Raw genomic sequence first — 144,179 nt, forward strand, 5'->3', positions numbered from 1 at the left:
TTGCGAAATTGAGCTGACAGGCGGCGTACTTTGACGAGCAGATCTGGCAACTCGGGGTATGATTTAAGAAACCGCTGAACCACGAGGTTAAGCACATGAGCCAGGCATGGTACGTGTGTGATCTCACCTCGCCTCAGAGCCGCCACTAGGTTACGGCCATTGTCACACATGACCATGCCGGGATGTAGGTTCAGCGGTCTCAGTTACAGATCTTCCTGCTCTTTCACAGCTGTCCACAACTCACAAGCAGGGTGAGGTTTCTCACCTAAGCTTATGAGTTTCAGCACAGCCTGTTGCCGCTTGGCGGAGGCAGTACTGCAGTGCTTCCAGCTTGTAACTGATGTGTTGATATCTGAGATGGAGGCTGAACTTGAGAAGGAGGAGGAGGATGATGCGCAGGAGCTGTACACTGTGGGGCAACTCTGACTGACATAGGGCCCGCAATCCTCGGTGTGGGGAGGATGTGTTCCGTCCCAAGGTCCGACTGGGTCCCGGCTTCCACTATGTTTACCCAGTGTGCCGTCAGAGTGATGTGCCGTCCCTGGCCACAAGCACTTGTCCACGTGTCCATTGTCAGGTGGACTCTCCCAGTAACTGCGTTGTTGAGGGCACAGCAGATGTTTTGGGACACGTGCTTGTGTAGTGCAGGGATGGCACACAGGGCAAAATAGTGTCGGCTGGGGACCGAGTACCGAGGGACGGCACCGCCATAAGATTGCGGAAGGATTCCTTCTCCACCAGCCTAAAAGGCAACATTTCCAATGCAAGCAGTCGTGAAATGTGCGAATTTAGGACTGTGGCCTGTGGGGCGTTAGCTGCGAATTTCCGCTTTCATTCAAAGGTCTGGGATATGGACAATTGAACGCTGCGGTGGGACGTGGACGTTGATGCTGTTTCTTGAGAAACTGCCATAACAAGTGAAGACTGAGAGGAGAGGACATCTTTGCATGCAGTATGGACAGGGGATTGCCTTGCACACACAACAGGGGGTTCTATTGCATGCACAACAGCGGAAGAAGCAGTGGTGACACCCGCTGACACTGGTCGTGGACCCTGGGGTTCACCCCACAAAGTCGGGTGCTTTGCTGCCATGTGCCTGATCATGCTGGTGGTGGTCAGGCTGGTAGTTTTGTCACTCCTGCTGATGCTGACATGGCAGGTGGTACAGATGGCCTTTTTGGGGTTATCAGCAGAGTCTTTAAACAATTCCAGACTCTGAAACACCTACCGGTTGTACTGCCAATGTCCCTCGTGTTGGTGTTACGGGGAACGGTTGCCCGCCTTCTGTCTGCGGCCACCAACACTGCTTCTTCCTGCCTGTTGGGGTACTCTGCCTCCCTCCCCCTGTGTGCTGCTGACCTCACTCTGCATGTCCTCCTGCCACGTTGGGTCAGTTACTAGATCATCCACCACCTCCTCCTCTTCCACTTGAGCACCACGATCCTCCTCCTCACTTCCTGGCAATTGTGTCTCGTCATCGTCCACCTCTTGTGACAAATTGCCAGCGTTGACTTCCTGTGGCCGTGGCTGTTCAAATATTTGGGCATCGCTACATGGGATCTCCTCTTCCACCTCTTCAAGCGGAGCAGGCGAGGGGCACAAATCTGGAAATGGACCAGTGAACAGCTCTTCAGAGTGTCCAAGTGTGGGATCAGTTGCTGTCTGACGACACTCGGCATGGTGGAAGGAAGGAGCATCAGGGTGAGGAGGAGTATGCGGTCGAGACTCACGGCTACTAAGAGTCGACCGTGTGGAAGACAGGCCGGAGGTGGTGGTGCCCAGGTAACTGGAAGTATTATCTGCTATCCAATTAATAACCTGTTCACACTGATCAGTTCGCAATACTGGTGTTGTTCTGTGCTTCCCTGGTAATTCGGTCAAGAAGTGGGAGCGAGAAGATGTGGCTTTTGGTTGTGGCACATTTTCACCGTGCACGCACCATCACCAGAACGTCCACTTCCACGTCCCTTGCCACGCGCCTTCCCCATTGTAAAGGAAGTAAAATAGCTTACACTCGCACTATCAATGAAAAAAGGGTAATAAAAAGTAGATTAGAACCGTGGAAGAGGAAAACCACAGTTCTATTTATCTGGCCTACACCCGACTCTTTTAAACAATCTGAACAATCAGGGAGAAACTATTACTGTTTTTCTTTACGGAAAAAATACCAAAAGCTGAATAATAGAGATTTCTTACCATGGAACAGCAAAACCACAGCTATAATTTACTGATGTATATCAGATTTTTTTAAATATATATATTTGCGGCTGAACAGTGAGCGACACACTCAAACTGTTTTTTTTTTAGATACAAATGGCCCAAAAGTGGATAATACAGAGGTTTGAACCGTGGAACTGCAAAAACACACTTGTATTTCTCGGGCCTACACCAGACAATTTTCAACAGATACAGTCATATGAAAAAGTTTGGGCACCCCTATTAATCTTAAGCTTAATGTTCTATAAAAATTGGTGCTTTTGCAGCAGCTCTTTCAGTTTGATATATGTAATAACTGTTGGATACAGTAATGTTTCTGCCGTGAAATGAGGTTTATTGTACTAACAGAAAATGTGCAATCTGCATTCAAACAAAATTTGACAGGTGCATAAGTATGGGCACCTCACCAGAAAAGTGACATTAATATTTAGCAGATCCTCCTTTTGCAAAAATAACAGCCTCTAGCCGCTTCCTGTAGCTTTTAATGAGTTCCTGGATCCTGGATGAAGGTATTTTTGACCATTCCTCTTTACAAAACAATTCCAGTTCAGTTAAGTTTGATGGTCGCCGAGCATGGACAGCCCTCTTCAAATGATCCCACAGATGTTCAATGATATTCAGGTCTGGGGACTGGGATGGCCATTCCAGAACATTGTAATTGTTCCTCTGCATGAATGCCTGAGTAGATTTGGAGCTGTGTTTTGGATCATTGTCTTGCTGAAAGATCCATCCACTTTGTAACTTCATATTTATCACTAATTCTTGAACACTATTGTCAAGAATCTGCTGATACTGAGTGGAATCCATGCGTCCCTCAACTTTAACAAGATTCCCAGTGCCAGCATTGACCACACAGCCCCAAAGCATGATGGAACCTCCACCAAATTTTACTGTGGGTAGCAAGTGTTTTTCTTGGAATGCTGTGTTTTTTTGCCGCCATGCATAACGCCTTTTTGTATGACCAAACAACTCAGTCTTGGTTTCATCAGTCCACAGGACCTTCTTCCAAAAAGAAATTGGCTTCTCCAAATGTGCTTTTGCATACCTCAGCCAACTCTGTTTGTGGCGTGCTTGCAGAAACGGCTTCTTTCGCATCACTCTCCCATACAGCTTCTCCTTGTGCAAAGTGCCTTGTATAGTTGACCGATGCACAGTGACACCATCTGCAGCAAGTTGATGCTGCAGCTCTCTGGAGGTGGTCTGAGGATTGTCCTTGACTGATCTCACCATTCTTCTTCTCTGCCTTTCTGATGTTTTTCTTGGCCTGCCACTTCTGGCCTTAACAGGAACTGTCCCTGTGTTCTTCCATTTCCTTACTATGTTCCTCACAGTGGAAACTGACAGGTTAAATCTCTGAGACAGCTTTTTGTATGCTTCCCCTGAACAACTATGTTGAATAATCTTTGTTTTCAGATCATTTGACAGTTGTTTTGAGGAGCACATGATGCCACTCTTCAGAGGAGATTCAAACAGGAGAACAACTTGCAAGTGGCCACTTTAAATAGCTTTTCTCATGATTGCATACACCTGGCTATAAAGTTCAAAGCTCCATGAGGTTACAAAACCAAAAAAAGTGCTTTAGTAAGTCAGTAAAAAGTAGGTAGGAGTATTTAAAACAAGAAAATGATAAGGGTGCCCATACTTATGCACCTTTCAAATTTTGTTTGAATGCAGATTGCACATTTTCTGTTAGTACAATAAACCTCATTTCAAGGCAGAAACATTACTGTGTCCAACAGTTATTACATATATCAAACTGAAATAGCTGTTGCAAAAACACCAATTTTTATAAAACATTAAGCTTAAGATTAATAGGGGTGCCCAAACTTTTTCATATAACTGTATATTTGTGTCTGAACAATCAGGAGACACTATTATTTATTTTTTACGGCAAAAAATGCCAAAAGCAGGATAATAGAGATTTTTTACCGTGGAACAGCAAAACCACACTTCTGTCTCTCTGGCCTACACCAGACTATTTTCAACAGATATATTTGTGTCTGAAAAATCAGGGAGACACTATTATTATTTTTTTTTACGGCAAAAAATGCCAAAAGCAGGATAATAGAGATTTTTTACCGTGGAACAGCAAAACCACAGTTATAATTTACTAGTGTATAACAGACTTTTTAAAATATATATATTTGCGGCTGAACAGTAAGCGACACACTCAAACTGTTTTTTTTAGATACAAATGGCCCATGGAACAGCAAAACCACACTTCTATTTCTCTGACCTACACCAGACTATTTTCAACAGATATATTTGTGTCTGAAAAATCAGAGACACTTTTTTTTCTGGGGGGGGGGGGGGGGGGACATCAAAAGGTTAATAAGACGGGTATTTGTACAGTGTGAAGGAGGAAAAAAAAAGAGAGGATTTACTGTAGATGAAAAAAAAATGAGTTTTCCTGGCCCCCGAGATCTGGAGCTAAGTCCAGCAATTTCAGCAACAGGAGCACACAGGACTGTAATGCAGCGTTTGCTGGTATAACCACTGAGTCTCCTATACAGCCTGCCTGCCTGCCTGATATCTGGGATGGATATTAGTCCTGAGAAGGACTGTTTGTTTGATCTGGCAGCCTTTACAGACCCTACACTAACTATTTTGCAGGATATATCTCTCCCAAAATCGGCAGCGCTGTCCCTACACTGTCTGATCCCAGCCGTCTGTGTCCAAGATGGCGGCGCCCGGTTTTAAATACTCGAGGTGACGCTGTGCGGCCAGCCAATCACTGTAATGCCCACAAACATGGCTGCGGCATTACAGTGACTGGCTGGCAATCCCTGCATGTTCAATGGCTCTGGAAAGAGCGCCAAACGTGCATGGCGGAGACCCGAGCTCCCGCCCGAGTAACCCGGAAATGCTCGGTGCTGGCCGAACATCCCGAGTAGCGTGATGCTCGGGCGAGTACCGAGCAGTGTCGAGCATGCTCGCTCAACACTATTGGTGATACAATTCACAACTAGCTGGATATCAGAAAATCCCCAGCATGTCTAATATACTCTGTGGAAATTATATCCTGTAAGTGAACGAAATTTGTTAAAACCCAATTAATTTACATTGTGCTGCCTTTTATTGCATAATTTCAGCATAGATTCAGCAATCAAAATTCTGCAACAATTATGTAGTGTGAATCTGGGTATCGAATGCTTTAACGTCATATGCACTGCATATAGGAACCCAACCCTGTCATATTTCACACGTGCTCAGGAGATGTTGCTGGAAGTTTCTGTAAATTGATAAGTGAGGAAGCAAATGAACCAGTCTCAGGATAAGTTGCCAGCCTTTCCAGTCTGCCGGATCTATCTGCAACAGCTTTTCTTTTTGACCAGCTGCTTAAGATGCGATTACAGGGTCTTTTACATTTCTGGTCTAATTTGCAGAAAACATGCTGAAAGCAACACTTCATAAAACATTTTGGCCAATAGAAATCCTGAGCCAGCTGTTGGAATAAAATCTTTCATATGTATTAAATAATCATGTTTGTCTGAGAATATTTTTAAGCTGTACAATATTGGACACAATAAAAAATGTTTATTTTTAAAAAATAAATCCTTAACATCTATACTAATAAATATAATACTAGTATATTATACATACATTTTACAGTAGGGTTTGTTTGTGTACAATGATTGAGGTGTGCACAGGAAAAAAAATGAATGTATCTATAGGTACACATTCATATGCCAAAGCAGTGTCCTTTTGGTATCCATCAAGATGGTATAGTTCAGCATACTATTTTTTCCACTGTAGTGAATAGCACAGTAGACTATGATTTTGCATATCGTAAAGAAGATATACTGTGGGGACCTATGATGTACAGTATGCGGCTTAATGGGGTTTTCCAGGAATTTGAATATTTTTACATATGGGGCTAAGAATTAACATGCAGGTTGTTGCTAACTACCTGCCTGTTCTGCATGAGGACGATCTTTGCCATCTCAGCCTGCGATTCCACTGCTTCATTTCACCCCTCATCAACAGAGCAGCTCTTCCTCTTCCCGTTTACTCCATCGACTTGGCATCATTGCAGATATCTTGCTGATTGACGCTGCGGGGAGCCGGCTGTCAGTGAGTATGACATCAGCAGAGGCACCCTGTCAACAAAGCAGATGCTATGTGGTCTGGAAGAGATCATTGATCCAAAAAAAGCCTATACAGACACAGTATACTAAAATATGCAATATACCCTAAGGATAGGTCATTAATATCATAGTACCCTTTACAGTGATGATCCAGGACTTTTAATTTTTTTTTTGTCTGGAGCTAAGAACTAACAGGCAGGTAGTTGCTAATTACCTGGCGTGAGTGTTGTTAGTGGTCCCACTGGGCCACGAACCGAGGAGTGCCTGGAGGGGCGTGACTAGGGACCTCGTCAGATCCGGCCACGGACGCACGATGGCTTAATCGACTCCGTGGTCTGAGGAGGGACGTGGGAGGGGGCTCAGGTGCTACGCCAGGTCACACAGCTGTTGACCCAGACTGGGGAATGCAGGAACTGGCAGGTTTGGCTGGTATGCAGACTGGCGGGTACTGGCAAGCACGGCTGGTATACAGGCAGGTAGGTAAACAGACTGGATAGGGGCCAGTACAGACTGGGATATAGGAACAGTGCCGCAGGTGCGGAGTGGAAACAGAGCCGCAGGTGCAAAGGGGAAGCAGAGCAGGGCAGAGCAGAGCTGCAGGTGCGGAGGGGAAGTGGAGCAGGGCAGAGCAGAGCCAAAGGTGCGGAGGGGAAGCGGAGAAGGGCAGAGCAGAGCCAAAGGTGCGGAGGGGAAGCGGAGCAGGGCAGAGCAGAGCCGCAGGTGCGGAGGGGAAGCGGAGCAGGGCACAGCAGAGCCGCAGGTGCGGAGGGAAAGCGGAGCAGGGCAGAGCAGAGCCACAGGTGCAGAAGGGAAGCGGAGCAGGGCAGAGCAGAGCTGCAGGTGTGAAGGGGAAGCAGAGCAGAGCAGAACGGCAGGTGCGGAGGGGAAGTAGAGCAGGGCAGGGCAGAGCCACAGGGGAAGTGGAGCAGGGCAGGGCAGAGCCACAGGGGAAGTGGAGCAGGGCAGGGCAGAGCCACAGGGGAAGTGGAGCAGGGCAGGGCAGAGCCACAGGGGAAGCGGAGCAGGGCAGAGCAGAGCAGAGCTGCAGGTGCGGAGGGAAAGCGGAGCAGAGCAGTGTTCTGACAGGACAGAGCTCTGTTCACATGGAACAGACAGGGACAGGGAAACATGGGAAGATAGCTAGAACACACGAGGTAATTACAGAGGCAGGGAAATGGGACAAGCAGAACCAGATACACACAAGGTACTTGCTATGAAGTAGCGAGTGGACACAAAACTCACAAACAGAAGTACAGAGACAACGAGTAGGAGTTAGGTACTGGTTCAGACATTGCAGGAAAAGGGAAGGATCGGACATAGAGACAAACAGGTAATGGACTAGGACACAGTTCGCACAGGAACTGACACAGGAACGAGATACAGGAACGAGCCTGGGCATTCAGCCCCCAGGGTGGCGGAAACAGACTAGAAGACACAGATATAGGTAACGATCCTGGGTACTCAGCCCCCAGGGTGGCAAAAACAGGCAAGATTCAGGACAGGACCTGGCAACTCACAGTTGCACAGAAAACACTGTAAGAAAGTGTTGCTCAGGCACCTCCCACTGGGTGGAGGAGGTTTAAGTATGCAGTGACTCACAGCAATAGGCTGGGGATGCATTAGGACTGCGCACACTGTAACTTTAAGAATCAGGCAGTTCCAACACCGCCGCCCTAAGCCAGCAGACAAGAGACATGCACACAGCAAGTAGAGGAGCATAGTGCACAGCCTGGACTGGTAGGTAAGTTGGCGGTCTTGCATGGTGGGAGATGGTAAGCCATGCCAGCACATGGCCAGGGATGTTACACTGCCCATTGTGTTGGATTGTCAATGCAACCCTCTTCTCCCACTCTTGACACACTGGTAGCAACACCGCAGAAGAAATGCTAGCACAGGCTTCCAGTATCCGTTGTTTCAGATGCTGCACATCTCATATCTTCACAGCATAGACAATTGCCTTCAGATGACGCCAAAGGTAAAAGTCTAAGGGGGTCAGATCGGGAGACCTTGGTGGCCATTCAACTGGCCCACGATGACCAATCCACTTTCCAGGAAACTGTTCATGTAGGAATGCTTGGACCTGACACCAATAATGTAGTGGTGCACCAACTTGTTGGAAAAACTGAGGGAACGTGTCATCTTCAGTGCATAAAGAGGGCAACACATCATCATGTAGCAATTTCAGATATCCAGTGGCATTGAGGTTTCCATTGATGAAGAATGGCCCCACTATCTTTGTACCCCATATACCACACCATAAAGATACGAGATGTGCAGCATCTGAACCAACGGATACTGGAAGCCTGTGCTAGCATTTCTTCTGCGGTGTTGCTATCAGTGTGTCAAGAGTGGGAGAAGAGGGTTGCATTGACAATCCAACACAATGGGCAGCACTTTGAACACATTTTGTAAGTGGTCATAAACTTGTAAAAAAACTCATGAAAGAATAAAGTTACATTAAAACCAAGCACACCATTGTTTTTCTTATGAAATTCTCAATAAGTTTGATGTGTCACATGACCCTCTTTGCACTGAAAAAAATAAAGTTGGATCCAAAATGGCCGACTTCAAAATGGCCACTATGGTCACCACCCATCTGGAAAAGTTTTCCCCATCCCATATACTAATGTGCCACAAACAGGAAGTTGATATCACCAACCATTCCCATTTAATTTAGGTGTATCCATATAAATGGCCCACTCTGTACTTGATGGAAAACCATCAAGCGAGACATTTGCTACTTGCTTGATGCAAAAGAGCAACACGACCACTGTATGACTTTTCTCACTCATGCTCATTAGCTTTAACAGTGTCTAAGCTTACATGAATAAAAAGGCTGAGGGCAAGGAGTGTAATGTACTGCCCTACTGCTGTTGGAAACAGGGTGATGTTCATTGAAGAGGATGTGGAGGTGTAGGAGAAAGTGAATAAGCACAGCCTGGTGCCCAACCATGAAGGTGTTATCATCACTTGTCCTGGTTGCAGTGGAAATTTGCTGGTGTTTAAACATTGACCTACTGGGCCGTGAAAGACAATTACTGTCCCTATCCATAATTGTCGCTCCATGTGTTAATGGTGCAGTCCACTTTTGAGCTCATTAACAAATTAAGTGAGTAGCTCATGTTCTATTCACTTGCACGTGGGAGCACAGAGAAGGTACCCCTCTCTGCGACTGGAGATCTTCCATTGCGGCTGATCACATGACATAATTTCCAGAAAGGAAGTGAATGGTTGCAGGTATGACAAGAAATAAATTACCATCAACTTTTTAAGATAGAAGTTGAGGTGGCACAAAAGAAAACTGAGCGTCTATTGTTCTTACAAAAAACAAGCACCCATGCAAAAAAAAGAAAATTTACATTATGCCACAGCATTGTGGTAGCATGTATATATGTCAAATTAAACTAATAAAACACTTGTGAAAAAAATCTGTAGTACTATTTATGACACGTACACTTTGTGAGACACTCACAAAGGTAAATGTTTGTATTTTTTTTCTTCTGTTTTCTATTTTTTCTTAAATTCAATTGCCCCCATTCCAAAAGAAGTGACCAAGAAATGCTAGATAGATGAAAAAAACAGTGGCAACAGGTCATAGAACTGATATGGCATCAAAAAATATCCAATTATGATAAAAAAGCAGTTGTGCAAAAAATCTTTAGTACTCTTTGTGACACACACACTTTGTGAGAGGGCTCGCTCACATTTTTTATTGAATAGCACTCAGACCAATGTAATTTAATAGGGCATTGACAGATTTTTATGCTGTAATATCACTCTAAAATTGGATGCCAATCACCCATTCAAGTCTATGGGTGCATGGAAAACATCAGACTGCACTCAGATGGCATTTGAGTGCAGTCTGATTTCCACGGTTTCACGCAATGGAACAATGTTCTCTGATTCTCTCATTCAAGAGAATAGGATCACATTATGCTGACACTAAGATCAAGCTCTGATCGGAGTGTCTGTCACAGCAGTATCTCGCATACGTTCATTCCACTGTGCTATTTACTGCATTCACCGCTATACCTGGTTGCCACGCTGAGTCCATGTAGCACTTCCAACTCTGCTGCATATCCCTGATGTCTCTTCATGGCTATAAGGAAATGTGGCCAGATCCTTCAGGCATTTAATACTGCTGTGTCCTGCAAGGTTTTAAATTCCCCAGTCAATCACCAACTAGCAGGTGCTATATTATGAGGCGCCGCCCTCTAAACCTTTGCATGAGCTTAGGTTCCAGTTGCTATTTGCATCTAGTTTCTGTCAAGGTGTTTAGTTGTTTATCCCTCCCACTACTGACCCGGCTTGTCTTCTCATCCTGTCTGATCTCTCAGCTCCTGACCTTGGCTACGTATTCTGAACCTGTGCTGCCTGTCCCGACCCCGGACCGTCTGTCTCGCACCTCCTGTACATCGTATACCTGCTGTGACCAGGAGTGGCTCCCAGTGGCTATCTTGCAGTCCAAGCCTATCCTCTCCATTAGAGGTGCTAGTAGAGACCAGGTAGCCACTTACTCATGCCCTTCCAGGGTAAGCCCGGCCATTGGAGCAGTGGGTCCACAACCACCAGCATTACAGTGTCATTGGCATAATCACCCCAATTCTCTCAGATGAGAGAATCTAACGCCATCTGACCATAGCCAGACAGTGAGAATTATTGTTTTTTTCCTCTTACAACAATACTGTTGGCTTGCTTCTTCAAATGCAAAATACGTGAACTGAAGCAGCAACATTATAGCCACACTGATCACATTAGCGTCAGCACCTAGCTATGTGACTCTGCCTTACAGACTTGATCTGTTATACTATATGTATTATTCTCTTTTCCTCACAGACTAATCTTCTTTACTGCTGTGTACTATTTGTACTATTTATTCAATGCTTTCTGGCTTTTTTTCTGATTTCTCTATAGCTAAGCTCTGAGCTGTGACATCCTTCCACTATCAAACTCCACTAGAAAATGTTTTCTGCATTCCCTGCTTCAGCTTTTATACAGCATATCACAGTCCCCTTTTGAATGACTGTGGTATACAACGTGATGCGATAACTGCAATATATTGTGGGTAAGCCTGCTTGGCCACATCTGAGGTCAAGTGATCTTTCTTTAGCTGATGCAATTTTCTTCAATATGTAAACATGGCGGTGGCTACATGAAGCAAATTAAAAATTATTAAAATTCACTGGGTTTAGTGAATTACATAAAATTTGGCCCAAATTCCTTATCTCTAAAGATGATTGAATGGTAAAATAATGTAAGCCAATGACATTGTAACTTGATGAAACTATACATTTACCATTCTGTAAATAAATAAAAGAAACAAGAGAAACCCATTTTATGTAACCTTGTGCAGAAATAAAAGAAGTAATGAAGCAGTTACCAGTTAAATAACCTCTCATAGAAATGTATAACCCTGTAATACTGTAATATTGGAATTCCGAATATACATGTTACTTTCTAGCAAAAATTTGAGAGAAGTTTCACGGAATGGGTACTTATTTTCTCAATAATCATAAAAGAACATACTCAAAGATTGATTCATCTTTCACAATGATCATATGTTAGGATAAGATACAAAAACCCAACTTCTAAGTGGATTTTTAAAAATGAACGTTAATATAACTTTATTTTACTGCAGGTTCAACCCTGTTTGATACCATATAGGAAATGTAGAAAAGCAGCAAGCATACTAACGGATATTTATTTTTACTATAAAAAAATAAAAAAAAACATTAGGGAGGTAGTAATAGTCTAAGGTTTGTTTTTAAGAGCACCAACATGTCTATAGAGTGTAATTATTGGAACTTACCAGAGTTTGGAATTTGTCCTCAAGAATACTTAATATTATGGCATAAATCATTCAAGGACACCAGGATTTGGAAATGGCAACTGAATATATCCAGTCATATAGGGTTTAAATTATTACACTAATCAGACAGATGGGCAGACTGGGTGGGCCAGGGATTACTTGAAACTAGCATATACTTTCTGAAATCGTGTTAAGTACATAATAGATTTGTTGACAATATTACAGTGTCAACATTTTCATTCACGGATAATTGAATGTAAGATATGCATGTAAAAAATGATTCCTAAGGCACTGCCGAGATACATGCTTTATGTTAGGGACACATAAGGACAAGCACACACTCTGAGCCGCCAGACAATCATTCAAACCTAAAATTCCACCACATAAAACAGCCAAGGGCCTCTCTCTTTTTATTTCTTTGCTTTCAATGAGTAATTCAATTAACTGGAAGATTAGTCAGAGATCTAAATGTATATTACCCTGCATAGAAATGTCAAGTATCTTGATTGGAGATGAAAGGACCTTTCTATGGGGTCTTGGCAGGCAATGACATGACTGCGGGGAAAAAAAGCCAACATGACTCATGTTAATAGAGACAGGACATCCATCTCGAATTGAGTCACTTCTAAAACAGACAGATTTTACAACTTAGACCATCTATTTCTAGGAATAATACCCATCTCCATTTGCCCACAGCGGGTAATTTAATAGATAATCACATTTACTATAGTCCTTGTTTTACCTAATAACTTGTGAATTCTGCAAGTTTATATTTATCGACTTGGAACTCTTAAGTTTTAAAAGTAAAAGGACTACCCATCATATAAAAATACAAGCCATTAATCCTATACTTTTGTGGCTCTTTGAAAAGCTTTAAAAGAATGGAAAGGCATAAATTTTACTTGGATGGTGATTTAATGTGCAGATTTTTCATTTATACATTCTGGCCTTCAATGAATTTATCTATTTTAACCCATGATAAGGCTTGGATAAAATCCCAAACATTTTCTATAGCCACCTCTTCTGAGTCCTTGAGCTTGTGCTTGTTCAGCTCTGATGCTTCACAGCTGAGAAAGGTTACAGAAAACATTTAACTTTTGTTAAGTTTGGAAAAGATACCAAGCTCGTTATTGTAGTATTCAGTACCATGACTTGTATCAAACCGTGAGTGGTGACAGCATGACAGATCTCTCAACTCAGCTATGAAAATGGCCAAGAAACTTTGAAATCAAGGCTGTTGCAGCAAAGAGAGCCATTTATCAAGGGCCAAGGCATGATTTAAACATTAATCTGACACAGTACATAGTACAGTACCTAGACCTGTCAAAGAATCTGTGAAGGCTGTGGGAATATAAAAGACTTATTATTGAGAAGAGAAGACTTTTATCTTTCTTCTATTCTACAGTTTTTGAAGTAATGCAGAGTCTTTCAACTCAATGAACAGATTCTACACAATATTCATTTTTGTTTTATATCTATTTTTATTATACTGTATGTTTAATGACACATATCATAAATTAAAGCAATTATTACATATCAAAATGTTTTTTTCTTTGCAGCTTTATTCTCTAATTCTATGACACAGGTTCCCAAGTTTCCAATGACCTTATGTTACTATGTTTGCAGCTTACAACAGGTTTACCTGGGTTAACGTAATTTGAAAAAATATATAAAACTTAGGGCAAGTAGGTGCTTTATTGCTAAAATTTATGAGTTAGTTGGCTTGTAGGACCTTTACGTTTCACATGTGCTGCAAGAACTTTATTTCTATCTGCTCCTTTGGACACTAGATTAGGGCAACCGGTGACCATTTTTTCTGGTATAAGCTACAGTATGTGTTCTACACATGATGCTGAAGCTCTCGACCTTTGCACAGTTTATATATGTAACATCCCTTTGGGCCAGTTTCTGTAAGTTCTCACCTCACTAATGCGCAGTGTCTCCTCCTGAAACTTACTGGAAGTTCTGCATAGATGTCGGACAGTCTTCCTCATCTGCCATAGACCAACTCAAGAAACTCCCACCCACGCTCAGTAGATACTCAGAAGAGATACAAATAAAACTGGATGAATTTTTTTAAGGAAGTTAAAAAGCTTGTCATCTACTTGGACAAACCCTTCTTCTAAAATGCTGTAGGCCTTGTGTAATATAAAAAACCTTATACATCCACCCCCTTTGCAGTGTCGCCAATCCAGAGATGTTGGCACTGGGTCAACCCTCCCTCGCATAACATTGTTACACCATGAGAGCTCTACAGTCAATTAGGGAGTACTAATGAGCTGCAGTGCTCACACTTGCCTCAAACATCCAGTGTCTGATGAATGGGAAAGGAAGTTTATTTCTTAGTGTATTATTGATTTATGCAATGTTTATTAAATGTACAGAATAAAGGGCAGAATAAATACAGCAGATTGCACAGAACAACACAGGTACAGCTGGTATAAACTAAAACACCCTAGTAGTAAGAAATATGCTATATACCAGGCCTGTTTTGGATGACAAAATAGAATTGTTCACTAGGAATAATAAACTACGGCAGGTCTAACAAACAGATTCTGAAACCAAACATATATATTTATAAATCAACACGGTTCTGAATCTCAAGACATAGTTCAGAAACAAAGAAGAGAAATGAAAATCAGCATCAAAATTCAAATCTTTATTAATAGAATTTAAAACATATGATAATTAATAAAACACAGGGAACCATTTAACCCATCCACATATAGACTGCACAAAAGGCACAATTTAAAGAGCTATGGCTCCAGTTGTCAACAGAATCACCAGAAGTAATAGAAGACCTTGAACAACCAATTATCACATATATATTCTCTGTACAGCTTTAACCTTCTGTCAAAACTGAAACTATTTAAAGTCTAAAAGAAAAGACTTAGAAGAAAAAAGACATAGAAAAGGGTCTAAGCCAACTTATGTACCCAGGGGAGGCCAGAAATAAAGTGCATAGTGCAACAATATGGCCAAAAAAGCCCACAGATGTAGGCCAGCTCACTAACAATAGTAGTTCTTCCAAATCAGAGCAGTGGAGTAGTATAAAAGCTGATCTAAGTAAAGTGCATAATGCACATTGACAGAGATCAGAGACATTTAAAGAAACGGAACAGTTTGGTGGTACTTACTCTATGCTGGCAAGTCTATATGCGTGTGGACCCCCGACGTCGCCGTTTCTCCATTGCTTTTTCTGAGTGGCGTCACGCCTTTATTCTTCAGGTCGGTGTGATTACAGAGCTTACCAGATTTATATTGTGTTTTCATGTTTGGCAGCTATCACACACTAAAAGACGCTTTTTTTTTGCAAAGACTAGTTTTTACAAGGTCATATTTTGAGAGCTATAATTTTTCCATATTTCGGCCGACAGAGTCTTGTAAGGAACTTGATTTTTGCTGGACAAGTTGACACTTTTCTTGGTACCATATTCGGGCACGCTTTCTAATCCGATTTTTGGGAGGCAGAATAAACAAAAACAATTCAGGAATTGTTTTTTTGTTGTTTTTTTTATGCCGTTCCGCGTGTGGTAAAATTGATAAGGCAGCTTTATTCTTCGGGTCAGTACGCTTACTACATTTATATATTTTTTTGTGTCTTGGTGCTTTTACACAATAAAAACTATTTTATAGAAAAAATAATTATTTTTGCATCGCTTTATTCTGAGAGCTATAACTTTTTCATTTTTCAGCTGAAAGAGCTATATGGCTGCTTGTTTTTTGCAGGACAAGATGACATTTTCACTGGTACTATTTTATTTACATTCTTCTTTTTCATCGCGTTTTATTCCACTTTGTGTTCGGCAGTATGATGATAAAGCATCGTTTTTTGTTACGTTTTTTTTTTACCGTGTTCACTAAAGGGTTTAACTTAGTGAGACAGTTTTATAGGTTAGGTCGCTCCGGACGCAGTGATACTATATATATATATATATATATATATATATATATATATATATATATATATATATTATTATTTTTTTAAGTATATATATATATACAGTACAGACCAAAAGTTTGGACACAACTTCTCATTTAAAGATTTTTCTGTATTTTCATGACTATGAAAATTGTACATTCACACTGAAGGCATCAAAACTATGAATTAACACATGTGGAATTATATACTTAACAAAAAAGTGTGAAACAATTAAAAATATGTCTTATATTCTAGGTTCTTTAAAGTAGCCACCTTTTGCTTTGATGACTGCTTTGCACACTCTTGGCATTCTCTTGATGAGCTTCAAGAGGTAGCCACCGGAAATGTTCTTCCAACAATCTTGAAGGAATTCCCAGAGATGCTTAGCATATTTGTTGGCCCTTTTGCCTTCACTCTCCGGTCCAGCTCACCCCAAACCATCTCGATTGGGTTCAGGTCTGGTGACTGTGGAGGCCAGGTCATCTGGAGTAGCACCCCATCACTCTCCTTCTTGGTCAAATAGCCCTTACACAGCCTGGAGGTGTGTTTGGGGTCATTGTCCTGTTGAAAAATAAATGATGGTCCAACTAAACACAAACCGGATGGAATAGCATGCCGCTGCAAGATGCTGTGGTAGCCATGCTGGTTCTGTATGCCTTTAATTTTGAATAAATCCCCAACAGTGTCACCAGCAAAGCACCCCTACACCATCACACCTCCTCCTCCATGCTTCATGGTGGGAACCAGGCATGTAGAGTCCATCCGTTCACCTTTTCTGCGTCGCACAAAGACTGTGCTTGGAACCAAAGATCTCAAATTTGGACTCATCAGACCAAAGCACAGATTTCCACTGGTCTAATGTCCATTCGTTGTGTTCTTTAGCCCAAACAAGTCTATTCTGCTTGTTGCCTGTCCTTAGCAGTGGTTTCCTAGCAGCTATTTTACCATGAAGGCCTGCTGCACAAAGTCTCTTCTTAACAGTTGTTGAAGAGATGTGTCTGCTGCTAGAACTCTGAGTGGCATTGACCTGGTCTCTAATCTGAGCTGCTGTTAACCTGCGATTTCTGAGGCTGGTGACTCGGATAAACTTATCCTCAGAAGCAGAGGTGACTCTTGGTCTTCCTTTCCTGAGGCGGTCCTCATGTGAGCCAGTTTCTTTGTAGCGCTTGATGTTTTTTGCAACTGCACTTGGGGACACTTTCAAAGTTTTCCCAATTTTTCGCACTGACTGACCTTCACTTCTTAAAGTAATGATGGCCACTCGTTTTTCTTTACTTAGCTGCTTTTTCTTGCCATAATACAAATTCTAACAGTCTATTCAGTAGGACTATCAGCTGTGTATCCACTTATTAAACCTGACAGGGCACACCTGCGAAGTGAAAACCATTTCCGGTGACTACCTCTTGAAGCTCATCAAGAGAATGCCAAGAGTGTGCAAAGCAGTCATCAAAGCAAAAGGTGGCTACTTTGAAGAACCTAGAATATAAGACATATTTTCTGTTGTTTCACACTTTTTTGTTAAGTATATAATTCCACATGTGTTAATTCATAGTTTTGATGCCTTCAGTGTGAATGTACAATTTTCATAGTCATGAAAATACAGAAAAATCTTTAAATGAGAAGGTGTGTCCAAACTTTTGGTCTGTACTGTATATTTTTAAAACTTTTTTTTATAATTTTCTTCTCACTTTTTTACTGTTCCACTATGGAACTTTCACTTTCTGCAGTCTAATCGCAGTTATAATGTATAGCAGTGAAGGATCACTGCTATACATTGTTACCTGTCAGCCATGCAGACACAAGTTACTTTGATCATGCACTGAGCATTATCTAAATAACTTGCTGATGTCTGGTGGCGACATCCTGTCACAATAGCAACTATCGGGACCCCTCGCTGATGGTGCGGGGTCTCCAATCCAAGAGCAGAGGGGCTCCTGTCCCTCTGCAGCTCCTCTGCTCGCTCACTAAACGCTGCAATTGCACCGATTGCAGCACTTAGGGGGTTAAAGTGCCAGGAGCGGTGTGGGCACCACTCCTGGTACTGAGTTAAGGGTGTCAGCTGTCAGAATTATCTGACACACTGCGGCGATCTCGCCCGCACAGCCTGTGTGCAGGTGCGATCGCCATGTCGTACGTACCTGGTCCATAAGTACCAGGGCACAGGGATGTACTATTACTGACTATGTTTGGTGTCATCCACTGAGACTGATATTTTACTCTCAATCCCATCCACAAGGTCATTAATAAAGAGGTTAAACATAATCAGCCCTAGCACAGATCTCTGCGGCACCCCACTGCTGACTATATCCCATTATGGCATGTATAATTTATAGTGTTGAGCGAGCATGCTCGACACTGCTTGGTACTCACCCGAGCATCTCACTACTCGGGATGTTCGGCGAGCACCGAGCATTTCCGGGTTACTCGGGCGGGAGCTCGGGTCTCCGCCCTGCACGTTTGGCGCTCTTTACAGAGCCAAGGAACATGCAGGGATTGCCAGCCAGTCACTGTAATGCCGCAGCCATGTTGTTTGTGGGCATTACAGTGATTGGCTGGCCGCACAGCGTCACCTCGAGTCTTTAAAACCGGGCGCCGCCATCTTGGACACAGTCGCTCCGGATCAGACAGTGCAGGGAGAGTGCTGCTGAGTTAGGGAGAGATATATAGTGCGAAATAGGTAGTGTAGGGTCTCTAAAGCCTGCCAAATCAAACAAACAGTCCTTCTCAGGACTAATATCCATCCCAGATATCAGGCAGGCAGGCTGTATAGGAGACGCAGTGGTTATACCAGTAAACGATTCATTACAGTCCTGTGTGCTCCAGTTGGTGTAATTGCTAGACTTATCCCCCGGTCTCAGGGGCCAGGAAAAATCCTTTTTTTTTTCATCTAAATTCTGTATTTTTTTTTCCTCAGTCAGACTGTACAAATACGTGTCTTATTAACCTTTTGGTATATCCCCCCCCCCCCCCAAAAAAAAAATAAAAAATTGAGTGTGTCTGTGACTGTTCAGACACCAATATATCTATTTAAAAGAGTCTGGTGTAGGCCAGATAACTAGAACTGTGGTTTTGCAGTTCCACGGGTTAAATCTCTGTATTATCCTGCTTTTGGCATTTTTTCCGTAAAAAAAAACTGTAATAGTGTCTCCCTGACTGTTCAGACACCAATATATCTGTTTAAAAGAGTCTGGTGTAGGCCAGGGAAATAGAACTGTGGTTTTGCAGTTCCACGGTTCAAATCTCTGTATTATCCTGCTTTTGCCTTTTTTTCCGTAAAAAAAAACAGTAATAGTGTCTCCCTGACTGTTCAGACACAAATATACCTGTTTAAAAGAGTCTGGTGTAGGCCAGATAACTAGAACTGTGGTTTTGCAGTTCCAAGGGTCAAATCTCTGCATTATCTTGCTTTTGGCATTTTTTCCGTAAAAAAAAACTGTAATAGTGTCTCCCTGACTGTTCAGACACCAATATATCTGTTTATAAGAGTCTGGTGTAGGCCAGATAACTAGAACTGTGGTTTTGCAGTTCCACGTTTCAAATCTCTGTATAATCCTGCTTTTGGCATTTTTTCCGTAAAAAAAACAGTAATAGTGTCTCCCTGACTGTTCAGACACAAATATATCTGTTTAAAAGAGTCTGGTGTAGGCCAGATAACTAGAACTGTGGTTTTGCAGTTCCACGGGTCAAATCTCTGTATTATCCTGCTTTTGGCATTTTTTCCGTAAAAATAAACAGTAATAGTGTCTCCCTGACTGTTCAGACACAAATATATCTGTTTAAAAGAGTCTGGTGTAGGCCAGAGAAATAGAACTGTGGTTTTGCAGTTCCACGGGTCAAATCTCTGTATTATACTGCTTTTGGCATTTTTTCCGTAAAAAAAAACAGTAATAGTGTCTTCCTGACTGTTCAGACACAAATATATCTGTTTAAAAGAGTCTGGTGTAGGCCAGAGAAATAGAACTGTGGTTTTGCAGTTCCACGGTTCAAATCTCTGTATTATCCTGCTTTTGGCATTTTTTTCCGAAAAAAAAAACAGTAATAGTGTCTCCCTGACTGTTCAGACACAAATATACCTGTTTAAAAGAGTCTGGTGTAGGCCAGATAACTAGAACTGTGGTTTTGCAGTTCCACGGGTCAAATCTCTGCATTATCTTGCTTTTGGCATTTTTTCCGTAAAAAAAAACTGTAATAGTGTCTCCCTGACTGTCCAGACACCAATATATCTGTTTATAAGAGTCTGGTGTAGGCCAGATAACTAGAACTGTGGTTTTGCAGTTCCACGTTTCAAATCTCTGTATTATCCTGCTTTTGGCATTTTTTCCGTAAAAAAAACAGTAATAGTGTCTCCCTGACTGTTCAGACACAAATATATCTGTTTAAAAGAGTCTGGTGTAGGCCAGATAACTAGAACTGTGGTTTTGCAGTTCCACGGGTCAAATCTCTGTATTATCCTGCTTTTGGCATTTTTTCCGTAAAAATAAACAGTAATAGTGTCTCCCTGACTGTTCAGACACAAATATATCTGTTTAAAAGAGTCTGGTGTAGGCCAGAGAAATAGAACTGTGGTTTTGCAGTTCCACGGGTCAGATCTCTGTATTATACTGCTTTTGGCATTTTTTCCGTAAAAAAAAACAGTAATAGTGTCTTCCTGACTGTTCAGACACAAATATATCTGTTTAAAAGAGTCTGGTGTAGGCCAGAGAAATAGAACTGTGGTTTTGCAGTTCCACGGTTCAAATCTCTGTATTATCCTGCTTTTGGCATTTTTTCCGAAAAAAAAAAACAGTAATAGTGTCTCCCTGACTGTTCAGACACAAATATATCTGTCTAAAAAAGTCTGGTGTAGGCCAGAGAAATAGAACTGTGGTTTTCCTCTTCCACTGTTCTAATCTCCTTTTTATTACCCTTTTGCCATTGATAGTGCGAGTGTAAGCTATTTTACTTCATTTACAATGGGCAAGGCACGTGGCAAGGGACGTGGAACTGGACGTTCTGGTGATGGTGCGTGTAGAGGACGGGGCCGTGGCCCAGGTGAAAATGTGCCAGAACCAACAGCCACATCTTCTCGCTCCCACTTCTTGACCGAATTACTAGGGAAGCACACTACAACACCAGTATTGTGAACTGATCAGTGTGAACAGGTTATTAATTGGATAGCAGATAAATCTTCCAGTTACCTGGGCACCACCACCTCCGGTCTGTCTTCCACATGGTCAACTCTTAGTAGCCGTGAGTCTCGACCGCATACTCCTCCTCACCCTGATGCTCCTTCCTCCCACCATGCCGAGTGTGGGGGTGGTGGTGGTGGATGATCTAGTAACTGACCCAACGTGGCAGGAGGACACGCAGAGCGAGGCCAGCAGCACACAGGGGGAAGGAGGCAGAGTACCCCAGCAGGCAGGAAGAAGCAGTGTGGTGGCCGCACACAGAAGGCGGGCAACAGTTCCCCGTAACACCAACATGAGGGACGTTGCCAGTACAAACGGTAGGTCTTCCAGAGTCTGGAATTTTTTTAAAGACTCTGCTGATAACCCCAAAAAGGCCATTTGTACCACCTGCCATGCCAGCATCAGCAGGGGTGACAAACCACCAGCCTGACCACCACCAGCATGATCAGGTACATGGCACCAAATCACCCGACTTTGTGGGGCGAAACCCAGGGTCAACGACCAGTGTCAGCGGGTGTCACCACTGCTTCTTCCACTTTTGTGCGTGTAATAGAACACCCTGTTGTGCGTGCAAAGCAATCCCCTGTCCATGCTGCATGCAATGATGCCCCCTCCTCTCAGTCTTCACTTGTTATGGAAGTTCTCAAGAAACAGCATCAACGTCCACGTCCATGTCCCACCGCAGCATTCAATTGTCCATATCCCAGAGCTTTGAATGAAAGCGCAAATTCGCAGCCAACTCCCCACAGGCCACAGTCCTAAATTTGCACATTTCACGACTGCTTGCGTTGGAAATGCTGCCTTTTAGGCGGGTGGAGACGGAATCCTTCCGCAATCTTATGGCGGTGGCCATCCCTCGGTACTCGGTCCCCAGCCAATACTATTTTGCCCAGTGTGCCATCCCCGCACTACACAAGCATGTGTCCCAAAACATCTGCTGTGCCCTCAACAATGCAGTTACTGGGAGAGTCCACCTGACAACGGGCACGTGGACAAGTGCTTGTGGCCAGGGACGGTACATCTCTCTGACGGCACACTGGGTAAACATAGTGGAAGCCGGGACCCAGTCGGACCTTGGGACGGAACACATCCTCCCCACACCGAGGATTGCGGGCCCTATGTCAGTCCCCACAGTGTACAGCTCCTGCGCATCATCCTCCTCCTCCTCCTCATGTTCAGCCTCCATCTCAGATATCACCACATCAGTTACAAGCTGGAAGCACTGCAGTACTGCCTCCGTCAAGCGGCAACAGGCTGTGCTGAAACTCATAAGCTTAGGTGATAAACCTCACACTGCTTGTGAGTTGTGGAGAGCTGTGAAAGAGCAGGCAGATCTGCGGCTGAGACCGCTGAACCTACACCCAGGCATGGTCGTGTGTGACAATGGCCGCAACCTGGTGGCGGGTCTGAGGCGAGGCAAGATCACACACGTACCATGCCTGGCTCATGTGCTTAACCTCGTGGTTCAGCGGTTTCTTAAATCGTACCCCGAGTTGCCAGATCTGCTCGTCAAAGTATTCCGCCTGTCAGCTCATTTTCGCAAGTCGGCTACAGCTTCTGCCGCCCTTGCTGTGTTGCACCAGCGTTTGCAGCTTCCGGCACACCGACTGGTGTGTGATGTCCCCACACATTGGAACTCTACCCTCCACATGTTGCAAAGGATTTGTGAGCAGAAGAGAGCAGTTGTGGAGTACCAGCTGCAACAAGGCCGTCGATATTCAGGTCAGACTCCACACATAAGACCGCAGGAGTGGACCTGGATGTCTGACATATGTACCATCCTGACAAACTGTGAGGAGTCCACCAAGATGGTGAGTGGCGATGACGCCATCATTAGCGTCAGCATCCCACTTGTCTGTCTTTTGCAACGCTCTCTGCAGAGAATTAAAGAGGAGGCATTGCAGCCAGAGTATGATGAGATGGATCAAGAAGCCATAATGGGCGATTACACACAGCCCAGCCTCATCTCATCCCAATGTGCAATGGGGGATAATGAGGGGGAGGAGGAGGAAGAACAGGAGCTGGTGTCATGCGCTGTAGACGGTAGTACCTGTACAACTGTCATACCGTCGGTTCAGCGTGGGTGGCCGGAGGACAGGGGGGAGAAGGAGGAGAAGAGCATGATCAGTCGTCATCTTGGTGAGGACACGGAAGTCTTGCCCGTTACCAGTCTGGCACGCATGGCTGACTTTATGTTATGCTGCCTTAACCGTGACCATCGCGTTGTTAAAATGTTGGGTGACAGTCATTACTGGTTGGTGACACTTTTAGACACCCGCTACAAGGAAAACTTTCACTCTCTTATTCCTGAGGTGGAGAGGTCAAAAATAGTGTGGCAGTGCCAGAAGGCCCTTGCTGCAGAACTGTTAAAAAAATTCCCATCTGAACACGCTAACGGCAGAGGTCACAGTTCGTTGACCAACCAAGGCGTGCAGGCGAGAGAGACGCAAATCCAATCCAGCAGAGGCAGGGGAACACTGTCAACATTCTGGGACAGTTTTCTGAGACCCGCCCAGCTTACAGGCCCTGAGGCGTGGGGTACTCTCACAAGGAGTGGAAAGTTTCAAAAGATGGTGAGGGAGTACCTTGCCGACCCTACCAGCATCCAGCGTGATTCCTCTGTGCCTTTTAATTATTGGGTATCCAAGCTGGACACTTGTAATGAACTCGCTCATTACGCCTTGGAGGTCCTGGCCTGCCCTGCTGCTAGAGTGTTATCGGAGTGTTTTTAGTGCCTCTGGGGGAATTATAACTGATAAGCGCCTGTCAACTGACAATGCTGACAAGCTGACCCTTATCAAAATGAACAAGGGCTGGATTGGGCCAGACTTCTCATCACCCCCAAATGACCGCAGAGTAACATAAAGTCAAATCCACTGTGTTGTTTCGGGAGGTGTATTCCCATGCACTGCTTCACACCCACACATGGGTATACGCTTCCTCATTTCGGCTGTTTTTTGCTCTTCTCCATATCCTCAGCCTCCACCGCCACTATACCACCAGGGTGACCTTGGTCCGTGTTGCCAGCATTGCAAGTTCCTCCGTCCTACTTATTGGCAGCTTTTGCTTGGAAGTCATAGGCAAAGACTATGGGAGACCCACTCCTCAATAATGGGAATAATGTTTTTAATATGCATGGCTCTTGTAAGGGGCATTAATATTGTCTTGTTAAGCTAATGTGACATCCACGTCTCTTCCAAGGGGTATTAAAACCATCTTCTTAAGCTACTGCGACTTCCACCACTTTTCCAAGGGGCATTGAAACCATCTTATTAAGCTACTGTGACCTCCACCTCTCTTCCAAGGGGCATTAAAACCGTCTTGTTAAGCTACTGCGACCTCCACCACTCTTCCAAGGGTCATTGATATTGTCTTTTTATTCCACTGCGACCTCTACCATTCTTCCAATGGGCATTAAAACCGTCTTGTTAAGCTACTGCGATCTCCACCACTTTTCCAAGGGGCATTAAAACTGTCTTGATAAGCTACTGTGACCTCCACGTCTCTTCCAAGGGGCATTAAAACCGCCTTGTTAAGCTACTGCGACCTCCACCACTCTTCCAAGGGGCATTAATATTGTCTTTTTATTCCACTGCGACCTCCAGCATTCTTCCAAAGGGCATTAAAACCGTCTTGTTAAGCTACTGCGACCTCCAACACTTCTCCAAGGGGCATTAAAACCGTCTTGTTAAACCACTCTGAACTCCACAGCTCTTCCAACGGTCATTGAAATGTTGTTTTTAATTACCTCTAACCTCCACTACTCTTCCAACGGGCATTGCATTTCCTCCTAATTTTAGTCAGCTTTTGCTTTTCAATGCATAGGCGAACACTAAGGGAGACCCACTCCCCAATAATGGGTAGAATGTTTTAAGTATGCTTTAATCCACGTCTGTTTCAAGGGGCATTGCAGTTCCTCATAATTTTTGGAAAGCCTTCCATTCACTGCTTAGGCCAACAGTGTACAGGAGACCCTGTTGCTATAAATGGAAAAAATGGTTTAGTTAAGGCCCTCTGACCTCTATGTCACTTCCAAGGGGCATTGGAGTGCCTCGAAATTTTTGGTAGGCATTGCACTCACTGTATGCCCTATAACTGTGTAGCCGAACCGCTCCTTTTGGTACAGAAACATATCCTACAAGACATGTGTGTTTGACTGGCCTGATATTGCCACCACCTCATCCATCATTCATCACCTGAAGCTTTGTTTTAACGGGAGTCATAGAACTGGGAAAGTAGCAGGAAAACATCCAGCAATCCTCGGAGGAGGTAGGATATGCGCTAAAACGCTGACCAACTCTGGCGTAGCTGCTACTACATACATGCGCTTGCATTCCAAGGAACAGAAAGCTAAGGAGATGGAGGGCCTCATGATCATGAATGATTTACTCATTGTGTAGGAGGCCGACCACTGCTGCTGTCTACCTTCTGAACTTTGTGTTGAAGCCTGATTGACCCAGTCATCCGCAATCCTCTATGTCTGGAGGACGTGTTGCATCCCAGTGTCCAACTGTGTCCCGGCTTCCACAATATTAACCCAGTGTGAAGGCGTCAGTCAGATGGACTATCCCTGGACACATTCACTTGTCCACGTGTTTGTGGTTAGGCAGTCCTTCAAATAAGGGCGGCTGGGGACCGTTTATGGACACCTGTCCGCCCCCTGGCCGCTGGGGACCAAGCCTGGACACCCGGCCGCCAGGCGGCTGGGGACTGAGTATGGATACCAGGCCGCCGACGCAGCCATGACGTGGTGGCCAGATTCTGCCTCCACATGCCTAAAAGGCCTAATTTCAAGTGCAAGCAAGCTATCAGTATGATATTGCAGCCTGGGGGTGTGTGGGTGGCAGGCTGCACACTTACGCTTGCATTCCAAGAAAACAAAGCAGATGCTAACTTCTATCATCATCATGCTCCTCACCTTGGCACTCTCAATTCCCCTGATGGAGAAGCCAGGGCCCACCGGAGGAGTCTGGTGGTCTGGTGGGCTCGGCCAATGCTACCCTAAAGCAGGCCAAGCTAAGATAGGTGTGGGGAAGGTTACCGGGACAAATAGGGATGGCTGGGGACCGTTTATGGACACCCGGCCGCCCCCAGGTGGCTGGGGACCATGTGTAAGCACCCGGCCGCGGGGCGGCTGGGGACTGAGTATGGACACCCGGCCGCCCCCTGGTGGCTGGGGACCGAGCGTGGACAACCGGCCGCTGGGGGGCTGGGGACTGAGTATGGATACCAGGCCGCCGAGGCAGCCATGACATGGTGGCCCGCGTCTGCCTCCACATGCCTAAAAGGCCCAATTTCAAGTGCAAGCAAGCTAGCAGTATGGTATTGCAGCCTGGGGGTGGGTGGGTGGCTGGTTGCACACTTACTCTTGCATTCCAAGAAAACAAAGCAAATGCTAACTTCTATCATCATCATCATGCTCCTCAACTTGGCACTCTCAACTCCCCTGATGGAGAAGCCAGGGCCCACCGGAGGATCTGGTTCTGTGCTGGGCTCGTCCAATGCTGCCCTAAAGCAGGCCAGACTATGAAAAGAGTGGGGGAAGTTCCCAGGAGAAATAGGGGTGGCTAGGGACCGTTTATGGACACCCGGCCGCCCCCAGGCAGCTGGGGACCGAGTATGGACACCCGGCCACCCCCTGGTGGCTGGGGACCAAGTGTGGACACCCGGCCGCCGGGCGGCTGGGGACTGAGTATGGATACCAGGCCGCCGACGCAGCCATGACGAGGGGCCAGATTCCGCCTCCACATGCCTAAAAGGCACAATTTCAAGTGCAAGCAAGCTAGCAGTATGGTATTGCAGCCTGGGGGTGGGTGGGTGGCAGGTTGCATACTTGCACTTGCATTGCAAGGAATGGGGTAGGTACAATTGAACACTGCCCTGGGACAAGGATTTGCATGGGGATAGTAGCAAGTCTGCATCTTCTGATGCGGCAAGGATCACTTCTGATGGGCACACTTTTAGGCAGTGAACTGGGTGTCAGAGATGCTTCCAGGGGTCTTCCCCATGCTGTTCCCATGTCTTTTCAGCACTGTATGCATGTGTCTCACAGCACATGGCCAGATAAGGTTGTAAAATGTTAAAATGACATTTCCCGGTGAATGCATTTGTCACGGTTGAAAGCAATACAAAAGTGCAAAAACGCATAAAAAATGCTACTTGTGAACATAGCCCAAGGTGTGGAGGAGTATTTTTGTTTTTGGTTATTTATTTTACCTTATACACAAGTCTTTACCCTGGAAAGGAAGTTCCTTAACATATTTCACAGGAAAACCGTTTCAGTTTCGTTTTTGAACGTTTTATTGTGAGCATGTAAAAGTGGTTTAATACCTCTGACCACGTTGTTGACAGCAGTGACCTGGGGGTCAGAAATGCTTCCTCGGGCGATTCCCATGCTGTCCCCATGTCATTTGAACACTGTCACTATCGTTTTGGGCACTTTTTAGGCTTTCTACAGACTGCCGGGGGTGCCGCCGCAAAAATGCTCGGGTCTCCCATAGACTAACATTGGGCTCGTTGCTCGGGTCAAGCACCCGAGTATCACGGTGAGCTCGGCCCGAGCTTCGAGCACCCGAGCATTTTAGTGCTCGCTCAACACTAATAATTTTTGACAACTCTTTGTTTCCTGTCATTTAGACAATTCCTTACCCATCTGCACATAGTTCCCCCAAGTCCTTGCTTCTGCAGCTTCAGTATAAGACTGTTATGGTTTACAGTATCAAATGCCTTTGCAAAGTACAGAGAAATCACATCAGCCACATTACCAAGATTACCAGATTTGTACTTACCTCCTCATAGAAACAAACATAGTAACATAGTTTTTAAGGTTGAAGGAAGGCTAAGTCCATCTAGTTCAACCCATAGCCTAACATGTTGATCCAGAGGAAGGCAAAAAAAAAACATGTGGCAAACACTAAGCTCCACATTGGGGAAAAAAAATCCTTCCCGACTCCATACGACAATCAGACTAGTTCCCTGGATCAACGCCCTATCAAGGAATCTAGTTTTTATAACCTGTAATATTATACTTTTCAAGAAAGGCATCCATGCCCTTCTTAAATTTTAACAGTGAATCACTCATTACAACATCATGCGGCTGAGAGTTCCATAGTCTCACTGCTCTTACAGTAAAGAATCCCCGTCTGTGATTATGATTAAACATTCTTTCCTCCAGACGTTGAAGATGCCCCCTTGTCCCCGTCTCCGGCCTCAGAGTAAAATGATCAGTAGAAAGGTCTTTGTACTGTCCCCTCATATACTTGTACATAGTAATAAGATCACCCCTAAGCCTTATTTTTTCCACAGTAAATAACCCCAAGTGTAATAACCTGTCTTGGTATTGCAGACCCCCCAGTCCTCTAATAACTCTTCTCTGCACCCGCTGTAGTTCAGCTATGTCTTTCTTATACACCGGGGACCAGAACTGTACACAGTATTCTAAGTGTGGTCGCACTAGTGACTTGTATAGACATGACTTATCTTTCATGAATCCATGTTGGTTGTCATTAATTATATTATTCACTGAGATATATCTCTGCAGGTCATCTCTTAAAGTGCCTTCAAAGAATTTGCACACTAATGATGTCAGACTTACCGGACAGTAGTTACCTGGATCCACCTTCTTACCTTCCTTAAATATCGGTACCACATCAGCCATCCTCCAATCCAGAGTTGCGAGAGAGTCTAAGAATATGAGATGCAGCGGTCTGTGAATACTGAGCTCAACTCTCTCAATATCCGTGGATGAATGCCATCTGGGCCTGGGGATTTGTCAATGTTCAATTTTCTCAGATGTAGGCGTACTTCTTCTTGTGTTAAACTAGTTATATCAGGTGGTGAAATTTGATTTTTGCCTTGCTAAATGATTCCTGGAACAGATTCTTCATTGGTGAATCCAGATGAAAAGTGCCTGTTTAATATCTCAGCCTTTTATTTGTCCTCTATAATTATATTGTTATTAACATCTTTTAAGGGGCCGATACCATGTGTTTTTTTCTTCTTGACAATGAAGTATTTATAATATTTTTGGGAATTTATTTTAATGTCACTGGTGATTTGTGTTTCAGTAGTTAACTTTGCTAGCTTGATTTCTTTTTTACATTTTTTATTAAGTTATTTATTCTCCTGAAATGCTATTTCTGTATTCTTGAGCTTCAAGATTTTGTATGCCTTTTGTTTTTGTCTTATTAAACTTTGTACTGTGTTATTTATCCATAATTATTTCTGGACATTTTATTACCAGACGGTATACGTTTTCTACAGGATTCTAGTAGTACAGTTGAAACCAGAAGTTTACATACACTATATAAAAAGGCACATATGCATGTTTTTCTCAATATATGCTATGAAATCAGAATAAATCTTCCCCGTTTTAGGTCAATTAAGATTACCATAATTTTTAATATTTGCCAAATGCCAGAATAATGAGAGAGAGAGAGAATGTTTTAAAGCATTTTTATTACTTACTGCGAAGTCAAAAGTTTACATACACTAAGACTACTATACCTTTAAACAATTCTGGACTGCCAATACGATGATGACATGTGTTTGGAAGCTTCTGATAAGTTTTTTGGCAACATCTGAGTTAATTAGAGACACCCTGTGGATGTATTTTAATGCACACCTGAAACACACTGCTTCTTTGTATAGCATCATGGGAAAGTCTAAAGAAATCAGCCAAGATATCAGGAACAGAATTGTGGACTTGCACAAGTCTGGCTCATCCTTGGGTACAATTTCAAGATACCTGAAGGTGCCTCTTTCATCTGTACAAACAATTATACACAAGTACAAACAAGATGGGAATGAACAGCCATCAGCTTCCAAAAGAAACATAAAAAAGCCAGATTAATGTTTACAAATGCGCACAGGAACAAAGACCTTAATTTTTGGAGACATGTCCTGTGGTCTGATGAAACTAAATTTGAACTTTTTGGGCATAATGACGATCGTTACGTTTGGAGGAAAAAGGGAGAAGCTTGGAAGCCTAAGAACACCATCCCAACTGTGAAACATGGAGGTGGCAGCATCATGTTGTGGCTTTGTTTTGCTGCAGGAAGGACTTGTGCACTTCACCAAATAGATGGCATCATGAGAAAAGAAGATTATGTGACAATACTGAAGCAACATCTCAAGACATCAGCCAGGAAGTTAAAGCTTGGGCGGAAATGGGTCTTCCAAATGGACAATGACCCGAAGCATACTGCCAAAATGGTAACAAAGTGGCTTAAGGATAACAAAGTCAATGTTTTGGAGTGGCCATCACAAAGCCCTGATCTCAATCCTATTGAAAATTTATGGGCAAAGCTGAAAAGGCAGGTGCGAGAAAGGCGACCTACACACCTGGATCAGTTACACCAGTTTTGTCAGGAGGAATTGGCCCAAATTCTTACCAACTATTATGAGAAGCTTGTTGAAGGATATCCCAAACGTTTGACCCAAGTCATTCAGTTTAAGGGCAATGGTACCAAATGCTAATGAAATGTATTTAAGCTTTTGACTTTGCAGTAAGTACTAAAAATGCCTTAAAACACTCTCTCTCTCATTATTCTGGCATTTGGCAAATATTAAAAATTATGGTAATCCTAATTGACCTAAAACGGGAAAGATTTTTTCTGATTTCATGTCAGATATTGAGAAAAACATGAATATGTTTCTTTTTATATAGTGTATGTATACCTCTAGTTTCTACTGTACATCCTTAAACATTCCCCTTTTATGTCTGGTATCCTCAGTTACTATGACATGGTCCCAGTCTACATGATTGAGCTCTTCCCTTAATTTGTTGAAATCAGCTTTCCTAAAGTTCCAGGTTTTTGCATTTTCCCTTTGAAATGTTTTATTGAATATTAAATTGACACTTACCATATTATGGTCACTGCTTCCCAAATGCTCCTGGACATGTAGATCTGAAATTATATCTGGTCTATATGACAGGACCAGACCCAGCAGATTACTTTCCCTGGTTGGTTCACCTACCAACTGAGAGAGTTAATTGTCTTGAACTGTGGATAAGAACTTATAGCTTTTAGCACAACCAGAAGATTTTATGTCCCATTGAATGTCTGGATAATTAAAATCCCCATATTATTATTTGCTGCCTTTTTAAATTGTTGAAGCATTTTACCCTCTACCAGTTCAGCTATATTAGGAGGCTTGTAACAAACTCCAATTAGCAGCTTTCCATTATTGGCATCCCAATGTACATTTACCCATACTGAGTCACTTAGTGAAAAAGAAAGGACCCATTGAAGTGCAAATCGGTGCGAATCGACCCTCATCCATATTGTGTCCCATATATTCCTGCAACCATTTTATCTTTTTCTGAATAAAAGGACTTTGAAGGGACAGTGAGTGCCACTTTACTTTCTCACTGAGTGACTATTGTTTGCCTCATTCGGGGTGGCACCCGGGATACCTTTCCATCAGAGGTGTATGTTCCATTGATTATTTTTGTGAATAGAAGACGGGCATATGGTGCTGGATTCCATCAGCATTTACCCATACTGACACTACATTGTCGTATCGCCCTCTAATGTCATCATTGAGCACATGTCTTAAACTGGATTTAAGGAAAATATACACCCCTCCACCTTTGTTGTTTTTCCTGTCCTTTCTAAATGTAGTATATCCCTCTATGTTTGTCACCCAGTCATGGCTTTCATCCAGCCAGGTTTCCGTAATACTCATCACATCACATTACGTGACCGACATAAGAGTCTCCAGTTCATTCATTTTGTTTGCAAGACTTCTTGCAGTTGACAGCAGACATTTCATACTATTAGAATATTTATTACATATTTATTGCATTTGCAAGCCCCCCCCACGCCTAAATCCTCATTAACCCCACAGAGGATACAGTGGCTTATTTTATATTCAGGGGCACAGTGGTTTATTCCACTGGTCTACAAATTTGTAAAATTTGTCTGGCTCAGAAATTAAATGTGAAATTTCTTAAGGATTTTTATGTGCTGAATTCAAATATCACATAAAAAAAAGTCATTTGGGTCTTGTTTCTATTAGATAGCACAGCTTTTGATTTACTACTGAATACATTGTGTAGAAAATGCATACAAATGAAATCATTACTTTTAAAAAATATTAAACAAACAACGGCCCACATAATTTCATAGTCAGCCAGGGAGGTCGGTCAAAGACCAACAACAACCAGCCCAACACACAACAATTGCCTACTCAAAAAGATATGAAAAGAAGGAGAAAATATGAGTATCATGGCATAAAAATTAAATTTTTATTAAATAATGTTAAGATACGTGATTCAATAAAACCAATAAATACAATATATATAATTAACATGGTGTGCAACAGACCGAAACACCATGAGACCGTGCGGTGCAAAGAGAGTCCAATATTATATTCCTAGAAGCATGAGATGGTAGTGAGGGACGTAAGTAATAACATAATTGGTATCATCATGGACATATGACATTCAAGGTTCCCATGTGAGCCAAAGAGAATGTCAAATTCAAAAATACATATGCCCCTCCACTCACCAAACCACTAAGCTCCAAAGCAGACGCAGGGTGTCACAGAGGGGTGTGCGGAGGTGAGGCGTGCTGTCACCTCCGCACACTCCTCTGTGACGCCCTGTGTCTGCTTTGGAGCTTAGTGATTTTGATCTATTGCACACCATGTTAATTATATATATTGTATTTATTGGATTTATTAAATCATGTATTTTAAGATTTTTTTTAAAAATATTGCAGCTTAGCGATGCACATAGAGGAACTTAGCCATAATTACATTTACTATAACATATCAACACACTTTTGAGAATTCTAATTGGAAAGAACCATGCAAAATAGCAACTGGTAGTGTAACCGGTTGTTTTAGTCCAGACCATTGGAACTGCAAAAGGCATAGATTGTCTTTTCCCATTATCTATTACAGCATATGTGCGGGGTCAAATTTTTGTCCTGATTTTCTATTCTGCAGCCAAAGCAAAGGTTGTAGGCTTTCACAACCAAGGGAGTAAAGTTTCACAATTTCAGAAGAGGGCTCCTGTGCAAGAACAATACATGGACTCTTTGCAATCAAATAGCTCATCACAATGCACAATTCCGCCTGCTCTGGAGGTGGTAGTGCCCCCCTCTGCCCTGACAGAGGGAGTATTTATCAAGCAAAGGGATGCAATTTTATTTAGAACTGCTTTTTAAGGGCTGAGATGGCAAGTTTCTATTTGTCACTCTGAGATGATGCAATACTGATTCTCATTACACCAAGATGATGAAATACTGATGATGCAGTAATGAAGATGCAATCTTCTCTAAAGTTGCATCAGAGGCTGGTATAAATAACCACCCCAGTATCTTAATCAGCATCTGTTAAGCTTAACAAGCATTTGCTAAGTTTAAGTGTTTGTAGGACTGAATCAATTTAGCTCTAAACCAGTTTAGAGATGGCTAGTCTCCCATGTTAGCACAATATAGGTGAAATATTATTCAGGGTCACATTGATGGTTATATTTGTGTTGAGAGAGCACATTGAGTGGGTTTTTTATTCAGTAAAGCAAGTTTTTTTTTTAATTTACTGACACTTTGACGAACATAATTGTACATAAAGCCACAGCCTAGAGTATTTGTTTTAACTCATATCTCATTCCACAGTTGTATGAGTAGGAAGAGTGAGAGATGACAGGTGGCAACAGTGCCAGTGTAATAGGTTAATGTATTCCAATTACACACATTTTTCATCCTTGAAGTACAAAAATTTTGTCTCTCCCTTTCTCTCTTCTCTCTCTGTCTCTCTCTTCTATATTAACAATAAAACAGATTAGATACCATATTGGGATAAGGCAAAATATTTTGCATTCAAAGCAATTAGATTACTTGAAGTTCACCAAAAATCTAATTTTAGGGAAAAATTATTGAACCTGGAAAATTCAGATTTCAAAAAGTTCAGTCATCTCTGACTAAAACAAAAACAGCTCTGGAGACTTAAAACTGGATGAGGCACAGCTAAACTCTACTACAAAGGTGAGGTTGTGGAAGACAGTTTCATGTCACAGGTCATACACTATGGCAAGACCGAGCCACAGCAAGGAAAAACAAGGTAGTTATACTCAATTAGAAAGCTATCTTCCAAGCAAAGATTTAAAGCAGGCTGGGGTTACACGATGTGCTGTTCAAGCTCTTTTGAAGAAGTACAAAGAAATGGGCAATGCTAAGAACTGTATACACTATTGTCAGCCAAGGAAACGTATTGCAGTAGATAAAATACATCATGATTACTTCACTTTGAAATTAGAAGTTGTCCAGTGGTGCAATTAGCTCAGGATTGGCAGAAAAAAGATGGCATTGTGTGCTCTGGATGGATGAGTCAAAATTTAAAATATTTGGTTGCAAGATAAGGCAGTTTTCTCACTGAAGGACTGGAGAGCAGTACAATAATGAGTGTCTGCAGGCAACAATAAAGCATAGCGGAGGATCCTTGGGGCTGCATTTCAACAAATGGTGTTAAGGAATTGGTCAGAATTCCAGCAGGACAAGGAGTCTTTTTTGGATTACTTGAAGAGACAGAAGCATTCATGCAAGCCTGCATTCACAGATCTGTGGTTAGTTCTTCAAGATGTTTATTAAAAGCAAGGCTAAAGAAAAAGGAATTAGAATTGTTCCAAAAATTCAAGAATTAACACAGCAAAAAAAATGGCAATAGTATTTTCCTGTCCGGGTCACAGAACTAATGCAGGATGCCTCAAACCCATGTAATAAAGATGGAGGCAACACAGGAGCAAAATACTAATGAGACAACCACTCACTACATACCAATTCATGGAGGGGGTGATTGCTTAGTATTAAATTTAGATCGGCATAGTGAATTGAAAGAAATAACTGTACCAATAGAGAAGAGATTCCAACTCCACTTATTAAAATATAATCTTTATTGATAACATAAAACAGAAAATACTAAAAAACAGTATTTTCTGTTTTTATGTTATCAATAAAGGTTATATTTTAATAAGTAGAGCTGGAATCTCTTCTCTATTGGTACAGTTATTTCTTTCATTTCACTGTGCCGATATATAGTGTTCTATGATGTTTTGAAGTGTCTAGCATTTTATTTTTTTGGACATAGAGTAATGATAATGATTAGTAATAAATAGAGATGAGCGTTGTTCTACTCGAACTGTTCGCCAATCTCAAATTCGAGCTGTTTTGGGCGGTGTTCGAGCCGTTCGGCGAACACGAACAATTTGAGAAAAATTCGGCTGTTCGAGGTTATGTTCGATAACTGTTCGTGCACCAAAATCATAACTGGATTTTTTCTCAGTAATGATGAAAATTAATGTTAATACGCAGTTTGAGTGTACAGCGGGGTGGGGGGAGGGGCAGGGGATGGATCTCTGCAGGAACAATGAAGATCTCCATTTTTTTTTCTCTTTCCCGCATTTGCAGTGGGGAGGTGCAATCTGTCAGCCTATCAGCAGCGCACACACGGAGCGAAGTGCTTTTTTTCATACAAGCAAGGGCATGTGTGATTGGCAGTGTATGTCACATGTCCTTGCCCTATAAGACCAAGCCATTTTCCCCGTCGCCACCATTTTCTCACTGCTGCAGCTGCGTGTTAGACGGCACCGCTGTTGCTGTGTGCGCTATACCTTGTTAATTTCAAGCCAATTTTCGCACAAATATACAGATAGCTTGGGAGTAGGGAATAGTTGTGATTGCAGTCCTTTTAAGGACTAGGTTACAGCATTTCCTACGACTTTTATCAAGCAGGTCTGTGCTCTTAAATAGATAGATTGTGGGAGTAAAGACTAATTGTAATTGGAGTCCTTTTCAGGACTAGGTTACATCAGTTCCTATCAGTTTTTGCCAGGCAGGTCTGTGCCAGTGCTGTGCAAGTTTTTTTCACAGCATTTGGCTGAATCTAGCAAAGCTAATCCTTTTTGGCCTATTGCAGAGTGTGTTAGTCAGTGGAGTAGCCTATCTGTGTTGCAAGATATACCACCTGTGTATAGAATACCAATTTTTTTACTGCACCTAGTGAAGTAAAATCTTTTGGGCATAGCATCATTCTATTAGTCCATCTATACTGACCTCCATCAGGTTGCAAATTGAATACAATTTTTTTCTGCATCTAGCTCTGAAAAAATATTGGGCTTCTAGCTGTGTGTGGGACTTGTTCTATTAATCCATCTATACAGACCTCCATCAGGTTGCAAACTGAATATATTTTTTTCTGCATCTACCTCTGAAAAAATATTGGGCTTCTAGCTGTGTGTGGGACTTGTTCTATTAATCCATCTATACAGACCTCCATCAGGTTGCAAACTGAATATATTTTTTTCTGCATCTACCTCTGAAAAAATATTGGGCTTCTAGCTGTGTGTGGGACTTGTTCTATTAATCCATCTATACAGACCTCCATCAGGTTGCAAGCTGAATATATTTTTTTCTGCATCTACCTCTGAAAAAATATTGGGCTTCTAGCTGTGTGTGGGACTTGTTCTATTAATCCATCTATACAGACCTCCATCAGGTTGCAAACTGAATATATTTTTTTCTGCATCTACCTCTGAAAAAATATTGGGCTTCTAGCTGTGTGTGGGACTTGTTCTATTAATCCATCTATACAGACCTCCATCAGGTTGCAAACTGAATATATTTTTTTCTGAATCTTCCTCTGAAAAAATATTGGGCTTCTAGCTGTGTGTGGGACTTGTTCTATTAATCCATCTATACAGACCTCCATCAGGTTGCAAACTGAATATATTTTTTTCTGCATCTACCTCTGAAAAAATATTGGGCTTCTAGCTGTGTGTGGGACTTGTTGTATTAGTCCATCTATACTGACCTCCATCAGGTTGCAAACTGAATATATTTTTTTCTGCATCTACCTCTGAAAAAATATTGGGCTTCTAGCTGTGTGTGGGACTTGTTCTATTAATCCATCTATACAGACCTCCATCAGGTTGCAAATTGAATATAATTTTTTTCTGCATCTAACCCAGCCAATAGTTTTGGCCTAATACCACAGTTTGGCCACTCAGCTCTGCTCGGTTCCCATCCATTGTTTTTTTGTGCAAACATCTCCAGAGTTGTGAATTATTAACCACCAAAATGAGTGGAAAAAGGCCTGCTGCTGGTGGAAAGGGGAATAGGCGTGTTGGGAAGGGGAAAAAAGGTTGTGTCCGTGGGGTAGGTGTTAAAGCAACAGTAACATCTGCAGAAGAAAGACCATCTTCCAGCCAAACTAAAATGTCTACTTCTTTTAGCAGACAATGTGATAAGATCCCTTTCTTACGGCCACGCCAATCGCTACAAATTCCAGATGAGGCACAAAAACAGCAGGTGCTTCAACGGATATCAAGTGCTCCTTTAAGTGGGCTCTCCTCCACATCAACTTCAACATCACAAATACTCCAGTCCTCAAAGGTGTCACCCCAATCACACTTGCTTCCTCACAGCTCCCAAATCTCCAGCTGCCCGTCTGAGTATGAGGTAGAACAGATGGTTGAGTCTGCAGAGCTGTTTACTCATACTATAGCCTGGGAATCAGAGGTCGACTCCAGCGCTTCTGTGAATCCAGACGAGGAAATGATCTGCACTGATGCCCAGAATCTTTATGAGTCGGATCCAGGACCAGACGCAGAAGGTTCTGACCATAATGTAGACCCTCATTCCCAAACTGTAACTCCTGTTGGTGGAGACAATGAGGAAGACGATGATAAGACTCAAATACCTGATTGGAGCGACAACTTTAGTTTTTTGTCAGGGCAGGAACAGGTTGGCTCTGAGGACGACGGGTGTGATAACGCACAGGGTGATGATGATGAGGTTGGAGATCCCACTTACTGTCAACCCACAGTCAGCCAAGAGATGAGGTCAGCAGAGGAGGTGGAGGAAGATGCTAGTGACGACGAGGTCAGGTTGCGCCTTCCTGGACAGAGACGTAGTACTGGAAGCACGTCAACAACTGCATCCTCAAACACAACTCTGCCTCTCACCACAAGTCGTGGTGGCTCTTCAGGTCGCATGGGTGCTAAGCCTTGCATAGCCTGGGCATTTTTTCAGATCGATAAAGATGACCCAACTCGTGTTATCTGTAACATTTGTCAGCAAAAGCTAAGTAGAGGCCAAAAAATACATAGTTTGAGTACTTCATGCATGAACCGGCACATGGACATGAAGCATAAGTTGCAGTGGGAAGCTCAGTGTGCTACAATGCGGCCTAGCCGGCCGGGTCAACCACCGTCTGCCATATCTTGTGCATCCGCGGCCTCTTCATCCTCTGTGACTGGGGGGACAGCAGTCACACCTGTTTTGGGGCGCAGACCTGCCACCTCTTTACCCGCAACAGCCAGCGTGATTGGCAGGTCATCATTTTCTTTGGAGGTGGTAACACCAGCTGGTGTTGAGCGCTGTCCGACATCGATAGCACCACCTTTGGATCAAGGCAACCTAACATGTCCGCCTGCATCTTCCTCACAGACTGGCAGTTTGCCGGGGACACCCTTATCAACCCCGTCTAAGCACAATAGCCAGCCCTCGGTCCCTCAGATGTGGACAAGTAAAAGACCATTTCCTCCTAGCCATGAGAAAGCTAAGAGGTTGAATTTCACCATCTGCAAGCTCTTGGCTACAGAAATGCTGCCTTTCCGCCTGGTGGACACAGAGGATTTTCGAGACCTTATGTCCGTCGCAGTGCCCCAGTACCAGATGCCCAGTCGGCACTACTTCTCAAAGAAAGGTGTGCCTGCGCTCCACCAGCATGTCGCACACAACATCACCGCTTCTTTGAGAAACTCTGTGTGTGACAGGGTGCATTTCACCACAGACACTTGGACGAGTAGGCATGGACAGGGGCGTTACATGTCGCTGACTGGGCACTGGGTAACTATGGTGACAGCAGGACAAGGGGCTGCTGTCCAAGTCTTGCCGCCCCCACAAGTTGTGCGTCAATCCTCTTTATGTCAAAGTTCCTCCACTGCTTCTGCCTCCTCAACCTCCTCTCGGTCTTCCACCTGCACCCAAAGCCTGTCTGGTCATGCCACAAGCTTTCTAACTGCGCAGAAGGGATCCTGCACACCTCCTTACTATGCTGGCAGTAGGGCTCAACGTCATCAGGCGGTTTTTACATTGAAATGTCTGGGAAATGTGAGTCACACAGCTGAGGAGTTGTGGTCAGCTCTGGAGAACCAATTTCATGAATGGTTGTCTCCACTGGACCTGAAACCAGGGAAGGCCGTGTGCGACAATGATGCAAACCTGGGTGCGGCCCTTCGCCGGGACAATGTCACACACGTGCCTTGTATGGCTCACGTGTTGAACCTGGTTGTCCAGAAATTTTTAGCCCACTATCCCAGACTAGATGGCCTTCTACAGAGGGCACGGTCGCTGTGTGCTCACTTCCGCCGTTCGCATCCCGCAGCTCAGCGACTTACATCTCTACAGAAGTCGTTGGGCCTGCCACTTCACCGGCTAAAATGCGATGTGCCTACCCGGTGGAATTCAACTCTGCACATGTTGCAGCGACTGTGGCAGCACCGACAAGCCCTGGTGCAATACGTTCTGACGTATAGCCTGGGCCAACGAGATTCAGAGGTGGGGCAAATCACGCTGGAGGAGTGGTCTCAGATCAGGGACCTATGCACCCTTCTGCACAGTTTTGAAATGGCGACGAAGATGTTTAGTGCTGACGATGCCATTATCAGCATGACTATTCCGGTGATTTACATGCTGGAGCACATGTTAAACAGAATTCGGAGTCAGGTGGTGGCACAAGAGGAGGTGGAGGAAGTAGAGGAGGAGGAGTTGTATGCGGAAGGGCTAACATCTGCAAGGTCCAGACGGTCGGCAGCACCAAGGCGGCAGGCATGTGAGGGTGGGGGAGATGGTTTTACAAGGGCGCATGGTAGCAGCCAAACTTGTGAGGAAGGTGCAGGAGCCCAGGAAGAAGTGGAGGACGAACTGATGGAAGACTCATCAGATGAGGGAGACCTTGATCACATTTCTGTTGTGCGAGGTTGGGGGGAGAGGACAGAGGAAGGAAGCGTGATTGTTACCTCGCCACCAACACAACAGGGACTTGGTGCTCCTGGATGCGCAACACACATGAGTGCCTTCTTGCTGCACTACCTGCAACATGACCCTCGAATTGTGAGAATTAGAAATAATCCTGACTACTGGGTTGCCACACTGTTAGATCCCCGGTACAAAAGTAAATTTGCAGAAATTATTCCTGCCATAGAAAGGGATGCACGCATGCAGGAGTATCAGCAGAGACTGTTGCAGAATCTTACATGTGCTTTTCCACAAAATACCAGTGGTGCACGTAGTGAAACTCACAGTTCCAACTTGCCAATAGTGGGACCGTCAAGTGTTCAGCACTCAAACCGTAACAGAACCACAGTATCTGCTGGTAACATCAATTTTGCGGAATCATTTCACCACTTTTTTAGCCCATCCTTTGCAAGGCCACAGGAGACAAGAAGTCTGACACATAGTCAACGCCTAGAGACGATGGTACAGGAGTATCTCCAAGTAAACATTGAAGCCACGACTGTGTCACTGGACCCTTGCTCTTTTTGGGCTTCCAATCTGGATAAATGGCCGGAGCTAGCCACTTACGCCTTGGAGATCTTGTCATGCCCCGCAGCCAGCGTTCTGTCTGAACGTGTGTTCAGCGCTGCTGGTGGTGTGCTGACAGATAAGCGCACGCGGCTCTCCACTGATAATGTAGACAGACTCACGTTCATAAAGATGAACAAATCATGGATCCGAAACGACTTTTCTACCCCTGTGTCATCCTGGGGAGAGTAAAAGCTTGATGATTGGTTAAAATCACCCTAACAACCGTTTTAAGCTTTCAAATTACTAATCATGTTTATCTGTATCTTGGCTGGAAAATAATTTGGGCTTTGTAGCAGTGTGCAGCACTGATCCTATTAGGCCATCTATACTAAAGCTTCACCAGCTTTAAAATTAATAATAATTTTTAGCTGCATCTAGCCCGGAAAATAATTTTGGGGCTCCGAGATGCGCAAGACACATAAGTGCCTTCTTGCTGCACTACCTGCAGCATGACCCTCATATTGTCAGAATTCGAAGTAATCATGACTACTGGGTTGCCACACTCTTAGATCCCCCAAACTTTTCGATCAACCTTTTCATTTTAATAAAGACCAAAAAAATGGTCATTTTTGAAATTATAAGCATTAGCAGGTTGTTAGAAACTGAAATCAAACAGTTTTCAACTCAAAACTTTATTCTAGGTGATGTTACATTTTCACATAGGACCCCTTGTTCGAAAGGAGCTTCTGAACTCTCTCGTCCATTGAATTTGTCAGGTTTTGGATGGTTTCTGCTTCAATTGTTTTGCATGAGGACAGAATACCCTCCCAGAGCTGTTGCTTAGATGTGAACTGCCTCCCGCCATCATAGACACTCCTTTTAATGATGCTCCAAAGGTTCTGAATGGGGTACAGGTCAGGGGAGCATGGGGGTCACACCATAAGTTTGTCCCCTTTTATGCCCATATCAGCCAGAGATGCAGATGTTTTATGTGCAGCATGAGATGGTGCATTATCATGCAGAAAAATGATCTTGCTATGAAATACACGGTTCTTCTTCTTGAACCATGGCAGGAAGTGCTGTTTGAGAAAATCCACATACATTATGGAGTTCATCTTTAGCGCCTTCAGGGATCCTAAAGGGGCTGACAATCTCTCTCCCCATGATTCCAGCCCAAAACATTACTCCACCTCCTCCTTGTTGGCGCTGTAGCCGTGTTTGCGTGGGGTGTCCATCAACCAGCCATCCTCCACTCCATCCATCTGGACCATCGAGCGCTGCACGGCACTCATGCGTGAACAAAACAGTTTTGAAATCAGTCTTCATGTAATGTTTGGCCCACTGGAGCCGTTTCTGCTTGTGTGAAGTGGATAGAGGAGGTCGACAGGATGGCGTATGCACAGCTGCAAACCTCTGAAGGACCCTGCATCTTGTTGTTCGGGGGACGTTGGAGGCACAAGCAGCTTCAAAAAGTTGTCTGCTGCTATGACAAGGCTTTTTTGCCGCTGCTCTTTCAACCTGACGTAATTGCCTGTAGGAAAGAGTCCTTAATTTGCCCTTATCAGCACGCACACGTGTGTACTGTGAATCAGCTACATACTTCTTGATTGCCAAGACACTTCACCCTGATCATCGCACAATGTTGATTGTAGTCATGCCTTGACCTAAACACTCCACAATTTGTTGCTTCTCAGCAGCCGACACATCCTTTTTCTTTCCCATTTTGGCAGAAAATGTAGGCTGCTTAATAATGTGAGACAGCCTTCTTAAGTAGTCTTGCCTTTCATTGGACACACCTGCCAAACTAATTAGCACAGGTGTCTGCAATTGCTTACAGTGATATAAAGAGCCCTGACACACATCACCATCAATGAGTTTAACTGACAAACAAACAAATTCTTCCCTTATCACTCCTAAACACTTTTTGCATAATAATTTGGAACGCAGTGTACATGTGCTTTTCCACAAAACACCAGTGGTTCACGTAGTGAATCTTACAGTTCTAACCTGCCAACCGTGGTCTGTATGGAGTTGTTCAATAAAGGGCCCAAAATTAAGATAACATAGATGGGAGAGGTATCTATGAATAGGAATTCCTAAGTATTTGATACCCTGTGAGGGCCAGGCAAAGGGAAAGTTGGACTGGATGGAATCCTATATGGATTTGGGGAGGGAGACATCGAGGGCCTCAGACTTCGCTGCATTGATTTTAAAATTTGACCATGTAACAAAGTGATCTATTTCAGCCATAACAGCATGGATGGATATATGTGATTGAGTGATATATACTAGGACATCATCAGCAAATAGAGAGCACTTGTACTCGGTGCCTCCCACCTCAATCCACCTAATATTGGGGTTATGGCGAATTGATGAGAGCAGGTGCTCCGTCACTAGGATGTATAAGAGAGGGGACAGAGGACATCCCTGCCTTGTCCCATTGGTGATTGTGAAAGGTGATGAAAATGTTCTGATGCACCCCCTGGGCCTTGGGACACCCGGAGCCGGACCCTTTTTGGTGGATGCTGGTGGTTGTAGTCTTCGTGGCGGCGATCCGGTTCCGTGGCTCAGGGTGGTCAAACCAGTGGCGGAACTATTTATGTGGTTTTGATGTTTAAATGTCCGACTACGCCACCCGTGGATTGCGGTCAGAGTGAACCGCCGCTGCAGGGCAGACCGCCGAGGCTGGTGTTGTGGGTGCAGCAGAGCGTAGCATAACTCCTCACGGGAGGAGTATAGCCTCAGGGCAGTGTATGCGGAGGATGGGGGTGATGGTGCAGGGCAGCAGCAGTAACGACACGGAGTCAGTGATGCAGTCCAGGGCCTTTACTCACAGTTCTTATTATCCAGACCACGTCTGCAGGTAACGGCTGCCCACGTCGTACTGTGCTCACCAGGTGAGGGGCTCAGACAACTCCCAGATAACTTTGGAGCGCTTCACAGGACCCCCTTTGTGTGTCCTTTGTCTGGCCTTTCTTACCAACCCTTCTGTCCGGCTGCCTCGGGCCTCCTCTTGGTAAACTTGGCGCCAGTTTCCCTGACCCTATGTGGTGCCTTCCTAGCGGGTGTAGCGAGGGGCTGCGCCACATAAAATGTCACAGCCTCCGGTTTCTAGCTGAGGGTCGTTTCCTGCCTCCACTAGTTTCGGGGACCGGTCTCCCCCTTTGGCCTGACCCCTCCACGCAGGTGGATTCGGGCGTGCGGTGGCGACTCGCCCGTCCGCACCCCTGGGATCCCTTCATTCCTCGTTCCTGGAGCCTTCTCCGCTCCTCTTCCTTCCTTCTCCCTCTTCCAGGCCTGGGCCTCTGTTACTAGGCCAGCCTCCGGAGCAGAGCTCATGCAGAGCCCCTGCTCCCTGCCACTTCTGCTCAGACTTCTCTGCACTGAACTAAGATGGTGCCCACCTTTTATTCTCCCTTCTCAATGCACCCAGGAACTGCTTCCTCCCTGCTCCTGCACTACAGGGTTCCCCTTCCTCAGTGTTCCCTCCCCCCACTCCAGCCAGGGACAGGGACTGTCGTGCCCATCTCAGAGGCATATTGGTCGCCCTGCCCCACGGCAATGTGGTGTAATGCATGCAGGTGTCGGGTCCTGATCCACACTCCATCCTTACCTGAGAGTGAGATATCACACCTCTGGGTGAGGTGCAATACCTCTGTAGCAACCAAGCCCTCAGGGTGCTACAGTTCCATTTATCTTCAGCCTAGGTGACGTATTGTGATACAGGGCCGTGATTTTGGCTATAAAAGGGTCCCCTAGACCCCTACCCCAAGCTTTTTAAGAGAATCCTATATGGCGTGCCAGGAGACTCTATGGAATGCTTTCTCAGCATCCAACGAGAGTATCTAATTACAAATTTTTAACTGCATCTAGCCCAGGAAATACTTTGTGCCTAGTAGCAGTGTCTGCTAGTCAGCGGATTATCCCGGCTGTTAAGCAAGCTACACCACCTGTAGTTTAGACACTTAATTTTTTCAAAGGAAATGCTTCGGGACCATGGGATACTCAGTGAAGAGCATCAGGAGGCACCCCAAGGCATAGGGGCTGGGACTGGCAGTAGGATGCCTTGCGGTGGACAGCCGAGCTTGATCCTTATAAAAGCTTTTTAACTGCAGCAGCTTTAGTGGACGCTACTGGAGCTGGAATTACGCGGCTGCTGGCATGAGACTTGCCCTCCAATAGATCCTTGTAAATGGATTTAAAGTGTATTCATTCAAATTAGAGAGACAATTTAAATTAAAAAGCTTAGAGCTGCCTCCACCACAGGGGGGCTCGCTCGACCCACCAGCGGACAGGCACCAGTATTGGGAGAGGGGGACTGGCCATCAGGGTTCACCGCGGCTCTGGCACAAACCCGGCGACACGGAGGTGGCACGGGCAGGAGCGGACTGGCCGTGTCGGCTTCTCACTTTTTGGATTTTAGAAGGGCATGACATGCCTATATCTGTGTCTCCCCCTCCTTTTACTCCTCCACCTCTTTTATTTTCGCATGACTATATGTACTTGTCACTTTTCCATGTGTTAGTTATGTCTTCTGAGCAGTTTGTCAGCTTTTGGACACCTTTGAAGGTGTTTTCTATGTGTTTCTATGTGTTTTTGTTTGCCTGCCATTGGTTTTAACGGTGTTCGAAGGTGTTCGACGAACAGTTCGACGAACAGTTCGGCGAACACACGGGTGTTCGACGAACCGAACCGAACTCGAACACTACGGGGGTGGCTCAACACTAGTAATAAATTTGCATACAAAAAAGGCTTGTATATGGCGCTGGTCACACACATGTAGTGAACAGTGTCTGTCTTGCAGCCTATTAATGATGCCTATACTATTAGATTAGGAGGGTTGCCCAGCACTCTATCAGTGCACCCCACCAGGTCAGACACCCTAATTTAAAAGCTTGGCTGCACTTTGAATAACCCTAGTGTCATGCTGGGTATGGGGAGAACCCATAGTATAATGACAGGTAAATGGAAGGGTGCCCTACAAGTAGGGAAAGAGGGAGTGGAGACCCCTAGACAGCTCAAACGACAAACCCTGACTCTCCTATGGACCCCATTCAAATGCAGAGGAGGCTAGAGTTAAAAGCTTCTTTGCAAGGAAGGAGGCAGAAATAGAAGCACAAAGAAATTAAATGGAAGCAGAAGCTCAAAGAATCAAGATACAATCCCAATTAAAAAAGCAGGAAGCTGAAGCAGAAGCCCAATTGAAAAAGCAAGAAGTGGAAGCTCAACAGAAAAGGATAATATCCCAATTAAAGATCCTCCAAACTGAAAGGGAAAAAGCAGAATTCCTGGCTAAACTCAAAGTCCTTGAGCAAGCACTAAGCCAAGATGATGATCTGGACTGCCTAATCCCAGAATTGGCAGACCCAGCTGAGCGCACTACTGACTACGTGCTAAGGCGATCATCTTCCATTCCATCTCCACCTCCAATCTACCATGTCGATGTACCTGCAAGGCACCTTCTACTGACAAGGTAGCTTCCAGCACTAACCTACAATTTAGGCCACAGCCAGCAGACCCTCAAGAGACTAAACCACAGCTTAACCCTTATGCTGCATCATTTTGTCCTGGTTAGTGATGAGCGAGCATGCTAGCCACTATTGGGTACTCACCCGTACATCTCAGTGCTTGAGATGCTCGGTGCTCGGTGAGTAATTTTGAAATGCTCGGGCAGGAGCTTGAGGCCCCGCATGTTTGGCGTTGTTTAGACAGTGAATTAACATGCGGGGATTGTCTGCCAGTCACTGTAATGCCACAGCCATGCTGGTTGTGGCATTACAGTGATTGGCTGGCCACATAGCGTCATCGGTTTTATATAAGAACTGGGACCCTATGCTCGTCACGGTGTACCGCTCAAGTAGGCAGAGTAGGGAGAGGTGCTGCTGAGTGAGGGAGAGAATTGATGGTTGTTTTAGTGAGGAATTCCACACTATTAGAAATCTACACTAACAGTCCTTCTAAGGACTAATTCTGAAGCATATCAATCCTGGTGACAGCAGGAGTTAGGCAGGCAGAGTTTGTGGAGAGCGCATACAACAGAATAGGGTCCATCGCACTGTAGCATCGGCGTCTCTGCCTCCTGCCAGGCAGAGACGCCGTCCCTCTCACCGCTGCGCTCCCCGCCCGGCGTCCTCCAGCGCTCCTCTTCCTGCTGCTGCCGGCATGTGCAGTTACCCGGGCACTCTGCTTAGGGTGCGCGTGCGCGCTTCCTCCTTCTTAAAGGGGCCGCGCGCACCATCCTAAGGAGTCCCCGGCCTATTGCCGGAGGTCCTCCCATATATAAGGCACCTCCTCGAAAATGGAGGTGCCTGAGCAATAGTTGTTGCACAGTGTACTTACCTCTGCTTCAGCCCTCAGGTCCCGCTGCTAGCCTGACTACTAGTCCTGCCCACCAGCCTGACTACCAGTCCAGTCCGCCAGCCTGACTACTCTCCAGCTCGACAGTCTGTCTTCCGTTCAGTCCGCCAGTCTGTCTATGGGCTTTGCCCGCCTGCTTACCTGGAAGCACCTGCAAGCTACCTGCTGTGCCTACCTGGAGGCTCCTGCCTGTCACTTGCAGTGACCACCTGTCAGCCTACCTGGAGGCTCCTTCCCGTCACTTGCCGTGACCACCTGACAGCCTACCTAGAGGCTCCTGCCTGTCACTTCCCGTGACCACCTGTCAGCCTACATGGAGGCTCTTGCCCGTCACTTGCCGTGACCACCTGACAGCCTACCTAGAGGCTCCTGCCTCTCACCTGCCGTGACCACCTGACAGCCTACCTAGAGGCTCCCGCCTGTCGCCTGCCGTGTCTGCCAGTCCATCCACCTGGATCACTCGTCAGTCTGCCTGCTGTGCCCATCTGCAATACCGGTCAGTCCCTGCCATCTGTACCATGGGAGTCACCTGCTCCCTTACAAGGTCGTCCCCAGAGTAGCACCTGGTTCCTCTGCTCGGACCCTCCCTGTTCACGGAGTCGATTGAGCCGCTGTACGACCTAGGTCGCTCCGAGTTGATACCTAGTTACGCCCCTCTGGGTCCCTCCTTGCACCGCAGCACGGAGGTTCCACCACCCGGATCGGTAACATGCACGTTCTTTCTGCTGCTGTTAATCATATCAATAGCCAAAGATATCAGAGCTAATAATCTTTTTGCTCTTAATTCTGATTATTTTGGTGAAAAGCAATATAATACACCATTTTTATTGCTCCATTTGCTTGTTAGAAGCATACACCCAGATTTGGTTGATTTTAATAGCATTGCTGTATTGTGGAAGCAGAGAAATTTGTCCATCATCTCAGGTGGTCAAATATTACTGTGCTAATAATCCTGACATTTTTTGGTAACGTGACAAATATTCTGCTCCATTTAAAGTCTGCCAGTTGTGTGTTTAAACCTATTCACACTTGGTCGCTGACCAATACCATATCTATTAGGTCACTGCCTAAAACCGTGGTCATCAGACATGATCCTAAATTACTGCGGTAATTATCCTGACATTTTTGGGAACATGACAAATATTTTACTCCATTTAAAATTGGCAAGGCGCATGGTAAGAGACAGGGAAGTGGATGTGGTGGTGATGGTGCACGCAGAGGCCAAAGCCGTGGGCTAGCTGAAATTGTGCCTGCTGAGGGAGCACAAAAACCACCCACATCATGTCGCCCTACCTTCCTGTCCCACTTTCTAGGGGGCCACAGAACACCCCTCTTGAAGCCAGAGCAGTGTGAAAAGGTTGTTGGTTGGATAGCAAATAATGCTTTTAGTCAGTTTGCCACCACCACCACCCATCTTCCAAATGGTCCAGTCTCAGTAGCCATGATTCTGGACCACGTATTCCTCACCCTGATCCTCCTTCCTCCCACCATGCCAAGTGCCCAAAGACAAGTGATCCCACACTAGGACACTCTGAAGAGCTGTTCATATTTCCATTTATAGATTCTGGACTCTTGCTCGGTCCACTTCAAGTGGGGCAAGAGGAGATCGCATGTAGCGATGCCCAAATATTTGAACAGCCACGGTCACACAAAGGCGACGGAGGGAAAGTGCAATTACTGTCGCAAGAGGTGGAGGATGATGATGAGACACAATTGCCAGCAACATCCAGAAAAGATGGTGGTCAGCAACACTCACTGCAAGTCCATAATCCTCAAAGAACCCACTCGAGGAAATATCAGCATTAGTGTTGAGCATTCCGATAATGAAATATCGGGTATCGACTTATATTCGCGGTATCGGAGTTCCGATACTGAGTTCCGATACTTTTAGAATATCGAATACCGGAATCGGAAGTTCCCATAATGCCTGCGCTCTACAGTGTCTCTGAAGGATGACCAGCTGGACGGCAGCGCTCAGCTTACTGTACTTGTCATTTAGTGTTAAAGGATTGATTAAAAAAAATAATAGTGTTTTCATGCACCGTCTCTTTAAAAAAGCCGGCAGGCAATTCAGCATCGGTACCCGACAATTTAGAATAGAGAATCACTCATAGATTAGATACATAGAAACATGTCAGTCACATATATAAGAAGTACAGTGATAGTGCTGATTACTGTACTTGTCATTTAGTGATAAAATAAAGGATTTATTAAAAAAAAATTGGTGTACTGTTCCCCGTAATTTTAGTCTCTAGCGGAGGTTAAGCAGACCGCTGGAGCAGATGTTTGAAGCCTGGGAAGGGGGTAATACCCACAGAGCTTCCCAGGCTACTAATATCAGTCCCCACCTGAATACCTAGCCTTTACTAGCTATTAAAATGGAGGACCCCAAAAAAATGACGTGGGGTCCCCCCTATTTTAATAGCTAGCAAAGTCTAGGCAGACAGCTGGGGGCTGATATTAATAGCCCAGGAAGGGTGCCATGAATATTGGCCCCCTCCCAGGCTTGAAACACCAGCCGTCAGCCGCCCCAGAAATGGCGCATCCATAGGATGGGCCAATTCTGGCACTTAGCCTCACTCTTCTCGCTGCCCTGTAGCGGTGGCAGTGGGGTAATAGGGCTGGGGTTGATGTCAGCTTATAATGCCAGCTGACATCAAGCCCAGGTTAGTAATGGAGAGGCGTCTATAAGACAACCCCATTACTAACCCCATAGTCAAAGTTAAAAAAAAACACAAACACCCAGAATAAAGTCCTTTAATTGAAATAAACACACAATTCTTTATTGTTCTAAATTAAACCATACTTACCATCACGCCCATTCCAGCTGAAGCCAATGTCTTCTGCAATAAAAGTAAAATAATAAAGCAACATCATCCTTACCTTTCCATGGTTTCCAGGACAGCTTCAGCTCTGCTACATTCACATGACAGGCTGGATCGCAGCCGAAAGCAGCCATCCAGCTTGTCATGCCGCAGACACTGAGAAGCGCAGGCATACATGCGCTCCTCAGTGTCTGGCGGTGACGGCATCCAGATGAGCCAAGTTCATGTCCAATGAACTCAGCTCACAACATGCCCGTCACTGACAGCGTGGGAGAATTCTCCCTCGCTCAGCACTTCAGCAGGAGAATTCTCCCACGCTGGGATGGCAATGAGATGACAGGCTGGATCGCAGCTGAGCGCTGCCATCCAGCATAGACACTGCAGAGCGCAGGCATGCTTGCGCTCTGCAGTGTCTCTGAAGGATGAAAAGCTGGATGGCAGCATTCAGCTGCGATCCAGCCTGTCATCTCAATGCCATCCCAGCGTGGGAGAATTCTTCTGCTCAAGCGCTGAGCGCAGGAGAATTCTCCCACGCTGTCAGTGACGTGCATGAGGTGAGCTGAGTTAATTGGACATGAGCTCACCTCATGCACGTCACTGACAGCGTGGGAAAATTCTGCCAGCATCAGCAGGGGCAGCAAAACTACCAGCCTGACCACCACCAGCATGCTCAGGCACATGACAGCAAAGCACCTGACTAGTTGGGCCAAACGCCAGGGTCCAGAAACAGTTTCTGCGGGTGACACCACTGCCTGTTCCACTGTTGTGCATGCACACTAATCCCCTGTCCATGGCGCAGGCAAAGATGCCTCCCACCCTGCATCTGTTATTGCACACTTGCTATCACCACCATCAGCAACCATGTCCACATCCTTGTCCCAGCACAGCATTCAGTTGTCCCTATCACAGTCCTTTGAACGCAATCGCAAATACCCAGTCAACCACCTACAGTCCACAATACTAAACTGCCACATTACTCGACTGCTTGCGCTGGAAATGTTGCCTTTTAGGCTCGTGAAGATGGAAGCTTTCCACAACCTGATGGCAGCGGCCATTCCTTGGTACTCGGTCACCAGCCACCACTATTTCTCCCGGTGTGCCGTCCTCGCCTTACACAAGCACGTGTCCCAGAACATTAACCGTGCGCTCACCAACGCAGTTAATGGGAAGGTACACCTAACCACGGACATGTGGACAAGTGCTTGTGGCCATGGATGGTACATCTCACTGACGGCACACTGGGTTAATATTGTGGAAGCCGGGACCCAGTCGGACCCTGGGACAGAACATATCCTCCCGATGCTCAGGATTGCGGGCCCTGGGTCAATCAGGGTTGCTCCCCACATTCTACAGCTCCTGCACCTCGTCCTCCTCCTTTTCAGCCTCCATCACCGAAATGACCACATCAGTCGGAAACTGGAAGCACTGCAGCACTGCCTTGGCCAAGCGGCAACAGGCTGTATACTTAGGTGACAAACCGCACACAGCTATAGAGTTGTTGAAAGCTGTAACAGAGCAGGCAGATCTGTGGCTGTCACCGCTGAACCTACAGCCAGGCATGGTCATGTGTGACAATGGCTGGAAACTGATGGCGGCTCTGCGGCTGGGCAACCACACACACGTACCGTGCCTGGCCCATGTGCTCAACCTAGTGCTTCAGTGGTTTCTCAAAACCTACCCAGATCTGCCTGAGCTGCTTGTGAAAATAAGTTGTGTGCCCATTTTAGAAAGTCCGCTACAGCTTCTGCCTCCCTCGCCGTGCTTAAACAGCATTTACAGCTTCCAGCTCACCGACTGGTGTGCGATGTCCCCACACATTGGAACTTAATGTTGTATATCTTTGGAAGGATTTGTGAGCAGCAGAGAGGACTTTTTGAGTACCAGCTTCAACACGCCCGTCGGTATTCAGTCAGCCTCCGCACATAATAGCTGATGAGTGGGAATGGATGTCTGACATCTGTGCCGTCCTCCAAAACTTTGAGGACTCCACCAAGATAGTGAGCGGCGATGACTCCATAATTAGCATCATCCATCCCGTTTCTCTGTCTACTGAAATGCTCGCTACTCACAATTAAAGAGGAGGCATTGCAGGCGGAGCACAATGAGATGGAGCAAGTAACTGTACAGGGTGATGCTACACAGCCCTGCTTCATCTCATCTCAACGGGGATTGGGTGATAATGCGGAGGGGGAGTAAAATGAGGAACAGGAGCTGGTTTCCTGCGCTACAGACGGTACCACCCACACAACATTCTTACAGTCTGTTCAGCGTGGATGGTCTGAGGAGAGGGGGAATGAGGAGGACCAGGAGGAGGATGATGAAGAGGAGGAGAGCATGCACAGTTGTCCTCTTGGTCAGGACAGGGAAGTCTTGGCTGTTGGCAGTCTGGCACACATGGCTGACTTTATGTTCCACTGCCTTTGCCATGATCCTTGCGTTGTATGCATTTTGGTCAATACTAATTACTGGTTAGTCACACTTCTAGACCCACGCTACAAGGAGAACTTTCTATCTCTCCTTCCCATGATGAAGAGGTCTAAAATAAATGTTGCAGTACCAGAAGGCCATTGCTGAAGAATTTAAAAAAAAATTCCTTTCTGAAAATACTGGCGGCAGAGGTCACAGTTTGTTGGACAACGAGTACTGTCGAGGGAGATCCAAATACGATGGAACAGAGGCAGGGGAACACTGTCAAAGGTCTGGGACAATTTTCTCAGACCCTCCCAGAGCCCAGGCCCTGATGTGCAGGGTACTCTGACAAGGAGGGAAAAGTTTTGGAAGATGCTGAAGGAGTACCTTGCTGACCGTACCAGCGATCTCCTTGATTCCTTTGTGTCTTATAACTATTGGGTATCCAAGATGGACACGTGGCATGAACTGTCTCTCTACGCCTTGGATGTCCTGGCCTTCCCTGCCAGTAGCGTTTTGTCAGAGTGGGCTTTTAGTGCCGCCGGGGGTATTATATATGATAGGTGCATCCGCCTGTCAACTGAAAATGCTGAAAGGCTGACTCATAAAAATTAACAAGGGCTGGAATGGGCCAGACTTCTCAACACCACTGGATGATAGCAGTGGAACATAAAGTCAAATCCAGTTTTTTTTGGGGGGGGTCTTTTCCCATGCATCTCTTCACATGCAGACATGAGTATACGCTTCATGATTTTATCTATTTTATGTCACTCTCCTCCTTCTCCATCTCCTCATCCTCCACCAACATATCAACAGGTTGACCATCATGCAACAATCACATACATTTTTTTAAAGGTGTTTATGATGTCCGTAGGAAATATTTTTAGAGGCCTACCTCCAACATTCTGTATGTTATACAGTATGTTCTTGTATGCACCCCCAGAGGTAAATGTTTTCAGCCCATGTACTTACTGCATGTGCATTACAAGTATAAGAGACCCACTCCTTAATAATAGGAACAATTTTTTTAATGAGGCCCTCCTCTACGTCTCTTCAAAGAGGTATCGGAGTGCATCCTAATTTTTGGCATTACTTGAAGTCACTGCATACGCAATAAAAGTATAGGAGACCCACTCCTTTATAATGGGAACAATTTTTTAATGAGGCACACTTCTACGTCACTTCAAAGAGATATTCGATTGTGTCCTAATTTTTGGCAGCCCTTGAACTTGCCTCATATGCAATAACAGTATAGGAGACCCATTCCTTAAGAAGGGAAAAAGAAAAGTACTGAGGCCCTTCACTACGTCTATTCAAAGTGGTATTGGAGTGTGTCCTAATTTTGAACAACCCTTGAGCTTGCTGCATATGCAATAAAAGTATAGGAGACCCACACCTATGTTATATGTTGCAGTACCAAATGGCCCTTGTTGAAGAATTATTAAAAAAAATCCCATCTGACAATGCTGGCAGCAGAGGTAACAGTTTCTTGGACAACCAAAGAGTACAAGAAAGGGAGAAACAAAGCAGATGCAGGGGAACGCTGTCAAAGGTCTGGGACTGTTTTCTCAGACCCTCCCAGCACCCAGACCCTGATGCGTGGGTTACTCTGACAAGCAGGGAAAAGTTTTGGAAGATGCTGAAGGACTACCTTGGTGACTGTACCAGCATCCTCCATGATTCCTCTGTGCCTTACAACTATTGAGTATCCAAGCTGGACATGTGGCATGAACTGTCTCTCTATGCCTTGGAGGTCCTGGCTGCTAGCTTTTGTCAGAGATGTTTTTTTGTGCCACCGGGGGTATTAAAACATATACGCAAGAACAGTATAGGAGACCCACTCCTTAATAATAGGAAGACCAATTCAAATCAATTCAATATTCTACAATATTACCTCCCTTATCTGAAATTTGTTTACAGGTGAGCTATTGCAGTATGGATAGCGTATTAAACCAATCCAGCCAGGTATTATTGCCTTATACTGCATACTGCTGCAAAAAAAAAATTCCATCTATTCTATTCCCTATTGATACTGCTGTTAGCTGCATTTACAATAGGGACAGGTGCAAGGTATCATCAACTGGAGATGAGTGTTGTTCATTGTCGTCGAATACATCTCTTCCACAGTGCATTACTTGATATTTTCCATGCACTCATTGATCGATTCATATTTTTTAATGGTGATCTTTACTCACAAATTCATGAAAGCAGGCAGGGTTGCTTGCGTAGCTTCGCTGTTTGTTGCTTCCACGTCCAAACTTTTTGGCACCGGTTAAAATCTTTTTTTATTGTACAATATTATCTCTCATCTCAGAATTGTGTACGGGTGACCTATAGCAGTAGGGATAGCATCTTACAGGCATCTACTTAGGGATTATTATATTATACTCCGTGTTGAAAAAAAATAAAAATCTATTCCCTATTGATAATGCTGGATTGATGATATTATCAGCTGGAAATGAGTGTTGCTTCTGGTTGCATACATCCCTACAATAATCCATAACTTGATAGATTTTTTCCATGCACTCGTTGACCAATTCATAATGTTGAACAGTGATCTGTGTTAGAAATTGATGAAAGCAGACAGGGTTGCCTGCGTTCCTTCACAGTTTGGTGGTGCAACGTACCAAAAAACCTCTTCGGAGTCGGTTAAATTCTATTTTTTATTGTACTATATTACCTCTTTTTTCTGAGATTCATATACGGGTGACCTCTAGCATTTGGAATAGTCTCTTACAGGCATCTAGTCAGGGATTATTGTACTATACTCTGTGCTGAAAAAAAATATCTATTCCCTATTGATAACTCTGTTAGCAGCTTTTAAAATAGGGACAGGTGCTAGATGGTATTATCAGCTGGAAATGATTGTTCATTCTGGATGTGTCTGATCATGTCTCACACACCACATGGCCAGATAAGGTAGTAAAATGTTAAAATTATATTTACTGGTGAATGTATTTTTTACCGTGGAAAGAAATGCAAAAGTGGAAAAACGCATCAAAAACTCTACGTGTGAACATAGTCCAAGGTGTGGAGGAGCATTTTTGTTTTTGGTTATTTATTTTGCCTTGTATATAAAGCATTACCCTGGAAAGAATGTTCCTTAACATTTTTTCCAGGAAAATCCATTTTTTTATCTCATTTTTTATTGTCAGTCCATAAAAGTCGCGTTATACTCTAACAACATTGTTCACAGCAGTGACCTGGGAGTCGGAGATGCTTCCAGGGGTCTTCCCCATGCTGTTCCCATGTCATTTCAGCACTGTTTCCATCGATTTGACCAATTTTTAGGCCCCCGCCAGACCTTCGGGGGGGGGGGGTGGTGGTTGGCCGGAAAAATGCATGAGTTTCCCATTGACTTATATTGGGCTCATTACGCAAGTCAAGCACCCGATCATTACGATCATTACCCGAGCAACGAGCACCCGAGCATTATAGTGCTCGCTCATCACTAGTCCTGATACATCTCTGTCACTTATACCAGAAAGCTTACATCCCCCAGGGGCGCCACAAGTTAATCCAGCAACAATGACTGGGAGGCCAGACATGACTGACATCGCCAGATACACAATTCGAGAGGAGCTGATAAACATCAGTCTCTCAAAGTTTGACAACCGTGCTGAGAACTATAGAGCCTGGAAGTCTATTTTCAAGCTGTAATCGAAGATCTTAATTTCACAGTCAAGAAACAACTGGACTTGCTTGTTAACTGGTTAGGTCCATAATCTGCCTAGAGCCTCAAGACATTAAGAGCAGTTCATGTCAGGCATTCAGATGCACGTTTTGCAGTAGCATGGGAAAGACTGGAAGATTGGAAGAAACCTACAGCAGCCCTGAAGCTATAGAACATGCTTTATTTAAGACACTGTAAACTTTCCCAAAGATAACAAACAAGGACAACTGCAAGCTTCAAGATCTGATTTACCTGCTAAAGGAAATTGAATTGGCAAAATTAGACCCACGTCTGCCAGGACTGAGTTACCTTGACATTGCTCATGGTGTGAATCCAGTGGTGACCAAGTTGGCATACAACATACAGGAGAAATGGGCATACCACGGCTCAAGGTACAAAAGTGAGCATAATGTGTCCTTTCCTCCCTTTTCACATTATTCCAGGTTCATCAGTGATCAAGCCCGAAAAGCTCTAAAAAAGAACGATCCCAGCTTTGATTTCACTGAACCTACTCCACCAGCTTCATCATCATGTACAAGATAGGATAACACTGCCAACAGAAGAGAGTTAAGGGGCACAGTATCAGTTGGAAAGACTGGTATTGTATTTACTGCACCCTCCCCTGCTAAACCAAATGCTCTTGTTCATAAAGATATGGACAGCAACCATATGTGCCCTATCCACAAAAAACCTCACCCACTTAAGGAATGTGTTGGGCTCAGGGCAAAGACTTTGCAACAGCATAGAGATATTCTCAAGGAGCTTGGGATATGTTACAAGTGTTGTGCCTCCAGAGGCCACGTTGCTAAGCACTGTAAGGCAGTCATTAAGGGCACTGATTACAGTAATGACAAACACGTTACAGCTATACATCTCACACCATATTCTCACAATTCACAACCTTCAGGAGCATCCAGCCCTGTCCCAAAGCATGGCGGAGACTTACAGCTCCTGATCCAACTGCAACCGCTGTTTCCTCTTTTTGTATTGAAGTATGTGGAGAAGGGACAGGTCCCAAATGCTGGCCAAAGTATGTTTTGTCAAGGTCTATGCAGAAGGACAAGCTGACAAGGCCACCAGAATATATGCCATAATAGATGAGCAAAGCAACAGGTCTCTAGCAAAACCTAAATTCTTTCAGATCTTCAACATAAGGGGACATGCGGCTCCATACACCCTCAACACCTGCCCTGGTCATATTGAGAGTTCTGGCAGAAGGACCTCTGGATACATTGTCTTTTCAATCAAGGGGAATATGCATATACCCTTGCCAACCTCAATTGAATGTGACCAGACACATGATAATAGGGAAAAAATTCCCACTCTAGAAGCTGCGCTTTATCATTCTCACTTGAGGCACCTAAGGAAATTACTCCTAAGGAAATTACTCCTATAGACATGAATGCTGACATTCTAATCCTACTCAGGAGGGATATTTTGAGGGTCCACAAGGTTGGCCAACAATGCAATGGCCCAGATTATTCTCTCCATATGCTCAAAGACTGGATCCAGGCTGGGTAATTGTGGGTGATGTATGTTTGTATAAGAGTCACAAACTGTTCAAAGTTAATGTCCTGAGATACGTCCTGATGTCAGCACCCTCATCAACAAATCCAAAGTGAAGGTTGGCTTGAGCTGTCAGCAATTTCAACGCTTCTCCAGATGGACAAGGCTTGTTCGCACCATTGCAAGTTTAGTTCACTTTGTACAGTGCTATTGCAATAAGGACAGTAACGCTGATTGCTGTGGTTGGCACATGTGTCATAAGCCTCTCTCTGCAGTAGAAATGACACTTCTTTTGAGTATCACAGTATGCAATGGGATACTTAAAAGATTCATCATTACACAGGAAGTGAACAAAAAAATACAATAGCAGTTAAATAGTGTAGTTAGTGGAGGATAGGGAATTTTTAATGCAAGTATATTAGAAATAAGCTTAGATTATGGCACTAAATAGATAGGAATTTAGGATGAAATTTACTTTGACTTCAGACCACTCCTTTAACTAGTACCTCCAGACATAATTTCCCCTGACTTCCCCCTCCAGTAACAATGCCCTCAGAATGTCTAATTTAATAATAATTACCCTTGGGTGTCCTTTCAAGTAATACTTTCCTCAGGCTGCCTATTTCAATAATAATTACCTCACAGTGCCTACCCAGTAGTAATTCCCCTTGACTACCCCTTCCAGTTATATTGTTCCCAGTGAGAGGATGATAGAAGTTATACTTCACCCAAGACTACGATGTAAGACACAGATGAAGTTATTCTTCCCTTATCTGGACATTTGGACTGACGCCCAGAAATTAGATTGTAACTTGTTTTTAGCTGTCTCAGCAACCTTCTATTGCTATGAATTATCACTTTTCTGTTTATGAAACTTTCTTATCAACATTCCACTGTTATGAATCATCACTTCACTGCTTGTGAAACAAAGGCATTTTACTGCGCATGTCTGACAAAAAAAATGATTATTAGTATAAATAAAGGGACAGCACTTATAGAGGCAGACGCGCTCAGGGGCTTCCCAGTACTTGATTATACACTACGTGTCTGTGTATTTCTTGTTACGGGGATACCCCGACTCCAACAAGGACCCTCCATGGCTGAATGATCCTAACAATTCCTGGCGCCCGAAACAGGGACCCGAGGTCTGCGTATTCCTTCAAGTTCATCGACCGGTACGAGTAACCGCTGAGATTGGGACATCGGAACAGCAGATGACAAACCTGGCCAGGTAAGAGACACTGTTAGTTCTCTTACATCTGCTCTGCGATAGTCCGTAAATTTCATGCATATCTTGTGTTGGGATTGAGGAACTAGTAGAGAAGGATACCTATAGCTCGGGTCATTCATGTATATACTGTAGGATCTGCCGAAGGAGAGGTCAGAGAAGGTTATGAAACGGATGGTATGAAAGAGATGTGGATGTCGGGAATAGCCTCATAAGCCGCACTAAGGTAGATGACATAAGTATTACGGAGATTGCCTAACTGAGTCATAAGGTTGTGTCCTTTCGGGGAAACCTTCGCTCACGCTTAACTCCCGAACCTTTGTCCTCCTTTTTGACGGATAAGAGATTGACAGAATGAGCCCATGGAAGTAATGAAAATACTCCAGGGACACGATATATAATGGAGACTGTATGGTTCATTTTATGTATTGTTGGTCTTGCCCTTGTTGCCATATATATTTGTGTTAGAATTACTCTACACTTCAGACAAAACGGTCCAGAGAAACCGTTTCAGATACTGGCTCCTTAGGACAGAATAGGTAACGAGGAAAGGTAAAATATAGAATATATTTTATCTAACCCAAAAAGCCTCCTAAGGTAGGAATAGTCAGGAAAAATGGGCAACAATGGCTCCTTAGGACAGAATAGGTAACGAGGAAAGGTAAAATATAGAATATATTTTATCTAACCCAAAAAGCCTCCTAAGGTAAGAATAGTCAGGAAAAATGGGCAACAAACAGACTAAGACCACAAATGATGAACAAGATGTCTATACAATCGTGAAAGAAAGGTGTGGTGTAGAAGCAACTAAGAATTTAGGGAAAGTTTGCAAAACTTTTCAGGTAGCAAGGCATGACAGGTTTAACAGGAAACTATGGGAGGACATTCGGGTTAGAAAAGCAGGAGTGATAAGAGACAAAGGATGGTAGAGTCCAAATTTTGGTGCCTGATGACCAAGAGTCTCTAGAAAACATTGTAAAAGTCCAAGCCTTAGAGGATGAGAAAGACCCTGCCCCTACCCAAATTATTTTAGATCTTTCTGAGGTACCAGAAAAATTATGGGCACAACATGACACCGATGTAGGACTAATGCCAATAGCTCCAGTAAAAGTCACTCCTGTTCCAGGTGTGACACTACCCCAATTGAGACAGTATCCTATTAGTGCCCAACAAGAACACGCCATAGGAGAACAGATAAAAGATTATCTAAAAACTGGAGTACTGATAGAAGTAAAGTCACCAGCCAATACACCGTTGTACCCCGTAAAAAAGAAATCTACTGAGGGGTCAGCTGCTAGATACCGGATGGTACATGATTTAAGAGAGATAAATAAAATTTTGGAACCTATTACTCCTGTTGTACCAAATCCACACACGTTGCTATCACAGATCCCAGCAACAGCACGAGTATTTTCTGTCATAGACTTATCAAATGCATTTTTTTCAGTACCATTACACCCAGACTGTTACAAACTGTTTGCATTTACATTTAAGAATAGACAATTAGCATGGACAAGATTACCACAGGGTATGATACATTCACCTACCTTGTACTCAGAAGCTATGAGATCAGTTCTTCAAAATTTCAAACCTACGGATGAGGTTGTAATTCTTCAATATGTTGATGACCTATTATTATGTGCCCCTGCTCAAGAGTCCGCAAACAGCAACACAATAAGATTGTTAATATTTCTAGCAGACATGGGCTGTAAAGTTAACAAGAAAAAAGTACAACTTTGTATGACTACGGTAGTATTTCTAGGACACTGCATTTCACAAGGTATTCGGCACCTCACCGCCGACAGACTAAAAATCATTAGAGATCTTGTTCCTCCCAAGAACTACAAAACATTAAGAGCATTTTTGGGAATAGTATCACACTGCAGACAATGGGTTATACATGCTAGTCAGCTTATGCAACCTCTATATGATTGTTTAAAAATCGAGCCTTTTCAGTTAACTGAATCAGCGCTCATAGCCTTTCAAGACCTCAAGACAGGTCTCATGTCAGCCCCGGCCTTGGGAATCCCAGACTACGCCAAACCATTCCAATTAATGGCTGCGGAAATGTCTAATCATGCTACAGGAGTACTAACACAGAAACATGAAAATAAACAAAGACCTGTCGCATACTATTCTGCTCAATTAGATAATGTTACCAAAGCTGCACCATCATGTGTCAGAGTAGTAGCAGCTGTCTCTCTTTTGGTAGAAAAAGCCTCAGAAATAGTACTAGACCATGCCTTAATAGTACAAACTACACATGATGTACATGGCATACTGAATCAGGTATTGCCAAAACACATTTCAATGATTAGACAAATCCTAGAATCAGCTGCCTCAACCAAACAAGTAGCAGTAATAAAAGTACCTGCACATGTAAGACTCGACACCGAGATAGCTAGGGGTAATGACCGAGCCGACAAGGCTGCTAAGCGAGCTGCAGTAAAACCTCTGACAACTGACCACACTATTAGTGCAGTATCAGAATTTGACTTAATTACACGGCTCAAAGAAGCCCACCAGCAGGTGAGTAGAGAAGAAAAAGAAGAGTGGCAGAAACAGGGGGCAGAAGAAAAAGAAGGACTATGGAGAAAAGGAGATGAGCTTTGTCTCCCCCGAGCGTGGTACCCTGTTGTGGTCAGTGAAGCCCACGGACCTACACATGTGTCTGCAAACGGTATGATACAGAGGGTCAGACAGAAGTGGTTAGCCCCAGGGTTCGGCCAGGTAGCTCGAGCAAAATGTGGTTCTTGTGAAATCTGTTTAGCCCACAATCCAGGACAGACTGTTAAGACCCCCCAGAAGCACCATGTAAGACCACTATATCCATTCCAGAGACTTCAGATCGATTACATCCAGATGCCTAAGCATGGACACTATGAGTATGTACTGGTATGTGTGGACATGTTTTCGGGGTGGCCAGAGGCTTATCCAGTTCATACAGCCACGGCTAAAGTCACTGCAGTAAAAATAGCACATGAACTGGTACCCCGTTATGGTATCCCAGAAGTGATCGAGTCAGATAGAGGTACACATTTTACTGGAGAGATCTTTCAGAATGTAATGAAAATGTTGTGTATAAAAAGTGAACTACACACCCCTTACCACCCACAGAGTTCTGGTAAGGTTGAGAGAATGAATGGAACACTTAAGTTAAAAATACAGAAAGCCATGGCAGAAACACAGAAACCATGGACTGAGTGTCTCCCAATAGCATTGTATTCAGTCAGAAACACCCCCCAGGGAAAGAGCAAACTCACCCCCCATGAAATATTGTTTGGTAGAGTTGCCAATACAGGATTGTATTTCCCACAGACTTTAATGTTAGAAACTGAAAGCTTAACTGCTTATGTACAAAATTTATGTAAGCATGTGTCTAAAATACACTCTTTAGTGTTCTCTTCCAATCCAGATCCTGATTCCATTGAGGGAACGCACAAGCTGCAACCAGGAGACGAAGTTTACGTAAAAAGACATAACAGAAGAACGCTAGAACCCAGATTTGAGGGTCCATATCAGGTGTTATTGACAACTCCAACTGCAGTAAAATTGGAAGGAAAATCAGCATGGGTACATGCAAGCCATTGCAAAAAGAAATAGTGGTGATTGTACTTGTGTTAGCTATAACGATAGATCAGGGAGACCTGTGGGATAAACTAAGTTCCCCAAAACCTGCAGATAATAAATTTATAAAACATCATGAGACATTGGTAAACGGGCTGCTCGATGGCGGACAGAAAATAGCAGACTGTTGGATTTGTACGCATTCTCCAATATCAGCCACGAGCATACCCTTCCTGGCCGTACCCATGACCCCTGAGGAAGTGTTTACATGGACTAATTGCTCAGACAAATTAGCAAATAACCAAACCGTTAATTCTAGATTATGGAACACCACTGTTGCCATCCCAGTTGTGGGGTGGGTGGGATTTCCCTGGTGGCAAGGTAATATGACCGGAAAAATAAACAACTTACAATATTTAGCGTTTAAAGGAGGTGTATGGGTTCCTAGAAATAAGACGGGACTAACAGACTTAGGGTTAATTCCTACAGAAAATATACAACTCAGTTTTAGTAGCACAGTATCTTCTTCTCAACCTTTTAAACCTGATATAGTAGAAAAATACATACACAATAATGGTTGGAAATATTCACAATTATTCCCCGATGGAAACAATGATACATGTTCAAAGATACCAGGTAATATATTATGTAATGAGTCAAGTGCATATGACCCAGGTACACCGACTTGTGAAAATCCAGATGCAGGATACTGTAGTCCATTAGGTCAAAAACCCCCTTGGTGTATACTTCAGAATGTATCTAAATTTTTAGATTTGGTACATAGGTTGGTGCTCCAACACTCTGCAATATGGGATCTGCCTGAAGGAACCTTCTGGATTTGTGGAAATGGAGCATACAAATGGCTCCCAGTAGGAATAAAAGGTGCATGTACTCTAGGACGCTTAACACCGGCCACATTTATAGTTCAGAATCAGCAGGTAGATATGCAAGCAGTACCTAAACACACACTATACAAAAGAGCAGCCGACAACTCGCCTAGACCTTCAGGTAGGCCACATGTGGTCCAAATGGGAATTCCTAATAAAATATTCAGCACTTTCTTTGTGTATCCAATGTTGATGCAGATGTGAGATAAATTAGTTCAGGCCACCGACTATCTAGATGATCAGATATGGGATATTATGGATATACTTAATACTAGTATAGCTGTCCAAAATCAACTTATAATTGTTACTAATCAACATACTGTAGTGTTAGACTACCTAACTGCGGCCCAGGGAGGAATGTGTCAAATTATTGGTCCAACCTGTTGTCATTACATAGATCCAAACAGTACAATGAGTATGAGGTTCAAGCTGGCAGATATACAACGATTACGGGATGAATATGACAGACACAATGACCAAAATAAAGATAGCTGGTGGTCAGACACCTTCTCCTTTCTCAACCCAAAGAACTGGTTTAAGGGTATTGGAGGTTGGGTGGCTGGAATTCTGCAAGGTATATTACAGATTGTGCTAATTATAGTAGTCATATATGTAGTGTTTAAAATAGGATTAAAAATTATTTTAATATGCATAAATAAGCTTTGTAACACGGATTCAAGAATATGAAAGAAAAGAACTCCCGGACCAGGTCTTCTACCAAAAGTCCATAAGGAAGAATCAAAGGGGGGACTGAGAGGATGATAGAAGTTATACTTCACCCAAGACTACGATGTAAGACACAGATGAAGTTATTCTTCCCTTATCTGGACATTTGGACTGACGCCCAGAAATTAGATTGTAACTTGTTTTTAGCTGTCTCAGCAACCTTCTATTGCTATGAATTATCACTTTTCTGTTTATGAAACTTTCTTATCAACATTCCACTGTTATGAATCATCACTTCACTGCTTGTGAAACAAAGGCATTTTACTGCGCATGTCTGACAAAAAAAATGATTATTAGTATAAATAAAGGGACAGCACTTATAGAGGCAGATGCGCTCAGGGGCTTCCCAGTACTTGATTATACACTACGTGTCTGTGTATTTCTTGTTACGGGGATACCCCGACTCCAACAAGGACCCTCCATGGCTGAATGATCCTAACACCAGAGTGCCCTTTCATAATAATACACCCAGCGTTTCCCCAGTAACAATGGCGCTAGAGTGTCCTCTCCAGTAATAATGTTCCCTTAATATATCCTTCAGTAATATTGACCCTTGACTACCCCCTCCAGTAATAATGTACCAAAAGTGCCCCTTTCAGTAATAATGTCCTCAGTGTGCTAACTTTAGCAATATTAAGAATGCCCTTTACAAGAATAATGCCCTCACTACCCCACTAGTAATGTTGTTCCCAGAATGCATCCTCCAAGAATAATGTTACCAGAGTGCTCCCTCCAGTAATATTGTCTCCAGAGTACCTCCTCCAGAAATAATGCCTCCAGAGTGGCCAACCCAATAATAATGCCCCCAAACATTCACTTCCAGCAATAATGCCTACAGAGTCCTCCCACCAGGATTAATGCTGCAAGAGTGCCCTCTCCAGTAATAATGCCCTCAGAGTGCCCTCTTCAGTGCCTCCTTACTACCTCCTTCAGTAATAATATGTGTTACGGATCCGGGTGGTGGAACCTCTGTGCTGCGGTGCAAGGAGGGACCAGAGGGGTGTAACTAGGTATCAACTCGGACTGACCAAGGTCACACGGCGGCTCAATCGACTCCGTGAACCAGGGAAGGACCGAGCAGACGGACCAGGTGCTACTCTGGGCCAGTCCTTGTATGAGAGCAGGTGACTCCCACGGGTCAGAAGGCAGGGACTGACCTGTACAGCAGATGAGCGCGGCAGGCAGGCTGACGGGTGATCCGGGTAGACGGACTGGCAGACACCATGGGTAACTGGCAGTAGCCTCCAGGTAGGCTGGCTGGTAGGCACGGCAGGTAACTGGTACGTTCTCCGTGTAGGCAGGCAAGCCTAGCCCATAGACAGACTGGCGGGTTTGGATCGTAGGCAGACCGTCGGGCTGGAGAGTGTACTTGGCTGGTGGAGACAGGTAGTCAGGCTGGCGGACTGGACTGGTAGTCAGGCTGGCGGACTGGACTGGTAGTCAGGCTGGCGGACTGGACTGGTAGTCAGGCTGGCGGACTGGACTGGTAGTCAGGCTGGCGGAGTGGGCTGGTAGTTAGGCTGGCGGACTGGACTGATAGTCAGGCTGGCGGACTGGACTGGTAGTCAGGCTGGCGGACTGGACTGGTAGTCAGGCTGGCGGACTGGACTGGTAGTCAGGCTGGCGGACTGGACTGATAGTCAGGCTGACGGACTGGACTGATAGTAAGGCTGGCTGACTGGACTGGTAGTCAGGCTGGCGGACTGGACTGGTAGTCAGACTAGCAGCGGGACATGAGGGCTGAAGCAGAGTTAGAACACAGAGCTACAACCTTGCACAGGCACCTCCATTTTGGAGAAGGAGCCTTTTATATGAGAAGTCCTCCGGCCATTGGCCGGGGACTCCTTAGGACGGTGCGCGGCCCCTTTAAGAGGGAGGGAGCACGCGCGCGCCCTAAGCACAGTGCCCGGGAGGCTGCGCGCGCCGGCAGCAGCAGCAGGAGAGCCAGAAGACGCCGGGCCAGGAGAGCGGCGGTAAGGGGGACGGCGTCTCTGCCTGTCAGGGGGCAGAGACGCTGATGCTACAATATGCCTTGACTAAGACTATCCCCTCCAGTAATAATATTCCCAAATTTCCCCCTTTAGAATAATAACCCCAATGTTGTGCCCCTAGAGTGCTCTTTCCAGTAATAATGCCCACTTACTTCCCTCTTCAGTGCATTGGGCTGCTGACAGTTGGTAGACTGTAGGCCTATAACAGCATGCGCTCTACCACAGGATCGAACTGTATCAGCATTAAAAGTATCAATCGCCGGCGATCTGGGTACCAATGCTGGAGCACCAGATCTTTAGTGCATATGCCAGACATACTGTGATATACAACTGTAGCGCTGAAGATAATGAGTGCAGTAGTAAATCTGAAAATTATACAAGGATTCAATTTATATGGGAAGAGATTCTGTGTGATTGATCAATGATATGGTGTAGCTCCCATCATTCTTTATGTACTAGAATGCTGCAATTCATGCAGTTCAATATTTTCAACAAAAAAAAAAATAGACATCTGTGTCAGTCATAGAAATTGTCCTGCTTGTTACAAGAGACTCTTCTAAGTTTTTTGCTTTTCTTTCGCAATCATTTTTGGGAAGGGGAAGGTGCTAAATATTTTTGAAAAAAACCAAATTCCTCAAAATCCAAGCATTCAGACATTTAACTACAACTGTTTACTGGACAAAGTGTGCGTGTCACAAACATATTTTTTGCACACGGGTTTTACTAGTCAAAATTTACATACACACATGCCATACCAATACAGCATCCTGTTGCAGTTGCTGCCTTTTCGGTCATATATCTATCTAGCATTTCTAGTTACATCAGAAAAGGTGTTGTAAATTTTGTTAAATATTTGACTAAAAAAAATTACTAAAAAAAATATACATTTAACTCTTTGTATACCTGTTTTACTAGTCCAATTTGACTGTGCGCACAACAACAATATTGCCAGCTACTGCAGCATTTTTGCTTTTTGGGAGTGTACCTTATTACCAATGAAGCATTTTTGCAGTGAGATCAGAACTAACACAGTAGAGCAGAATAAACAAAATAAAAGCTGTAGCAACCCCGTCCATAAAAGAGTTATGTGTCATGTGCCTCATTGGGTCTTAATACAGGAGGGAGGCAACCTGTTATTTAAGGGGTTGGGTCGTGGTCTCGGCAGTCTGTAGTAAAGCTCTCTTGTCCCTAAGAAGGTTGCTGATGGCGGAGCAGGTGACTAACCTGTCCATCAGCCTCCTTCAACATAAAGCTGAAGGCATGGGAAAGCTGATTTTCTATTCCAGAAGAAACTGATGGACACACTGGTCATTGCACTGTGCAATTTGTGAGGAAAGGAGGGCTAAGAAGTGCAGGAGAAGAACCAGTAATACTTATATATTAGTAAGTGCCATAAAATTGTGTGAAAACACCTATTGTGCATGGTGGATGCTTTGTTATTCACTGCATACAAAGGTATTACCTGTCATTGTAATCTTGCTTCTGATAACATGGAGCCATGCTGTAAACTCTTAAGGCCTCGTCACACTTAGCGACGCTGCAACGATCCTGACAACGATACGACCTGTCAGGGATCGTTGCTGCGTCGCTATGTGGTCGCTGGTGAGCTGTCAAATAGGCAGGCCCACCAACGATCAGGGGAGCAGCGACATCGTGGAAAGAATCTTTCCACGATGTCCTGCTCCTGGTTACCAGCCTGCTGAAGCAGGAGCAGGCTGTTAACCATGATAAACATCGGGTTACTAGGGGCACACACGCTCCTAGTAACCCGTTGTTTATCATGGTTACCACTCTGCTACGGTGAGCGGGAGGTTACCGCTCACTTTAGCAGGCTCGTAACCATGATAAACATCGGGTTACTAGGGGCACACGCGCACCTAGTAACCTGTTGTTTATCATGGTTACCACTCTGCTACGGTGAGCGGGAGGTTACCGCTCACTTTAGCAGGTTCGTAACCATGATAAACAGCGGGTTACTAAGTGCGCGTGTGCCCCTAGTAACCCGATGTTTATCATGGTTACCAGCCTGATCGCTGCTCCCGCTGGTCACACACAGCAATGTGTGCTGACCAGCGGGAGGGCAACGACCAAAAAATGGTCCAGGACACTTTGCAGCGATCAGCGACCTCACAGCAGGGGCCTGATCGCTGCAAAGTGTCACACATAGCGACATCGCTGGTGAGGTCGCTGTTGCGTCACCAAAACCGTGACACAGCAGCGAACTCGCTAGCGATCTCGCTATGTGAGACGGGGGCTTTACTGAAAGGAAGTTTAAATATGCCAGGGGGAAAATTGAAAGATTACTATTTTTATTTTATTTTTTAAATAAAAAATCATAATGTGAATAAAAATATTGCCATTTTTTAAAAAAATAATTACTTGTAACACAAAACCTTGATTTAAACAATAGATCATTTTCTGATGATAGTTCAATGGGGAGGAAATACTGGGAGTTGTTCCCAGCCATCATCAGATTGTGGACAATACAGGAACCACAATACTGATTAAACATTGTCAGTATCACAAAAACATATAAATACCTAGGGACTTTATAGGTGAAGTTTTTAATAATTGGACTCATTCTCATCCCTTTTGTCTTCATTTGGATCACACACCATGTTGATTTTTGATACCCACAGCTCTTCTTTGCAGACGCAGACTTTTATTCTCTAGCCTTCTACAGCACTTGCCTACACATCTCCCTAAAAAATAAGTGTCATTATAATATCCCCTGGAAAAAAAAAAAAAAAAAAATCTGCGCATACTGTGTTCCCGAAAAACAACTTGCTCTTCATTGTGCTTTGTGCATAAAATATGACCCCCCCACAATACCCCTGTTACTCCACATTGCCCTCATACTTTTCGCTCCTATTAAATATTTCTTCCACACTGTCTACCTTTATGAACTAAAACTGCCACTCTGTCCTCCCTTATGAGCTATAATTGCCACACCATCCTCCCTGAAGAACTATAAATGCTACACTATCAGCCTTTATTGTTTATATCTGCCATACTGCTCCACTTATGAATTATAACCTCCACACTGTCCCTTTTATGAATTATGGCCTCCACACCAATCATTCCCACTTCACACTTTCCTCTCTCTACTGTTTCTCCTCACTCTGCACCTATCTTCATAGTGCGTCTCCGTGATACTCCCTTCCATTTTTAGTGCTCCATAACACTGTCCCCTCTTCACATTGTGCCCTAACACGATCCCACACACTTCCCTCTTTCTATACTGTACCACCCTACACTTCCCTCTCTATGATGTGCCCTCAGACTGCCCCCAACCATACTGCTCCCTTTTAGCAACGTGACTTCACACTATCCCTTCCATATGTCCCCTCCGTACAAGATGCCCTCACTCTGTTCCTTCCACACTGCCCCTCTCCATAATGTGCCCTTATTCTGCCTCATCTATATATTGTACCCTCACACTGCCCCCCCACACACACACTCCCTCCTCTATAACGTGCCCTCACACTAACGTCTTTAGCTCTACTATGGTGGGCTTACCCTTCCCACAGAACAACAGTGATGTCAGCAGCCTAATCAGGTGATTTCATCACGCATGTTGCGTTTACATCAGCAATGGTGCTGCTCAGATCTTCAATAGTATTTGCATCTAAGAGACACAAAGAAAGTTGAATGTAAAAAGTAAGGAACACCCTGGGGTTTGTATATTAGACTTGTTGGAGGATGAAATGGAAAATGTCCCAATTCAAATAAATATTTCAGGAATTTTATTTCAGGCCAGAAAAAAGTATTACCTCTCATTGCATTCAGGATTCTCTTCCCTCAATGTTAGACTTCCAAAATGGAATGAATACAATAATTAGAGTTGAAAAGGGAATCTAGAAGTAAAGGAAAAATATGCACAAGTATGAGTACGAATAAGAGCCATAGGGACTTTGGGACTACCATCTGTTTTGTTAAAGAATCACTCCCATTTAGTTTTTTATCCCTTAATTGTGTATATACAGTATGTGCATGTGGTGTAGTGTGAGTGTATTAATATATTCACCTACCCCTGCTCTCTCTAGTGTCCAGAACTGTTCTTCTCCTCTTCTGAGTGTCATCACCTCTCTGCAGACTGTCCAGGACATGCTATACTCTGCATGACCCAGAAGTGACTTTTACAATGTAAACCTATGGAGCATCACAACAAGGCTCAATAGACTTAAATTGTAAAAGAAATTTCCAGCTCATGCATAGAGCATTGAGTGAGCCGGCTAGTCGCAATTGTGGTGACGTCACTCAGACGTACAGAAGAACAGCGCCAATCACAGGAGAGAACAGAAGTAGGTGATTATATTTACACACTCAAACTACATTACATGCATATATATGTACATATAAGTAGATAGATATGTATATATATCTATATAGTTGAAACCAGAAGTTTACATACACTATATAAAAAGACACATATGCATGTTTTTTTCAAATATCTGACATGAAATCAGAATAAACCTTTCCCGTTTTTGGTCAATTAGGATTACCATAATTTTAAATATTTACCAAATGCCAGAATAATGAGAGAGAGAGAGAATGTTTTAAGGCATTTTTATTACTTACTGAAAAGTCAAAAGTTTACATACGTTTCATTAGTATTTGGTACCATTGCCCTTAAACTGAATGACTTGGGACTAACGTTTGAGATATCCTTCCACAAGCTTCTTACAATAGTTTGTTGGAATTTGGGCCCATTCCTCCTTACAAAACTGGTGTAAGTGATCCAGGTTTGTAGGTCGCCTTGCCCACACCTGCCTTTTCAGCTTTGCTCATAATTTTTGAACAGAATTGAGATCAGGGCTTTGTGATGGCCACTCCAAAACATTGACTTTGTTATCCTTAAGCCACTTTGTTACCATATTGGCAGTATGCTTTGGGTCATTGTCCATTTGTAAGACCCATTTAAGCCCAAGCTTTAATTTCCTGGCTGATGTCTTGAGATGTTGCTTCAGTATTGCCACATAATCTTTTTTTTGTCATGATGCCATCTATTTTGTGAAGTGCACCAGTCCCTCTTGAACCAAAACAATCCCACAACATGATGTTGCCACCCCCGTGTTTCACAGTTAGGATGTTCTTAGACTTCCAAGCTTCTCCCTTTTTCCTCCAAACTTAAGGATGGTTATTATGCCCAAAAAGTTCAATTTTAGTTCCATTAGACAACAGGACATGTCTCCAAAAATTAAGGTCTATGCTTCTGTGTGTATTTGCAAACAATAATCTGGCTTTTTTATGTTTCTTTTGGAGTAATGGCTTCTTCCTGGCAGAGTGGCCTTCCAGCCCATGTTGATACAGTACTCATTTCATTGTGGTTATTGACACAATCTTACCAGCTTCTGCCATCATCTTCACAAGGTCTTTTGCTTTTGTCCTTGGGTTGATATGCACATGTTGGACCAAAGTATGTTCATCTCTGGGACACAGAACCTGTGTCCTTCCTGAGCGGTATGATGGCTGGACATTCCCATCTTGTTTGTACTTGGGTATAATTGTTTGTACATATGAACGAGGCACCTTCAGGTATCTTGAAATTGTACCCAAGGATGAGCCAGACTTGTGCAAGTCCACAATTCTCTTCCTGATATCTTGGCTGATTTCTTTAGACTTTCCCATGATGCTATACAAAGAAGCAGTGTGTTTCAGGTGTGGATTAAAATACATTCACAGGTGTGTCTAATTAACTCAGATGTTGCAGAAGCTGCCAAACACATGACATCATCATATGGGCAGTCCAGAATTGTTTAAAGGCATAGTAATCTTAGTGTATGTAAACTTTTGTCTTTGCAGTAAGTAATAAAAATGCCTTAAAACATTCTCTCTCTCATTATTCTGGCATTTGGCAAATACTAAAAATTATGGTAATCCTAATTGACCTAAAATAGTAAAGGTTTATTCTGATTTCATGTCAGATATTGCGAAAAACATGCATGTGTGTCTTTTTAGATATACACGTGGTCAAAATTGTTGGTACCCCTCATTTAATGAAAGAAAAACCCACAATGGTCACAGAAATAACCTGTATCTGACAAAAGTGATAATAAATTAAAAATCTTTGAAATTGAACAAATGAAGTCAGACATTGCTTTTTAAACCTGCTTCCGCAGAATTTTTAAAAAAATTAAACTCATGAAATAGGCCTGGACAGAAATGATGGTACCTGTAACTTAATATTTTGTTGAATAACCTTTTGAGGCAATCACTGCAATCAAACGATTCCTGCAACTGTCAATGGGACTTCTGCACCTCTCGACAGGTATTTTGGCCCACTCCTCATAAGGAAACTGCTCCAGTTGTCTCATGTTTGAAGGTTGCCTTTTTCAGACGGCATGTTTTAGCTCTTTCCAAAGATGCTCAATAGGATTTAGGTTAGGGCTCATAGAAGACGACTTCAGAATAGGCCAATGTTTTCCTCTTAGCCATTCTTGGGTGTTTTTAGCTGTGTGTTTTGGGTCATTATCTTGTTGCAAGACCCATGACCTGAGACTGAGACCAAGCTTTCTGACACTGGGAAGCAAATTTCTCTCTAGAATCCCTTGATAGTCTTGATATCTCATTGTATCCTGCACAGATTCAAGACACCCTGTGCCAGATGCAGCAAATCAGCCCTAGAACATGACAGAGCCTCCACCATGTTTCACAGTAGAGACAGTGTTCTTTTCTTAACATGCTTCATTTTTCCGTCTATGCCTTGCCAAAAACTTCCATTTTTGTCTCATCTGTCCATAGGACATTCTCCCAGAAGCTTTGTGGCTTGTCAACATGTAGTTTGGCAAATTCCAGTCTGGCTATTTTATGAGTTTTTTTCAACAATGGTGTTCTCCTTGGTCGTCTCCCATGAAGTCCACTTTGGATCAAACAACGATGGATGGTGCAATCCCACACTGATGTTCCTTGAGCTTAAAGTTCACCTTTAATCTCTTTAGAAGTTTTCCTGGGCTCTTTTGTTACCATTAGTATTATCCATCTCTTTGATTTGTCATCAATTTTCCTCCTGCGGCCACGTCCAGGGAGGTTGGCTGCAGTCCCTTGGATGTTAAATTTCTGAATAATAGGTGCAACTGTAGTCACAGGAACATCAAGCTGCTTGGAGATGGTTTTATAACCTTTACCTTTAACATGCTTGCCTATAATTTTCTTTCTAATCTCCTGAGACAACTCTTTCTTTGGCTTTCTGTGGTCCATGTTGAGTATGGTACACACCATGTCACCAAACAGCACAGTGAGTATCTGTAGCGGTATATACAGGCCCACTGACTGATTACAAGATTGTAGACACCTGTGATGCTAATTAGTGGACACAACTTGATTTAACATGTTCCTTTTGTCACATTATTTTCAGGGGTACCATCATTTCTGTCCAGGCCTATTTCATGAGTTTAATTGATTTAAAAATTCTGTGGAAGCAGGGTTGAAAAGCAATGTCTGACTTTCATTTGTTCATTTTCAAAGATTTTTAATTTATTATTACTTTTGTCAGATTCAAGTTATTTCTGTGACCATTGTAGGTTTTTCCTGAGGGGTACCAACAATTTTGACCACGTGTGTAGTGTATGTAAACTTCTGGTTTCAACTGTGTGTGTGTGTGTGTGTATGTGTGTATATATATACAGTACAGACCAAAAGTTTGGACACACCTTCTCATTTAAAGATTTTTCTGCATTTTCATGACTATGAAGATTGTACATTCACACTGAAGGCATCAAAACTATGAATTAACACATGTGGAATTATATACTTAACAAAAAAGTGTGAAACAAATGAAAATATGTCTGATGTTCTAGGTTCTTCAAAGTAGCCACCTTTTGCTTTGATGACTGCTTTGCACACTCTTGGCATTCTCTTGATGAGCTTCAAGAGGTAGTCACGGGAAATGGTCTTCCAACAATCTTGAAGGAGTTCCCAGAGATGCTTAGCACTTGTTGGCCCTTTTACCTTCACTCTGCGGTCCAGCTCACCCCAAACAATCTCGATTGGGTTCAGGTCTGGTGACTGTGGAGGCCAGGTCATCTGGCATAGCACCCCATCACTCTCCTTCTTGGTCAAATAGCCCTTACACAGCCTGGAGGTGTGTTTGGGGTCATTGTCCTGTTGAAAAATAAATGATTGTCCAACTAAACGCAAACCGGATGGAATAGCATGCCGCTGCAAGATGCTGTGGTAGTCATGCTGGTTCAGTATGCCTATAATTTTGAATAAATCCCCAACAGTGTCACCAGCAAAGCACCCCCACACCATCACACCTCCTCCTCCATGCTTCACGGTGGGAACCAGGCATGTAGAGTGCATCCGTTCACCTTTTCTGCGTCGCAGAAAGACACGGTGGTTGGAACCAAAGATCTCAAATTTGGACTCATCAGACCAAAGCACAGATTTCCACTGGTCTAATGTCCGTTCCTTGTGTTCTTTAGCCCAAACAAGTTTCTTCTGCTTGTTGCCTGTCCTTAGCAGTGGTTTCCTAGCAGCTATTTTACCATGAAGGTCTGCTGCACAAAGTCTCCTCTTAACAGTTGTTGTAGAGATGTGTCTGCTGCTAGAACTCTGTGTTTCATTGACCTGGTCTCTAATCTGACCTGCGATTTCTGAGGCTAGTGACGTGGATAAACTTATCCTCAGAAGCAGAGGTGACTCTTGGTCTTCCTTTCCTGGGGCGGTCCTCATGTGAGCCAGTTTCTTTGTAGCACTTGATGGTTTTTGCAACTGCACTTGGGGACACATTCAAAGTTTGCCCAATTTTTCGGACTGACTGACCTTCATGATGGCCACTCGTTTTTCTTTACTTAGCTGCTTTTTTATTGCCATAATACAAATTCTAACAGTCCAGTCAGTAGGACTATCAGCTGTGTATCCACCTGACTTCTGCACAACACAACTGATGGTCCCAACCCCATTTATAAGGCAAGAAATCCCACTTATTAAACCTGACAGGGCACACATGTGAAGTGAAAACCATTTCCGGTGACTACCTCTTGAAGCTCATCCAGAGAATGCCAAGAGTGTGCAAAGCAGTCATCAAAGCAAAAGGTGGCTACTTTGAAGAACCTAGAATATAAGCCATATTTTCAGTTGTTTCACAATTTTTTGTTAAGTATATAATTCCACATGTGGTAATTCATAGTTTTGATGCCTTCAGTGTGAATGTACAATTTTCAAAGTCATGGAAATACAGAAAAATCTTTAAATGAGAAGGTGTGTCCAAACTTTTGGTCTGTACTGTATATATATATATATATATATATATATATATATATATATATATATATACAGTGAAGGAAATAATTATTTGATCCCTTGCTGTTTTTGTAAGTTTGCCCACTGACAAAGACATGAACAGTCATGTTCAAGGGTAGGTTAATTTTAACATTGAAAGATAGAATATCTCCCCCCAAAAAATCAAGAAAATCACATTGTATAAATTAGATAAATTTTTTTGCATTTTGCAGTGAGAAATAAGTATTTGATCCGCTACAAACCATTATGAGTTCTGGCTCCTACAGACCAGTTAGACGTTCCTAATCAACTCGTTACCTGCATTAAAGACAGCTGTCTTACATAGTCACCTGTATTAAAGACTCCTGTCCACAGACTCAATTAATCAGTAAGACTCAACCTCTACAACATGGGCAAGGCCAAAGAGCTTTTTAAGGATGTCAGGGACAAGATCATAGACCTGCACAAAGCTGGAATGGGCTATAAAACCATAAGTGAGAAGCTGGGTGAGAAGTAGACAACTGTTGGTGCAATAGTAAGAAAATGGAAGAAATACAAAATGACTGTCAATCGACATCGATCTGGAGCACCATGCAAAATCTCAACTCGTGGGGTATCCTTGATCATGAGGAAGGTAAGAGATCAGCCTAAAACTACATGGGGGGAACTTGTTAATGATCTCAAGGCAGCTGGAACCACAGTCACCAAGAAAACCATTGGTAACTCATTACGCCTTAAAGGTTTAAAATTCTGCAGTGCCCGCAAGGTCGCCCTGCTCAAGAAAGCACATGTGCAGACCCATCTGAGGTTTACAAATGAACACCTGGATGATTCTGTAAGTTATTGGGAGAAGATGCTGTGGTCAGATGAGACAAAAACTAAGCTCTTTGGCATTAACTCAACTTGCCGTGTTTGGAGGAAGAGAAATGCTGCCTATGACCCAAAGAACACCGTCCCCACTGTCTAGCTTGGAGGTGGAAACATTATGTTTTGGGGGTGTTTCTCTGCTAAGGGCACAGGATTACTTCACCGCATCAATGGTAGAATGGATGGAGCCATGTACCGTAAAATTTTGAGTGACAACCTCCTTCCCTCCGCCAGGACATTAAAAATGGGTCGTGGCTGGGTCTTTCAGAAAGACAATGACCCAAAACATACAACCAAGGCAACAAAGGAGTGGCTCAAAAAGAAGCACATTAAGGTCATGGAGTGGCCTAGCCAGTCTCCAGACCTTAATCCCATAGAAAACTTATGGAGGGAGTTGAAGCTCTAAGTTGTCAAGCGCCAGCCTCAAAATCTTAATGATTTAGGCTGCGTGCCCACTATGCGTTTTTCAAGCATTTTTGCCTCAGAATTTCCGCAGCGAAATTGCTTAAAAACCGCTTGGCAATACGTGCCCCATGGTCCCCAATGATAATCTGCATGTGCTGTGCACATGCTGCGGAAATTTCCGCTGCGGATTACCATTGGGGAAAAATCCACAGCATGTCCATTATTTTTGCGGAAACGCAGCGTAATTGCCGCCATTGACTTGCATTGAATCGCATACTATTTGCATGACTACATGTACACATGCGGATATTAAGCGATTCAATGTGCAGATGGTACCCGGGTCTGGAGAAGAGGAGACTCTCTTCCAGACCCGGGTACCATAGTACCTGTAAAGAAAAATAATTTTAAATAAAAAAAAAACATTATACTCACCTTCTGATGGCCCGCAGTCTTCTCTCCGGTGCGTCCTGGCTCCCTGATAACTGGCGTCCTGGCTCTGACGTCGGCGGTCTCATGACCTGTCACATGACTAAATGATGTCATGGAAGGTCCTTTTACACCACCGCGAGCGGCCCAAGACACCGGACGCACCGAAGAAGGAGACCGGTGGCCATCGGAAGGTGAATATAATGTTTTTTTATTTTTTACCATTTATTTTTTACCATTAACTTGGTCACACTATATAAATCCATGCCGGTTGCATGGATTTATATAGTGTGACCAAGTTGTCAAGCACTTTTCCAAGTGATGCTAAAATCGCTTGGAAAAGCGCTTGATAACCTGCAGGTGAAAATGCAAGTGAACAACGCTTGACAGACGCTTCTACCTGGCAGAAAAAACGCATGTAAAATCTGCATGTACAAGCCGCATGCGTTTTTCCTGCCAGGGAAATGCAGAAAAAATCAGCAGCATTTCTGCATCGGGGGCACTTAGCGTTAGAGATGTTCTGCAAAGAGGAGTAGACCAAAATTTCTCCTGACATGTGCGCAACCCTCATCATAAATTACAAAAAACATCTGACTGCTGTGCTTGCCAACAAGGGTTTTGCCACCAAGTATTAAGTGTTCTTTGCCAGAGGAATCAAATAGTTATTCTCACTGCAAAATTCAAATAAATTTATCTAATTTATACAATGTGATTTTCTTGATTTTTTTGGGATAGTCTATCTCTCAATGTTAAAATTAACCTACCCTTAAAATTATAGACTGTTCATGTCTTTGTCAGTGGGAAAACTTACAAAAACAGCAAGGGATCAAATAACTACTTCACTGTATATATACACATATTTTATCAATAAAAAACTAAATGGGAGTGCTTCTTTAATAAGGGAAAGAGTGGTGTATTTAATAAAATAACTACGCATTTAATACAGTTTATTGAATCTTATTTGAAATACAGAAGCTCTAAATTACGTATTTAGTCTTAAACTATATATATTATAAGTAATTTGTGTTCAAGAATTGGCGAGAAATTTATGAAATACTACTAAATGGTTTGATGGACCTTTATATTGTTATCCAGGAAATTCTTGGAATAGAGTCTATAACATTCTGCTCTAAAAATAATTGAACTGGTTGAGGGGTGAACTTAGGGAGGGTGAGGTATAAATCTTACTATTTGTTTTCTTTCTGTACACTTATGTGTGATTTGTCTAATGGGTTGCGTAAGGAAAGTTGGACAGTGTTCAAGTAATTAATAAAAAAAACATCTGATTTAAAAAAGAAAGTACGGAACAATCTATTGGTTCAATAAGCGGTTCAGAGAACTGTTGAAAATTGTCTGAATCCCACTCCTGGGTAAAAAAAATTCCCCCATTAGACACACTAAAGAATGTATCCTGAAATATCCATCTCGTCTCATGACAGAAGCAGCGTTGGTAGAACAAATGATCGGAGTGTTAATCAGTTGCACATAATGAAGATTTGCCAGTTTACATAGACACACTGAGAAGAGGATGCTCTGTATAGAGTGGAAGACAGGTGAAGCATATAGGGCCAAATCTCTTGGAGATAGCTACAGAGGTTAAGGCCTGCCTTTGCTGTATTACTGATTGCATAGTTTTCTGATTAGCTCTTTATTATTAGTTTATGATTTGATTTTTATTTAACATCACACAATACAGCAATCCCAGCAAAGGGTATAGTACACCCAGTTGTCACATTTATATGTCAACCACCATATCCGTGCACTAGGCATGGCCCCCACCTGTGACAAGGAAATGTCCCTTGCCCATTGCACTAGTTGCTGTGCACCGCACATTAATCTAAGTTCCTTGTCCGTGTATATCATGCATGTCTATGATATTGTGTGATTTATATTAGGAGTATGATCAGCTCTGTTTTTTTAATTGTTGCAGCTATTTAAAGGCTCTTTATCCCACAAAGAACATTTTAATCAATAGATTTTTGAATGATAATAATAAGCTCATAATCGGATGTGTTTTAAATAAAATGTTCCTGTGCTGAGATAATCTTATACATGTGCCCCTGCTGTGTACTGTGTAATGGCTGTGTCTGACTGTGTACAGAACACGGTCTGATCATACCACACCACATCTCCTGGGCAGGGAGGAAGAAAAAGAATATATAGATATTATAGTACGGGATCACAGCTGATTCTTTCTGTGAGGTAAAACATTTCCCTGCCTGTTTTTAAATAATGTTTTACTTCAAAGAAAGAAACAGTTGCGATCCCATGCTATAATGTCTGTATACTTTCTTTTGTGTCCTTCCCTGCCCAGGAGCACTGTTATGATCAGACTATGTCCCTGCACGATCAGACACAGCCATTACACAGTACAGCGCAGGGGCGAATTTATAACATTATCTCGGCACAGGAGCATTTTTTGTGGATCTTATTATTATTCAAAGATCTATCGAACAATATTTTAAGTTTTTTTGTATTATAATTCTGGCTTTACAAAATCAATGAATGTATCCATGATTGGGGAGCCTATTTACATCTGTAAATTTGTAACATTGCAAAAGTTTTGCTAGCTAGCAATCCACAGGAATGCAATATCTCCCTGAATTATGGATATACTGTATCATATTCATGTGTGGTATGTAGAGAATGCTTGAAGGATGATCAGCAAGATGATGGCAATATTGTTTCTCTCGAAGGTTTCTGGGAAGAAAATATAGCCCACAGCAGAAATGAGGGCTGAAACTTGATTAGCATAGAATCTAATCAGCCATCCATCCCCCTCTTAAATCAGCAGAGGAAGGAGTGAGGGGTCTGGTGAGACCTTTTATGACATGTCAACTAAAGAATATCTGGGTCAGAAATTAGGAGAAGTAACAAGTATTGCAGATCTGTCCATATTTCCTGCAGCATTCTTCTCCAGAAGTATTCATGGATCCAATTTGTAAGATATATCCCCATTTTATCCCTTATATTTTACACATTTTTCGCTTCTATATTTGTCTTTTTGTTATTCCAACTTTTTAACTATTTTTATTTAATACGTTTGTTCCTCATTACTGTAACGTACTCATGGTCTCGAGGAGAGAAAATAGTTTGGCAGTGTTAACTTGTAGCCAAAATGTAAGTAGAGAACCATTCTCGAGCTTGGGGAAAGCTGGGTGTGCATGTCTACCAGTGCGTTGCCGAGGAAAAAAACACAAAATGTGAGCTTGGATTAAAATGGTATACATATGCACATAGGTGCATGTTTCACAATGGCCATGAATCAGAAAAACCTACATGAAGCAAAATGAAAATAAACCCTGCTGTAAATAAATAAAAAGCAAGTGCATTTAAATAAAATAGGGTTCTTAGTAACACTGCTTTTGATCAAAAATAGTATGAAAGCTATCCCACCAGCAACAAGGTGAACTGCATTTTATGGTGTCATGTGAAATGTAAAATGTATAGAGTGTATTGTAAACAATGCAAAGTGTGATAGGTACTAATGCTGCCGTGCAGGTACTGAAAAGGTAACGTCTAAGGTAACTCTAGTACACTCAGCTAAGGTATAGAGAATGTATAAGATACAGTTTAATGCTTAGGTTAAAGATAGCCAGTGATTTTAGGTACATGAGCACATAAGTTAGAGTGTGATAGGCGATGTAAGTGTAATATGCTTCGTGCACACTGTTAGAAGATAGTGACTGTAATTAAGTAGTGATGTTAGAGAATGTAAGTGAAAGGTTAAGTTTGCCTATCAACAGATTGCTGGAGCAGGCAGAGTAAGACAGTTAATGTTTGGTCTAGCCCAGACTAGGAGGAGTCTAGGGCAAGTGAAAAGGAACTACTTCCTGGTTTAGTCAGTTAGTTAGTGAGAGATACTGAAAGTGTTCGTTGGAGGCAAGGTCGAGTTCAAGTGGCTGTGGGCTGAATGCACGGTGGTGGCAAAACGTTCTGGCAGTATGGGATCATACAAAACTCCCTGCGGAAATTCCGGCAACATCTGGAGCCTAGGGCTTCAGTCAGGGGCTATGGAGAGCATCAACAAAACTTCTGTACAGAGGAAGATGGACATGGAACCGCGTGTGGGAAATGTAGCGGATCCAGATGGGGAATCCCTAGGGCTAACAGGACCTGTTAAAGTAGGGATAGACCGAGCTGAATGTAAGAAAATGATTGGAATGTATTGTGTTGATGGAATAAGAAATGGAGGGTGCTGTGCCCGAGACTGCGTGTTAAAGACTGATGTACTTGAACTGTCCAGTAAAGTCGAACTTGTTAAAATGAACCGGGTGTCCCCTGATGTGTGCGGCTGTTCCTGGAACCAAAGATGTGGAGACAACGAAGGCCCCCAGGCTTCAAGTGAGTGCAATGCAATGCACACAGCACAGCATTTATGGACTGGGACACGACTTGTTTGCAAAGTGCCAGGGCAAGAAGCTCACCCATGGATACTGTCCTGGGCACCTTGCATTGTGAGTGAGTGGTGCTTGTCACAAATTGGTATCAGCGATGGAGGTGTTTCATGACAAGTGTAAATCCCTAAAATGGCACCTTTTAGGAAATTCTAATGTTCTGATGCCTTTACAAACTGAACACAGTACTTGCAAACTATTTCAGAAAAATCTTTGCTGAAAAAGCCAGATGGTTCTATTCTGAGCCCACAAAATGCTCAAAGTTTCAGATTATTATTATTATTATTATTAATAATTTATATAGCGCCATTGATTCCATGGCGCTGTACATAAGGGGGTTACATACAAATAAGAATATCACTACAGTAAAGAAACTAACAATGATAGACTGGTACTGAGGGAAGAGGACCCTGCCCTTGTGGGCTTACATTCTACGGGAATAGGGAGGAGACAGTAGGTTGGGGGTTGCAGTAGTATTAGCTTCAGCGTTGTTGAGGAGGCAGCGGGGTCATTGCAGGCTGTAAGCTTTCTTGAAGAGATGGGTTTTCAGGTTCCGTCTGAAGGATCCGGATGTGGTGGATAATCGGACGTGTTGAGGCACAGAATTCCATACGACGGGGGATATTCGGGAGAAATCTTGGAGGCGATTGCGTGAGGAACGGATAAGTGTGGAGAAGAGAAGGAGGTCGTGGGAGGACCGGAGGTTACGTGAGGGAATATATCGGGAGATTAGTTCAGAGATGTACGGAGGAGAGGGGTTATGGATGGCTTTGTAGGTCAGTGTTAGTAGTTTGAACTGGATGCGCTGGGCAATTGGGAGCCAGTGAAGCGATTTGCAAAGGGGCTTCGCAGAGGAGTAGCGAGGCGAGAGATGAACGAGTCGTGCAGCAGAGTTGAGGATGGACTGGAGGGGTGCGAGAGTGTTAGCAGGGAGGCCACAGAGGAGGATGTTGCAATAGTCGAGGCGGCAGATGATGAGGGCATGCACAAGCAATTTAGTAGAGTTAGGGTTGAGGAAAGTACGGATTCTGGAAATGTTTTTGAGCTGGAGGCAACAGGAGGTGGCGAGAGCTTGGATGTGGGGTTTGAAGGACAGGGCAGAGTCAAGGGTTACTCTGAGGCAGCGGATTGTCGGTACAGCGGAAAGAGTGATGTCGTTTATTGTGATAGATAGATCAGGTGGGGAAGATATGCGAGATGGGGGAAAGATAATGAGTTCAGTTTTGTCCACATTGAGCTTGAGGTAGCGGGAGGAGAAGAAGGAGAATATGGCTGCTAGACATGCTGGGATTCTGGACAGCAGAGAGGTGACATCTGGGCCAGAGAGGTAGATCTGGGTGTCATCAGCGTACAGATGGTACTGGAAGCCATAGGATTTTATGGGCCAAGGGTATAGATTGAGAAGAGTAGGGGTCATAGGACAGAGCCTTGAGGGACTCCAAAAGGGAGGGGGATGGGTGAGGAGGTAGCGTGGGAGTGGGAGACGCTAAATGTGCGGTTAGAAAGGTATGAGGAGGTCCAGGATAGGGCAAGGTCTTTGACGCCAAAGGAAGAGAGGATCTGCAGTAGGAAGCAGTGGTCAACTGTATCGAAAGCAGAAGACAGGTCAAGTAGAAGGAGTAAAGAGAATTGTCTGTAGCTTTGGTTGTAAGTAGGTCATTGGTGATATTAGTAAGGGCAGTTTTGGTGGAATGGTGGGGGCCGAAGCCGGATTGTCAGTTGTCGAAGAGAGTTAGATGAAAAGTGGGAGGAAAGTTGAGCGTGAACGTGTTGCTCAAGGAGTTTGGAGGCAAAAGGGAGCAGCGATATGGGGCGATAGCTGGACAGGGCGGGTGGGTCGAGGGATGGCTTTTTGAGGATGGGTGTGATTGTGGCAGGTTTGAAGGCAGCAGGGAAAGTACCAGAGGATAGTGATAGGTTGAAGAGATGGGTTAGGGATGGGACGAGTGTGGGGGTGATGTTAGGGAGGAGGTGGGATGGGATGGGGTCGAGTGCACATGTGGTAAGGTGTGATTTGGAGAGGAGACGAGTAAGTTCTCTTTCCGTGATGTTGGGAAGTGAGGTTATAGGGGTGGGGAAGTGGTGTGGAAGACAGAGGGGTTGTGGTGGTCGGACAGTAAAGACTTGCCGTGTTTGGTCAATCTTGTTTTTGAAGTGTGTTGCAAACTCCTCAGCAGAGATGATGGAGGTTGGAGGGGGCAGTGGAGGGCGGAGGAGAGAGTTGAAAGTGTTGAATAGTTGTTTGGGGTTGTAGGATAGGGAAGATATGAGGGTTGTGAAGTAGGCCTGTTTAGCAGAGGTGAGTGCTGATTTGAATGGAAGTGTTGCTTGTTTGAATGCAGTGAAGTCATCTTGAGTATGTGTTTTCTTCCAACGCCGCTCCGCAACCCTGGATGCTTGTCGAAGCTGTTTAGTGAGGTTGTTGTGCCAGGGTTGCCTGTTGACTCGTCGCGCTCTGCCATGCGTAAGAGGGGCGACCGAGTCAATAGCTGATGCGAGAGTGGCATTGTAGAAAGCGGTGGCACTGTCTGTGTCATGGAGTGAGGATATGGATGTCAGTGGTAGAACAGAGTCCGAGAGTGTGTGAGTGTCTAGATGTGCAAGGTTTCTGCGGGGGTGTGTTAGTTGCTGGACATGGGTGACAGGTGAGGAGGACAGGGATGAGAATGTGAGTAGGTGGTGGTCAGATAGGGGGAGTCGGGTGAAGATGAGGTCTTGTGTGTGTCCGTCTGTGTGGGTGGCTGAGGAGGACCACTGAGTAAGTCCAAAGGATGAAGTAAGCGACAAGAGTTTGGCTGCTGCTGAGTGGCGAGTGTCAGTGGGGATGCTGAAATCGGCTATGATGATTGTGGGAATGTCAGCCGAGAGAAAGTGAAGAAGCCAGGTGGAGAATTGGTCGATAAAGGCAGTGATCGGGCCCGGGGGTCGGTATATGACAGCCACTTGGAGGTTGGAGGGAATGCGGACGGAGTGGACTTCAAAAGAAGGGAGAATAAGGGAGGGAAGAGAAGGAGTAGGGCTAAAGGTGCAGCTGTTAGAGAGGAGAAGACCCACTCCTCCACCATGTCTGTTTCCAGGGCGAGGAGTGTGGGTGAAGTGGAGGCCGCCATAACACACCGCAGCAGGGGAGCCAGTGTCAGAGGGTGTTAGCCATGTCTCTGTGATGCCCAGGAAGGAGAGATGACGAGAGGTAAAGAGGTAGTGGACAAAATGGAGCTTGTAGCAGACAGAGCGGGCATTCTGCAGTGCTCCAGAGAGAGGGAGCAGCGGGGTGGGCGTCAGGGGGACAGGTTTGGCGTAAGAGAGGTTGTGGTACTTTGCAGTTGGTTTGATGCGACAGGTGGGAGAATTGGTGGAAGGTGCAAGCTGTGGGGGTCCAGGATTGGGAGATATGTCGCCAGCAGTGAGGAGAAGCAGAGAGAGGGACAGCAGGTGGGAGAAAGAGAGTGACCGGCTTGTTTTATGTTTTGGGAGGATTGATCTGAGGTTGAGGAGCAGGTCTGTAGATGAGGTTAGGTGGGGAGGAAGGAGGGAAGGAGAGATGATGATTTGGTTAGAAGGTGCTGGGGTGTGGGGAATACGAAGGAGAGTGAGGATTAGAGGGGCAAAAACAGTTAAAGCATATGTAAGCATGTTGAAAGGGTAAGGGAGAATGAGAAGGAGAATGTAAGTGCAAGTAGTAAATAGTTCTTTGTACCTTCTGGCCCATTTCTGGCCTATTTCATTTTAGCCCCTTAGAAAGCGACCCTTTGAAAGCCAGACCGTCTGTCTGAGCCAGACCTGCCTCCCTTAATTTATGGAGTTCAGGCCAGCACATTAGGTGGGTCAGGTGTGCAGGAGGGGAGGAGTCGCAGGGACACTGCTCACAACATGGGTGGAAGGGGGACTAAGTAGAACACAGAGGCTAAATTAATTCAGGAAACACAGCTACGGACCAGTGTGTATTGGGATCAAAGGTTTGAGGTGATGAATATGCAGATTGAGACAAACAGACCAAGGACAGATAGAATGAAATTAGCAGGGGTCAGTGTATACACAGCAGGAAACATACCAGGATACAAATACAGTTATGAAAGTCAGATATGCGGCATGGAGTGTGCATAAAGGGTAGTGCTGCATTTATACAAAATTCTGTAAAATATTGGGGTTGCCTTTTATCCTTTCACTCCTTGTTCAAATTAACTAATTTGGGAAGAAAACAGTGGAAAAAATAGGTTTTCAATTTTTTCTTTAAAATGGGAAAAATTGCTGTTTCTAAGTTTTCGGACATCCTAAAACAATAAAACTATGTTTAAAAAATTATTATAATGTAAAGCTGACATATGCTATATGTTATCTATTAACCCTTTTGTAAGATATCACCATCTTTTTTAAGGCCGTAAAAATTAGAAGTTCGAAAGTCACTAATTTTTCAAAATGTTCAGAAAATATTAATAAAGGCAAAGCATGTCAACCTATATTTACAAATAATAAAAAGTACAATATTTCCGTTGGAATCATTGGGATAAGTAGACCCATTCCACATAAAGTTTCATGTCAGATTTGAATAACGGACTGTTGTCAGGAAGACCAATACTGGAGGACCAACTTTTTCCATTAAAAATGGATCTTAAAAAAGTAATTCACAATTTGTCTGCTAATTAATAAATCTGACAACTTTAAAAACTGAATGCACAGATCATCAGAGTGGTATGGGTCACTGAGCGTGCAGACGGTCAAGATCCGGTGAACTTTTGGTTCGCTAAATAATTTGGAAAGGGCACTTTAATGAGCTTATTTGAAATTGAACTTTTCACAGGGTACAATCTAGAGCTCCACCACCAATGTCCCCAGCACCAGGGCTGCATTTAGCGCTCATGCTGCCCTAGGCACTTTGATTTTTAATGCACCCTACTGGTAAGTCAGCCTAAAGCCTCATTCAGCTGTTTTGCATACAAGAAAAACATATTTTTTTCAATGTGCTGGATCCAATTTTCATGTATTTGTGCTCCAGGCATCAATTTTCAGCATCATTGCAAGCATCTGTTTTTTTCTTGAAAGCACGATAAAAAAAAAATCTCCAAGCTACTCCTACCTATTAGGCTGAGTGCCCCTCTGCATTTTTTAAGCGTTTCCGCAGCGGCAATTCCGCTGCAGAAACGCTTAAAAACCGCTTGGTAGAAGGTCTGCCATGTTCCCCAATGATAATCTGCATGTGCTGTGCATATGCTGCGGAAATTTCCGCTGCAGATTATCATTGCGGAAAAATCCACAGCACTACCAATTATTTTGCGGGATCTCGGTGTTTTCGCCGCCATTGACTTGCATTGAATCGCTTAATATCTGCATGACTACATGTGCACATGCCGATATCATGCGGATATCATGCGGTTCAATGTGCGGATGGTACCCAGTTTGGAGAAGAGGAGACTCTCCTCCAGACTCAGGTACCATAGTACCTGTAAAAAAAAAGAATAAAATAAAAAATATACATTATACTTACCTTCTGATGGCCCGCGGTCTTCATAGCGATCAGTCCAGTGTCCCCAGCAGCTCGCAGTGGTCTAAAAGGACCTGCCATGACGTCATTTAGTCATGTGACAGGTCACGTCATGGAATGTCCTTTTAGACCACCGCGGGACACCGGACGGATCAGATAAGGACACCGGGGGCCATCAGAAGGTAAGTATAATATTTATTTTTTATTTTTACCATTCTTTTACGGTTACACTATATAAATACATGCCGGTTGCATGGATTTATATAGTGTGACCAAGTTGTCAAGCACTTTCCAAGTGATGCTAAAATCGCATGGAAAGCGCTTGACAACCCGCATGCGGAAATGCATGTGAAAAACGCATCACTTCCGCTTGTCCCTGGCAGGAAAAACGCATGTAGAATCCGCATACGTTTTTTCTGCCAGGAAGATGCAGAAACGCTCAGGAAAAATCCGGAGCATTTCTGCATCGTGGGCACATAGCCTATAACTGTAAAAAAAGACTAAACCCAGGACAGTGTGACAAGGGAAGTGTGACCAGGACAGTGTGACTAGGGCAGTGTGCCCAAGGAAGAGTGACCAGGGCAGTGTAACCAAGGAAGAGTAACCAGGGCAGTGTGACCAAGGAAGAATGACAAGGGGAATGTGACACCAGGGCAGAGTGACCAGGGCAGTGTGACCAGGTAAGGGTGACAAGGGGAATGTGACACCAGGGCAGGGTGACCAGGGCAGAGTGACCAGGGAAGGGTGACAAGGGAAATGCGACACCACGGCAGAGTGACCAGAGTGTCACAGACCTGCACATCCCTAACTCCCCCTTCCCCACCATCAGGTCTAGACACAGATCAGGGATCACACCATGCCAGACTTACAGAAACCAGATCCCTGTCCTGTCTGCAGAACACACGAAGAGGGGATTGTATCATGAATATGAAGGAAGGAGCAGGACATCTGAAGCAGGGCTCCAGTCCTTATGTGACATACTCCCACTCCTCTCCCCCTCCCCAGAAAAAAGTGTTGTGAGTCCTGAGTTTTCAATCCTCCCCTTCACAGAACAGGAGCGCAGCAAGCAATGTTAATGCAGAGCTTCTCTACTTACACTGTGCTGCTGCAAGACGTCTGATGGAGCAGCCGGGGATACCTTGAAGTTCAGAGCTTCCTCCTCCTCAGCACTGCCTTCAGTCTTCCTGGCCTACGCACAGTGGGCATGTAATCTGTCTTCTGATTGGTGGAGCAACGCACAGCAGCCCCTGCTGACTGCTGTTCCACCAATTAGCGCTGAGCTTTCTTTTTTACTGCCTCACTCTGCAGCTCATTCTGCCCTCAACCCCCCTCAGAAAAAAACCCTCCCCACTCAGAAAAACACCAGAATGACTTACAAGTTTGGAGGGATATGGAGGAGAGTATTATTATTGAATAAAAAAAATTCACCACTTGGTTGAGCTGCCCCCCTTCAATGTGCCGCCCTAGGCACCAGCCCTCCAGTGCCTAATGGTAAATACGGCCCTTCCCAGCACCCTTTATTAATACCCATCCTACAGTACAAGGACAGAGACATTATAGTAAGAAAAGCACATAATCATCCTAATTTAATCTTTGCTGTTCCCTGATTTTTCAGAAGATGTACAAAAGCACAGGATGTAGTTCATGGGTATTAAAAAACATCTGAAAGCTACCCAAACCCCATACTTAAAGCACCACTCCAGTAGTTTTTTTTATTTCTGCACTGGAGTGGTGCTACTAAACTAAGTTCCCTGCACCTAGTCTTATTTTTACCAGCCACTGTTTTCAGCTCTTCCCGGTGATGCTCCGGTCCCATGCTGCCATCTTGTGATCACATCTTCTGCCAGACCCAAAGTCAAAAGAAACCTTCACAAGCTCTCAATGCAAGTCTATGAGAGCCTCGTTTTAGCTCTCATAGACACACATTGAGGTGTTATGTCCGTATCGCCCTAGAAAACACTGAATCGAACCGGCAAGTCACAAACTGCTGGAGACTGACAGTAGTGGCGCTGATAAAAGATGAAAATGGTGGCTGGTAAGTATGAGAGTAGGGGTAGGGAAATGAGGTTAGTAGAACCACTCCAGTGCTGCAATAAAAAAAAATGCCAGAATGGTGCTTTAATGTTGTATTTGGCAAAGCTGAGAGTTGTAGCATTCAGAGAAACAGATTTGTTTGATAAGCCTGTAGCAGTCACAAGGTGGTTTGATACCAATGAAAACAGGCTGCGCAGAAGAGCTCATATCTTTCAAAGGGATTTTTCATTAATAGAAAAACAATAAGTAACTAAAGGAAACTAAATAAATTCCTAAATACTTTTATTTAGCAAATTGCAATCATTTTGTGTAGGGAGGTAATCACTACAGTCTTAAAATAGCAGCTGTATTCTTACACTGACAGAAATCTATCCTAGAATGATAAAAGTACAGGTGCCAGTGAGCATGTGCAGTAGCAGCTCTGTCCTTTCTCCATGTGTAGGAAAATGTGCTCACAACGGATTTTCATATATAATATTGAAGATATCAAGAGTGCTGAGATTGGAAGAAGCTGCTCACACTGCTGACAACTCTGCCACTTTGATCTCATACCAAAGTTAACCTCGGTGCTCAGATGAAAAGAGACTGCTCACACTGCTGCCAAACCAGTCTTTCTGATCTAATACTGGAGATACCAGGGAGCTGAGGTAAGAAGAGGCTGCTCACACTGCTGTCATCCCAGTCTTTCTGATCTAATTCTGGAGCTATCAGGGGTGCTCATGAAAAAAGAGGTTGCTCACACTGATGCCCCTCTTATCTTTCTGATCTAATACCAAAGTGAACAGCAATGCTGATATGAGAAGAGGCTGCTCACACTGCTGCCAAACCTGTCTTTCTGCTCTAATACTGGAGATAACAGGGAGGTGATGTAAGAAAAGGCTTCTCATACTGCTGTCATCCCAGTCTTTCTGATCTAATTCTGGAGATATCAGGGGTGCTGAGGAAAGAAGAGGCTGCTCACACTGCTGTCTACCATGTCTTTCTGATCTAATACTAGAGATACCAGGGAACTGAGGTAAGAAGAGGCTGCTCACACTGCTGTCATCCTAGTCTTTCTGATCTATTTCTGGAGCTATCAGGTGTACTGAGGAAAAAAGAGGTTGCTCACATTGATGCCCCTCTTATCTTTCTGATCTAATACCAAAGTTAACAGCAGTGCTAAGATGAGAAGTGGCTGCTCACACTGCTGCCAAACCTGTCTTTCTGATCTAATACTGGAGATACCAGGGGTGCTGAGGTAATGGGTAGAAATATAAGAATCGGATTTAAAACTTAAAGTCACTGGAAAGGTTTTATTTTCTAGCATTGTTTTAGTAAGTTAATAAATATTTAAGGCATTTTCAGAATGGGCAAAAATGGATTTGGATTTTCTGTCAAAACGTTTCACAGTGTATTACAGTATTGAATTCACAGTGTGTTCAAGTACCTGCAAGATGGAGGGCATTTTTCAAAATCTCATGCTGTATAAAAAAAAATATGAAAAGTCTCAAATAAATTGGCCCGTGTCATTTTTAAATCTACAGCATGTCAATTTATGATGTGGATTTCCCCCTAGATTTAACCCTTTGGAGTGCATGTGATGAAATACACAGCAAATCTGCAACATAATCCACAACAAATACCACGTTCTTTCTCATATTTTCTTAGCAACTCTAGCAGTGAATCTGCAACACAATTTTTCTGCTGCATTTTATTGCTATATTGCACTTAATAAAATTTATTTCAAAATAGAATGTTTGAAATATCAGCTAAAATCTCAACAAAGAAAGTTCATGTATGGTAAATCTTCCAATGAAGTCATTGCTTGATTATTCTTCAGCTTTCTTTTCTTATAAACCCCTGATTTATGGAGCTTAGAGCTTTACTTTTGCTAACGGCCAACACCTGCTAGAATGAAAACAATCCTTGTTTCAAACTTTAACAGAAGTGCTTATCTTCCAATTAAAACATTTAGAAAATGCTATTAGGAGGCTTATCGTCAGAGTCTGAAACCAATTTGTCATTACCTTAGGTAGTTTTTAAAAATTAATGACCTAATCACAACCTTTTCCGTGCTTGAAGCGAATGAAAGGGATACAAGGACCGCACAAGAGATCGACAGAGAGGCAAAACAGGGATAAGTAGGACTTTGTAAATTGCTTGACACAATTGAACAGATTTCATTAGTGATGAGCGAGCATGCTCGCTACTGCTCAGTGCTCGCTGAGTATTTCCGGGTTGCTTGGATGGGAACTCGGGTCCCCTCCCTACATGTTTGGCGCTCTTTAGAGAGCCAATGAACATGTAAGGATTGCCTGCCATGCACTGTAATGCCGTAGCCATGTTAGTTGTGGGCATTACAGTGATTGGCTGGCCGCACAGCGTCATCAGGTTTATATGAGATCTGGCGCCGCCATACTCGTCACAGTCAGACAGAGCTGCTGCTGCGTTAGGGAGAGATTTGATTGTGTATTAGGTAGTGTAGGGAGAAAAAACGTATATTACACATATCCATCTTAACAAACAGTCCTTCTGAGGACTAATCCATCTGCAGAGATATCAGGTAGGCTGGGTGTATAGGCAGGCAGTGTATATAGCAGACTGCAGTGAATATAGCACAAGAGGCTCCATTCCAATTCTGCCTTCTGCCGCTGTTAGACATTTCTATACAAAGGCCCAGGTATCAGGAGCCAGGAATTCTTTTCTTTGTATCTTAATCCTCATTATTTGCTTAAAAAGCAATCCAGAGAACACCATTTTTTTGAGCCATTTGCTTGTGTAGGGAGAGGTGCTGCTGCATCAGGGACAGATTTGCTTGTGTATTAGGTAGTGTAGGGAGAAAAAACGTACATTACACATATCCATCTTAACAAACAGTCCTTCTGAGGACTAATCCATCTGCAGAGATATCAGGCAGGCAGGGTGTATAGGCAGGCATTGTATATAGCAGACTGCAGTGCATATATCACAAGAGGCTCCATTCCAATTCTGCCTTCTGCTGCTGTTAGATATTTCTATACAAAGGCCCAGGTCTCAGGGGCCAGGAATACTTTTCTTTGGATCTTAATCCTCATTATTTGCTTAAAAAGCAATCCAGAGAACACCGTTTTTTTTGCGCCATTTGCTTGTTGGCACTGCAGAATACAGCCAGGTCCTTTCCATTTTACAGCGTTAAAAATCCATCTATTTAAAACTGTGCTTTCTCCGTCAAACGGATCACATATACGTTGTCAGAAAATACTGCCATTTCTGGACTCCATTAAAAATTTCCTTTAGTGTGTCAGTGAAGCAATTCACCGCAGTTTGTTGTTCAAACTACTTGCCTACAGGCCAGGCATTTAAAACTCTGTTTTCTCCATCACACGGATCACATATAAGTTTGCTCCAAACTCAGTCATTTGTAGTGAGCATGTAAGATACTGTCCTCCATTTAAAATGGGCAAGGCACGTGGCAAGGGACGGGGAACTGGACGTGATGGTGATGCTGCATGCAGAGGCCGAGAACAGGGCCGTGGGCAAGCTGAAATTGTGCCACAACAAACACCCACATCTTCTCGCCTGACCTTCCTGTCCCAATTTCTAGGGGACCGCAGCACACCACTATTGAACCCAGAGCAGTGTCAAAAGGTTGTTGGTTGGATAGTGGAAAATGCTTCCAGTCACTTAGCCACCACCCCCACCATCACCCTGTCTTCCACACGGTCAAGTCTCAGTAGCCCTGAGTCTGGACCGCCTATTCCTCACCCTGATCTTCCTTCCTCTCACCATGCCGAGTACCCATGGACAACTGATCCCACACTTTGACACTCTGAAGAGCTGTTCATTTTTCCATTTATAGATTCGGGCCTCTCGCCCGGTCCACTTGAAGAGGGGCAAGAGAAGATCGCATTTAGCGATGCCCAAATATTTGAGCAGCCACGGTCACATGAAGGCGACAGTGCGAAAGTTTCACAAGAGGTGGACGATGATGAGACACAATTGCCAGAAAGTCAGGAGGAGGACCAGGGTGCGGAAGTGGAAGACGAGGTGGTAAATGATATAGTAACTGACCCAACCTGGCAGGAGGACATGCAGAGCGAGGACAGCAGCACACAGGGGGAGGGAGGCAGAGCACACCAACAGGCAGGAAGAAGCAGTGTGGTGGCCGCAGACAAAAGGCAGGCAACCATTCCCCGTAACACCAACACGAAGGAAGTTGGCAGCACAACTGTTAGGTCTTCCCTGAATCTGGTTGTTTTTTAAAGACTCTGCCGATAACCCCAAAAAGGCCATTTGCACCACCTGCCAGGCCAGCATCAGCAGGGGTGGCAAGACGACTAGCCTGACCACCACCAGCATGATCAGGCACATGGCAGCAAAGCACCCAACTTTGTGTGCCGAACCCCAGGGTCCAGGAACAGTGTCTGCGGGTGGAACCATTGCTTCTTCCACTGTTGTTCATGCAAGCCAATCCCCTGTCCATGGTGCATGCGAAGACGCCTCCTGCCCTGCAGGTGTCATTGCACACTCTCAAGTAGCGGCATCAGGAAGCACGTCCATCTCCTTGTCCCAGCGCAGCGTTCAGTTGTCCATACCCCAGTCCTTGGAACGCAAGCGCAAATATGCAGCCAATGCCCCACAGGCCAAACTACTAAATTCTCACATTTCACAACTGCTTGCGCTCGAAATGTTGCAGTTTAGGCTCATGGAGACGGAAGCATTCCGCAACCTGATGGTAGCGGCTGTCCCTCGGTACTCGGTCCCCAGCCGCCACTATTTCTCCCGGTGTGCCGTCCCCGCATTACGCAAGCACGTGTCCCAAAACATTAGCCGTGCTCTCAACAACGCAGTTACCGGTAAAGTCCACCTAACCACGGACACGTGGACAAGTGCTTGTGGGCAGGGACGGTACATCTCGATGACGGCACACTGGGTTAAGATAGTGGAAGCCGGGACCCAGTCAGACCTTGGGACGGGACACGTCCTACCGACGCCAAGGATTGCAGGCCCTAGGTCAATCAGGGTTTCCCCCATGGTCTACAGCTCCTGCACCTCATCCTCCTCAGCCTCCTCCTCCTCTTCAGCCTCCATCTCCGAAATGACCACATCAGTCACAAGCTGGAAGCACTGCAGCACTGCCTCAGCCAAGCGGCAACAGGCTATGCTGAAGCTACTATGCTTAGGTGAAAAACTGCACAATGCTGAAGAGTTGTGGACAGCTCTGAAAGAGCAGGCAGATCTGTGGCTCACACCGCTGAACCTACAACCAGGCATGGTAGTGTGTGACAATGGCCAGAACCTGGTGGTGGGTCTGAGATGAGGCGAGCTCACACACGTACCATGCCTGGCCCATGTGCTTAACCTCGTGTTTCAGCGGTTTCTCAAATCCTACCCGGAGCTGCTTGTTCAAGTACGCCGCCTGTGTGCCCATTTTAGAAAGTCATCTACAGCTTCTGCCACCCTTGCAGTGTTTCAGCAGCGTTTGTAGCTTCCGGCTCACAGACTAGTGTGTTATGTCCCCACGCGTTGGAACTCTACACTGCAGATGTTTGTAAGGATTTGTGAGCAGAAGAGGGCAGTTGTTGAGTATCAGCATCAACAAGGCCGTCAGCATTCAGTTCAGACTCTACACATAAGACCTCAGGAGTGTACATGGATGTCAGACATATGTACCATCCTCCAAAACTTTGAGGACTCCACAAAAATGGTGAGCGGCGATTACGCCATAATTAGCGTCACCATCCCGTTTCTCTGTCTTCTGAAATGCTATCTGCTCACAATCAAAGAGGATGCATTGCAGGTGGAGCAGGATGAGATGGAGCAAGGCACTATACAGGGTGATTACACACAGCCAAGCCTCATCTCATCACAACATGGATTGGGTGACAATGAGGAAAAGGAGGAGGAGGAGGAAGGACAGGAGCTAGTTACGTGCACTATAGACGGTACTACCTGCACAGCTGTCATACCGTCTGTTCAGCTTGGATGGACAGAGGACAGAGAGGAGGAGAAGGAGGAGGAGAGCGTGGTCAGTCATCCTCTTGGTGAAGACACGGAAGTCTTGCCTGTTAGTAGTCTGGCAGGCATGGCTGAGTATATGTTACGCTGCCTTTCCCATGACCCTCGCATTCTCAAAATTTGAGTGACAGTCATTACTGGATGGTGACACTTCTAGACCCACGCTACAAGGAGAACTTTATATCTCTTATTCCGGAGGCGGACAGGTCTACAAAAATGGGGCTGTACCAGAAGGCCCTTGTTGCGGAACTATTAAAAAAATTCCCATCTGAAATCGCTGGCGGCAGAGGGCTCACTTTGTTGGACAACAAAGGAGTACAGGCGAGAGAGACTCAACTTCAATCCAGCAGAGGCAGGGGAACACTGTCAAAGTTCTGGGAGAGTTTTCTCAAACCCTCCCATCGCACAGGCCCTGAGGCGAGGGGTACTCTCACAAGGAGTGCAAAGTTTGGGAAGATGCTGAGGGAGTACCTTGCCGACAGTACCGACGTCCTCCGTGATACCTCTGTGCCCTATAATTATTGGGTATCCAAGCTGAATACGTGGAATGAACTGGCTCTCTATGCCTTGGAGGTCCTGGCCTACCCTGCCGCCAGCGTTTTATCAGAGCGGGTTTTTAGTGCCGCTGGTGGAATTATAACTGATAGGCGCATTCGCCTGTCATCTGAAAATGCTGACAGGCTGACTCTTATAAAAATTAACAATGGCTGGATTGGGCTAGACTTCTCAACACCATCGAATGATAGCAGCGTAACATAAACTCAAATCCAGTGTCTTTTAGTGGGAGGTGTATTCCCATGCACCTTTTCACATCCACACATGGGTATACGCTTCTTGATTTTGGCTATTTGCTCTTGTCCTCCTCCTTCTCCTCATCCTCCACTACCATATCACCAGGGTGACCGTGGTCTGTGATGCAACTCCCACATAGTTTTTTTAAAGGGTGTTTATGATGCCAATAACATTGTTTTAAAAAAAAAGTATGTTCATGTATACCCCACAGGGGTAAATGTTTTTCAGCCCATACGCTTAGTGCATGGGCATTACAAGTATAGGAGGCCCACTCCTTTCTAATGGGAACATTTTTTATGAGGCCCTCTTCCACGTCTTTTCCAAGGGTCATTGAAGTGCCACCAAATTTTTGGCAGCCCTTGTATTCACTGCATAGGCCAACACTATGGGAGACTCTCTCCTTTCTAATGGGAATTTGTCGTTACTGTGGCCCTGCTCTATGTGTCTTTAATTTCTTAGTGGGGTTTTTCCTAAATTTGGTTAGCCATTGGACTCACTGCATACCTTATAACTGTATAGCAGACCCTCTCCTTTCTAATGGGAACATGTCGTACCTTGTTACTGTGGCCCCGCTCTATGTGTTTTTAAATTCTTAATGGGGTTTTTCCTAAAATTGGTCAGCCGTTGGACTCACTGCATACCCAATAACTGTATAGCAGACCCTCTCCTTTCTAATGGGAACATGTTGTACCTTGTTACTGTGGCCCCGCTCTATGTGTTTTTAAATTCTTAGTGGGGTTTTTCCTAAAATTGGTCAGCCGTTGGACTCACTGCATACCCTATAACTGTATAGCAGACTCTCTCCTTTCTAATGGGAATTTGTCGCTACTGTGGCCCTCCTCTATGTGTCTTTAACTTCTTAGTGGGGTTTTTCCTTCATTTGGTCAGCCGTTGGACTCACTGCATACCGTATAACTGTAAAGCAGACCCTCTCCTTTATAATGGGAACATGTCGTACCTTGTTACTGTGGCCCTGCTCTATATGTCTTTAAATTCTTAGTGGGGTTTTTCATAAAATTCGTCAGCCGTTGGACTCACTGCATACCGTATAACTGTATAGCAGACCCTATCCATTCTAATGGGAACATGTCGTACCTTGCTAGTGTGTCGCTGCTCTATGTGTCTTTATATTTTTAGTGGGGTTTTTCCTAAAATTCGTCAGCCGTTGGACTCACTGCATACTATATAACTGTATAGCAGACTCTCTCCTTTTTAATGGGAATTTGTCGTTACTGTGGCCCTGCTCTATGTGTCTTTAATTTCTTAGTGGGGTTTTTCCTAAATTTGGTCAGCCGTTGGACTCACTGCATACCCTATAACTGTATAACAGACCCTCTCCTTTCTAATGGGAACCTGTCGTACCTTGTTACTGTGGCCCTGCTTTATGTGTCTTTAAATTCTTAGTGGGGTTTTTCCTAAAATTGGTCAGCCGTTGGACTCACTGCATACGCTATAACTGTATAGCAGACTCGTTCCTTTCTAATGGGAATTTTTCGTTACTGTGGCCCTGCTCTATGTATCTTTAAATTCTTAGCGGGGTTTTTCCCAAATTTTGGCAGCCCTTGCAGTCACAGCATGGGCATTACCACTATAGGAGACCCGCTCCTTTATAATGAGAACATTTTTTTTTTACTGAGACCCTCCTCTATGTCTCTTCAAGGGGGTATTGCGTTGTGTCCAAATTTTTGGCAGCCCTTGAAGTCACTGGATACGCAATAACAGTATAGGAGACCCACTTGTTAATGATAAGAACAACAAAGCATAGCCGTCTGATGGCTCTCTAACAATAGAGAGGGCCGACTGCTGGCCTTTTAAGAATAGTAACGGCCGTCGGATGGCCCTATAAAAATAGGCTTTATGACTTTCAGAGTCCCTCCATCATAAATAAAACAGGATGTGTCTGATGATGTGTCACACACACCACATTGCCAGATAAGGTTGTAAAATGTCAAAATGACATAGCCGGCTGATGGCTCTCTAACAATAGAGAGGGCCAACTGCTGGCCTTTTAAGAATAGTAAGGGCCGTCTGATGGCCCTATAAAAATAGGCTTTATGACTTTCAGAGTCCCTCCATCATAAATAAAACAGGATGTGTCTGATGATGTGTCACACACACCACATTGCCAGATAAGGTTGTAAAATGTCAAAATGACATTTATCGGTGAATGCATTTGTCTTAAAAAATAATGTAAAAAAAACAGAACAATAGGATCTTTCTTTAGCATAAAAAATAGTGTCATCAATTTAACCTCAATGTAATCACATTGTTCAGCTCATGCACCTCCTCCTCCATCTCCGAAATGACCACATCAGTCACAAGCTGACAGTACTACAGCACTACCTTGGCCAAGCAGCAACAGGCTGTGCTGAAGATAACATGCTTAAAGCTTAATTGACAAACTGCCCAGTGCTGCAGAGTTGTTAACACAGCAGCCTGATCTGTGGCTCTCACCGTTGAACATACAGCCAGGCATGGTCGCGTGTGACAATGGGCGGAACCTGGTGACAGAGAAATGACAGCTGGGGTAGATACAGTTTCCCTCTATGTCAGTCCTTTCACCGAGCAAAAGAATATGGCTGTGGTGAAATAAAACTCCCTCAGAGAAGCTGTTTCAGATTGAAAAACATTGTGCCCACCAGAGGATTTGATTCTGAGGGATAACCTTTCTCACCCGCTCAAGAGCCCCATAGCAGCTGCAAAGTTAGCGCTATCATGAACTCTCCTGAGGTAGAAGCCAAGGCTCACCAGAGGATTCTCTGGTGGGACCGTTCAACCCTACCGAGAAGCAGTCCTTGCTAAGAAAAGTTCCCGGACACTCTATTTATACTGAGGAGGAAACCCACGCAAACACGGGGAGAACATACAAAGTCCTTGCAGATGTTGTCCTTGCTGGGATTTGAACCCAGGATCCCAGCGCTGCAAGGCTTCAGTGCTAACCACTGATCCAATGTGCTGCCGTTCACCCTCTAATATCTAACAGGCTGGAGAAACTTGCACATACTGCCACTCTATCTTCAGCTCCTTTTTGAGAGAATGTATTTGGGCAGCCACTCATTCTACCAAATAAAATTCCTGAGAAGGAAATTGGGGATGGCAGGCATACGTCAGACGACTCTGGCGACGCCTCGCATGGGTAACTTCCCATGTTTAGGGTGCCGCCAGTGTTCCAACATGACAAAAGGCAGTTTTCTCAACCATCCACCATCAGGCAAGAGATTCCCCATTAAGGGCTACTTTACATGCAAGTCCTCTTTTGTTGTGTATCTGATCAAATGTCCGTGCGGTCTTGGATATGTTGGGGAGACCACCCAGCATGTCCGAGACCGCATAAGTAAACATTAATCCACCATTTGATGCAAATACTATCTGCTACCTATTCCTAATCATTTTTCCACACAACACCATTCGGTTGCACAGCTTCGCTTTCAAATTATTGATCACGTCCCGCTAAGTAGGAGAGGGGGTAATAGGATACAGAGACTCAAGGATAGAGAAGCTTTTTGGATCTTTACCTTGAAAACACTGGAACCCCATGGTCTTAATAGAGAGTACGAGATTCATGTTTGATTGTCTTCCTTTTTTTCATACTCATTATGAGAGAGCTCTCTCTATATTGTCTGTTACTAGTTTTCTCTGCCAAATTCCCCTGATATTAACCCCTTATTGTTCCCATGACATTATACATATTTTATGTTTTTCTTTCAGACCCTTCATGTATAGACAGGATCTGTCTCTCCTAGGTCATCTATGAATATGATACCAGATATCCTTTGTTATACTATGATTGAATTATATGTTTATGCAATCCTTTATACCCCTCATCATGTTATCTATTTCTTTTGGCTTTTATAGTATATGTCATGTTTGCTTCCCCCCCTTTTTTCCCTTTCCCCTTCTCTCCCCTTCTTTTGTTTCCCTCTTCTGTTGTTGTCTCCCTCCATATGGACATTTACATACTTCGCGCTTGTAGCATTCAGCTGCGGTGAATCACTCATTAATTCACGGTCTTTATCCCAGTCCCCAGCATAGCTTGCGTTCCATTGCTGGATCTGGCCCGGCAGTACGCATCCCGCGCATGTGCGGTGATGCATTCCACTAAACCGGAACTTGCGTTCCAAAACACCGGAAACAGGAAATACAGCGCATGGTATAGCGCTATTTAAGGCCAGACGGCCGCATTTACAACACACCACGGCCACCTCCATAAGACGCAATCCGGTTCCACAAATCACACAGGTATGATCTACCCACATGACAAAATCTTTATTTTATGCAATGATGCATCTCTGAATCTTCTTGCTTATCAAGACCTATTTCATTTTTAGACAGGCAAGCACAGTTGTCTTGCAGTCCTTGGTGGCAACACCACGAACACCCATTGTAAGCAATGTGCACAAATCAAATTGTAAATAGTTTGAATTCACCAGGTTCATTGAATTCCTAAAAATTAAACACAAATTCAATGTACATTGCTTCGCTCATCTCTAATAGTTATATTTAATTTTTATTTGCAAAATTGTGATAAATAATATAAGTGAGCAACACTTTTCACATGGCATTTCCTTCTTTTATCGAAACTATTACTATTTACCATAATCCACCCAAGTAGTCAGGATGTATGCATATGGTGGTGCATGCTTAAATTTAGTCTATATTCCATGTAACTTGTAGTACTCATGTTATAGTAAACACAGCTGTCTTTCCTTATGAGTCTGCTTTGTAAGACAAGCCCTGGTGTGATGTGACCCGTCACCCTTGGACAGCTGTTACATCCTCATAGTTTAGAGAACATGTGTTTCCCTTCTGGGGTTGATGAAAGGTTCAAGGTGTAGAATGTGAATGAGAGGTGTGTTGCGGGGTCTCTGTCTGATTGGTTTATTGCAGAGGCGTGTACTCTAGTAGGCGTGTCTGACAGTGATAGTGATTGACTAGGCGCCTTCTGTCATGTAGAGCTTGTAGCCTTCAGCTATATCATGTGATTTCCACAGACCCCTGCAACCTTCTGGTGCCCCTTGCTTCCTGAACATGTTTATCAACACTTTGTCCCAGCCCCCATCCTTGCTTCTGTGCGTAAAGACTAAAAAAAAAGGTAGCTGATTCTTTCAGAGTTCAGGTCACAGGAATGCCAAAGAAAATCCACTTTAGGAAAGAAAATAATCAAAACTACATGTCAATCTATAATAAAAAAAAATAGAATTCTCCATACACAGCTAGGTTAATTAGAAAGTAATTAAACATGACTGGGGTCAGTTCACACTTGCATAGCATTGTAGCTTGTTTGACTAACTAGTGAACTTTATTTAAAAGTAAAAAAAAGTAAAATAACTCTACATGAAAATGTTCTGGTCACTGGAGAAAATTGAAGTGCAACTAATTTGCCCAAAGGGCAATAAACATAAATCAAAAACATCTAAAACATATGATCATTTCCAATAACACAAAGTCACAATAAAAATATAAATTTGTGTACATAAATAAATAACAATGTGATCTATGAAAAAAATCACCAAGATTATTGTAAAGCTATATTACAATATAACCAGGACTATGATATAAACCATTACATTAAATATATGGCATTATAAATATATACAAATGTGTAATGTATATTGCTTTTATAATATATCCATATGTATTATGCATGTAAGAAGAACTTCAAAACCTGGTGATTTTAAGAGATTAAAATGATTATCATAATTCCAGGTATATCCTATTGATGACTGTATAGGATATTGATATCAGATAAGTGGAGGTCCAAAACCCGGCATCCACACTGGTCATCTGTTTTTAGCTATGGCTACAGGTAAGGTGTAAAAGGTGAACGGAGCACAGCACAGCTCCGTTCACTGGCAGTTCCCAGCTACTGCAGCTCAACTATCATTCATTTAAGTAGGAGAGATGCAGGATATGGGAATAGTTCACTTTTTAAATATGGCTGCCACCGGATAGATAATAAACATGATATTCCTACAAAGCACTTTTAAAGGGAATCTGTCACCACATTTGACCTATCTAAACTATTATGAGCATACAGGTTATAGAATGCTGAAAAACGTCCTCGTTGTATACAGTGGTGGCCAAAAGTATTGGCACCCCTGCAATTCTGTCAGATAATACTCAGTTTCTTCCTGAAAATGATTGCAATCACAAATTCTTTGGTCTTATTATTATCATTTAATTTGCTTGCAAGGAAAAAACACAAAAGAGAATGAAGCAAAAATCAAATCATTGATCATTTCACACAAAACTTCAAAAATGGGCCAGACAAAAGTATTGGCACCCTCAGCCTAATACTTGGTTGCACAACCTTTAGCCAAAATAACTGCGAACAACCGCTTCCGGTAACCATCAATGAGTTTCTTACAATGCTCTGCTGGAATTGTAGACCATTCTTCTTTGGCAAACTGCTCCAGGTCCCTGATATTTGAAGGGTGCCTTCCCCAAACTGCCATTTTGAGATCTCTCCACAGGTGTTCTATGGGATTCAGGTCTGGACTCATTGCTGGCCACCTTAGAAGTCTCTAGTGCTTACTCTCAAACCATTTTATAGTGCTTTTGGAAGTGTGTTTTGGGTCATTGTGCTGCTGGAAGACCCATGACCTCTGAGGGAGACCCAGCTTTCTCACACTGGGCCCTACATTATGCTGCAAAATTTGTTGGTAGTCTTCAGACTTCATAATGCCATGCACATGGTCAAGCAGTCCAGTGCCAGAGGCAGCAAAGCAACCCCAAAACATCAGTGAACCTCCGCCATGTTTGACTGTAGGGACCGTGTTCTTTTCTTTGAATGCCTCTTTTTTTTTTCATGTACATTCTATGTTGATGCTTTTTCCCAAAAAGCTCTACTTTTGTCTCATCTGACCAGAGAACATTCTTCCAAAACGTTTTAGGCTTTCTCAGGTAAGTTTTGGCAAACTCCAGCCTGGCTTTTTTATGTCTCGGGATAAGAAGTAGGGTCTTCCTGGGTATCCTACCATACAGTCCCTTTTCATTCAGACGCCGACGGATAGTACGGGTTGACACTGTTGTACCCTCGGACTGCAGGGCAGCTTGAACTTGTTTGGATGTTAGTCGAGGTTCTGTATCCACCATCCAGACAATCTTGCGTTGAAATCTCTCGTCAATTTTTCTTTTCCGTCCACATCTAGGGAGGTTAGCCACAGTGCCATGGGCTTTAAACTTCTTGATGACACTGCGCACGGAAGACACAGGAACATTCAGGTCTTTGGAGATGGACTTGTAGCCTTGAGATTGCTCATGCTTCCTCTCAATTTGGTTTCTCAAGTCCTCAGACAGTTCTTTGGTCTTCTTTCTTTTCTCCATGCTCAATGTGGTACACACAAGGACACAGGACAGAGGTTGAGTCAACTTTAATCCATGTTAACTGGCTGCAAGTGTGATTTAGTTATTGCCAACACCTGTTAGGTGCCACAGGTAAGTTACAGATGCTGTTAATTATACGAATTAGAGAAGCATCACATGATTTTTCAAAGGGTGCCAATACTTTTGTCCACCCCCTTTTTTAGGTTTGGTGTGGAATTATATCCAATTTGTCTTTAGGACAATTCTTTTTGTGTTTTTTCATTGAAGACAAATTAAATGAAGATAATAATACCAAAGAATTTGTGATTGCAATCATTTTCAGGAAGAAACTGAGTATTATCTGACAGAATTGCAGGGGTGCCAATACTTTTGGCCACCACTGTATCTCATATCAGATGACTTGCTGAGAAATCATCTTTTATGACTTTATTTGTGATGAGCGAACGTTCTCTCCACTGTTCGGTACTCCACAAGCACGGCGAGTATTTCTGGGTTGATCGGGCAGGAACTCGGGTCCCCTCCCTGCATGTTTGGTGCTCTTTAGAGAGCCAATGAACATGCAGGGATTGCTTGCCACGCACTGTAATGCCGTAGCCATGTTGGTTGTGGCATTACAGTGATTGGCTGGCCGCATAGCGTCATCAGGTCTATATAAGACCTGGCGCCGCTATGCTCGTCATAGTCTACCTCAGAATCAGGCAGAGTAGGGAGAGGTGCTGCTGAGTCAGGGAGAGATTTGCTTGTTTAGAGTTAGTATAGGTATTCCACAATTTATACACTGCTCAAAAAAATAAAGGGAACACTCAAATAACACATCCTAGATCTGAATGAATGAAATATTCTCATTGAATACTTGGTTCTGTACAAAGTTGAATGTGCTGACAACAAAATCACACACAAATCATCAATGGAAATCAAATTTATTCACCAAAGGAGGCCTGGATTTGGAGTCACCCCCAAAATTAAAGTGGAAAATCACCCTACAGGCTGATCCAACTTTGATGTAATGTCCTTAAAACAAGTCAAAATGAGGCTCAGTATTTGTGTGTGGCCTCCACGTGCCTGTATGACCTCCCTACAATGCCTGGGCATGCTCCTGATGAGGTTGCGTATCGTCTCCTGTGGGATCTCCTCCCAGACCTGGACTAAAGCATCCGCCAACTCCTGGACAGTCTGTGGTGCAACATGACGTTGGTGGATGGAGCAAGACATGATGTCCCAGATGTGCTCAATCGGATTCAGGTCTGGGGAACGGGCGGGCCAGTCCATAGCTTCAATGCCCACATCTTGCAGCAATTGCTGACACACTCCAGCCACATGAGGTCTGACATTGTCCTGCATTAGGAGGAACCCAGGGCCAACCACACCAGCATATGGTCTCACAAGGGGTCTGAAAAAATCCAGAAACTCTTCCTATTAATTAGACTGGCCAACCGATCTGGAACAGTATCTACCACATGATCAATAATGGTGAGCCTCATAAATTTTGGATCTTTTTGATGGATAGTATTAAAGTGTTTAGATACACTATGTAATTGATACCCTATTCGTATATTATGTCTATGTTTATTAAGGCGTGCATGCATGGTTTGTATCGTGCCAGCTTGGATACCCAATAGTTATAAGGCACAGAGGAATCACGGAGGACATTCGGACAGTCAGTAAGGTACTCCTTCAGCATCTTACAAAACTTTTCCCTCCTTGTCAGCGTACCCCATTCATCAGGGCCTTTGCATTGGGAGGGTCTGAGAAAACTGTCCCACACCTTCCCCTGCATCTGCTGCATTGCATTTGTGTCTCTCTTGACTGTACTCCTTGGTTTTCCAATGAACTGTGACCTCTGCCGCCAGCATTTTCAGATGGGAATATTTTTAATAATTCCTCAACAAGGGCCTTCTTGTACTGCAAAATTTTATTAGACCTTTCCGCCATGGGAAGGAGAGATAGAAAGTTCTCCTTGTAGCGTGGGTCTAGAAGTGTGACCAACCAGTAATTATTGTCGGCCAAAATGTGTACAACTCGAGAGTCACGGGAAAGACAGCAGAACATAAAGTCAGCCATGTGTGCCAGACTGCCAACAGTCAAGTCTTCCCTGTCCTGACCAAGAGGATGACTGTCCATGCTCTCTTCAGCCTCCTCTTGATCCTCCTCCTCATTCTCCCTCTCCTCAGCTCATCCATGCTGAACAGACGTTATGACTGTTGTGTAGATATTACCATCTGTAGTGCAGGAAAACAGCTCCTGTTCCTCCTCCTCGTCTTCCTCTTCCTCCTCCTCATTATCACCTACTCCGCATTGAGATGAGATGAGGCTGGGCTGTGTGGCATCACCTTATATGGTTCCTTGCTCCATCTCATCGTGCTGCGCCTGCAATGCATCCTCTTTAATTGTGAGCAGCAAGCGTTTCAGTAGACAGAGAAGCAGGATGGTGATGCTAATTATAGTGTCATTGCCGGTCACCATCTTGGTGGAGTCCTCAAAATTTTGGAGGATGGCACAGATGTCAGACATTCATACCCACTCATCAGCTCTTATGTGCAGAGGCTGAACTGAATGCCGTGTTGAAGCTGGTACTCAACAACTGCTCTATGCTGCTTACAAATCCTTCCCAACATATGCAACGTTGAGTTCCAATGCGTGGTGACATCGCACACCAGTCGGTGAGCTGGAAGCTGCAAACACTGCTGAAGCATGGCGAGGGCAGCAGAAGCTGTAGGTGACTTTCGGAAATGGGCATACATGCGGCGTCCTTTCACATGCAGATCAGGTAGATCTGGGTAGGTTTTGATGAACCACTGAACCACTAGGTTGAGCACATGGGCCAGGCATGGTACGTGTGCGAGCTTGCCTAGCTTCAGAGCCACCACCAGGTTCCGGCCATTGTCATACATGACAATGCCTGGCTGTAGGTTCAGAGGTGACAGCCACAGGTCTGTCTGCTCTGTTACAGCTGTCAACAACTCCGCAGCGGTGTGTGGTTTCTCCCCTAAGCATCTTAGCTTCAACATAGCCTGTTTCCGCTTGACTGAGGCAGTGCTGCAGTGCTCCCAGCTTACAACTGATGTGGTCATTTCTGAGATGAGGCTGAAGAGGAGGAGGTGCAGAAGCTGTAAAATGTGGGCGTGACCCTGATTGACCCACGGCCCGCAATCCTCAGCGTCAGGAAGACGTGTTACGTCCCAGGGTCCAACTGGGTCCCAGCTTCCACTATTTTAACCCAGTGTGCCATCAGCGCGATGTATCGTCCCTGGCCACAAACACTTGTCCATGTGTCTCCCAGTAACTGCGTTGTTGAGGGCACGGGTAATGTTCTGAGACACATGCTTGTGTAAGGCGGGGACGGCACACCGGGAGAAATAGTGGCGGCTGGGGACCAAGGACCGAGGGACAGCCGCCGCTATGAGGTTGCAAAAAGATTCCATCTCCACGAGCCTAAAAGGCAACATTTCCAGTGCAAGCAGTCAAGAAATGTGGCAGTTTAGTACTATGGTCTGTGGGTGGTTGGCTGCATATTTGCACTTGCGCTCAAAGGACTGGGGTAGGGACAACTGAACGCTGTACTGGGACAAGGACATGGACGTGGCTACTGATGGTGGTGGTTGCTAGTGTGCAATGACAGGTGCAGGGCGGGAGGCATCTTCACCTGCTCCATGGACAGGGGATTGGTGTGCACGACCAACAGTAGTACAGGCAGTTTTGTCACCCGCAGAAACTGTTCCTGGACCCTGGCGTTCGGCTCAACTAGTCGGGTGCTTTGCTGTCATGTGCCTGAACATGCTGGTGGAGGTCAGGCTGGTAATTTTGCTGCCCCTGATGATACTGGCATGGCAGATGTTGCAAATGGCATTTTTGGGGTTATCTGGACAGTCTTTAAAAAGGAGCCAGACTCTATAGACCTGTAGGTCTGGATTTCTTTTTCCCTTAATAATAAAGACCTTCATTTAAAAACTGCATTTTGTGTTTACTTGTGTTATCTTTGTCTAATATTTAAATTTGTTTTGTGATCTGAAACATTTAAGTGTGACAAACATGCAAAAGAATAAGAAGTCAGGAAGGAGGCAAACACTTTTTCACACCACTCGATACACACATACATTCAGACACACTGTAGAAGAATTTCAAGTCTGTCTCCTCTTTTTCAGTTCTTCTAGACTCTTGTAGGGCACAGGAAGTGTTGTGACATCACAATCATATGTCCATGATATCACCAAAGGTTCTGATGCACTCTCAACATCATAAACTACACTGATAATACAGAACTGCTATTATCAATGTAGTTTCTGCTAAAAAAAAACGCTGGGGGCCCCTATAGGAGGGAGGGGGCCCTGTGTAATTGCACAGTTTGCTCCTCCTAACACTGGCCCTGGCCTTATCAAATCTAAGGGACCTACAGTATTTAATAATGTATTCAGTTTGCACTAGGAATTCTCATGACAGGTCCTTTTTAATCTATGTGTAAAATGCAAGATTATGCTATACATATATAATTATAATACTATGCAATATATGTTTGCCATTTTTTTTATATAAAAAGCATTATATATTTTTTTCCTTTTATATACATGATATGTTGTAACAGTGATGTATGAACACTACATGTAGAGGTCTCTTCTCTGTTTCGTGTTTTTAAACTATGTCCTAAGTGGATGTTTTATAAACATACACTATATTACATCATTTTATTCTTAGTAACCATTTTCAGCGTTGTCTTTAGGTATTTGGTTTTGTATACTGTATATTAGGATTAGGAAATTCACTACATCTTGTTCATGTGCATAGTGACCTTGTTTAACAAATGGAGAGGCCCTCAGCAAATGCTTTGGTTTTCAAAAGATTTACAGGCAGTCTTAATTGCTGCCTTCTTGTTCACATCTTGTACTAATTGATAGCACTGATTACTTGTAACCATGTGGAGTATTTCATAGCCATTTTTTATAGAAATATACAATATACAGGTTAGAAAACCAAGGCTGAATAGATTTAAATATCACACTTTCTTCTTCTAATAGGAAAAGTTAGACATAATAAAGTCATGTTAAAGGTGGTCATGTTTGGTGGCCACTAGTGATGAGTGAGCCTGCTCGCTACTGCTCGGTACTCGCCCGAGCATCACTATGCTTGACATGCTCAGCACTCGGCGAGTATTTCAGGGTTGCTCGGGCGGAAACTTGGGTCCCTGCCCTGCATGTTTGGCGCTCTTTAGAGAGCCAATAAACATGCAGGGATTGCTTGCCACGCACTGTAATGCCGTAGCCATGTTGGTTGTGGCATTACAGTAATTGGCTGGCATAGCGTCATCGGGTCTATGTAAGACCCGGTGACGCTAGGCTCGTCACAGTCTACCCCAGAAACAGGCAGAGTAGGGAGAGATGCTGTTGAGCTAGGGACAGAATTGGGGGTGTAATAGTTAGATATACAGTACAGACCAAAAGTTTGGACAGACCTTCTCATTTAAAGATTTTTCTGTATTTTCATGACTAGGAAAATTGTACATTCACACTGAAGGCATCAAAACTATGACTGTTATGACTATAACACATGTGGAATTATATACTTAACAAAAAAGTGTGAAACAACTGAAAATTTGTCTTATATTCTAGGTTCTTCAAAGTAGCCACCTTTTGCTTTGATGACTGCTTTGCACACTCTTGGCATTCTCTTGATGAGCTTCAAGTGGTAGTCACCGGAAATGGTTTTCACTTCACAGGTGTGCCCTGTCAGGTTTAATAAGTGGGATTTCTTGCCTTATAAATGGGGTTGAGACCATCAGTTGTGTTGTGCAGAAGTCTGGTGGATGCACAGCTTATAGTCCTACTGAATAGATTGTTAGAATTTGTATTATGGCAAGAAAAAAGCAGTTAAGTAAAGAAAAACAAGTGGCCATCATTACTTTAAGAAATGAAGGTCAGTCAGTCTGAAAAATTGGGAAAAGTTTGAAAGTGTCCCCAAGTGCAGTTGCAAAAACCATCAAGCGCTACAAAGAAACTCGCTCACATGAGGACCGCCCCAGGAAAGGAAGACCAAGAGTCACCTCTGCTTCTGAGGATAAGTTTATCCGAGTCATCAGCCTCAGAAATCGCAGGTTAACAGTAGCTCAGATTAGAGACCAGGTTAATGCCACACAGAGTTCTAGCAGCAGACATATCTCTTCAATAACAACTGTTAAGAGGAATCTTTGTGCAGCAGCCTTCATGGTAAAATAGCTGCTAGGAAACCACTGCTAAGGACAGGCAACAAGCAGAAGAGACTTGTTTGGGCCTAAGAACACAAGGAATGGACATTAGACCAGTGGAAATCTGTGCTTTGGTTTGATGAGTCCAAATTTGAGATCTTTGGTTCCAACCACCGTTTCTTTGTGCGACGCAGAAAAGGTGAAAGGATGGACTCTACATGCCTGGTTCCCACCGTGAAGCATGGAGGAGGAGGTGTGATGGTGTGGGGGTGCTTTGTTGATGACACTGTTGGGGATTTAATCAAAATTGAAGGCATACTGAACCAACATGGCTACCACAGCATCTTGCAGCGGCATGCTATTCCATCCGGTTTGCGTTTAGTTGGACCATCATTTATTTTTCAACAGGACACTGACCCCAAACACACCTCCAGGCTGTGTGAGGGCTATTTGACCAAGAAGGAGAGTGATGGGGTGCTACGCCAGATGACCTGGCCTCCACAGTCAACAGACCTGAACCCAATCGAGATGGTTTGGGGTGAGCTGGACCGCAGAGTGAAGGCAAAAGGGCCAACAAGTGCTAAGCATCTCTGGGAACTCTTTCAAGATTGTTGGAAGACCATTTCCGGTGACTACCTCTTGAAGCTCATCAAGAGAATGCCAAGAGTGTGCAAAGCAGTCATCAAAGCAAAAGGTGGCTACTTTGAAGAACCTAGAATATAAGACATATTTTCAGTTGTTTCACACTTTTTTGTTAAGTATATAATTCCACATGTGTTAATTCGTAGTTTTAATGCCTTCAGTGTGAATGTACAATTTTCATAGTCATGAAAATACAGAAAAATCTTTAAATGAGAAGGTGTGTCCAAACTTTTGGTCTGTACTGTAGGTATTTTACAGCAAGATATATATCCATCTGAACTAACAGTCCTCCTGAGGACTAATCCAGCTGCATATATTCAGTGGTGGAAGTGATAGCAGGAGTTAGGCAGGCAGTCAGGGTTTGTGGCAGTGTATATAGCGCAAGAGGGTCCATTGCAGGTTCTGTCTGATCCTGCTGTTACAGATATCTTAGAACCACAAGTCTCAGAAACATATTCAGTGAACAGACCTCTACAAAAAATTGCAGATGGGTTTCACTGAAACAACCACTTCAAACGCATAGAATAGAAAAAAGGGAAATGAAGTCTTAACGGTTGGTACAAAAATATAACAACTTTATTGATACAAAAAATACACATTTAAAAGTCTGCAAGTGCAATGGAGGTGTGTACAAAAGAATGGCAATACCGAAAAGCAGCAGGGACACATAGAGGTAGAGAATCGATCAATCAATCCTACGTTTATCAGAATGCATAGAACTCGATAGGGATAGATGGAGAGGAACAGTAGTATATCACAAGAGATAAATATATAAACAATATTGTAAAGCTTAGTGCTCTATCTCCTGCATGATATAGTGCAATCATATAGGCAGTAATGTTCGTCTCCTAGAGCCCACAGCTCAATGATATAACTGTGCCTTATCATAATCGATCCCCCTAAGTACCCCATGAACATCCATGTATATCTACAAAATCATTACCTCAAGGTATAAAAATGTGCCTCACCAGGTGGTAGGAAGGACTAGTGCCTCTCCCTCCCGACGCACGTTTCGCAGGGAACACGTCCAGCTTTCTCCATCTATCCCTATCGAGTTCCATGCATTCTGATAAACGTAGGATTGATTGATCGATTCTCTACCTCTATGTGTCCCTGCTTCTTTTCGGTATTGCCATTCTTTTGTACACACATCCATTGCACTTTCAGACTTTTAAATGTGTATTTTTTGTATCAATAATGTTGTTATATTTTTGTACCAACCGTTAAGACTTCATTTCCCTTTTTTCTGTTACAGATATCTGTAGACATAGCCCCAGATATCAGGGGCCAGGGCTTTTTTTTATCTCAATCCTGATTATTTGCTTAAAAAGCAATCCAGAGTACACCATTTTACTGCTCCATTTGCTTGTTAGCACTGCAGAATACAGCCAGATCTTTTCCATCATCAGATGTGTTCCCATATTACAGCAATAAAAATCCACAAATCTGTAGTGAACGTGGAAAATATTGTCCTCCATTTAGAGTTTGTAGCAGTGTGTCAGTGACGCTATTCATACGTGGTCGCTGTGACAAATAGGAAACTACAGGGCCGCTATTTAAAACCGTGGCTGTCTGTCAGACATATCACATATACCTGCGGTGCAAATCCAGCCATTTGTAGTGAATTTGGAAAATATTGAATGTGGAAAATATTGTCTTCCATTTACAGTTTGTACCAGTGTGTCAGTGTAAACCATTTTACTGCTCCATTTGCTTGTTTGCAGAATACAACCAGATTTCTTTAATTTTATTCACATTACTGTATTGTGGAAGCATAGAAACTTTTTTCAATGATCAGACGTGATCCATATGACTGGCGTAATAATGCAGAAATTTTGTGGAGCGTGCCAAATATTCCACTTCTTTTAAAGTCAGCCAGCTGTGTTTTGTTGAACCAATTGACACTTGGTTGCTGACAAATACCATACTATTAGGTGACTGCCTGAAAACGTGGACATCAGACGTTATTCCATATGACTGCCCTAATAATCCAGTAATTTTTGTGAGCATGTCAAATATTACACTCCATTTAAAGTATTGCAGTTGTGGGTTCAAACCTATTCACAGTTGGTCGCTGACAAATATCATATCTATGAACAATGTCAAAATATTACTAGTGATGAGCGAGCACTAAGATGCTCGGGTACTCGTTGCTCGGGTTGAGCAAATTGGAATGCTCGAGTGCTCGGTCAGAGTAACGAGCCCAATGTAAGTCTATGGGAAACTCATGCATTTTTCCGGTGGCTCCCCCTGGCGGTCTGCAGAGGGCCTAAAAATTGTCCAAATGGATGGGAACAGTGCTCAAATGACATGGAAACAGCATGGGGAAGACCCCTGGAAGCATTTCTGACTCCCAGGTGACTGCTGTCAACAATATTGTCAGAGGTATTAAGCCACTTTTACGGACTCACAATAAAACATACAAAAACTAAACCAAATGGATTTTCCTGGGAAATATGTTAAGGAACATCCTTTCCACAGTAATAACACGTAGCGTTTTTGATGCATTTTTGCACTTTTGCATTGCTTTCAACCAAGACAAATGCATTCACACGGAAATGTCATTTTAACATTTTACAACCTTATCTGGTCATGTGGTGTGTGAAACATCATCAGACACATCCTGTTTCATTTGTGAAGGAGGGATTGTGAAAGTCACAAACACTATTTTTACAGCCTTACTATTCTTAAAGGGCCAGCAGTCGGCTATGCTTTATTGATCCCATTATTAACGAGTGGGTCTCTTATACTGTTATTGCATATGCAGTGACTGCAGGGGCTGTCAAAAATTTGGACGCACCCCAATACCCCTTTGAAGAGACATAGAGGAGGGTCTCAGTAAAAAAAAATGTTCCCATTATAACGGAGTGGGTCTCCTATAGTGGTAATGCCCATGCTGTGACTGCAAGCGCTGCCAAAATTTGTGAAAAACCCCACTAACAATTTAAAGACACATAGAGCTGAACCACAGTAACGACATGTTCCGATTAGAAAGTAGAGGGTCTGCTATACAGTTATAGAGAATGCAATGAGTTCAACTGCTGCCAAAATTTAGGAAAAACACCACTAACAATTTAAACACACATAGAGCAGGACCACAGTAATGACATGTTCTCATTAGAAAGGAGAGGGTCTGCTATCTATGCAGTGAGTCCAACGGCTGCTAACATTTAGGAAAAACCCCACTAACAATTTAAACACACATAGAGCTGGGCCACAGTAATGTTATGTTCCCATTAGAAAGGAGAGGGTCTGCTATACAGTTATAGGGTATACAGTGATTCCAACGGTTGCTAACATTTAGGAAAAAAAACCTAAATATTTAAACATTGTGAGGCAATGACTGGAATCGTATACGAGGGACGGTATATATCCCCCAGAATGTGTACAGAGACTTATTAAACCCATTGGAGCGCATTGCAGTCACAGACTCAGCTGCGGCTGCAATGCAGGAATGAAGGTGAGCATTGACCTGGTCAGCCTATCTGGCTAAGGCAGATTAAGTGAAACCCGTCAGGGCCTTCATTTTTTGGAGGAGGCTACAGGTAGGCAGTGGGGCGGCCTCCACCCTCCAACCCGGGTTTTCGCGTGGCTCTTGCCACAGGTCCTTTAAAAACCTTGCATTAAGGATTAGTGTTGTTCTGTGTTGGGACCTGCTAGGAGCGCAGCAGGAAAGCTCGGTGGACCTGTGAATAGCTGAACCCACGCCTGGGAAGGCTCTGCACCCATCCGGCTCTGAATGACCCGACGCGGCCATTGCCCCCGGCAACCGTTGTTATGGACTTGTGTTAACCCGTCTGCGAACCGGAGGACTTTCTGTTTTACCCATGAGTTGCTAAATAAAAGCTGTTTATGTTGGACTTGCTTGGGTCACTGCCTCAGTTACTGCACGGTGTGAACACCGCCTCCTTTCAACACACATAGATCTGGGCCACAGTAATGACACGTTACCATTAGAAAGGAGAGGGTCTGCTATACAGTTATAGAGAATGCAATGAGTTCAACTGCTGCCAAAATTTAGGAAAAACACCACTAACAATTTAAACACACATAGAGCAGGACCACAGTAACGACATGTTCACATTAGAAAGGAGAGGGTCTGCTATCTATGCAATGAGTCCAACGGCTGCTAACATTTAGGAAAAACCCCACTAACAATTTAAACACACATAGAGCAGGACCACAGTAACGACATGTTCCCATTAGAAAGGAGAGGATCTGCTATCCAGTTATAGGGTATACAGTGATTCCAACGGTTGCTAAAATTTGGGAAAAGACCCCTAACAATTTAAACACTGTGAGGCAATGACTGGAATCATATACGAGGGACGGTATATATCCCCCAGAATGTGTACAGAGACTTATCAAACCCATTGGAGCGCATTGCAGTCACAGACTCAGCTGCGGCTGCAATGCAGGAATGAAGGTGAGCATTGACCTGGTCAGGCTATCTGGCTAAGGCAGATTAAGTAAAACCCGTCAGGGCCTTCATTTCTTGGAGGAGGCTACAGGAAGGCAGTGGAGCGGCCTCCTCCCTCCAAACCAAGTTTTCCCGTGGCTCTTGTCACAGGTCCTTTAAAAACCCTACATTAAGGATTAGGGTTGTTCTGTGCTGGGACCTGCTAAGAGCGCAGCAGGAAAGCTCGGCGGACCTGTGAGTAGCTGAACCCACGCCTGCGAAGGCTCTGCACCCACCTCGCTCTGAATGACTCGACGCGGCCATTGCCCCCGGCAACCATTGTTATGGACTTGTGGTAACCCGGCTGCGAACCGGAGGATTTTCTGTTTTACCCGTGAGTTGCTGAATAAAAGCTGTTTATGTTGGACTTGCTTGGGTCACTGCCTCAGTTACTGCACGGTGTGAATACCACCTCCATACAACACACATAGAGCTGGGCCACAGTAATGACATGTTACCATTAGAAAGGAGAGGGTCTGCTATACAGTTATAAGGTATGCAGTGAGTCCACCAGCTGCCAAAATTTAGGAAAAACCCCACTAACAATTTAAACACAAATAGAGCTGGGCCACAGTAATGACATGTTCCCATTAGAAAGGAGAGGGTCTGCTATACAGTTATAAGGTATGCAGTGAGTCCACCAGCTGCCAAAATTTGGAAAAACCTCACTAACAATTTAAACACAAATAGAGCTGGGCCACAGTAATTACGTGTTCCCATTAGAAAGGAAAGGGTCTGCTATCGAGTTATAGGGTATGCAGTGAGCCCACCAGCTGCCAAAATTTAGGAAAAACCCCACTAACAATTTAAACACACATAGAGCTGGGCCACAGTAATGACATGTTCCTATTAGAAAGAAGAGGTTCTTCTATACAGTTATAGGGTATGCACTGAGTCCAACGGCTGCCAAAATTTAGGATAAACCCCACTAACAGTTTAAACACACATAGAGCTGGGCCACAGTAACGACATGTTCCCATTAGAAAAGAGAGGGTCTGCTATATAGTTACAGTGTATGCAGTGAGTCCAACGGCTGCCAAAATTTAGGAAAAACCCTACTAACAATTTAAAGACACATAGAGCTGGGCTACAGTAATGAGTATGACATGTTTCCATTAAAAAGGAGTGGGTCTCCTATACTGTTTGCTTATGGAGTGAATGCAACGGCTGCCAAAAATTTGGAGGAGCTCCAATGTCCCTTGCAAAAGACGTAGAGGTTGGAGGGCCTCCTGAAAACAATGCTCCTTTTGTTAGGAAGTTGATTTCCCATAATGTTTGCCCATGCAGTGAAGCAATGGCTGCCAAAAATTTGGAGGAATCCAATGCCCCTTGCAAGAGACGTAGAGGTCGGAGGGCCTCCTGAAAACAATATTCCCATTATTAGGAAGTGGGTCTCCCATACTGTTTGCCTATGCAGTGAATGCTACAGCTGACAAAAATTTGAAAGAACTCCAATGTCCCTTGCAAGAGACATAGATATTATGATATGGTAGATATGGTGGTGATATGGAGAAGGATGTGGATGATGAGGATGAGGAGAAGGAGGAGGACAAGAGCAAATAGACAAAATCAGGAAGCGTATACCCATGTCTGGGTGTGAAGACAGAGGTACATGGTAATAGAGTTAAACCTCCCAAAAAAAAGGGTGGTGTTGAGAAGTCTGGCCCAATCCAGCCCATGTTCATTTTTATAAGAGTCAGCCTGTCAGCCTTTTCAGTTGACAGGCAGATGTGCCTGTGGAGGTTTCACCAACTTAAGATACACCAGGTAACTGCTCTCCTCCAAATGAAAGATATCCGAGTGCATGCAAAGCAGCTAATTAACCAAATTTGCTAATCTGGTTGAAAAACTTCACTCAAAGACTGAACCACGCAAAATGGCATACTTTATTACATAGACATGGGGATATATAGCACTCTACATCTAGGTTGGATTAGTAAAATTCTGATTCTGCTCTTTCTGATAACTTGGCACACTGCAATTTGCTCATCCATGTATCTCTTGGCCTCAGTAACGCCTTAGGAATTCTGATTGGAGGGGTGAAGTCGTCTCTCAGCGCCATCTTTGCCAACTCGACATGAATTTCTCTGTTATCAGCCATGCACATGCATACGTCATTGCCAAGAAATCATTTAGTTGTTCATGCCTACAATAAGAATAGAAACTGTTAGTTATATATTCATTAACTAGTAACATAATCCATGTGCATATACACATTTGCATACATACATATACATAGATTATTCCATCATCTCTAAATTAATTGACACTGATTAGGTAATCTATTAAAAGAAGCTAATTGATTTTCTATAATATATATATTTTACCTTGACAGACCCCCCCTAAAATCAATTATTTGCTTTTAACCCCTTAAGCCCCGGAGCATTTTCCGTTTTTGCATTTTCGTTTTTGCTCCCTTTGTTCCCAGAGCCATAGCGTTTTTATTTTTTGGTCAATATGGCCATGTGAGGGCTTATTTTTTGCGAGACGAGTTGTACTTTTCAACGCCATTACTAGTTTTACCATATCCTCTACGGGAAAACAGGAAAAAAATTCCAAGTGCGGTAAAATTGCAAAAAAAGTGCAATACCACAGTTGTTTTTTATTTATTTTTTTACCACGTTCACTGAATGCTAAAACTGACCTGCCCTTCTTATTCTACAGGTCATTATGAGTTCATAGACACCAAACATGTATAGGTTCTTTTATATTTAAGTGGTGAAAAAAAATTCCAAAATTTGGTAAAAAAAATAAAATAAAAATAGCGCCATTTTCTAAGACCCGTAGCATCTCCATTTTTCGTGATCTGGGGCTGGTTGATGGCTTATTTTTTGCGCACCGGGCTGACGTTTTTATTGGTAACATTTGGGGTAGATCCGATGTTTTGATCGCCCGTTATTGCATTTTATTTCAATTTTGCAGCGACCAAAAAACGTAATTCTGGCGTTTAGAATTTTTTTCTCGTTACGCCGTTTACCGATCGGATTAATTCTTTTTTTATATTGATAGATCGGGCGATTCTGAACGCGTCGATACCAAATATGTGTATGTAGAGTTTTTTTTTATATATTTTATTTTGAATAGGGCGAAAGGGGGGTGATTTAAACTTTTATATTTTTTTATTTTTTTTTTTATATTTTTAAAAACTTTTTTTTTTTACTTTTTGCATGCTTCAATAGTCTCCATAGGAGACTAGAAGCAGCAACTGTCCGATCGCCTGTGCTATGAGCGCCGATCACTAGGTGGCGCTCATAGCGACAAGATCATGACAACCACAGGCGTCTGCTGCAGACCCTGGGTTGTCATGCCCACCCATCGGTTACCCGCGATCACGTGACGGGGTCGCCTGTGGGCGGGGCTTATAACGCGCTACCGGGAAGCGCGCGTTAAATGCCGCTGTCGGAGATTGACAGCGGCATTCAACATGTTATCAGCCGCGGGTGGATCGCGATTCCACCCGGGGCTGTTGCGGGCACATGTCAGCTGTAATAATCAGCTGACATGTGCTCGGTTCAGTTAGGGCTCAGCACAGCAGCCCTCACTGAACGGGCAGTACGCAAATATGCGTACTAATACGGCACCGGTAGTTAAGGGGTAAAATCAGAGGGGGAGAAGGAATTGACGGACCCACCGACGTTTCCTAAATCAAACTCAAACGAAGACCTACAGGAAAGGGATGGAGACCCTAAAATATCTAGTGACTGGGTAATCGACAGCCACCCCTAACACAGAAATATAGATAATAACTTTACAAACTCATTTATTTCTGGTAATTTCTCTGGTACAACACCTTTGTTCTAAGGGGAACTGTTTGTTCACAGGCCTCTTCATTAGATACTTCGGACAAGACGCTGACAGGTACTACTGCATCTATTGTTTTGGCAATTAACCTCTTGACACAGAGAGTCACACAGATCAGCAATACACTAATTAGAATTATCACACTTACTTGAATAATTCCCCTTTGGATTAACCAACTCTTCCAATCTCCCATCCAAGAAAATTTTTATCGCAGGGATCAGTCACACCTGAATTCCTTTCCAGTTCTTCACTTAAATCTGTCAATTTTTTGAGAGCCTTAGTAACTTTCCCTGTGGGGCCGGTATTGTCTGGGATATAAGTACAACAATGCTCATCTATCATTTTGCATACCCTTCCTTTTTCTGCAAGTAACATATCCAGAGCTATTCTGTTTTGGAATGCCATTGTAGATGTGGGTGCTAGTTGGTCAGCTATCCCTTGTAGGGCATCTTTGGTCTAATTGACAAAGCTTTGCTGGTTATAATATACGTAATTTATCCAATCTACGTTCTTGTTGACGGTCATTATGGGTATTATGGACTCAAATTCCGCCTTCACTTGGTCTCGGGCCTTGAATTCGTCTGGCACCCCCTTATGCACTCTGAGAACATGAATATATATATATGGGTCAATATTGCCTTTGGGGTTAACCTCTCTCTTGGCCCTGTATGAACCTGCAAACGCAGCCTTTATTTCCTCATGGATTCCTGGGACTCAGATAAAAGGTAAACAGACATTATTGCTTTAGTTAAGGCACATTCCTGTAGTATCGGCGTCTCTGCCCCCTGACAGGCAGAGACGCCATCCCACTTACCGCCGCGCTCCCTGCCCGGCGTCCTCTGGCACTCCTGCCTCTGTGGCTGTCGGCTCTGTGCTTAGGACCTCCCATATAAAAGGCACCTCCTCCAAAATGGAGGTGCCCGTGCAAGGTTGTAGCTTTGTGTGTTATACTCTGCTTCAGCCCTCAGGTCCCGCTGCTAGCCTGACTACCAGTCCAGCCCGCCAGCCAGACTACAAGTCCAACCGCCAGCCTGACTACAAGTCCAGCCCGCCAGCCTGACTACAAGTCCAGCCCACCAGCCTGACTACAAGTCCAGCCCGTCAGCCTGACTACAAGTCCAGTCCGCCAGCCTGACTACAAGTCCAGTCCGCCAGCCGAACTACAAGTCCAGTCCATCTGCTTGTCTACTCTCCAGCCTGACAGTCTGTCTACAGCCAGTCCGCCAGTCTGTCTATGGGCTCTGTCCACCTACTTACCTAGAAGCACCTGCCTGTCACCTGCCGTGCCTACCAGCCAGCCTACCTGGAGGCTCCTGCCTGTTACCTGCCGTGCCTGCCAGTTCATCTGCCCGGATCACCCGTCGTCCTTGGTCGGTCCGAGTTGATACCTAGTTACGCCCCTCTGGTCCCTCCTTGCACCGCAGCACAGAGGTTCCACCACGCAGATCCGTAACAATTCCCCAGTCCATTTTCCCTCCAGTCTAGTCCTAATCTTCATGTCACCACAAATCCAGTACACATCACTCAGAAATTGTCTCTGGTCCAGGGCCTCTGTACCATCTATAGTACTGTAATTCCCACAGTAACCTTGTGTAAAATTCCCTAAGAAATTCCCACTCCCATGGGTATTTTGGAAACAAGTATAATTTCCTGGGTAGATGATTATTCCCTGTCCGGGGCTTGATATTCCAGCGGTAATTAAATATTTCATTCTCCAGGGGATACAGACACTGGAATTTGAAGTCCTGTTGGTATACATATCCAAGAGACACCTTTGCACCTCCTCTGGGAAGATTAGAGGGACTGTACCCAAATGTGGCCTGGCCTTTGAACATACATAACAATCACTAAAGTTATGTTGGGTTGCTGTATACTTCATCTATTCTAACCACCAGTTATGATCTGAAAATCCTGTTTCTATGGTTAGGGTATCCTCATAATTGGGATTGGCTATGGCTACTATACCTTCCATCCTGTGGTGCCGAGGAGCTAATGGGTTTATCTTTGGACCCACTTTTTTTGGAATACTGGCCAATTTGAACTTTCCCATACCTCCCATCCTTCCTTCACTCCAGGATCCTAATATATGTATTCCTCCTTCTTGCTCAGTAGGGTTCTCTATGATGATGGTCAACCCATTACATGTACCTATAGCCCTACACCCAGGTTTAAATTCTCTTTTTAGTAGTTTGAAACGGTCAAGCAAAGATTTCCCGTTATTATCCTTTTTGTCCTTAGCAGATTGTGGTTTGTATCCCCAGTCGTAGTCATCTGTGTTCCACCCAACAGCACCCCAATAATCACATTTTTGTCCCCAGTAATTGTCAGTGACACAGATATATTGGTCAGCGTCCACCCACAAAGCTCTTAACCAGTCACTACTCAATCTCTCATACCCCCTACAAGATACTATCCCACAGTAATGAAATTGGAAAGTCACCACACTCAAGGAAGTGTTGTACCAGAAAACTGGAATATCATTCTCTTTAGTAATAATTGCTTGGAATGCATGTGTTACCGTAACAAAGGCTTCCCCCATAGCTACCGTCATCAGAAAGAGGAACATCAGGGCTGTGGGACTGAGACCGCCTTCTTGCAATGGGATGCGTGGACCCATGATATTCGGCCTTCGACCTTCTCAGCCATAGGTGTTGTAAGCAGCACTTGGTAGGGCCCTTCAAATCTGGCATCCAGTGTGCCTCGCACGTAATTCTTTATCCAGACAAAATCTCCAGGCTGGATGCTGTGAGTACCTGATTCAAGATCTGAGTCTGGAAGAGTACACTGTAGCATGTGTTATTTTTAACTCTTTAGCAAGTCCGACAACAAAATTCACAAGCTTATCATTCCCTGAACTAAGCTGCTGTGGGTAATATCGACCCATTCTAGGTGACCCCCCAAACAAGATCTCATATGGTATTTTGGACTGAGTCAGAGCAATAGGCAGCACCTCCGGCTCTGGAAGTGACAATTCTTTACTGGCTTTAAGAATTTTGTTTTTCAAAGTGCCATTCAGAGACCTAGTGTGAATAGCTTGACTGACACACGGCAACAAAATAGAATGCAGAAATGGCTGATTTTGGAGCGCCATATGTGTTATGTCTGACAGAGAACCACGGTTTTAAATAGCAGGCCTGTAATTTACTAATACCATTCTACACAGACACCTAGTGTGAATAGCTTGACTGACACACTGCAACAGAATGGAAAAGGAGGCCAATATTTTTCAAGTTCAGTTCAAATTTCTGGATTTTTATCGCTGAAATATAGAACAGATCTGGCTGTATTCTGCAGTGCTAACAAGCAAATGGAGCAGAAAAATTGTGTACCCTGGATTGCTTTTTAAGCAAATAACCAGGTTTAAGATAAATAAAAATTGCCCCTGATATCTAGGGCTATGTCTACAAATATCTGTAATTATTACAGCAGCCGCAGACAGGACGTTCAATGGACCCTCTTGCGCTATATGCACTGCAGTCTGCCACATACACTGCCTGCCTGCCTAACACTGATTATATGCAGCTGGATTAGTCCTCAGTTTAGATGCATATATATATTATATATATATATATATATATATATATATATATATATATATATATATATATACACATATATATATATATATATATATATGTTGTGGACTATCTATACTAACTATAAAAAAGAAAATCTCTCCCTGACTCAGCAGCACCTCTCCCTACTCTGTCTGTTTCCGGGGTAGACTGTGACGAGCATAGCGGCGCCAGGTCTTATATAGACCTGATGACGCAGTGCGGCCAGTCAATCACTGTAATGACGCAACCAACATGGCTATGGCATTACAGTGCGTGGCAGGCAATTCCTGCATGTTCATTGGCTCTCTAAAGAGTGCCAAAGGTGCAGGGCGGGGACCTGAGTTCCCGCCCTAGCAACCTGGAAATAATCGCCGAGCTTGTTGAGCACCATGATGGTCGGACAAGTACCGAGCAGTGGCGAGCACGTTCGCTCATCATGAAGTATTATGCCACTTTTACGGACTGACAAAAGAAAAACATACAAAAAACAAGCTAAAATGGAAAAGATCTTAAGAAACAGTCTTTCTTTAATGACTTGAATATAAGGCCAAAGAAATAAAAAAAAAAAGTTATGGACTGTGGAAGACATTTATGCGACCAAAATGAACAGTCATCTGGAGCTGATGATACCACCTAACAGCACCTGTCATTTTTGTAAATACATGTAAGGCCACGGCCCCACTATTAGTATTTGGTCAGTATTAGGTCAGTATTTTTTCTCAGGAGTGGGAGCCAATACCAGGAGTGGGTGATAAATGCAGAATTGGTGCACTTGTTTCTATTATACCTTTTCTGTGATTTTTCATCACTTGGTTTTGGCTCCCACTCCTGAAAAAAAATACTGACCAAATACTAATAGTGGGTCATGGCCTAACAGTTATCGATAGAGAATAGAATAGATTTTACATGTTTTTGGGCAGCGCCAGCAGCACACAGTATAAGGCAATAATACCTGGCTAGATTGGTGTAATATGCTATCCATACTGCCATACCTCACCCATAAATGAATTTCAGATAAGACAGTTAAAATTCTAGAATACGGATTCTATTTGAATTGTCCTTCCCATTATTAAGGAGTGGGTCTCCTATACTGTTATTGCATATGCAGCAATTTCAAGGGCTGCTAAAAATTAGGACGCACTCCAATACACATTTGAAGAGACGTAAAAAAAAATAAAAAAAATAAATAAAAACACAGTAGGATCTTTCTTTAGTATAAAAATCAGACTCACCAATGTAACCTCAATGTAATAACATTGTTCAGCTCCTGCACCTTCTCCTCTTCCTGTTCAGCCTCCATCTCCGAAATGACCACATCAGTCACAAGCTGGAAGCACTGGAGCACTGCATTGGCCAAGCGGCAACAGGCTGTTCCGAAGATAATATGCTTAATGCTTAGGTGACAAACCGCATACCGCTGCAGAGTTGTTGAAAGCTGTAACACAGCAGGCAGATCTGTGGCTCTCACTGCTGAACATACAGCCAGGCATGGTCGGGTCATGTGTGACAATGGCCGGAACCTGGTGGCAGAGAAATGACAGCAGGAGTAGATATGGTTTCTCTGTATGCCAGTCCTTTCACCGAGCTAAAGAAGATGGCTGTGGTGAAATACAACTGTCACCAAGAAGCAGTGTCAGACTGAAAAACATTGAGCCCACCAGAAAATTTGATTCTGAGGGCCCAACTTTCTCCCCCGCTCAAGAGCCCCATAACAGCTGAAAAATGTGCGCTATGATGAACTCTCCTGATGGAGAAGCCAGGGCCCTCCGGAGGATTCTCTAGTGGGACCTTCCAACCCTGCCGAGAAGCAGCCCTGGCTAAGAAAAGTCTGTGTGAAGGTTCCCGGACACTCTATGGCTGCTTTTTTACTTAGGGGGAAACCCACGCAAACACGGGGAGTACATACAAAATCCTTGCAGATGTAATTGCTGGATTATTATGGCAGTCATCACCTCTGATCATTGAAAAAAGTTTCTCTGCTTCCACAATACAGTAATGTGAATAAAATAAAATACAAATGGCTGTATTCTGCGAACAAACAAATGGATATAGGAGGAAACATTCAGAGAGAAGCAGGACATACCGTATAAGAATTTTACCAAAATTGTCCATATTAAGTACTGCCCATCTAAGACTGTATAGTAAACTAGGTCATCTAATGCAGTGGTCGGCAAACTTTTTTGCACCAGGGACCGGCTTTAAGCAAGACCAGTTTTCAATGGCCCGGTGGGGGTGGGGGCGGGGCTTTGGTCATATGTGGGTGGGGTTATGGAGGGGTGGAGCTTAGTGCATACTTATCATATAATTATGACATTTATAATGAGAATGTGATTCAACTTACCATAGGTTCAGAATGAGTGGGAGCACCAGGCTTGTTTCCCTGGATCAGTGGGAGCACTGGGCTTGTTTTCCTGCAACAAGACGGTCCCATCTAGGTCCCATCTGATGATGATGACTAGTGTTGAGCGATACCTTCCGATATCAGGAAATACCGTATCGGATTGGATCGGACCGATACTCAAAAAGTATCGGATATCGCCGATTCCAATACCGGAAACCAATGCAAGTCAATGGGACACTAATATCGGAATGAAAATAAACCCTTTCTTTCCTTGTAGGTTAATTCTACATGAAGTAAAAAAACTAAGAATAATGTAGAATGTATTATGCGAAAAGCCGGCAATTCATCAGTGCATACACTGGTACCCGACAATTTACAACAGAAAGAATAGAGCTTCACACAAAGATTAGATAGATAGAAACATGTCAGTCACATATATATGAAGTACAGTGACAGTGTTGCTTACTGTACTTGTCATTTAGTGTAAAGGATTTATTTAAAAAAATAATAGTGTTTTCGTGCACCATTTCTTTAAGAAAGCCGGCCGGCAATTCAGCATCTGTACCCGACAATTTAGATTAGAAGGAATAGAGAATCATACATAGATTAGATAGATAGAAACATGTCAGTCACATATATATGAAGTACAGTGACAGTGTTGATTACTGTACTTGTCATTTAGTGTTAAAATAAAGGATTTATTTAAAAAAAAATTGGCGTGGGGTTCCCCTTAATTTTAGTCTCTAGCGGAGGTTAAGCAGACAGCCGGGGCAGATGTTTGAAGCCTGGGAAGGGGGTAATACCCACGGAGCTTCCCAGGCTACTAATATCAGCCCTCAGCTGAATACATAGCCTTTACTAGCTATTAAAATGTGGGACCCCCCCAAAAAAATGACGTGGGGTCCCCCCTAATTTAATAGCTAGCAAAGTCTAGGCAGACAGCTGGGGGCTGATATTAATAGCCCAGGAAGGGAGCCATGAATATTGGCCCCCTCCCAGGCTAGAAACACCAGCTGTCAGCCGCCCCAGAAATGGCGCATCCATAGGATGCGCCAATTCTGGCACTTAGCCTCGCTCTTCCCACTGCCCTGTAGCGGTGGCAGTGGGGTAATAGGGTTGGGGTTGATGTCAGCTTATAATGCCAGCTGACATCAAGCCCAGGTTAGTAATGGAGATGCGTCTATAAGACACCCCCATTACTAACCCCATAGTCAAAGTTAAAAAAAAAACACAAACACCCAGAATAAAGTCCTTTAATTGAAATAAACACACAATTCTTTATTGTTCTAAATTAAACCATACTTACCATCACGCCCATTCCAGCTGAAGCCAACGATCCCCTGCAATAAAAGAAAAATAATAAAGCAACCTCATCCTTTCCTTTCCATGGTTCCCACGATGGCTCCAGCTCTGCTACATCGAGATGACAGGCTGGACCGCAGCAGAATGCTGCCATCCAGCCTGTCATCCCGCGGACACTGAGAAGCGCAGGCATGCTTGCGCTCCTCAGTGTCTCTCTGTGACGGCATCCAGATGAGCCGACAATGAACTCGGCTCACCTCATGCACGTCACTGACAGCGTGGGAAAATTCTCACGCTGAAGCGCTGAGTGCAGGAGAATTCTCCCACGCTGTCAGTGAATTTCCTGAAATAATTAAAAAAAAATTGACGTGGGGCTTCGCACTACATTTGTGTCCAGCCAGGTACTGCAGGCAGGAACGGGCTGCCCCCAACCACCAGCTGCCTATTTGTACCTGACCAGACACAACAATATAGGGAAGCCCTTTTTTTCTTTATTATTTCATGAATTTCATGAAATAATTTAAAAAAAAAATACGTGGGGCTTCTCCCTATTTTTGTGTCCAGCCAGGTACAACTAGGCAGCTGGGGGATGGAATCTGCAGCGCAGGGAGACCCAAGCTTTCTGGGGCCCCCCCGCTGCAAATTGCAGTCCGCAGCCACCCCGGAAAATGGCGGGTTCATAGAAGCTGGATGCTGTACCTGGCTGGCATACAAAAATATGGCAAAGCCCACGTCAAAATTTTTGGGAAAAATTAATTAAAAAATAAATAATAATTTAGGGACTGCATCTTTATTAACTCCTCAAATGTCATTTAGTGTTAAAATAAAGGATTTATTTAAAAAAAAAATTGGCGTGGGATCCCCCATAATTTTAGTCTCTAGCGGAGGTTAAGGAGACGGCTGGGGCAGATGTTTGAAGCCTGGGAAGGGGGTAATACCCACGGAGCTTCCCAGACTACTAATATCAGCCCCCAGCTGAATAACTAGCCTTTACTAGCTATTAAAATGGGGGACCCCCCCAAAAAAATGACGTGGGGTCCCCCCTATTTTAATAGCTAGCAAAGGCTAGGCAGACAGCTGGGGGCTGATATTAATAGCCCAGGAAGGGTGCCATGAATATTGGCCCCCTCCCAGGCTAGAAACACCAGCCGTCAGCCGCCCCAGAAATGGCGCATCCATAGGATGCGCCAACTCTGGCACTTAGCCTCGCTCTTCCACGCTGCCCTGGTGCGGTGGCAGGGGGTAATAGGGCTAGGGTTCATGTCAGCGCCAGCTGCCATGAAGCCCAGGTTAGCAATGATGGGCGTCTATAAGACACCCCCATTACTAACCTACAAAGTGTTAAAAAGAAAAAACACACCCTACACCCAGAAAAAAATAATTTATTTGAAATAAAACACACCATTTTATTTAATTCTTAGTTTACTAAAAAAAAAAAAAAATAGTTACCTGTCCACGTTCCTGCGCTGATCTCCCATGCACAGCTGTCACATCTGGAGATGGTGACAGCTGTGCATGGCTGCTGTAAGCTCACGCTGCCGGGAACACGTCCGCTCCCGGTAGCGGGAGCCACTGACTGAGGTCACCGGAGTGCATTCAGTCAGCGCAGCTCCGGAGACCTCCTTTACGGCAGTGCTGTACCGTGGGAATTTCTCACGATACAGCAGGGCCGTAAAGGAGCTAACCGGAGCAGCGCTGCCTGAACTCCGGCGAACCCGCTTATGCAATGACGGGGCTGCTTTACGGCCCCGTCATTCTAGCGGTGGCAGCGGTTCAGAGCGGTCACATTCTATGTGGCTGCTCTGAACTGGAGATCATCATGGGACACTCGTGGACTACTACGGAGGGGTAAGGATAAGGTTGTGGTTTATTATTTTTTATTTTATTACAGGAGATCGATGGCTTCGGGGAATTAGGTGTCTAGGTGAGTATAGGTGTAGTTTTTTATTTTTTACTTTATTTTAGGTGGCGATCAGCGGGGACAGGTAATGTATGAACTAATTTATTGTAGGTAACCACTGGCCACCAATGACATGTATTTAAAATTTATTGGGGACACAGTAGGGCAATTTAAATAGCAGGATCAGGCTGATGGGAACTACTGCTCCCATCGAGCTGATCCTGCTGGCACGAGTGGACGGGGGACAGACATAGGCCGATGGGAGTAGTAGTGTCACATCGGCCTATGTCTGCCTGCACGCACACACCCGCAGACATCGCACAGACACCGCACACACCCGCAGACATCGCACAGACACCGCGCACACCTGCACACACTCGCAGACATCGCACAGACACCCGCACACACCAATCATGACGGGTCTGATGGTCTGCGAGGTGTGGCTGACCTGAGCGGCCGTGGGAAAGTTCATGTGAGTTCATGCAGTCAAGCATGAACTCACATGAACCCTCTGAGGGCACCGCGGCAACTTCAAATGAACAGCTGATCGGCATCACCTGATACCTCAGCTGTTCATTTGAAATAACCGGCGGGAAAGCGCAGCACAGAACGGGAAAGCCGGCGGTGAAGTCTTTTCACTGCCGGCTTCCCCGCCGGCTTTTAAACAATCAGGAGAATTCTCTCACGCTGGGATGGCATTCTGATGACAGGCTGGATCGCAGCTGAGCGCTGCCATCCAGCTTGTCATCCTTCAGAGACACTGCAGAGCGCAGGCATTATGGGAACTTCCGATTCCGGTATTCGATATTGTAAAAGTATCGGAATTAAGTATCGGAATTCCGATACCGCGAATATCGGCCAATACCCGATATTTCAGTATCGGAATGCTCAACACTAATGATGACCACTACTGCTGCTACTGGACACAGCCACTGCTGCTATGTATTTTCACTGTTATTTGCTTTTTTCACTTTAACCAGAAAATCTGCTGCTGGGCCGCACGACACCAGAACACAGCTACAGGAGTCATAAGGGTGGGACACCTGACGTCATATCTAGCTTACCATTAGCATTCAGAGCACCTCCCCCTCCAACTCGCAGCTAGCAGGAGGGGAAGGAGCGCTGGACACACATGACCTGCTTGTCCTTGCTCCTGCCTGAGCACATTCTGCGAGTAGGGCCGCATGGCTAATTATCTATTCACTGCCAGTCCCTCCTCCTCTTTTCTTATAGGCTACTGATCACATGCTGGCTTTCTCCCTGCTGATCCTCTACAACTGTCAGCGGCGCCGCGGACCGGCTGAAAAACCCCAACGGCCCGGTCCTGGTCCGCGGACCGGCGGTTGGGGACCTCTGATCTAATGCACTCAACAACAAAAGGGGAGGGGAAGCAAATAACCCCCAAACAGACAGACCAAGACAACATGGTTATAAATATACAAACATACTTTATTGATTAAAAAGAACATACAAAATGAGGTGAATGGATAGCATACAAGGGGATGCACAGGTGGACATCCCTGGAGCACACGGCCAAAATCTTATATATACAGTACAATATTGTGTGTAATGGTATATAGGGGAAATCAGGTATTAATTATAATAAGGACCTAATCCTGTCTAGAGTCCTCATATATACAAGCATCAAAAAATACAACTAGCGGTCACTAAATCTACAGTATATATATTTATTCCAGTGTCTACCCATATTGGGAATAAGTAAATTACCTGAATAGTGTGGGGACCACTGTGTAAGAACAAATGCCGGTGCTCAAACCTCAACAAACAAATGGAGCAGTAATATGGTGTACACTGACACACTGCTACAAACTCTAAATGGAGGACAATATTTTCGTCATTCACTACAAATGGCTGAATTTGGAACGCAGTTATATGTGATACGTCTAACGGACACCCACGGTTTTAAATAGCAGCCCTGTAGTTTACTCTTCTTCACAGTGACCTCGTGTGAATATCTTCACTGACACACTGCAACAAACTATAAATGGAGGCCACAAATGGCTGAATTTGTAGCGAAGTTATATGTGATACGTCTGACGCACACCCACATTTTTAAATAGCTGGCTTGTAGTTTATTATTCTTCACAGTGACCTTGTGTGAATAGCTACACTGACACACTGCAGCAAACTGTAAATGGAGGCCAGAAATGGCTAAATTTGGACTGCAGTTATATGTGATACAGCTGACGGACAAACCACGGTTTTAAATAGTGACCCTGTAGTTTACTATTCTTCACAGCGACCTCGTGTGAATAGCTTCACTGACAGACTGCAACAAACTGTAAATGGAGGCCAGAAATGGTTGAATTTAGACCACAGTTATATGTGATACATCTGACGGACAAACCACGGTTTTAAATAGCGAGCTTGTAGTTTTCTATTCTTCTCGGCGACCACGTGTGAATAGCTTCACTAACACACTGCAGTAAACTGTAAATTTAGGCCAGAAATGGCTAAATTTGGAATGCAGTTATATGTGATACATCTGACGGACACCTACGGTTTTAAATAGCGGCCCTGTAGTTTCCTATTCCTCACAGCGAATTGCTTCACAGATACACTGCAACAAACTGTAAATGGAGGCCAATATTTTACATGTTCACTACAAATTTCTGGATTTTTATCACTGTAATATGGAAAAGATCTGGCTGTATTCTGCAGTGAAAAAAAAATTAACCCTGGCCCCTGATATATGGGGCTATGCAGGGGCGGAACTACTGCCCGTGCAGCCGGTTCATTGAACGGGGGCCCCGAGGGAGAGGGGGCCCCTCCAGCCTCCAGCAGGGCCGCCATCAGGGCATGACTGCCCTGACTCCAGTATGGGGCCCGGCCGGTAGGGGCCCTCTCGGGGGCCCCCCTCTTGTGCGTCTCTCTCCTCATAAGGCCCCCGGCCCCATGCTAAGCGCCGGGTCCGGGACGTCTCAGCGCTGCGCTGCGCTGTTGTAGCAGCGCCTTCATGATTCCCCTGACTTCCGGTCATGTGACGGCGCCGTCACATGGCCGGAAGTCAGGAGAACCTGCTGTCAGCGATTTGGACGAGCGCCAGGATTCTACAGGGATCGCATGGGGGTAAGTATAACAAGTTTTATTTTTTTTTTAAATACAATTAACTAGGAGTGGAGAGATGGGAGATGTGTGTGTGTGTGTGTGTGTGTGTGTGTGGAGATGCACATGTGTGTGTGTGTGGGGGGGGAAGATGGGAGATGCACATGTGTGGGGGGGAGATGGGAGATGCACATGTGTGGGGGTGGAGATGGGAGATGCACATGTGTGGGGGGGGGAGATGGGAGATGCACATGTGGGGGGGAGATGCACATGTGTGGGGGGGGAGATGGGAGATGCACATGTGTGGGGGGGGAAATGGGAGATGCACATGGGGGGGAGATGGGAGATGCACATGTGTGGGGGGGAGATGGGAGATGCACATGTGTGGGGGGGGAGATGGGAGATGCACATGTGGGGGGGAGATGCACATGTGTGGGGGGGGAGATGGGAGATGCACATGTGTGGGGGGGGGAGATGGGAGATGCACATGTGGGGGGGAGATGCACATGTGTGGGGGGGGAGATGGGAGATGCACATGTGTGGGGGGGGAAATGGGAGATGCACATGGGGGGGAGATGGGAGATGCACATGTGTGGGGGGGAGATGGGAGATGCACATGTGTGGGGGGGGAGATGGGAGATGCACATGTGTGGGGGGGGAGATGGGAGATGCACATGTGTGGGGGGAGAGATGGGAGATGCACATGGTGGGGGGAGATGCACATGTGTGGGGGGGGAGATGGGAGATGCACATGTGTGGGGGGGGAGATGGGAGATGCACATGTGTGGGGGGGGAGATGGGAGATGCACATGTGTGGGGGGGGAGATGGGAGATGCACATGTGTGGGGGGAAGATGGGAGATGCACGTGTGTGGGGGGGAGATGGGAGATGCACATGTGTGGGGGGGGAGATGGGAGATGCACATGGGGGGGAGATGGGAGATGCACATGTGGGGGGGGAGATGCACATGGGGGGGGATGGGAGATGCACATGTGTGGGGGGATGGGAGATGCACATGTGGGGGGGGAGATGGGAGATGCACATGTGGGGGGGGGAGATGGGAGATGCACATGTGTGGGGGGGGATGGGAGATGCACATGTGGGGGGGGGAGATGGGAGATGCACATGTGGGGGGGGAGATGGGAGATGCACGTGTGGGGGGGGAGATGGGAGATGCACATGTGTGGGGGGGGAGATGGGAGATGCACGTGTGTGGGGGGGAGATGGGAGATGGACGTGTGTGGGGGGGGAGATGGGAGATGCACATGTGTGGGGGGGAGATGGGAGATGCACATGTGTGGGGGGGAGATGGGAGATGCACATGTGTGGGAGGGAGATGGTAGATGCACATGTGTGGGGGGGATGGGAGATGCACATGTGTGGGGGGGGATGGGAGATGCACATGTGTGGGGGGGGATGGGAGATGCACATGTGTGGGGGGGGATGGGAGATGCACATGTGTGGGGGGGATGCACATGTGTGGGGGGGATGGGAGATGCACATGTGTGGGGGGGATGGGAGATGCACATGTGTGGGAGGGATGCACATGTGGGGGGGGTGGGAGATGCACATGTGTGGGGGGGATGGGAGATGCACATGTGTGGGGGGGATGGGAGATGCACATGTGTGGGGGGGGTGGGAGATGCACATGTGTGGGGGGGGTGGGAGATGCAAATGTGTGGGGGGGTTGGGAGATGCACATGTGAGAGGGGGGAGATGGGAGATGCACATGTGGGGGGGGGATGAGAGATGTGCACATGGGGGGGTTTGAGAGCTGCACATGGGGGAATTGGGAGTAGGGGGATAATGAGCTGCACATAACGAATGTGGGGTGGGGGAGAGTAAATGATGATGGGGTGGGGAGAGCACGGACATGATATAATGAATTGGGGCAGGGGGTGCATGTAAATATTGAATGCGGGGAGCAGGAAGTATAGAGTAGGGGGCGTTGCGGATGCAGGAGTGTGACTGGTAACAAATTGGCGGAAAGAGTAGAGGTTCTAATTAAATTATATATTAAGTGCCTATTTACAGTTAATGGGGGGCACCGTGGTGGATTACAATTTATATTTGGAATGGTAGGTTGCATAATAACTAACCATATATTAATGGTGGGTGCACGTCTGTATTCAGCTGCGTAATGTAGAAGTTGGGGAATGTGCTCTAGATAACTGTGTTATTTTATGCATAGACGAGTCCTGGCTGGAAGACGTGATGGCGGTCTGTGCAGGATGAAGGAGAAAAGCGAAGATGAAGGACTTCACCTAGAGACGTCACCGGTGAGTCAGTGTATTACATGTACACTGTGTATAATGTCACTGGTGATCACTGTATTACCTGTACACTGACACTATATACAGAGCTCCTGTGTATAATGTCACTGGTGATCACTGTATTACCTGGACACTGACACTATATACAGAGCTCCTGTGTATAATTTCACTGGTGATCACTAGATTACCTGGACACTTACGTTATACATACCATGTATAGAGCTCCCGTGTATAATGACACTTATGGTAATATTAGTAATGTGGTGGTAATATGTGGTCTGGTCATGGTGTGGCAGTTTTTCTCCCTTCTGTGTGGTATTATTCAGTCACTATGTTGTGGTAATATGTGGTCTGGTCATGGTGTGGCGGTATTCCCTGTATGTGGTATTATTGGTCATTTTAAAAAAAAATGTATATGACACATGCCCTTAAAGAAAACTAAATAAAAATATATCTAAAAAGAGTATTGGATATTTTAAGAAAATTTTAATAGGTTAGAGTAGGGCCCGCCCAGAAGAGTCTACCTTATCGTGGTGGCTACCTTATCACATGGCCGAACGTCAGGAGAGCCTGGTGGCAGCGACGTGGACGAGCGCCAGGATTCTGCAGGGATCGTATGGGGATAAGTATAGTTTTATTTTTTTTAAATACAATTAATTAACTAGGAGTGGGGGGGTGAGAGATGCACATGGGGGGGTGAGAGATGCACATGGGGGGGTGAGAGATGCACATGGGGGGGTGAGAGATGCACATGGGGGGATGAGAGATGCACATGGGGGGGATGAGAGATGCACATGGGGGGTGAGAGATGCACATGGGGGGGATGAGAGATGCACATGGGGGGGTGAGAGCTGCACATGGGTGGGATGAGAGCTGCACATGGGGGGGTGAGATGCACATGGGGGGTTATGTTTACATAACTTTGTTGCCTTATGAAGGGCAGGGGGGGCCCCCCAAAATTTCTTGCACAGGGGCCCACTACAGTCTGTGTCCGCCCCTGGGGCTATGTCTACAAATATCTGTAACAGCAGGATCAGACAGAACGTGCAATGGACCCTCTTGTGCTGTATGCACTGCAGTCTGCCACATACCCTGCCTGTCTGCCTTGCTTTTTAAGCAAATAGTCAGGATTAAGATAAAAAAAATTAACCCTGGCCCCTGATATCTGGGGCTATGCCTACAAATATCTGTAACAGCAGCAGCAGACAGAACGTGCAATGGACCATCTTGTGCTGTATACACTGCCACAAACCCTGCCTGCCTGACTAACTCCTGCTATCACCACTGAATATATGCAGCTGGACTAGTCCTCAGAAGGACTGTTAGTTAAGATGGATATATAGATATGTTGTAGAATACCTACACTAACTAATAAACAAGCAATTCTCTCCCTCACGCAGCAGCATCTATCCTTTCTCTGCCTATTTCCGGGGTAGACTGTGACAAGCCTAGCGTTAGCGGGTCTTAAATAGACTTGATGACGCTATGTGGCCAGCCAATCACTGTAATGCCACAACCAACATGGCTACAGCATTACAGTGCGTGTCAAGCAATCCCTGCATGTTCATTGGCTCTCTAAAGAGCACTAAGCATGCAGGATGGGGACCCGAGCTCTCGCCAAAGCTAGCTGGTAATACTCGCCGAGCTTGTCAAGCACCGTGATGCTCGGGCGAGTACCGAGTGGTGGCGAGCACGTTCGCTCATCACTAGTTACAATGCCCCTGGCGGCACTAAAAACAATCTCTGACAAAATGCTAGTGGCCAGGACCTCCAAGGCATAGAGAGATAGTTCATGCCACGTGTCCAGCTTGGATACCCAACAGCTGTAAGGCACAGCGAGGAATCATGGAGGATGCTGGTACGATTGCCAAGGTAGTCCTTCAGCATTTTTCAAAATGTTTCCCTCCTTGTCAGAGTACCCCGTGTATCAGGGCCTGGGTGCTGGGAGGGTCTGAGAAAACTGTCCCAGACCTTTGACAGCGTTCCCTTGCCTCTGCCGTGTCTGGTTTGTGTCTCCCTTGCTTGAACTCCTTGGTTGTCCATTGAACTGTCTGTGACCTTAACCGCCAGCGTTGTAAGATGGGAATTTTTGTTGTTATAATTCTCCAACAAAAGCCTGAACTTAATATCTCCAAAAATTAACTCCTTCGGTTTCCTCCCTCTACTAACCTACCTATACCTAACTTTGCAATTTCCTTTAGGTGGTGCAACCCAAACATAACTCTCAACTTTCCTTTATTCAACATGGAAAATCACTCACTCGCTCATTCCACCTGCATCTTAAAAACATCTCCAGAATTCGACCTTTTCTCACCTTTGATGCTGTAAAAACTCTTACTGTTGCTCTTATTCACTTCTGCAACTCTCTTTTAATCGGTCTCCCTCTAAACAAACTGTCTCCTCTCCAATCCCTTCTGAATGCAAGGTTGTATGTCTATCAAGCCGCTTCACTGATGTCTCTACTAGAGATGAGCGGTGTTCGACTAGAACTGTTCGCCAATCTCAAATTCGAGCTGTTTTGGGCGGTGTTCGAGTTGTTTGACGAACCCGAACGATTTGCAAAAAATTCGGCTGTTCGAGGTTATGTTCGATAACTGTTCGTGCACCAAAAGCGTGTCCTGCATGTCTGGCGCTATTTAGAGCACCAATCATGCAGGGATTGTCTGCCACTCACTGTAATGCCACAGCCAAGGTGGTTGTGGCATTAGAGTGATTGCCCAAATCGATGGGAACTGTGCTCACAGTGAAACATGAAAAGCCGGCAATTCAGCAGCGGCGTACACCGGTACCCGACAATTTAGAACCGAAAGAATAGAGCTTCACACATAGATTAGATAGATAGAAACATATCAGTCACACATATAAGAAGCACAGTGACAGTGTTGCTTACTGTACTTGTCATTTAGTGTAAAGGATTTATAAAAAAAAATATTAGTGTTTTCATGCACCATCTCTTTAAAAAAGCCGGCCGGCAATTCAGCAGCGGTACCCGACAATTTAGAATAGAAGGAATAGAGAATCACACATAGATTAGATAGATAGAAACATGTCAGTCACATATATAAGAAGTATAGTGACAGTGTTGATTACTGTACTTGCCATTTAGTGTAAAGGATTTATTAAAAAAAATAATAGTGTTTTCATGCACCGTCTCTTTAAAAAAGCCGGCTGGCAATTCAGCAGCGGTACCCGACAATTTAGAATGGAAGGAATAGAGAATCACACATAGATTAGATAGATAGAAACATGTCAGTCACATATATATGAAGTACAGTGACAGTGATGATTACTGTACTTGTCATTTAGTGTTAAAATAAAGGATTTATTTAAAAAAAAATTGGCGTGGGGTTCCCCATAATTTTAGTCTCTAGCGGAGGTTAAGCAGACGGCTGGGGCAGATGTTTGAAGCCTGGGAAGGGGTAATACCCACGGAGCTTCCCAGGCTACTAATATCAGCCCCCAGCTGAATGCCTAGCCTTTACTAGGTATTAAAATGGGGGACCCCCCAAAAAATTGACGTGGGGTCCCCCCTATTTTAATAGCTAGCAAAGGCTAGGCAGACAGCTGGGGGCTGATATTAAAAGCCCAGGAAGGGTGCCATGAATATTGGCCCCCTCCCAGGCTAGAAACACCAGCCGTCAGCCGCCCCAGAAATGGCACATCCATAGGATGCGCCAATTCTGGCACTTAGCCTCGCTCTTCCCACTGCCCTGTAGCGGTGGCAGTGGGGTAATAGGGTTGGGGTTGATGTCAGCTTATAATGCCAGCTGACATCAAGCCCAGGTTAGTAATGGAGAGGCGTCTATAAGACACCCCCATTACTAACCCCATAGTCAAAGTTAAAAATAAAACACAACACCCAGAATAAAGTCCTTTAATTGAAATAAAGACACAATTCTTTATTGTTCTAAATTAAACCATACTTACAATCACGCCCATTCCAGCTGAAGCCAACGATCCCCTGCAATAAAAGAAAAATAATAAAGCAACATAATCCTTACCTTTCCATGGTTCCCACGACAGTTTCAGCTCTGCTACATCGAGATGACAGGCTGGACCGCAGCAGAAAGCTGCCATCCAGCCTGTCATCCCGCAGACACTGAGAAGCGCAGGCTTGCTTGCGCTCCTCAGCGTCTCTCTGTGACGGCATCCAGATGAGCCGAGTTCATGTCCAATGAACTCGGCTCACCTCATGCACGTCACTGACAGCGTGGGAAAATTCTCACGCTGAAGCGCTGAGTGCAGGAGAATTCTCCCACGCTGTCAGTGACGTGCATAAGGTGAGCTCATGTCCAATGAACTCAGCTCACCTCATGCACGTCACTGACAGCGTGGGAAAATTCTCCTGCACTCAGCGCTTCAGCGTGAGAATTCTCCCACCCTGAAGCGCTGAGTGCAGGAGAATTTTCCCACGCTGTCAGTGACGTGCATGAGGTGAGCCGAGTTCATTGGACATTAACTCGGCTCATCTGGATGCCCTCACAGAGAGACACTGTGGAGCGCAAGCATGCCTGCGCTTCTCAGTGTCTGCGGGATGACAGGCTGGATGGCAGCGTTCTGCTGCGGTCCATCCTGTCATCTCGATGTAGCAGAGCTGAAGCTGTCATGGGAACCATGGAAAGGTAAGGGTGATGTTGCTTTATTATTTTTCTTTTATTTCAGGAGATCGTTGGCTTCAGCTGGAATGGGCGTGACGGTAAGTATGGTTTAATTTAGAACAATAAAGAATTGTGTGTTTATTTCAATTAAAGGACTTTTTTCTGGGTGTTGTGTTTTTTTTAAATACTTTACTAGAAATTCATGGTGGTCATGTCTAATATTGGCGTGACCCCATGAATTTCGGGCTTAGGGCCAGCTGATAATGCCAAGCTGGCCCTAACCCCTTTATTACCCAGTGAGCCACCGCATCAGGGCCCTGGATGAGTTGGGTACAGCGCCAGAAGATGGCGCTTCTATGAACGCGCCATTTTCCGGGGTGGCTGCGGACTGCAATTTGCAGCGGGGGTGGCCCAGAAAGCTTGGGCCTCTCTGCGCTGCGGATTCCAGCTCCCAGCTGCCTAGTTGTACCTGGCTGGACACAAAAACAGGGCGAAGCCCCACGTCAATTTTCTTTAAATTATTTCATGAAATAATTAAGAAAAAAAAGGCTTCCTTATATTGTTGTGTCCGGCCAGGTACAAATAGGCAGCTGGTGGTTGGGGGCAGCCCGTTCCTGCCTGCTGCACCTGACTGGACACAAATATAGGGCGAAGCCCCACGTCAATTTTTTTTTAATTATTTCATGAATTTCCTGAAATAATTTAAAAAAATTGAAGTGGGGCTTCGCACTATATTTGTGTCCAGCCAGGTACAGCAGGCAGGAACGGGCTGCCCCCAACCACCAGCTGCCTATTTGTACCTGGCCGGACACAACAATATAGGGAAGGCCTTTTTTTCTTAATTATTTCATGAATTTCATGAAATAATTAAAAAAAATTGAAGTGGGGCTTCGCACTATATTTGTGTCCAGCCAGGTACAGCAGGCAGGAACGGGCTGCCCCCAACCACCAGCTGACTATTTGTACCTGGCCGGACACAACAATATAGGGAAGGCCTTTTTTTCTTAATTATTTCATGAATTTCATGAAATAATTAAAAAAAAAAAAAAGTGGGGCTTCGCCCTATTTTGTGTCCAGCCAGGTACAACTAGGCAGCTGGGGGCTGGAATCTGCAGTGCAGGGAGGCCCAAGCTTTCTGGGCCCCCCCCCGCTGCAAATTGCAGTCCGCAGCCACCCCGGAAAATGGCGCGTTCATAGAAGCGCCATCTTCTGGCGCTGTACCCAACTCATCCAGGGCCCTGGTGCGGTGGCTTACTGGGTAATAAAGGGGTTAGGGCCAGCTTGGTATTATCAGCTGGCCCTAAGCCCAAAATTCATGGGGTCACGCCAGTATTAAACATGACCACCATGAATTTCTAGTAAAGTATTTAAAAAAAACACAACACCCAGAATAAAGTCCTTTAATTGAAATAAACACACAATTCTTTATTGTTCTAAATTAAACTATACTTACCATCACGCCCATTCCAGCTGAAGCCAACGATCTCCTGCAATAAAAGAAAAATAATAAACCAACATCATCCTTACCTTTCCATGGTTCCCATGACAGCTTCAGCTCTGCTACATCGAGATGACTGGCTGGACCGCAGCAGAACGCTGCCATCCAGCCTGTCATCCCGCAGACACTGAGAAGAGCAGGCTTGCTTGCGCTCCTCAGTGTCTCGCTGTGATGGCATCCAGATGAGCCGAGGTCATGTCCAATGAACTCGGCTCACCTCATGCACGTCACTGACAGCGTGGGAAAATTCTCACGCTGAAGTGCTGAGTGCAGGAGAATTCTCCCACGCTGTCAGTGACGTTCATGAGGTGAGCTCATGTCCAATGAACTCAGCTCACCTCATGCACCTCACTGACAGCGTGGGAAAATTCTCCTGCACTCAGCGCTTCAGCGTGAGAATTCTCCCACGCTGTAAGTGACATGCATGAGGTGAGCTGAGATCATTGGACATGAACTCACCTCATGCACGTCACTGACAGCGCTTCAGCGTGAGAATTTTCCCACGCTGTCAGTGACGTGCATGAGGTGAGTTCATGTCCAATGATCTCAGCTCACCTCATGCACGTCACTGACAGCGTGGGAAAATTCTCCTGCACTCAGCGCTTCAGCGTGAGAATTCTCCCACGCTGAAGCGCTGAGTGCAGGAGAATTTTCCCATGCTGTCAGTGACGTGCATGAGGTGCGCCGAGTTCATTGGACATGACCTCGGCTCATCTGGATGCCGTCACAGCGAGACACTGAGGAGCGCAAGCATGCCTGCTCTTCTCAGTGTCTGCGGGTTGACAGGCTGGATGGCAGCGTTCTGCTGCGGTCCAGCCTGTCATCTCGATGTCGCAGAGCTGGAGCTGTCCTGGGAACCATCGAAAGGTAAGGATGATGTTGGTTTATTATTTTATTTTTATTACAGGAGATTGTTGGCTTCAACTGGAATGGGCGTGACGGTAAGTATGGTTTAATTTAGAACAATAAAGAATTGTGTGTTTATTTCAATTAAAGGACTTTATTCTGGGTGTTTGTGTTTTTTTTAACTTTCACTATGGGGTTAGTAATGGGGGTGTCTTATAGACGCCTCTCCATTGCTAACCTGGGCTTGATGTCAGCTGGCATTATAAGCTGACATCAACCCAGCCCTATTACCCCACTGCCACTGCTACAGGGCAGTGGGAAGAGCGATGCTAAGTGCCAGAATTGGCGCATCTAATCTATGTGTGATTCTCTATTCCTTCTATTCTAAATTGTCGGGTACAGATGCTGAATTGCCGGCCGGCTTTTTTAAAGAGACGGTGCATGAAAACACTATTATTTTTTTAAATAAATCCTTTACACTAAATGACAAGTACAGTAAGCAACACTGTCACTGTACTTATTATATATGTGACTGACATGTTTCTATCTATCTAATCTATGTGTGAAGCTCTATTCTTTCTGTTCTAAATTGTCGGGTACCGCTGCTGAATTGCCGGCTAGCTTTTTTAAAGAGACGGTGCATGAAAACACTAATATTTTTTTTAATAAATCCTTTACACTAAATGACAAGTGCAGTAACCAACACTGTCACTGTGCTTCTTATATGTGTGACTGACATGTTTCTATCTATCTAATCTATGTGTGATGCTCTATTCCTTCTTGTCTAAATTGTCGGGTACCGGTGTATGCCGCTGCTGAATTTGCCGGCCGGCTTTTTTAAAAAGAGTGTCTTCTGAGCAGTTTGTCAGCTTTTGGACACCTTTGCAGGTGTTTTCTATGTGTTTCTATGTGTTTTTGTTTGCCTGCCATTGGTTTTAACGGTGTTCGACGGTGTTCTAAGATGTTCGACGAACAGTTTGACGAACAGTTCCTCGAACATCCCGGTGTTCGACGAACCAAACCGAACCCGAACACTACGGGGGTGGCTCAACACTAGTCTCTACCCTGTGCCAGTCATTGCACTGGTTAGGTTAAAGATTCACTACAGAATACAATACAAACTCTCTCTCTCACCCACCAAGCTCTCCACAGTTCTGCACCGCCCTATATCTGATCCATCATTTCTGTGTATCACCCCTCCCGTGCCATCCGTTCTGCAACTGATCTAACACTGACCTTCTCCTTAATCAGAACCTCACACCTCCGTCTCCAAGAATTCTCTCGTGCCCAAAATGCGTACAACGCAATGGTCATGATAAAGGCAGCGGAACATAAAGTCGGCCATGTGTGCCAGACAGCCAACAGCCAAGACTTCCTTGTTTTCACCAAGAGAATGACTGTCCAAGTTCTATTCCCCCTCCTCCTCATTATCACCCAATCCGCTTTGAGATGAGATGAGGTTGGGCTGAGTAGCATCACCCTGTATAGTACCTTGCTCCGCCTGCAATCCCTCCTCTTTAATTGTGAGCAGCGAGCGTTTCAGTAGACAGAAAAGCAGGATGGTGACGCTTATTATGGTGTCATCGACGTTCACCATCTTAGTGGAATCCTCAAAGTTTTGGAGGATGGCACAGATGTCAGATATTCATGCCCATTCATCAGCTCTTAAGTTCGGAGGCTGACTTAAATGCCGATGGGTGTGTTGAAGCTGGTACAACTACTCTCTGCTGCTCAAAATCATTCCAAACATTAGTAACATTGATGTCCAACTCGTGGTCATCAAAGAAAAGCGGAGTAATGCTGGTAAAACACAAATTTTTATTGAATACAATATAACATACCTCAATAGGTAGAAACAACACATAATATTTATATGAAATAACATCAGAACCAGAGTGGACAAAAAACATCAGCGTCATCCCCACTAAAGTGCAGAGGACAGTGCAAAATCTACAGCCATACTTTGGTGGGAAGGAGAGCCTCCACTATTATACATGAATAGAAAAGAGTTACATGCCAAGCAAAGTGGCTATATGTATATATATATATATATATATATATCTATATATATATATATATATGTATCGGCATAGTGGGGCAGAAACTCCTTATCATGGTGCTGGCTGAGTAATACTGCAGCTAAGGAGGGTGGAGCTGATGTGTGGATGCTGGAAACGCCTCAACACGCATTTCGCCAACCAAGGGACCGGCTTTGTCAAGAGGCTGTAGGGCAGCATGCGTGGAGGACCTTAATATACATGACCCGACCGCACATGTGAACATCACATGACCAGTCATGTGAGCGTGGCCCAACACACATGCCTAGTGCATAATGGCCCATGCGCCAGGCATCTGAACCCGAGCCGCTACGCGCCAGATGGCCGTCAAATGCGCCGTGCATGCGCAGGACCGCTGTGTACTGATCCCGAGGATGCGAGGCAGACTGAAAGATGACAGGGGGCGTGCACAGCTGGGTAGAACCCCGGCGCACGCACACCGCACCTAGAAGGAGAGGAGGGACGATGGCCGGACAGAAGCGCATCAGAGCAAGCAAATACACAAAACGTGCATTAATTGCATATCACAAATGAGTCCGGTCTTGGTCCTCAAAAAGGCGCTGGATGATGGGGGATGGATCACAGGAAAGGAGCCAAAACAAGGGGAGGGAAAGAATGGAAAGGGGGAGAAGGAAAGAAGCTGTAGCTGACTTTCTGAAATGGGAACACACACGGCGTACTTCCACAAGCCTCTGTGGCAGATCCGGGTAGGTTTTGAGAAACCGCTGAATCACTAAGTTGAGCACATGGGCCAGGCATGGTACATGTGCAAGCTTGCCTAGCTTCAGAGCCGCCATCAGGTGCCGCCATCAGGTTCTCTGATACAGCTTTCAACAACTCTGCAATGGTATGCAGTTTGTCGCCTGAGAATATGTTCCACGAACACCGCTAGGTTCAGATAGGGGCGAGACAGATTACATGAATTCTTTGGAATCCTGGGGGAACTGTTACTGAGGGCAACCATAGACCATGTGCTGCAGCTTCTCTCGGGTACACAGAGGTATTGACCCTCAGGCACAGACACGTAGGTTGTTTCACTTGCTGACCAGACACATTTGACAAGAGTCCTCATAAATGGTAGAACAGTAGCATTTAATAAGAAGCCGCACAGCCAGTGCAGGTTAAGTCTTATGAGCAACAGGCTCCAATGACAAACAGTACAGTTTCCTTAGCAGCACAACACTTCACAGTCTTCCCAGTAGTACAGGACAGCACAGCTCTAAAGCAAAGGCACATTAATGAACACAGCATTCTTTACAGCACAGTGAGATGGAGGAAGGGGGAGAGTTTGCTGAAGGAGATGATCCCTGTGACACTATTCTTCCAGTCCTTATCTTTCTGCCTGATAATACTCTGCACTGCTAGATCAGGAACTCTACCTGACCTGTGCTTGGCTTCATTCCTGACTTGAATCCTTTTCACTTGCAGGGGCGTTTCTGTGAGATACAGAACACACACACCACCTTTCTCTTTGGCTCCAGCCGGACAGTAAACAACTTCCCCACAATCCCCCACTGCCCTTCTCCTGTGACTGTGTTAACCCCTCTAGTTGCTGGATGCTTCTGGAGCACAACACTTCCTGTCTCATGTTCTTGTGTTACTTCTAATAGTTGCTGAATACTTTTAAAGCAACAGCACTACTTCTGCATGTCACAAATACAGTCCTGATTTTTGTTATTGGCACTTATGAAGTTTAAGTACATAATCTGGAATATCTCCTGAAAAAAATTAATCAAGTGATGGAGATCTAGGCTGAAGAGGAGGAGGTGGTTCAGGAGCTGTAGAATGTGGGGGCAACCCTGATTGACCCAGGACCCACAATCCTCTGTGTTGGGAGGACGTATTCCGTCCCAGGGTCCCACTGGATCCCTGCTTCAACAATTTTAACCCAGTGAAATGTGTCAGTGAGATATACCGTCCCTGGCCACATTCACTTGTCCACATGTTTGTGGTTAGGCGGTCCTTCCCACTAAGTTTACTGGGGAGGGCATGGGTCATGTTCTGGGACCCGTGCTTGTGGAAGGTGGGGATGACACCTGGAGAAATAGTGGTGGCTGGAGACAGAGTATGGAGACACGGCCGCCGCCATGAGATTGTGGAAAGCTTCTGCCTCCACGAGCCTAAAAGTCAACATTAGTGCAAGCAGTAGTCCAAAAATGTGGCAGTTTAATGTTGCGGTCTGTGGGTGGGTGGGTGGCTGGCTGAATACTTGTGCTTGCATTCCAAGGACTGGGGTAGGGACAACTGAATGCTGCAAAGGGACAAGACGTGGATGGTGATTGTTGCAGGTCTAGAATGACAGGTGAAGGGCGGGAGGCATCTTCGCATGCGCCATGGACAGAGGGTTGGCGTGCACTCACAATAGTGGAAGAGACAGTGGTGTAACCCTCAGACACTGTTTCTGGACCTTGACATTCAGCACAGCTAGTCGGGTGCTTTGCTGTCATGTGCCTGAGCTTGCTGGTGGTGGTCAGGCTGGTAGTTTTGGTGCTCTTGCTGATGCTGGCCTGGCTGATGTTGCAAATAGACTTTTTGGGGTTATCTAAACAGTCTTTAAAAAAGGACCAGACTCAGGAAGACCTAACAGTGGTACTGGCAACTTCCGTCATGTTGGTGCTCCGGGGAACGGTTGCCCGCCTTGTGTCTGTGGACACCACACTGCTTGTTCCTGCCCCTTGTGGTGCTACGCCTCCCTCCCCCTGTGTGCTGCTGTCCTCACTCTGCATGTCCCCTTGCCAGGGTGGGTCAGTGACTTCATCGTCCACTGCTTCGTCTTCCACTTCTGCACCCTGGTCCTCCTCCTAACTTTCTATGTAGAGAAGAAAAGAAGAA

At 44.4% G+C, this 144,179-nt stretch overlaps 1 long non-coding RNA gene across 1 annotated transcript; it reads right to left on the bottom strand.

Moving 5' to 3' along the window:
• Positions 1 to 6,071: 6,071 nt before the first annotated feature.
• On the bottom strand, positions 6,072 to 87,915 carry LOC141164993 (uncharacterized). The gene is made up of 5 exons (XR_012251019.1): positions 87,804 to 87,915; positions 69,682 to 69,765; positions 69,428 to 69,536; positions 68,449 to 68,610; positions 6,072 to 6,317 (listed from the first exon to the last, which is right to left on the bottom strand). It is a non-coding gene; the product is annotated as an uncharacterized lncRNA (long non-coding RNA).
• Positions 87,916 to 144,179: the final 56,264 nt, after the last annotated feature.

This window comes from Phyllobates terribilis, unplaced genomic scaffold, assembly GCF_046119375.1.
Source record: "Phyllobates terribilis strain yellow unplaced genomic scaffold, ASM4611937v1 Scaffold_11__3_contigs__length_659146591, whole genome shotgun sequence".
Classification (NCBI taxonomy): Eukaryota; Metazoa; Chordata; class Amphibia; order Anura; family Dendrobatidae; genus Phyllobates; species Phyllobates terribilis.